At 40.4% G+C, this 121896-nt stretch overlaps 3 protein-coding genes across 4 annotated transcripts; 1 reads left to right on the top strand and 2 right to left on the bottom strand.

Moving 5' to 3' along the window:
* Positions 1-398: 398 nt before the first annotated feature.
* Positions 399-30353, bottom strand: G6PC3 (glucose-6-phosphatase catalytic subunit 3). The gene is made up of 7 exons (XM_032237896.1): positions 30339-30353; positions 24265-24495; positions 21488-21594; positions 17611-17701; positions 5832-5950; positions 4183-4324; positions 399-2856 (listed from the first exon to the last, which is right to left on the bottom strand). The coding sequence occupies exons 2-7, from the start codon at positions 24483-24485 to the stop codon at positions 2496-2498; spliced, it is 1041 nt and encodes a 346-aa protein (XP_032093787.1). The 5' UTR covers positions 24486-24495; positions 30339-30353; the 3' UTR covers positions 399-2495.
* A 12456-nt stretch (positions 30354-42809) lies between these two features.
* LSM12 (LSM12 homolog) lies at positions 42810-51744 on the top strand. The gene is made up of 5 exons (XM_032237147.1): positions 42810-43317; positions 44942-45075; positions 46880-46989; positions 47992-48118; positions 49725-51744. Exons 1-5 carry the CDS (start codon positions 43197-43199, stop codon positions 49815-49817), a joined length of 585 nt encoding a protein of 194 aa, XP_032093038.1. The 5' UTR covers positions 42810-43196; the 3' UTR covers positions 49818-51744.
* Positions 51745-86006: 34262 nt separating this feature from the next.
* Positions 86007-114713, bottom strand: LOC116521150 (G protein-activated inward rectifier potassium channel 1-like). Of its 2 annotated transcripts, XM_032235847.1 has the most exons (4): positions 114063-114713; positions 104425-104641; positions 90372-90995; positions 86007-88239 (listed from the first exon to the last, which is right to left on the bottom strand). In XM_032235847.1, exons 1-3 carry the CDS (start codon positions 114711-114713, stop codon positions 90391-90393), a joined length of 1473 nt encoding a protein of 490 aa, XP_032091738.1. In that variant the 3' UTR covers positions 86007-88239; positions 90372-90390. The 2 variants fall into 2 exon arrangements, with proteins under 2 accessions (XP_032091738.1, XP_032091736.1); XM_032235845.1 differs by lacking the exon at positions 86007-88239 and having other exon boundaries at positions 90190-90995.
* Between the last annotated feature and the right edge of the window lie 7183 nt (positions 114714-121896).

The following is a 121896-nucleotide window of genomic DNA, read 5'->3' as shown; positions in this document are numbered from 1 at the left end:
GGCACCTGTGCCCACAGAGGGGGCTCTGCATGCCACAGGTTCGCCATCATGGGACTAGGGCATGAGTGACAGAGCCCATGGCCTCAGGTTCCAGGAAACACCACATGTTGTATGAAGTCTCTCATTTTGTTCAGAACAGTCTGCAAGCTGCTTCTAGAAGTGTCACATGCAGATTAAGAGTCAATGATTACTGCTGATATTCCTCAATAATCAGTGGCATTTTCTGAGCCAGACTTTTAGATGGTGACTCGTGGTCAGGAACAGGCTTCTCCTACAAATGATTTAAATTATTTCTAGTGGTTTTTACTACATTCAGTAGTAGTAGTAGTGAATTCCATTGATTATCAATATATTATGATATGACATAGTAGCATTTCTTCTCTCTCCTGCCCAAAAGTTCTAAATTGGATCACTGTGTTCTCTTAGATACAAGAGGTAGCTAATGCTCACACGGAGATTCAACTGAACCAATTTTCAGAAAGAAAAAGCGAACAGACTGTAAATAATAATTGCAGAAAATAGGGACAAAATGTTGCAATGTTCCTTCTCCCAAAAATGTGTAGAATTATTCCAGAATAATATCTAAGCGGCACAGTAACAAAAGCATATGGTTCACAAATGGGACCAGCCACAAATAACTGCATTATGAAGTGCTTTATTTAGGATGCTAAGCAAATGTGCCTTCTCTTTGAAAATAACACTACTTTGCCACAGACTATTAGGTTGTACAATTAAGTAAGCATTCTCTGAAGGCTGCATCATGAAATGTTGTATAATTTCAGAAGGTGTGCTTTTTTTCTGCCAACCATGGGGACTTTTAGGCCTGAAGGATATTGTCCTCCTATGCATGGATGGATAGAGCCATGCTGAGAGCAGATTACCTGTAGTAAGAAGACTGGTAAAGGGCTACATAAGTGATCCTGCATATAGCAACAACTTTTTAAAATAAACAGACTGTTCACAAAATAGTGCAAATAAGGTGTTCTCACCTCTTTGATAATCAGAAACCTTTTATTGTGTTCATTTTCATGAACATCAGAGAGATGGTGAGTAAAATGCAGCTTCATTTGTGGAAATATCTATTTGATATTTATTATTTATTAAATATCATACCATAGTATAAAATAAACTCACACCAGCTACTCTGCAGAGAATTAGTCCTAAACATACACATTATACAATTAGTTGAAAATATCAACTTGAACATTTTAATTTACTGCAACATCTTTTTAAATATTGAAAATCAGCTATGGAATACCCTGAGATTGTATTTCTCCATTATTTGGTGGGCAGGTCTGCCCTGTATCAAGTATGCCAGTGAAGTTATCATTTTCAATGCCAATTGCTTGATTGTAGTGCAAAACACACATGTGGTAAGAAGACACATCATACTAAGAGGAAAGGAAAGATTCCATTATGCCCTTTCTAAAAGAAGAAGTCTCTTTATTAGTCTTTTGCTAACCTGAAAGGCAGTACTAGATGCTAAACTTAAATTATAGGATAGGGGGGGAAATCAATTAACCATGGTTGGATGGTTATAATGGATTGACAATGAACTCAAATGATTTTGAAGGGAATGGCTAGGATCTACCAGAAAATGTTGGACAAGCATATTTGGACACCATTGTTGCTCTGGATTCCAATAGGAAGCCCTTCCAATATTTCACAGATTTAAGGGATCAGTTTCTTTCTTCCTGAATAATTGCATACTGCTGTATGAACATGGGATGTTATTATTCATATAGTAACCATTGTGAGGATCCATGCTCACGCAAATCAGGAAAATATTCCAACTCAATTCCAGAAAGTAGCAGAATATTTGGGAAGAGAATGTTCAGTCCTTCCAAAGAGCTCTTCCCTGATGCTAACTCATAATTTACTAGTCAGCTTTAGAAAAATTGACAGCTTGTCAGAGTAACCATTTTTGCTCTAGGAAGAATTTATCAGTCAGGGGAAAAAAAGTAATAGCATTATCTTGTCTTGATTTCTTTGGGCTATAGAACTGAATAAGGACATTTGCCTTCAACGGGGACATTTCTAATTGCATCAAACAATGGTGAACTTTGACATAAATGAAACAACAGTTTCTACTTCATTATGGTAAAACAGCTATTTTATGCTGGTCAGTTATAGGACTTGGACCTCAAGTTGTTTGCCAAACCAAGGCAAGACAAAGCACGTAGAATTAGAGGAAGTTGCCTTATATAAAATCGAACTATCGAACTATCTAATTGAATTTTCCATTGATTTTACTGGAGAACTTTTTCTAGCCCTCCATTGAAAATGCTGGAGAATGAACCGGAAATCTTCCGGATTTGCCCTGCAGACTGAATTTTCATGTTAAAACGTTATGATCTTGTGGGGCCATATTACTAAATGTCCAGGACCGCATGTTGGACAGTGGGTTGGGCTACTCTACCTCTTGAAGGAAATACAACATTTGCTTCAATGGAAAGATCTAAGGTCAAAGAATAAATATTTCAAGGAAAAACCAGCTACTCTGTGTGAGATGGTGTTCCTGGAGAAGCCAGTTTTTGAATTGCTTTGGGAAGCAGTGAAGTTACTATCCACGGGAAACTGGCATACTTTACAAAATTCAGCCCATACCACAGAGTCACGTCTTGTGGCTGGGCAATACTACTTAGGAAGTACAGGATGACAAGAGACAGGATGGCACACCATCCCCTCTGAAGCCAACCAAGTCTCTCCTGCTTCAGTTGGATATAGGATGAAGAGTGAAAGGTCAATCCCAGTCCAAGGACCGTGGCTGTATCACGACACAGGGAAGCAAATGGATATGTGTCCATGCGGATCCACTTGGGATTTTCACACCACTTCACGGCAAGTTTCGTTGACCTAAAGAAGACAAGAAAATGAAGAGAGGCATATGAAACTTATCTTTTTTTTAAATTATTTCTATAGGAGGAAAAAATTGAAATCTGAGTCTGAATCAACTCTCTGAATCTCTAAAACTGCAAAATGTGGTATCCATGGGCAAGGAATTCCTACAAATATTTAAGTCAACATTTCTTTATTATTTGAATATGCCTGGTATTTGATGCGAAATCTTTCAAGGAGATGTCAGAATTAAGCAAGGTCTTTAAAAGACCAGTTAAATTCACCCACTGCTTATGTGGATGGATGGATGGCTTCGTTTCCTCCCCCTCAAGCCAAGTAAAGTGTTTGTGGCATACATGTACATGAAATATGCTACAAAACTTCATGTATTTATAGCCTTGTCATTGAGTTTTTACTGATTAGCCCCTGGGCCATAACAAAGTATAAAGTTCAGAAACAAATTATTACTAAAATTTGATAAAAGCAATATAAAATGGAATTTGATAAAATACAATTCAAAATGGATTTGGAATAAAATACAGTATAAAATGAAATTGGAATAGAACACAATAATTTAAGATATAGATAAAATATGATGAAATTATATTTCGGTGTCATTCTTGCAATCTACCCCAATCAGTCCCACATATGCAGATCTCAACCAAACCATTTTGTTTAAGGACTGTGCTGTGTTAAATGTTATTTTCTGGTTCTGGTCGCATGTAAGGTAAGTTGTTTTGATATGGGGATCCCAATGGGTCATTCCTTTCGTATATAGACCAAGGTACCTGTCTTTCACCCCCTTATAGAAGTGATTTGATCCAAGTCTTCTACCTCTGCCACTCCACAAATGCAGAGACGCTCATTGTAGGGTGTAGAATGGAATCTCCCATATCTGGCTGTTCTGCCAAGCTGTTCGAATCTTGCTCGCATAAATATCTCCCTAAATTGTTTTGGCAGTTGTAACTTCAAATAGCTTCTACTTAAAAAGTATGTTTGTATTTGCTCAGCCATTTCAAGTTACCCACCGTACTAAGGATAGCTATTTATTTATAGCATAATCAAAACAGCATTGCAACATCACTTTCACTTGATGTCTTTGTAATGTTGCCCTCGTCTTATACTTGGGGCATAATTTAAGCCATTTTATCTTACTCTTTTCTATGTGCACAACACCAGCAAATACAGAAAACAGCCATGATGACCATCAAATAGCATTGTAGTGTTGCAGGTAGCGTGTGCTAGGTTCCACTAAGGATTGGTAGTTAAGAAAGGCTGTTAAGATATTTAGATAGTCTGTGAAAAAGTGGGCCTCAGACATTCCTTTGCATTAAAGGAACTCACCAGTTAAGATCTATGCCAAGAGTAACCAATGTCCAATAAATCGCTGTGGCACTTAGCCCAAGGGAGAATGAAGTCATCAGGTAGAAGTGGAATCTTCTTTCCAGTGGGACCCAGGATTGAAGTAGCCAACCTAGACTGGTCCCTGAAGAGAGATGGTGGAGAAGGGAAGCTTCAGTATTAACTGCCACATCTATTCCCTTAATCTTTGGATGTTCTAAAGCAGAGGCCAGCAGCCTATGGGTAGCCAGGTCAGCAATCAGCATTTGGTGATATGGTAATTATAACCAGAAGAATGAAACTGTATTTTTAATTTTATTGTTGCCTTTTCTGTTTGGAGTTTGGGAGGATTTTGAGGTTAAAAACTCAAGAGTCCCTGCCAAGCAAACCATTCTGATCTTCACTGTTCAATCACATTCCACCTCAAAACTGAAAATCTGGAATCACACCAGCAAAATGCAACAATCTCCACCTCAACCTTAATGCTGGAGGGCAACCTGATGAGATGTAGATGGAAGAAAAGTTGAGTAGATGCCAGGCTTATTGTATCTATTTTGCTTTTTTTAATTTGAAACCTGAAGCCTAGCAGCCAGATTACTGGGTATGAAACATACATTCTGAATTTTAAAAAAATGATAAGCTTAGAAACCTGTGTGATGATCATGCTTCTACAGTTTCACCTGTACATGAAAGTCCCTTCTTGATTATCTCAAGGGTCTTTTATTATTTGTCAAACTAATGTAAGCTTGGGTAGAGAATCATATTATGTCTGCTTTGATAAACCAAAGGAAATATTAAATGACCTATTATAAAATCATTCAAGGATTTAACTAAGAGATCCAGATGTGGCCACTCTTAATTTAAGGGATATCTAATTTCTTCACCAAATTCATAATCTCATAAACTATTTTTCAGCCAACTTTCCATTGTAATCCTGTGACCATGTAGTTCGAAATAAGTATGCTTTTAGGCTAGGGCAGAGGCAAGAACAATTCAGAAGAAGAAGAAGCTGGCAATATTTTTGATCTGATAGTTTTCTAAGTATTCTGTCATCTGTAGTTATTTAAGGTCAGTTAAAGCTGAAGGATGCAAAAGAAATGGATATGGCATTCTTATCCATTAGTCTAATCACCTGTGGATTTGATACCACTTGGCTATGAAAGTTGCCAGGAAGGACAAGATTCAGGCAGAGGTGAATGCATCTTTGACGAAGGAATATTTGCATCCTGCTTTGAATGCAGCAGAATTAATGTCCCATCCTCAATAAGGCATTGCTTAATTTGGTTATTTTAGATAACTATCACCCAGTATACAACCACCCTTTTGGGAGCAACGCTGTAGAGAAAGTAATTGGCTGGTAGTTACAGAGAATACTGGAGGAAATGGATTATATGGATCAGTCACGATTCAGGCTTGGATACAGGAGAGAAACTATATACTAGATTACCTATGGAAAGTGGTTTTTGAAAGAAATATTCTCAATGAGATGTGCTTTTATCAATCTTGAAAGCAAATTTCCAAAGGGGTCTTTTAAAAAAACAGGGCTGATATCTCTTAGCTCAGCACATGTGTGGCCATGCTGTATTGCCATATATGTGCAAACCAAGAATCTAGAACAGGTAGTATACTGCTAACTTTCATGATGTACTTACCTGCCAAAATGCCACCAATGACTTGATGGGGGAAATGAGCAAGTATGAAGATGCGTGATAGTCCGATTAACAGCAAGAAGATGAAATAAATCGTAAAGGGCACGGCCCTCACCATCCAACTGTTGAGGTAAAATGGGAGAAGAAAAATGTCACACCAAATAACTCAGCAGATGGGTTGAGAATTATCTCTTTTGCTTCTCCCAATGCCAACAGCCTTAGAAGTACCAGATCCCAAATTACAATTTCTGTTCAAATTAAGGAAAAACAAGATAAAGTATTTTTTATTATACATATATGAGTGACAGAGGTACATAGCTAAGGTTTGTTCTGAAAATGGAAATTCCAGTTCATTGATTTAGAAATGCCTTAAAAATAACCAGACATTTCTGCTGCCTTCTTTACTGGTAATGTTAGCAGAATCTTGATGGGAGTGCGCTCACAATTGTATCAGCTGAATCCAGAGGATCCAGAAGCTGATATTCCCCCTCCTTGTCTGCAAGTATTCACTCCTGGATTGTTCCTACTTTAGAGGAGTAGTGAGGCCAACTCTACCAACAGAATGAAAAGAATTATAGGAATGGATCCACAAGGCAACCTTGTTCATAATTCTTCAAATGCAGGGGTTCTTATCTATTTAAAAGCCAAGTGTTTTATTCTAGTTGGAGTATTATGTCCAGTTCTGGCAACCTTGTTCCCAAAAACTAGTATCACAGTTCAAAAAAAATTATAGAATCTGTAATCAAGAAACTGGGATAATTTCAAATTATCAATTATAATTTCAATTATAATTTCAAATCTGGATAATTTGGCTCCAAAAATATGCAAAATATTTGCCTTTTTTGTTTTCTGGGGCTGGGAGAACCAGGCACAAATTATATTATAAAATATATCATAAAAAGTTATAATGAATGTATAAAGATTTTTGCATCACCTGATAAGAGATAGAGGGATTTGGAAGGAAAAACGACTGGGACCTCCCCTGATGTTCTGTCAACTATACAATATATATGGCCCTGATTTTCAGTGATAATACTGATAAGACCATGGTATTCTCCTGGAACAGCTTTGGGGGATGGGAATGGGAGGACTTGTGCTATCCTGGTTCACTTCCTTCCTCTGTGGCCACTTTCAGTCAGTGTTGATAGTGGGGGAGAGATCCAGTCCTCACCCACTGCTTTGCAGGGTTCAGCAGGTCTTGGTACTCTATCCGTTCCTGTTCAACATTTACATGAAGCCGCTGGGCGAGATCATTCGCCACCATGGACTGACATGCTGATGATACTCAGTTGTATGTCTCGGCTCACAATGATTTAAGTGATGCCGTGTCCTCCCTCTCGCAATGCTTGTAAGAGGCTGGATGGGGAGCAACAGGCTAAAACTAAACCCTGCAAGACCAAGTGGCTCTGGGTTTGGGGTTTGTTGGCTCAGGGAGAATTGCCACTTTTGGTCTTGGATAGGGTGGCACTACCCCAAACAGACCCTGTGCATAGTCTGGGGGTTCTCCTGGATTCATAACTCCTGCTCAAAGAGCAGGTGGAGGTGATGGCCAGGAGGGCAATTGTGCCAACTGCAGGTGGTGCGCCAGATACGCCCTTCCCTGGACCAGCAATCTCCTCTTTTGACTCTTGCAACATGTTCTACATGGGGTTGTCCTTAAAGAGCATCCGGAAGTTCCAGCTAGTGCAAAATGCAGCGGCCTGCATGGTTTTGATGCAGACCTTGGTGAGTTCATGTATCACCTCTCCTGCGGGAGCTGAACTGGCTGCCAATTTTCTTCTGGGTGCAATTCAATTTATTGTTTTAAATGAGGTTTTTATATTCTGTAAATCGCCTTGAGTTGCCATGTGCAAATAGACAGCAATATAAATTCAATAAATAAATAAAATAAATAAATAGTATTGGCAGGAGAGCTGCATGCAGGTGACAGAAGGAGGATCAGGGCTTCATACTTTGATATGAGTGTTTTAAAGAAGTCAATACTGCAGACCCAAGGTGAATAGCTCAAGGCCCCATTGCCTCCATAATGAACAGCAATTTTAAGACACAAAACATTCACAAACTCTAAGATAAAGTCCAAGGTGTGTAGCAGCTGTGGTTTGACTGTGATCAAAACACTTCACTGAATTAGACTTCCTGGGGGCGTGGCCTGTTGCCGAGGAGGGCTCCACCGAGCTCCTCAGAGATCTGGTCTGTATATCTAAATAAGATCATAGATAGCACCCCTTTTTGGCAAAAAAAGGGGCAGGGAGTTGCTCTGTAGGTGAGGGTCTATTCGGAAGCCACAGCCTTTTTCTCTTTTTGGCTGTGGATAAAGATTAGATCCAGCCAGAGCGGAGCTTTTATCTCCAGCCATTTCTTCTCAGCTGCCTTTTTTTTTGGCAGCCCCAGACAGGCTAGCCCCCCCCAGGACAAAACAAAGTTTTTTCAAGATAGAATTGATACGGGCGGGTCCCACCCCTGTGAGATTTATGCTTTTATTACTATCTTAAATACCAGCACCATTTGTTAGAGACTTCTTTGTCTAATTGGACTTCAAAATGGCGATTTCTCTCCGTGGATGATTGATACTGGATGTACTTAGCCGGTTTTACCTCCCTGCAGACCGCTCCTTAACAAAATAAACTCTTCTTCTTTGGGAATAGAGGGGAGCAAAGCGCTGCTTACTTGTTTATTTATGATGGCACCCAGGTCAAAGAAGCGTCTTGCTACAAATGTGTCTAAAGAGTTTAAAGATTTTTTACTGGAACCACAGCCTTTGTCTCCTATGCCCTCTACTGGAGAATTTTTAACACAGGAATATTTCTTTAAAATGTTTAATGCTTTTAAACAAGAAATTAAGGGATTTGTATTGGAACTTTATGATGAGTTAAAGTCTAAAGTTAATCAAATGAAGGCGAACACGTTTGTAGCCGTGTCTGCCCTGTCAGATTACTCTGCTGAAATAGAGAACAAATTGGAAAGTTTGGAGAAGGCTAATTTTAATTTGACTACCAATATTCAAATTTTACAACAAAAAATTACAGACACTGAAAATCAGCTTATGATGATAAATCTTAATAGGAAGGCATTTGCAATAAGAGTTAGAGGATTCCGTGAAAAGGAGCAAGAGAATTTGAAACAGACATTTGCTGAAGCCTTCAGCCATGCGGTGGGAAGTCCGGGACTTAACTTTGATTGGCAGATTCGGAAAATCTATCGCCAGAACTCATTGATAGCGGAACAGCGACAGCTCCCGAGGGATATAATTATATATTTTTCTACAAAAGAATCTAGAAATGCGATTGTGCAAAAGTTTCATAATAACAGTCTTCAAGTTGATGGCCAAAACCTGATTGTCTTCAAAGATATTCCTTTCCAGATCCTGAAAGCAAGAAGGGATTACACCTTTTTAACTAAGGAGCTTAGGAGTCAACAGATTCGATACAGATGGGAGGCCCCTGCCGGTATCACGGTTACATTTGAGAATCAAAGATTTCGTCTTAACTCTGTTTCGGAGGCTCAAGATTTCTATTGCAGGATTCTGAAGGCGGGACTCCCTGACTCGCTTGGAAGAGAGGAGAGACAAGCGGAAGGAGAAGGCAAACGGCAGGCCATGTGGTTGCAAGATGGAGGGGGTAGCCTTCCCTCCCTCGGAGAAGCAGAAAAACGGAGATTGAGAATTTAGACATTTCAAAATATTTGTCAAAGTTGAGGACTGAATGGGGGTTTGAGACCTCTCTCCGGTAGAAAAAGCGGACTATTTCTTATTAGAAGGGAAAGCTGGGTGAAACTACTTTGAGCTAGATTTTAAATTAACGTTAGCATAAATTTGATAGTGGTAAACATCTGACAAGCAAGGGATGAGGGTAAAATATATGTGGAATGATTTACGTTGTTTAAAGCTTATTAGAACAGAAAGTCGGTTGGGATTATCTTAAGATAAGTGTAAAAAGAATGCGGAATGACTTATGTTGTTTAAACTTTGTTAGAAGGGACTACTTTAAAACAGAAGGTTAACTGACTCTTGCTGAAAGTATTATTTGAATATGTGGAATGATCCATGCTATTTAACTTTTATTAGAAGGGAAAGTTGGTTGAAATTGCTTTGAGTTAGATTTTAAATAAATGCTAGTATAAATTTGATAGTGGTAAATATCTGATAAGTAAGGGATGAGGGTAAAATGCATGTGGAATGAACTACGTTATTTAAATCCTATTAGAAGAGAAAGTCGGTTGGAATTATCTTAAGATAGAAATTGATTTCTGTGTAAAGTAATATTTGATCTACGCTGCTTAATTTTACTAAGAAGGGGAAGCTTGGCTAGATCATTTTGAATTACTGTTTGAAAAGGAAGTTAAGAAAGATCATTTACGCTGTTTAAATTTTACTAGAAGGGAAAGTTTGACTACTCTTCTGTAAAGTCATATTTGAATATGTGGCATGAATCACGTTGCTTAAATTTTATCGGAAGGGATTATGAGGTTTAGGAAGAGGAACGGGAGAGTCTACAGAAGGTTGGGGTAAATAGCAAAGAAGTAAGAGACGAGAATAAAATATAGATAGAATGATTTATACTATCTAAGCATAGATAAAGATGGGGGGCTGAGATCAACATAAAGAGTGGTTTCTTTTTTTTTTTCTTTTTTTTTTCTTTTCTCTTTTCTTTTCTCTCTTCTTTTTTTTTTCTGGCTTTCCTTCTTTTGACATATTACTTTTATTTTTTAATCCATATGTATACAAGATATTTTAGACAGAAGGTAGTGCCAGGTGTGGGCCCTGGGAAGTCGGGAGGATTAGGGATGGGGATTTGTGGGGGTGGGGGGGTGGGGGGGTGTTAATATAGTCTTAATAAGAACAAGAATGTATTTATATACGGTGGTTCTTTTTTTTTTTTTTTTTCCTTTTTTCCTTGGTTCATTTTCAGATCAAACAACACTTGAATAAAGGCATACACCAAGGAGGGAGGTAGAGGGACAGAAGAGGGAGAAGTAAGGAAGGAGTAAGGGGAATGTAAGGAGGGTGTCTGGGGAGTAAGGGGAGAAGGAAGGTTTGAGGGGAAAGGGAAGTAGGAGGGGAGTGTTAGAGGGAGAAAGGAAAGTTGGAGGGGCTAGATGGGGTGTATGGAGGATGGAAGGGTTAGGTGGGGTTGTGAATGATGAGTTGTGTTTCCTTTTTATTTGTTCGTTTTGTTCCCCCCCCCCTTTTTTTTCTTTTCTTATAGTAAATACCCTGTATATAAGTGACTGCAAATGGAATGTGAAAAATGAATAAAATATATTTAAAAAAAAAAAAAAAAAACACTTCACTGAATTAGAAATGTACCAATGGTAAGGAAGAAAATGGGTGGAGAAGGAATGTTGGTCCTACCTGAATGTTCTTCTCAGCGTGGCGCAGGACAGGCCAGAAGTGGGTTGTTCAACCCTTATTTGCCCAAGAGACTGAGTCATAATTGAAGCCACGCCTCCAGCTCCTTCCTGTTGGCCCCAATTCCCACGAGACACAGCTCCAACTAGAGAAACAAAAGAAGAGCAGGCCCTGCCCCGCAGCATACCCAGCCCAGGGGACAACGGACCTAACCAGTCAGCGGGGATCTGGCCATTCTGCGCCATGCTGAGAAGAATGTTCAGGCAGAAACAACGTTCCTTCTTCAGCTGATAGTGCAGGATGGTCCAGACATGGGACATACCAAAGTGGTAGTCCTTAGGGCGGGGAACTCACTTGTCCATAGTTCTGATGGGTTATGCACTCTCTGAAGCACCCATCGTCCAAAGTATGCCTCGGCGAATGCAAAAGCATCCAACCAGTAGTGCTTTATGAAAGGCAATGGAGAAGCCAACGTAGCCGCCATGCAAATATCCCCAATCGGTGCCTGAGTGTTCCATGCAGCCGTGGTAGCAGTGCTTCTAGTCAAATGCGCAGTGATCCCCTGGGGCACAGGTTTACTCCGTGCCTCATAGGCCTGAGCAATGCAAGCTCGCAACCAATGCTCAATGGTGTAAGGTCACACTCTAGAGCCCACAGCAGAAGGCTGAAATGAGACAAACGTCTTCCTAATGGATGCTGTCCGCTTGATGTAGATACCGAGAGCCCTCTGCACATCTAACTTACGCCAGGATTTCTCCCTATCATGAGAGGGATTGGGACAAAAATCCGGGAGAACTATCTCTTGAACCCTGTGAAAGTAAGAATTAATCTTGAAAATGAAAGTGGGATCAAGTCTCAGCACGACCATGTTGGGATGGAAGGCACAGAGGTCCTCTCTCACCGACAGAACTCCCAGCTCAGAAATCCCCCTTGCAGACATGATGGTGATCAAGAAGGCCACCTTCAACGTGAGAAACTGCAAGGAAACAGACCTCAACGGTTAAAAGGGATCATTAACAAAAGCCAAGAGGACCGTGGACAAATCCCAGGACAGGAACCTGTGAACCACCGGGGGCCTAAGGTTAGCTGCCCCCCCCCTGAGAAATCATTTAATCATTGGGTGGCAGCCTAGACTCACACTACCATCCAGCACCAGGGCCTGTATTATGAGACAGGCCCTTCTCCAGGCCATCCTGGAGGAATTCCAGGATGTGCATCCGAGACAGGTCTTTGGGATCCATGTGGGCCACGCGACACCATTTGCAAAAGGCAGACCATGGGGCATTGTAAATTCTGGCTGTGGAGGGGCATCTGAATGCAACAATGGTCTGGATCACCCTTGAGGAGAAGTTCACCTCCTTCAAGAGCTCCCTTTCAAACACCAGGTGGTCAATTGGAGCCACTGAGGCGCCGGATGGACCAGGACCTCTGGCGAAAGGAGATGCTCTCCTGTGGAATCCTCCAGGGTTCGGCAGTGGACAGACCTACTAGGTCCGTGAACCAAGGCCTGCGCGGCCAGTATGGAGCAACCATATGATCTCCGCCCCTTCTGTCACTATCTTCCCCAATACCCCTGGTATTAGAGGAAGAGGGGGAAATGCATAAAGCAACCCCTGGGGCCACCTGCTGCACAGGGCACTGCTCCCCTCTGCTCCCCAATCCCCTCGAACAGCTCCGGATCCAGTTGCCATACCGTCTGGTCCACCATGGCCCTGCTGAGCCAGTCTGCTTGGTGGTTTGCCTTCTCAGAGATGTGCTCCGCCCTGATGGACAATTGGTGCCTCTCTGCCCAATGGCCCAGCCTCTAAGAATCCTTCCAGAGGCCTTGGAATGTCCCTGTCTGTTCACATGTGCCTATGCGGCCACATTGTCTGTCAGCAGCAGAACGTGAGTGTGCGCTACAAGGGCCTGAAAGTGGTGAAGGGCCAGATGAGCAGCCCACAATTCCAGCCAATTAATGTTATGTGCAAGAGCCAAAGGAGACCAGTGGCCCTGGGCCAGCTGGGTCCACAGCAAGACCCCCCAGCCATAAAGATTTACATCAGTGGTCACCACGAGCCTCTGCGGTTCCTTGAACACACACCCTTTAGACAAGGCTGGGGAGGTCCACCACTTCAGGGGGAGTCGCACTTGAGGAGAAACCTCAACAGGGAAGGTGGAAGCACTACGCCTGCTTCTCTGATATGGGAGTAAGAACCATTGCAGGGTCCTAGCATGAAGCCTTGCCCAGGGTACAAGATCTATACATGAGATCATTTTGCCTAACAACTGAGATAAGGTGACAATGGGGACGCGCTTCTCCTTTTGTACCTGGTGAACTAGCTTCACCAGACTAACCCTGCGATCTTGCGACAGGAAAACCATTCCCTTGGCAGTATCTATGACTGCCCCCAGGTGGAGCAACCTAGTAGTGGGCCTCAGGTGGCTTTTTTGAAAATTAATAGGGAACCCATAACTTTGCAGGGTCTCCACAGTCAGGCCAACATCCTGCAGAGACCGTTCTGGTGTCTCTGCCTGTAGGAGGATATAATCCGGGTAACATTGTAATCTGACCGAGATGCGCCGCTAGGGCCGCAGTACCATTGTAAAAGTTCTGGGGGCCAACACCAGCCCAAAGGGAAGAGCCCTATACTGGTAGTGAATGCCAGGATAGGAAAACCTAAGGAACCTCCTGTGTTGGTGAAAAATTAGTATATGCAAGTAGGCCTTGGTTAAATCAATGGAGGCCAAGAAATCACCATCCCTGATTCCTTCCAGGATCTAACGAAGGGAAGCCACCTTGAACCTTTTATACACCAAATAGTGATTCAATCTTTTAAGGTCCAGAATCACTCTCCACTTAACCAAGGCCTCCAAGAAGTTGGATTAGAATCCCATGCCCCTTTCATCTTGCGGGACCAACTCAATCGGCTGGATCTCCCCCAGGTGGGCAATTGCCTGATGCATGAAGTCCCTCTTCATTTCACATTTGGAAGATGTGAAAGTTCTGAAGAAGTTCGTGGGGATGGAAAGAAATTCCAGCCTCAGGCCAAATCTAACTGTATTTAGAACCTGAAGGTCAGAATACACTCCCACTGGTCGTCAAACAATGCCGACCAGCCTCCAATGGGAGCTGAGGCCAATTTATTTGTTTCTGCAGAAAGGGCTTCAGCTCGACCTCCGAAAGAACTGCTTGTTCTGAGGCTGAAACCAGGACCTGTCGCTGTAGGAAGACCTATTCTGTCCACTGTCCTGGCATGGCTGAAAACCCCTGGGCTGGTAATTATACTCATTATCTGAGCCCCTATTGTTAGGCCTACGTGCGTTCCTGCTTTTTTGCTGTGGAAGGCAAAACCTTACGTTTGTTCTTATCTTCAATAAAAATCAGATCCAGGACCTTGCCAAACAGGTTCTTCCCCATGTATGGGCCGCAGCTAACTTCCACTTTGCCTTAGCATCCACCTGCCAGTTCCAGAGCCATACCATCCTCCTAGCTGAAACAGAATAAGAAAGAGCCCTAGAGGCAAACTTAGCGGCATTCAAAGTGGCGTCCACCAAAAATTGGGTCGCAGCTATGACCTTGCTGACGTCTTGCAGCAACCTCACATCGTGTGAAGGCATCCGCTGCTGCATTTCTTCCAACCACATCAACGTGGCACGGTTGAAGAAAGATGCAGAGGCAGCAGCCTTATTCGCCCATGTTGCAGCCAGGAAGGTCTTACGAAAGGCCAGTTCAATCCTCTTATCTTCTGCCTTCAAGTTGTCCGCCACATCACTCGCGACCAGGGAAGCTGGGGATGCCAAGGCAGCCATAGGGGCATCCACCCTCGGGACCTGCAGTGCTTGAGAGAAATCAGGCTCCATATTATAGAAGCACCTATCATTCCCACCTAGGGTAAGGAAATTACTTGGCTTAGCCCACTGCTTCTGGACCATGTCCAGAAACAATTTCAGAGCCGGAATCTCGTGCTTCCTTGCAGCAGGTTCCGCAAAGAACTCCCATTTCCTAGGGGCCTTTTTGGATGTCAAAGCTTCAACTACCGATTTCTCCTCCTCCTCCTCCTCCTCCTCCTCCTGCTTCTCCGCCTCTGTCTCAACAGCTGCTGTGCTCCTGGCCTTGAACAGCAGAGAATGAAACAAACCCAGGGAAAACAAACCCCTCAAAAGCAGGAACATTGGGCACCAAACCCTCATCATGAGAGACCTCCAGTTCCTTCTGCTCTTCATCCTCCTTGACGGATATCTCACTCCTCAGCGAAGAAGACACAGCCCTCTGCGCCCTGGGCTTGTTTACACCTGGCCACCATCAGCTCCACATCTGCCTGGTCAGAAGACTGTCCCTGAAAAGCTAAGCCATGAGCTATGGCCTGATGAAGAAGAGATTGAATGTTACCAGGCAAATCATCAAATTCACCCTCAAAATGGCTGGGCCAGTCTTTGCTTCTGTGCTGGTCTCGAAGTAGGTTCTAAGCATGCAAAAAGGTGACAAGCAACACCCTCTTCGTCCACCTCCAAAAGAGGAGGAGAAATGGAACTAGCCCTTGGAGAATCAGAGAGCCTGGGGGAAGATGGAGAGGGGGACAGTTGCACTGCCCTCAACACAGAAGGGGACCTCGGAAGGGACAAAGAGGCCTTGTCTCCACCATTCTACCTGGACTTCTCTGCCCCCCCCCCATCCTCCTTGCTGCCATGTGTTGAGCCACCCTGCTTAGAGTTGGATCAGCCAAGGAAGCCTTCCTCTTCCTGGAGCCTTTCTTGTGAGAGGAAGAGGCAACTTTAGAGGTAATTTCACCTGGGAAATCGGCCATTGCTGCACCCCCCACAGATCGCACATGCTAGGCCAAAGCCTGCTAGAAGAAACAAGGCCCCCTGCTGCTCTCAAACGTGCGACCGTGCTTGCAGGTGCCAGCAGCCAAAATGAGCTCCGTGCCAGCAGAGAAGTGCAAACAAAATGGCCACCATCTTGTGACTCAATAAGGCAACTCAAAATGGTCACTGCCCCATGGCCTCAAACAAAATGGCCACCACCACGAGAACCTCACGAAGATGGCCATCGTGCGGGAAACTTCAAGATGGCCACCCCCAGGGACAGTAGTATGCACTGGAAGCCATTTTTCACAGGACGATCAGGTGAGCTCCGGAAACACCCCGAAAGCTGAAACAACGCTGCCGCTCCACAAGCTGGCGTGGATAGCACCTTGGCTTCGCCAAACACAATCACTGCCACGTGGAAGTGCCAACACTCACCCAATGCATCTTGGCATCTGCAGCGCTGCCGAAAAGTCTGCCTATGCCTCTGATAACCAGGAGGCAATCGAGGAGCTCCCAACTGATCCAGCAGCAGCTCGGCGATGTGGCAACAGGCAGGAAGTCACAACAAGTGCCTGATAGCCGGCGCAGCCAGAGCCGCTCTCCCTGATGCCCAGGGAGCCTCCAACAACAGAAGCAGAAGACTAACCAAACCAAAGAAACATGGCAGAACAACTTGGAGACCAAGTCAGCCACCAATCCAGGAAAACCCAAAAAACAACAAAAAGTAGGTAAAACAAAAAAGAAACCACTTAATTAAAACCCCAACTCACGAGCAAACCAAAATTGTGTCTCTTTACAGGCAAGACTGAGTTGGAAATGGAGCCAAGCAGGAAGGAGCTGGAGGCATGGCTTCAGTTATGACTCAGTCTCTTGGGCAAATAAGGACTGAACAATCCACTTCTGGACCATCCTGCGCCTTCAACTGAAGAATAAGCTATGTACATTACCTTATGCACCAGAAGAAAAACCAGAATATGTATCAAAATCAATCAGACATGTACCATTTCAAAGAAATAATCCATGGCTCCAATCTCAATGCAAATAAAATTCCAAATCTTTGCCTAGCACATGTGTATGATGTGTCTTTGCCTATTTTACAACATTGTGGTATGGAAGGGGTAGGGGTATGCCTAGTCTTGGTGGAAGCACAAGTTGGAAGGACATAGATCTGGATTTGTTGATAGTTTTGGTATGATTTATTGCACACTGAAACAGACCCCTGAATTCTTTAGCAATGATAGGAATTCTACAAAAAAAGGGCGGGGGGAACCTTTAGAAATTTGCACAAGTTTTAATAAAGTCAATTCTGATTTAGGGAGAAAAGTTCCTATACTTTTTTGTACTTCTTTGAGGAAAGAGTGAATACATCAACATGTAAACAATTACTGTAAGTCACAATGGAAGAATTGTCACGATGGCAGTATAGAAAATATGTGGTGGTGCAGTGATTAAAATGCAATATTGCAGGGTAACTGTCCACTGCTAGGAGTTTGATCCTGATCAACTCAAGGTTGATGCAGCCTTCCATCCATCCAAGATCAGTAAAATGAGGACCCAGATTGTTGGGTGCAAAATGCTGACTCTGTAAAGCGCTTAGAGAGGGCTGTGAAGCGATATATAAGTCTAAGTGCTATTGCTAAATACCTTTTAGAGTTCTTGGCTATCTGTCTGGCCAGAATGCTTACAATTGGCCACAGGGCTGCACCGGTGATCATACAGTGGCCAGAAGGACTGCCTGTAAAAAGAAAAAGAATTAAAATCCCTCTGGTTGCTAGTGATCATCCATGTAAAAGAGAAAAAATAAATTAAGAAAAGGTAAATAATTATGTCACATAGTTACACAGTGTTATTAAATTAATGATCTATGGGTAGTCCTTAAATTACCACCGTAATGGAGCCTGCCTATCATGGTCGTAACTCATCTCATTAAATGGATTGGGTCAGATGACCAGCCCAATTTTGCAATCTTTTTCGTGCAGTGATTGTTAAGTCAACCGAGAGTTTGCTATGAGTGTGGTTTTAGACATAAAATAAAATAAAAATCAGAAGTACTGTATTTTCCCACTATAAGATGCATCAGATCAATAAGATGCACATTAGCTTTGGAGGAGGAAAACAAGAAAAAAAATCTGCCTCTGACTCCCAGCATCCATCCGGTATTCATTTGGCTAGCGTCCCTGCAGCAAACAGCCTCGTCAGCGTCAGCATGTTATTGAGGCCCAGCACGTGGCTCCATTGCGCCACTCGCCACCACTATTTGCCACCACCTCACTCACTGCCTACTGCTGCTGCTTGCTGCCTATTGCTACCGCTAATTGGCGGTGGCAGTGATCAGTGCTGATTGGTGGTATTCCAGGAGGCCAATCGAATCACCGATCAGCTGCTCAGCAGCGAAGGCTCCAATGTTTCATGGCGACAGCAAGCAGTGGCAGCGGTGACAGGCGGTAGAGGTGGTGACACCAACCCCCCTCCTCCCTACCACAATATTCACTCTATAAGATGCACAGACATTTCCACCCACTTTTGGGGGGGGGGCAATTGTGTCTTATAGAGCGAAAAATATGGTAAATGCCGTTTTTAGTCAAAACCATTGCAAAATGTAACCATGGTCTGTAGCACACAATTTATAGCTATAAACATTGTGGAGTACCCAAGTGCAGTCACATGACTGCAGGGGTGGCAGCTGCACCATCAGGGCTTCAAATCCAGTAAACACCCCCCTAGAGATAGGTCCGTTGATCATAAGTTGAAGACTACCTGTAAAGATAACAGAGAACTTCTGTTATCATGTTAAGTAATTATTAATTGGTTAATTTGATTATTTGATTTTAATGATATTAATTATTGTCAACAAATTCAAATGGGAAAAGGTTCCATTTAGATGGGATAAGTTGAAAGGGAGATTTTTAGTTTTAAACAACAGAGATTCAGTCTACAGCAGGGGTATCAAACTCAAGGCTCAAGGGCCGGATCTGACCTGCGGGGTGCTTAGATCTGGCCCATGGGGCCACCCTGGAAACAGTGAAAGACCAGACCATGGTGCCTCAGCCAGTGAAAATGGCGTTTAGGAAGGCTTCAGGTGGCCCTCATGAACTCTCTTTTCGCTGGCAGAAGGTTGCAGGAGACCATGACAGGCGAAAACAGAACTAGGGAGCCCATTTTTTTCTGGCAGAGTGCTCGGGTCACCACAGGCGCCCCTGATATGAGTGACAAACTGGCCAGCCTCCCCCTCCCCGCCCCAAGGTCAAACACAACCCTGATGCAGCCCTCAATGAAATAGAGTTTTACACCCCTGGGTCTATGGAGATCCTTAGTCATCCAGGTCATGGTTGTCCCAAAGGTGCTTTTTCAAGAGGCAATTGGACATTCTGGGTTGTTGTTGTTTTTTGAAGACATTTTGCTTCTGATCCAAGAAGCTTCGTCAGCTCTGAAGTTCTTTCCAGAAAATCTAGTTGCCTTTTGAAAAAGCCCCTTTGCGACAACAGAGATTCAGACTGAACCCTGTGCAAAAAGCAAAAGACTTTCTAGGAAAACTCAAAAGAAGAATTGGAGGAAAAGCAAACAGAAGTGACAATGACAGAGGTAACTAAACAAATGCCACAGCAGATACAGGTGGACACTGAAGATACTATCACAGTGGGCACTTACACCAATATTTTAGAAAAATAAATACTTGTTAACTATGGATTACAAATGCTTAATATGTAAAAAAAAGGAGCAAATGCTCCTCAAAATAGAAAAAAATATAGTTCTCGACTTACAACTGTTTGGTCAATGATGATTTGAAGGTATGAAGGTCTCAGTCGCGCAATCACATGATTGCAATTTGGGCGCTTAGATACCAGTTTTGGATTTACAACCCTTTGCAGCATCCTGTGGTCACGTGATTGCGATTTGCATGGCAAAAAACCCTCCACTGAGGGAGCTGGATTTGCTTAATGACCACGTGATTTGCTTAATGGCCACATGATTCGTTTACCATCCGTGGTGATTTAGTTAATGAAAACAGTAAAATGATCATAAAATTGGGTCTGATTATGTGATGACTTGCTTTACGACCACCTAACATAACAAAAAGTCCAGCCCTAATTCTGGTCACAAGTTGAGAACTACCTGTACTTCATTATTTGGAAAAGTTCAACAAGGTATGATTTCCTTAGAAGAAACAGATATTAGAAACAGATTTTTTAAAAATATAAAACAGGAAAAATGAAATTCTAATTTTGGGAATTACTGATTAAATACATTTCCTATTATATGTACTAGCTATTTCTATAAGTAAAAGGTTGAAACTATTTTATTATTTTTATTCTGCTGCACTGAAAAAAGTTGGAAGTTAATGCTTTCCCTCCTTTTTCTTCCTCTCATCCCACAGTTCTTTCCCTTTCTTTTTATCTTCCCCATTTTTTTAAATCTTTGTTCTCACTTCTGTTTTATACTATGATAAAAACAATTAACGTATTTTTCGGAGTATAAGACAAACCAAGGTTTTGGAGCGGCAATTTTTTTTAAAAAGTGGGTAGGTAGAGGGATAGAGAGGGAGAGAAAAAGAGAGAAATACAGTAAATAGGTAGGTGTTTCTCCTGGCACAGCACTTGATCAATGTAATTCTCATCAATCAGTTAAAGAACTTTCCAAAAGGGAAAAAAAGTTTTTGCATTCTGCAAACCTCCTAAAAACGGCCCATTTTTCACAAAAATGGGCTTTTTTTTTCAAAAAAAAAAAAAGGCATGAATAGCCTTGGGGGGGGCTTGCAGAATGCTTCTGTGGGTTTGGGGGGGGCAAAAACTAGCAAAAAATGGCCTGTTTTTCACGAAAACGGGCCCGGTTTTTTGTCAAAAAAAATTGCATGCATAGCCTTATGGAGGCTTATAGAGTGCTGCTGGGGGCTGGGGAGGGCAAAAAACAGCCTGTTTTTGCTCATTTCTGCCCTCCCTAGCCCCCCAGGAGCTCTCTAAAAGCCTCCATAAGGATATGCACAACCATTTTGCTGAAGGGCGGGGCTTCAGGAGGCAAAAAATGCTGTACTCGGTATATAAGACGCACCCAGCTTTTCAGCCTCTTTTTTGAGGAAAAAAGGTGCATCTTATACTCTGAAAAATATGATACTCAGATGGGGCTAAGACTTTGAAACTGGGAATATATGGTCCAAATGAAGACAAAAAATAGCATTATAAAGATCCTATAGGTAAAGCATTGAACTTTCCATGTCAAAATTGGTATTTCCTAGGAGACTGGAATGAGGTGATTTGGATGATCAAACAATATAAAAGTATGTTGTCATTATTCTCACAAAATGAGTGTCATGAGAAAGCCTTGCCTATTAACACAATAATTGGCATGGTAGGCACAGCCAATCTGGAAACATTGATTGACCCAAAGAAAAACAGGTTGAAATTAAAAGTAAATTAATGACACCATTCAAGAACCTTACAGGACAGTATTTCAAGAGTGTGGGGAGAAGGTAACATCAACACTTATTTTCTCCAATTCCTATTTTCTATTGGACTGGATTACCAACCTGGTCCTGTTTCACAGCTGGATGGGAATTGACGGATAAAAATTTCCTTCTTCTTGGAAAATCCAGATTCAGAGATCCACCAGAAGGGCCGTTCACCAAATAACAACCTTGGAAATAGGAGGAAGAGGAAATATACCGTGTTTCATGAAATGTTCTGAAAATAAGGCCATGCCACATTTTTCGGGTGGGCAAAAATATAAGCCCTCCCCTGAAAATAAGCCCCTTGGACAGCCCCCCCCCTCTGACCAGGCAGAGCACTGGTCATCAACCTAGCTGTATCCCGAAGGTGTCAAGCCGCAGGAACCGGGGGGGAGGCAAAGGTGTTCAAGTGGCTTGGCAATACCCCGAAGTCAATTAATGGCACTATGCCTGGCTGGAAAAGGGGTTTGCCGGGTGGCTGCTTGTGAGCGTGGTCACTTCATGGCAGCTGTGTTGCGCTGCTGCAACAGTGCAACACAGCTGTTCGCCCCTGAGGCTGTGCCTGGCTCTTCGGAAGCCCACCCGAAAGAGAGCAGCCACCCAGCAACCCCAAAACAATAAGCCCTCCCCTGATAATAAGACCCAAGCCATATTTTGTGGGCCAAAAGAAAACAAGACCCTGTCTTATTTTCAGGGAAACACGGTATATAATTAAGAGCTGGGAAGAACAAAATCAAGACTTCCAAAATGCTAGGAAATTTAAATTTACTTGCCATCTTATCTACTAGTTTACAATTGACAACTTTTCTTGTTCTAGTTTTATTGATTGATTAATTTGATTTATATACATCTTTCTTCTAAGAACTCAAGGTGATATACATTAGATAGCATTAATCCAATATTTGATAGCACTAATCCTCACCCAATATTTTGCTACAACAATCCAATGAGGAATATTGGGCATAAAGAATGCATCTGGCCTACAGTGATTAAGAGACCTTTCAGAACTGAAGGTGAACTAGAATACCAGTTTCACAAGTTCTAGAAAATACTTCAAGCCTGCACCATTCTAACTAAATATTACTTTTTATCAGCGTAAGACCACTGACTCTAATTTGTATTTTACAGCAGAAGGATTGCAAGCTTTTATGAAGGCAGAACTATCTGCAACCAGACATTGTTTTGTTAATTTCTACTGGGCTCATCACAGAGAGAATCAGGTCTCACACCTATAACTAACAGGTATCATAAGAATAAAGAGGACAACAGTTTCCAATTAAATCAAAGTCTCCTTCACATGCTATATGTGCTTCATTTACAAACATGGGAACGCACACATAGAGCTCTTCACAGGCCAATGAAGTGCACAGAGTGGCGGCAAAGGGTGACTGCCAGGTAGAATGCAGGCAATATGTCCACACTGCTCTTCAACCCATCTACAATCCTTTCTAATGCATGGGTGATAGTCAACTCAACCTTTTCTTCCAAAAAAGCCCTATTCATGTATATAGGCAGTCCTCGACTTACAACAGTTCATTTAGTGACCGTTCAAAGTTACTACAGCACTGAAAAAAATGACTTACAACCATTTTTCACTCGTATGACCTTTGTAGTATCCCCATGATCATGTGATCAAAATTAAGATGTTTGGCAATTGGTCCATACTTATGATTGCTGTTGTGGCCCAAGAACATGGGATCCCCTCCTGCAACCTTTTGACAAGCAAAATCAATGAGGAAGCCAGATTCACTTAACAACTGTGTTACTAACTTATCCACTGCAGTGAATCACTTAACAATTATGGCAATTAAGGTTGTAAAATGGGGCTAAATTCACTTAACAAATGTATCAATTAACAACACAAATTTGGGGCTCAATTTTGATCGTACGTTGAGGACTACCTATATACACAAACTTGTATTCCAAGTTTTAAGGACTATTATAGTACTATAACTCATCTTTCTCTTGTTCTTATAACAATTCTATAATTCTGTAATTCTTTATCATGGACAGAACAAGAACATTTGTTCCATTAATGAATAGTTCCAAATTTGTTCTAATCCTTGATATTAATTCCTCTGAAAGGCAAACATATTTTGCTGCTTTAAAATTCTATTAAACTCCAGCAAATTGAACACTAATGGACTGTTGGTTAATAACTAATATAAGTGCTACTGGCTGCAATTCAAGCCATCCTATTCAAACACAGTGCAGCATGGGCTGAAAGTGGAAATTCAGAGTGTGACTTTGAGTGAATTATTTTTTATGAGTCCAAGCTATTACAAGATTCCTCACATAATAGGCTTCAAAAAAAAAGGCAGGCTATAAGTCTAACAAATAAATCAAATATTCCAATTCCTTTCATGACTGATTTTCTGCTTCTCCTCACCATCCAGAATCACTGAATAGGTTCTTTCATCTTGGGGTTGTTTAAGTAATTACTTTAATTTAAAGTCAGTTCTCTTATATATTTGATATTTGCTATGTGAATGCCATTTCAGCCATAAAAGCATTCATTTATAAACCATGAAAAGGAGTTCTTCCTCTGTATAAATTGGAGCTAGCTCTATAAAATGTCCTCGGTGCAGAACAAAGTTTATGTTCTGTGTTTAATTCCTGGATGTTGACTCTTCCTTCTATGTCACAAAAAGCTGAATCTATCATTCTCCATCTTACAAAAGCACAGAAGTTACTGTCTTACTGTAGAAACTCAACTTCCAAATAATACTTCCCTTGTTCCTATGGGTTCTTTCTGGATGCCAAAAATTGAATGGCTAGGTTCCAAACATTCCAAACAGTTCACAGGAAAAAATCCAGTCTAATTCTGGAATATTCTTTTTCCCTTCATTTTTCCTCACCATTTAGACGTCAAATTTAGCCATTCTGAGATTAGGCCCAACCACAGCACTGTCAATCCAATCTTCTTATCCAGCAGGAAGTAGGCAAGAGGGAAATAAAATATGAAGACACATTTGGGATCTCCCAAAAAGGTTACCCAAAGCCAAAAATCATCCAGTCCAGGCAGAGCACCCTGAAGCGTTTCAGCAAATTGGACGCCGCTAGTGTAAAAGATATCCATGGTGGTGAAACTGAAATAGATGAGAAGAATTAAAATGTGTTTCTGACAAACTCTTGCTGAGCCAATGCCTTTGCAATGCAGAAATAAAGCAACAAAGTTGTTCAGGAGATAGTTAAACGATTTCCATAACAATAAAGAAGCAGCACATGATGATGCAAGCTCTGCTTATAAGCCAATCTGGCCACATTTTAGATGTGTGAACTTCAGATTTCTCAGCAATAGTCATCTGAGAAGCCATCACTGAAAGTCGGAAAGGACCTTGTAAAATCAATGACAAACACCAGTAGCCGTTTTGTATCAAAACACTTTGCTGGGAACCTTTCTCTTGTTATCCTAGTGCCACAAATGGATACATGCATACCCTATTAATAAACATCCATTACCCTTTAACATTCATATACTGTCATTTCTTTCTTTTCTTTTTTCACAGACTTTGATAAAAATGGGCAGCTATATAAATGAATAAAATTAAATAATAAAATTAAATAAAAATATAATCAGAGAGTTGGGAAAGATGACGTAGGGCAGAAATATGCACTTAATAATCCTTTATTATTTCAAAAATTTTCAGTGGATATGATGCCATTATAGGACTACCTGTATAGTGTAGGGTATAAAATGTCAAGATGGCAGCTGGGGCAGTAGGACACAGTATGATCAAAGCCACTATCTTGGCCTTTTTTTCTTTTCTTACTATACTGCATGTTGCTTCTGTTTCCATTATAGAGTTCCAAAACTAACTTTAAAAAAATCCCAAAATAGGAGACAGGAGCTGATGTCGCAACGGTACAACGTGCAATCTCGGAGCTCCAACATCACAGGCAATTTTTTTTGCCACTAGACGGTCCTTTTGGACCGAAACCATCCCAAAGAGACGGTGACAGGGAAGAGTATGTTTTGTTGATCTCAGGGACATCGCAAAGTCCCTGATTGATCCAAGAGAATCTCTTCTTGCTGGCGACAAAAGCCTAGCCAAAAGCTGCTGAAGTTGGGACAGCTCCGCAAAGGGAGGAAAGCCGAAAGAGAAAGTGTGTCCATCTGGTGAAGACTTTTTATTGTTATAAAAGAGTCTCCCCCACAAAAAAATCAAAGCTAAATTAAACTTGCAAAGAAAAGAAAATAAGCGGTGAAATTAAGCTATATTGGACAGTGTGTTATCCTTTTTTTTCATTTTCTTTTATGGATGGAAGTCTTGCAAATATTTCCTACTTTTTAAAGTGAAAGTATTGGTTTTTCTTCTATTTCTTTTTTACCTATGGATTAAATCTTTTTCTTTATTTTTATAATATTGATTTGGATGGGTTTTTTTCTCTTCATTTTGCTCCATTTAAGAATTTTGTTTCTTTTAAGTCTGGAATAAAAGAAGATATAAAAGGAATATAAAGAGGGTAGTAATATCAGAGGGAAAAGAAGTTGCACTGCCACTTGGAGGTTGGAGGTTGAGTCCTGGAAATATTGCTTTCTTTTTTTTCTCTTTGATCATTTTGACTTTGCACTTCAAAGGCTTCAGCTTGTTTACAGAATAGATAAGGAGAAGAGCATGGATGCTCTTTGGATGCTTCTTTGGCAGCTGGAGAGAAGTGAAAACAAAACCTTGTTTTGAAACTAGAGTGGCAGTGTTTACTAGTTTCAAGAATGGTATAGCACCAAAAATAAACCACAACATTACAACAGATTATGTTTGAAATTCAAAAATTATTAGAAACAACAGAGAGAATTGAGAAGAGATTGGAAAATATAGATTGTAATGCAGTGAAATTTGATGGGAGAGTTGAAGATATCCAGCAAATGGAAAACGTGGAGGTTAGAGTCCTAAAAACCCAGGGGAGAAATGAACAAAGAGGCAAGATAATTGTGGATACTGATGATGAACTGAAAGGGAAGATAGATGGAAAGGAGCTCTACCCCAGATTTCAAGGTATAGAAGAAGAAAAAAGAGAAGAATTGATGGATTCAAGGAGAAAAACTTTGACAAAAGCAGTACTGATCACCAAAGATAAGCTGATTAAAGAAGCTGACGGAGGGTCTCAAGATTTTATAAGATATGTAAAAAGCAACAAGTTGCAAAGAGAAGTCCACACAAATTTGATTAAGGAAAAAACCAGAAGACTTATTCCACAAATAGCAAAAGACATAAGACTGCACTATTACTGGAAAGACACAGGTTATGAAAACTAATAACAAAATATTAGTCAAATTTAGTTAAAATTAGAACATTATGTTAAAAATGAAGTGGATATAGATAGATAAATAATTGATAATGATAACAATGTACACACATATATTGGTTTGATAAGAAGAAATTTGGTATAAATTCTAAATGGTGATCATGAAAGGAAGTTTGGAAACTCTGTTATGTATGAAAGCTTATAATATTTTAAAAAAGAATAAGTTAAGTTTAGTTAAACTCAGACCTCCCCCCCAAAATGAAATGATGACGGATATTGTTAAATAAATGATTGATAATAATAATAATGTAATATTTGTATTGACATGATAAAAGGGAAATTGGATATAAATTGTAAACAGTGATTAAGAAAGGAGGTTTAGAAACTTTGTTATTAAACATAATTAATTTTTATTTAGAAAGTGTTATAAAGATGTAATGGATAATATTGAAAATAGATAACAGAATGCCATCATGTGGTTTTGCTTTACATTTTGGATTATTTTATATAAAGGGACGTAAAAACAATTATAGTCATATGAAGATTGAGATATGATGATAGTAATATATATAAATATATTTGATTCAAAATATATAACTTGATATGAATTGTAGGTGTTGACTGTGGGAGGGATGCATGAAAGCTCTTTGTAACCAATTGACACACTTTTTACTATTTGTAGTAGAAGATATTTTTGTGATGTTTGTTGTGTTTTGTCTGTGTTTATTCAAAAAAAAAATATTTTAAAAAATCCCAAAATAATGATACAAGCTTGTAGAAAAATATGGACAAATATGAGCTAAATCACAGGAACATGCCTAAATCACACAAACAAGAGTGGAAAAGAACTACATCATGATGCAGAAATAATATCAGTAGTTTAACACAGTTGGAGCCTAAATTAATTATTATGTTTAAAATAATATTTTAAAAACACTTGCATTCTCCTTTCCCCACCAAAGATGTCCAAAGTGGTTAACTATAGGAACAAACATACCTTTCTTTTGTTTTTAGTTTTTTAAAATCCTATCAACTGAAATATAAAATAATCAGATTATAAGGACTCCACATATAAAAGATGTTGCAGCAACCAAGAAGATTAGAAGCAGAAAATAGCAATGTGAGAAGTAAAACCATCCAAGTGAAAGATGGGCACAGAAAAATCCAGTTTATTAAATTCTATGGAGAAGATAATTTTAGTTAGAATACAGAGTATTTCTTGAGGGCGGCCAAGAAGGAAATTCCATTCTAAATTTGGGTCTGGAAAGCATATAGTGGTCTTTTCTAATTTGGTAGCATGAAGATGTGTAAATATCCATTATACCCAGCCACCATGGATTTATGGAAGTTGGAAGAAAAACTGTCTAGTAAGCCTCAGGCTGAGAAAGGCTGTATTAGAAATGAAAACAAATACCTTGAAATATACTTTGTTTGTTAAAGGGAGTCCTAGAAAAATGTATTTCAAATAGCTACGTAGTTCCAGACAATGTATTTGCCACATAATCAATATATTGCAGCACCAATAGTACCAATAATAATAATAATTCATCATCAATCAAATACAAATGGCAGCTAAACTTGGAAACAACTTACATCTTGCGATGACATCAACATCAACATCTGCTATCCCAAGTCCTTGGTAAGGACTCAATCGGTGGACAAAAATGCCAAATCCAATCTGAATATCAGGCTGACTAAGCAATGAACCATAATAAAGATTATTTATTTCATGTTATTGTCTTTATTTTATTGTTAAAACAACCCAACTATCCAGGGAATACAAAATTAAAACATAGAAGGCTAATGAAGCCACAAAACTGCACAGCTCCTCAAACAGTCAGGTTGTTATGGCCTATGTGAAGGCCATGCAGGTCTTGGAGGAAAAACTATTAAAAGTGGTATCTTCTGGAATAGTGTTCTCTCCCCGCTCTCCCACCAGAGATAAGGAAAGAACTGAAAACTTGACTTTAGTTCCACCCAGGTCTGAGGTTGATGTGTTATTGGTTGTGTAGAACTCTTATTTAGTTTTATTTGCGTTGTTCATAAGATTGTTTTAGTCTGGACTGTTCATTTGATTTCATCTTTTATCTGTTTTCAAGGATTTTCCAGAATTTGTACACTGCTCATAGTCATTTATTATACAAATAATGAGTAATAACTATTCCAGGGGGATGGAAAAGTGGCATAGGATATAAGCTGCATGCTGATTTGATTGAACTTTTTGAGATGGGTCATAGAATGGAATGGAAATGGCTTTGAACAGAAATATTCTTCTACTAAAGGGAAAGATTTCCAATAGGAGAACCCTCAAAAATATATCTTCATCCTATTTGATTCACCTATAAAAAAATGCTGCATGTCTTCTGTCCTTGACAGACCATGGAAGAACAGACCTGGAAACAGATGTTTTCAATAACTACCTCAGGCCTGTGGAATATGTAACCCCATTAAATCCATATTATCCCCTACACAACATTTTCTGGGGCAAGAGATCATGGTGTAAAGTGAGCATTTAGAGATCAAGAGTAGATTTTATTAACCCTCATCAATTTTTAGCTGTGGCTCCACAAACAATTTTTTCTAGAACAGAATAAAAGTCTTCAAATGTTCTTCTTTCATTTGACAAGCTAAAGACTTCCAACCCAAATCATTTCACTAGTAGTTTATGGCTGATAGCATCCAAAAATCTAGAGATTTCAAGGCTGGAGAATTAGCAGGAGGAAACAGCTTTGTTTTGTTCTATTTACAGATCTTCCTCTAGGCAAGTGTTTCTCAACCTTGGCAACTTTAAAATGCATGGACTTCAACTCCCAGAATTCTCCAGATATCTATATCTATATCTACTATATCTATATTGGGACGTGCATAAGTGCACCAGTGTGCCTAACATCCCTGTCCTAATGTACCCATTTATTTGTACCTATTTCCTGTGTTCTTATTCATGTTTATTTTATTCCTGTTATCTTGTATATGAGTGACTAACTAAATAAAAATAAATAAATATTACAATCAATTATTCTAGTTGTTCAAGCACTATCCCCAATGATGGCTTCAAAGTAAAGTTCAAAAAACTCACAATCGCTCACAAATAATTTCAATTTTGAGAAGCTGGGGGGAAAAACACAGAATTACATACTTAAAGCATCACAATTCAAGGACAACTTTCACACTAGGAACTTCCCGATTCTTCTGATGCTTTCAGTACACCACCGTAATGATTTCCGGCATCCAGAAGTCCTGATCTGGCAAACCTGAAAAGTCTGCATTAGCCCCTCTTCTCCTCAAACTACTTCCAGGATTTCTGGGAACAGATTTCTTGAGGGCAAAGCAACATAATCCCCTAAAGGGCAATAAGTCACGCATAAGCTAAATCGAACATTTTTCATTAGGAATACAAAACACGATGCTAGAAAATTTTCATGTGCTGACTGGACGTATATTATATTACTCCCCCCACCTTCCCCAGAGCACAATAATATATACTAAATAAAGTTTTAAAACTATATTTTAAGCATTATAATATTAGAACGAAATATTAATCAACTATTCTTTTTAGCTCCGTTTCTGAATTTCCCAAGATCGATTTCAAAAGATTTCCCCCTTTCTCTCTCTCTCTTTTTTCCCCCCGATTTTGTCCGCTTTCACCATTGCTCTTTCGTTCAATTACTTATCACCTCCCCGTTACCTGCAATTGCCGGCTTCTGACTGTTCGCACCATTGAATAACCAAACTACATTTCCCAGAAGTCTTAGAGATACGGACTCATCAGTATCCGGCTTGATTACCAGGTGAACAAGGGGACATTCACCAAGATTCGCGTAATGTTTCAAGTTGCAATTTTCACTAGATACTTATTTCACACTTACTCAATAGTTTTACAGCTTTATGGGTAGATGTGTTTCCCTGTACGACACGTGGCACGAAACTCTTTGCTGCTATATGATCTGATTTTTGCCGCTCCCAAGTTTTAAAATAGACGTGTCTCAGAAAGCCATAAAATATAACTCCACTTTAATGAACTAGTATATTTGTTAGGATATAATTTTTAATGTTAGGAGCCCTTCTCTCCGTTTCTTATTATCCATTTTTGATTGTCCCATTGATGCATATATAGTGGGCCCACTCATTCAAAACACACACCTATTAAGTTGGAAAAAGCCCCTCCTACCCCCACATTCAAAAGTATCAATAGATATTGAAGAACTTCCCTATGGTAAAAGAGTACTGTCCTGTAGTGTACTTTGCTTGGAGATTTATAACATATATTTAAAAGATGCTAATGAGTCATGAAAAGTGTTATACAAAATTATACAGAATATAAAGAAATGAATATTTCTCTCTCTGGAAATTTCAGGAGAGCCAAGATGGATGTATTTCTTCAAACAGTATGTTTATCAAATTTAAATAGCCACCTATCTCACAAAAATGATTATTTCATTAATCATTATTGAAAATGCAAAATAATTATTACTGTAATGAAATATAAAAAACACAAGGCACTGGAGAGAGTATTTACCACACTAATAAAGTCATCTTGGAATGTTGCTGATTTCCTGGGATCTCAACCTGGTGACATGGCCAGGTCTTGAGGGACTTCCAGAACATTAACAGGGATGGAGGTAATCTCATTTTTAGGTGTTTGGGAATGTAACTACCAGTAAATATATGTAGTGAAGGAGTATATGAATCAACATGAATGAATATTGGCTATTTGCTTTTATTATGAATTGCTTATGTTACTATATAATTGTTACTGATTAAACCAATATTTGCTGTTTGCTTCTGATATGATATACTCCTAGAAACCATTTATTAAGAATTAAGCTTTGTTATTGGCTTCTGCTTATATTATTATATACTGTCAGAAATTAGTTGTTTTCTAGCCTAGCAAATTGTAACAATACTGGATGGCATTACTGCAAATGTCATCTCACTGCTGCGTCTAGCTTCTATTCTTGGCTTCAATGGTAGGCACATTCTTGAAAACATAGAAGAAATTGTTACACGGGAATATCAGGCCCCATAGATAAAAGAATCAAACTAGGGAATTCCTAGCTCATAAATCCTTAAAGCATTCTGCCGGAAAAAAACTTGGCAAAGGGGGGCTACCACCCCGTACATAAGGCTACAGGAATGCTCCTATAGTGTAGACAGAGGTAGACAGAGACAGGAGTTTGAAGAAAAGAACATTTTAAAGATCACGGTAATTAATCTTTGTCTCTGATTCGATAAATTTTGTTTCTATCTGCCTAAAATGTATATAATACTCTGAGCCACTCTTGCATGTTTTGGATATAGTTTTGTATGTCTTGGATATAGTTTTGTCACCCAGCTTTTGCTATGGCCATAAATAAAAACTGGTATTTCTTGCAAGGTTCGTCTGGAGTCTCACTCTCTTTGGCATTTCAGTGACTTGGGAAACTGCTGGAAAGTTACAGTAGCTAAAATCAAAGTCAATAGTAGAAGATGTACTAAAGATTTGGAAAATTTCAAAAAGGAAATTTGACAAATCTAAAGATGACAAAACTTTGGAAGACCACATTACTGGTGGCCTTTATATAACATACCAAACAACAAACTGGCTAATTGCATTTTAAGCCTGACATGACACGTGATTGCAAATTGTACAGTTATTCTGTTTTGGCATGCTGTGCAAACCCAGAAAATTGATACTGACCTCATATAAAATTCTAACTTGCATTTATTCTGCTTCTTCAATAGCTAATTTCAATAGTGTTTCTAAGGACTCGTTTTAAGGAATATATATCTGCTGGGCATTGTACAATTTTAAATTATGTTCATCAGAGATACCTATGTAATTTCATGAATGATTCATTTGAATTACTTTTCTTTCACCTTTGCAAGGCTGACCACTGATGCCTGCTTTGCACCCATTTTCTTTAATCAAGGGTACCATATTTGGACTGCAAAAATCTAGCTAACAATTAGCTAGTAGCAAACATAGAAATAGAATAATAGGGTTATAAGGGACCTTGAGGGTCATCTAATCCAATTCTTTGCCCAAGCATAGGACCCTATACCATTCTGAACAAATGACTGACTCGTCAGTCTCTTCTGGAAAACCTCCAATAACAGTTACAGGAAACATATTATGTACAATATTGCCATCTACAGTTAGTTTTCAACATACAACCATTTGTTTAGTAACTGAAGTTATAACTGTGTGGAAAAAATGATTTATAATTGGTCCTCCCACTTACAACCATTGCAGTCTCCTTGTGGTTACCCCATCCAAATTTGGGCCCTTAGCAAGTGGAATAAATTTTTGATGATACAGGCTCCCAGGGTAATGTGGTCATCATTTGCAATCTTTCCAGTCTGATGAAGTCATTGGAAGGAAGTGGATTTGCTTAATGACTGCACGTTTCACTTAATAATTGTGGCGATTCACTAAATAACCATGGCAAAAAAGGTTATAAAATTGGATGCAACTTAAGTAATTAAATAATTGTACTGTTAAGTAACAACTGCCTTGCTTAGCAATGAAAGGTCCACTCTCAAGTGTGATTATAAGTCGAGGACTCCCTGCAGTGGTCCTCTAAACTGTTAGATGTCAATAAACTTAGAGAGAGCTTGGGAAGAATTCCATGGCTGAGAATCCTCAAGGGGGAAACAACTCAAGAAGCTTGGGAAATTTTGAAAAATGGGATTACAAAAATGAGATAGCACAATACCAAGGAGGAAGAAAAATAACAGCTCCCAAAAGAAACCAGCATGGCTGCATAAAGAACTCTCTGACAAATTGAAAGACAAAAAAGTTAAATATAAAAAGTGGAAAGAGGGGGACATAACTAAGGCAGAATATCAGCAAATAGCCCGAGCCTGTAAAGATGAAGTAAAGAAAGCGAAGGCTCACAATGAAGAAAGGCTTTCCACAAAAGTAAAAAAATAACAAAAAAAAGCTTCTTCCAACATGTTAAAAACAAGAAAAGGGTTAAGGAAACAATTGATTCATTGCTGGGAGAAAGTGGCAAGAAGGTGACAAGCAACAGGGAGAAAGCAGAACTATTTAACTCACTTTTGGCATCTGTCTTTACACAAAGGGATAAAACAGTCCAACCTATCAAAAACAGCACCACAAAAATCAGATTAGGAACACAAATTGAAATAGGGAAGAAAATGATAAGTGAGCACCTGTCTACCCTACACGAGTTCAAATCACCAGGACCGGATGGATTACACCCCAAGGTTCTGAAGGAACTCGCAGATGAGATCTCAGAACCACTGAACTATATCTTTCAGAGATCCTGGAGCACGGGGGAACTGCCAGAGGACCAGAAAAGCGCTGATGTGGTTCCAATCTTCAAAAAAGGAAAAAAAAATAATCCAGGAAACTAGACACCTATCAGCCTGACCTCAATACCAGGAAAAATTCTGGAAAAGATAATCAAGCAACGAATTAGTGAACACCTAGAAGTAAACAAAGTAATAGCCAAAAACCAACATAAGTTTGTCAAAAACAGAACATGCCTGACTAATCTTATTACATTCTTTGACAAAGTGACCAAATTAGTGGATAGAAGAATGCCGTTGATATAATTTACTTGGACTTCAGTAAGGCATTTGATAAGGACCATAACCTACTACTAGATAAAGTAGAAGAATGTGGCTTGGAAAGCATCACCACCAGATGGATTCATAACTGGCTGACCAATCGCATTCAATGTGTAGTCCTCAATGGAACCGCATCTACATGGAGGGAAGTATGCAGTGGAGTACCCCAAGTACTCTTCAACATCTTCATCAATGATTTGGATGAGAGAATAAATGGGAACTCATCAAATTTGCAGATGGCACCAAGTTGGCAGGAATAGCCAACACTCTAGAAGACAGGCTTAAGATACAGAAGAATCTTGAAAAACTTCAACACTGGGCACTATCTAATAAAATTAAATTCAATGGTGAAAAGAGTAAGGTTCTACATTTAGGCAAGAAAAACGAAATGCACAGGTACAATATAGGTGGTACCTTCCTCAATAGTAGTAACTGTGAGATGGATCTTGGAATCCTAGTGGACAACCATTTAAATATGAGCCAGCAGTGTGCAGCAACTGCCAAAAAAGCCAGCACAGTTCTAGGCTACATAAACAGAGGGAATCAAGATAGAATCAAGATCACATTAAGTGTTAATACCACTTTATAATGCCTTGGTAAGGCCACACTTGGAATACTGCATTCAGTTTTGGTCGCCATGATCTAGAAAAGATGTGGAGACTCTAGAAAAAGTGCAGAGAAGAGCAACAAAGATGATTAGGGGACTGAAGACTAAAACATATGAAGAACGGTTGCAGGAACTGGGTATGGCTAGTTTAATGAAAAGAAGGACTAGGGGAGACATGATAGCAGTGTTTCAATATCTCAGGAGTTGCCACAAAGAAGAGGGAGTCAAACTATTCTCCAAGGCACCAGAGGGTAGAACAAGAAGCAATGGGTGGAAACTAATCAAGGAGAGAAGCAACTTAGAACTGAGGAGAAATTTCCTGACATTTAGAACAATTAATCAGTGGAACAGCTTGCCTCCAGAAGTTGTGAATGCCCCAACTCTGGAAGTCTTTAGGAAGATGTTGGATAGCCATTTGTCTGGAACGGTATAGGGCAGGGGTAGTCAACCTTTTTATACCTACCACCCACTTTTGTATCTGTTAGTAGTAAAATTTTCTAACTGCCCACCGGTTCCACAGTAATGGTGATTTATAATGTAGGGAAGTAACTTTACTTTATAAAATTTATAAAGCGGAGTTGCAGCAAACCCCTAATGCCCACCATGAAAGCTGGAATGCCCACTAGTGGGTGGTAGGGACCAGGTTGACTACCATTGGTATAGAGTTTCCTGCCTAGGCAGGTGTGGTGGTCTCTCATGAGGAATAAGACACTTAGGCAAGATGTCTCGGGATGAGAGTTCAGAACAGACTCTGAAGCCCCCTTTTATTCTCATTACACTCATTAGCATACAATGTTATCACTTAGGGCCAGAGCTTGCCTGTGGCCAGTTATTTTTAGGATTCATTCATCCTGTTTTCCACATTCCCATGTGCTTTCATTGTTTCGTGTACACTATGGCATATCCTCTGGGAACAGGTCTCTGCCATTATTCCCACATCTCCTTCTTTTTTATATTATCAATGGAGACCTCCTTTAAGTTCAGACGGACCTCGGTTTCCATGGCCAGAGCGTCCGCCCTATTAGAGGGAAGGAGGGTTTTGCATGTTTGTAGCAGGGATGGGAGGCATTGAATACAACAACAGAGTAACACCAGCAATACAATGATAGTTATTATCACAGGAATCAGTGATCTCAGCCAGAAGCCACCAGGTAGCCATGACCACAGAGCCCCCCATATGTCAATAGCACCAGAGCCATTACTATGCAGGGGGTTGTTACGTACCAAGGACTCCATTTTTTCCACTGTGGCAGAAATATTAGAAACATAAATGTACATGCAACAATGTGAATGAATCAAAGCACAAACACCACCTTTTGCAGCCAAAATAATATCCAAAGCAAAACGATTCTGCAATGTTACACTACGTATTTCCCCCAGTTCCTGATTAATTTATTTTTAGAGCAGTAATAGTTTCATTAAACATAACAACAGTCCAATTATTTAACAAATGCAAATCTCTATAATTCATTGCAACACCTAGTGGAGGGAGAACACCTCTAGAAAATTGAGTCCAGGATGATCCTCCCAACGTCAGGGGGGATTCGAAGAAGGTGTCTCGTTTATTTTGAATTCTTCCACTAGGTAATTCTTTCATAGCATATATACCCGGAACCAACAATCCCAACGTACATACGCCTTGCCAATTTCGTGGAGTCTGTCGGTAAGCCCTTCTACCACATATGAACCACATATTAGGTATGTCATAAGTTCCTTTTTTCGAGGAGTTGGCAAACTGTACCATGGCCTGCATTTGACTGCAAGCCCAGTATTTATTGACTCCATCTGGCGCTGTTGTATTAATGGCATTACAACAAGTAGACAATCCATTCCATCGAATCAGGGTCTTACAATTAGTGTAGGTGCCAAAATATTTTGCATTTGTCCATCGGCCTGTGCTTGAAAAACAGTAATGAGCAGGTTCCTGCACACGGGTGGCTACAGCATATGTGATGCCAAGCAAACTTTGCGTTCTAGGCCAAGTAGCTTGTTTCCATCCTCTTTCATTAAAAGGAATAGCGTGTAACACCATGTCACCTTTGCTATCAGCCGGGATATGTAAGCAAATCCAACAATTTGTTAAATTAAAAAGTTGTGAAACCTTCTTCAAGTCCTGTAAATAAGAATTGGGATCCCAAGCCCCCAAGCCATGTGTACTACACCGAGGGAATGTCAGCAGGCACCATGTAAGGCCGAACACAGCGAGCAGGTGTCCAGATAATTTCACCATGGTCTTCAACTGCGGCGTAACCACGTCCCCAAGTAATGAGGGAGGCAGGACCTTTCCAGGACGGGTCCGGCAGACGTCAGTAGTACACTTGTGGACGTGGAGTGTCTGCGGGAGAAGCAGAAAAATGCCTGCTGGCGGCCGTGAGACCCGGGGTGCTGGTAACATTAAGAAAGTTGAGAGTGTAAAGAGTAAGATTTAAAACATTTTGTATTCCAGGTAAGCCGGGATTATTTTCCCCTTTATTTTTGGATTGTGCAGCAAGAGCAGTTTTTAAAGTTTGATTAGCTCATTCCACAATGGCTTGACCAGTGGAGTTATAAGGAATACCAAATTTATGGATAATGGACCAGCGATGGAAAACGCCGCAAAGGCAGAACTAGTGTAAGCCAGGCCATTATCAGTTTTCAACTCTGTTGGGTTACCCAAAATACAGAAAGTCCGAATACAATGATTAATAACATGTTTGGTAGCCTCACCCCGTTGGGGGGGTGGCCATAATAAAGCCTGAATGGGTGTCAATGGAAACGTAAATATTTCCAAAGGGCAAATGGCAAATATTGAGTCACGTCCATTTGCCACAATTGACAACTTTGTGTCCCCCGAGGGTTGACACCTTGGGGAACTGCATGTGCTTGAAGGCTACAGGTAGGATATTGTTGAATAATGGCTGATGCCTCCTGAGCTGAAAGAGAAAATTGTTTCATAAGAGCTTTTTTATTCTGATGAAAATAGGCATGACTATCCCCTGGAGTAACCGGGGAAATGGAGGAGGCTGCAGAAGCAGCTTCATCCGCCCAGGCATTGCGCTCTTGAAGCATGCCCGGAAAAGGCAAGTGGCTACGAATATGGGCGGGGAAGAAGGGACAAACGCGACGTTGCAAAAGGAGTTGAAGGGTAAGAAAAAGGCTTAAGAGAGAGTCGTCCAAAGAGGGAGAAACATAGGAATTAGGCAAAGAAATAAGAACATGATACACATAAAGGCTATCCAAAATCAAATTAAAGGGTAAATGGGGAAAAGTCTGAAAAGCCAAAATCGTAGCGGCAAGTTCAGCACGTTGAGCAGAGGATTGAGGTGGGGTGATTTTTGTGTGCCAGGATCCATCCTGTTGCCACACACAAGAACCATATGTTTTTCTCCCATCCACAAAAAGCGTCAATGTATCCGAAAGAGGGGAAGTTATCAAGGAAGTAGACAGGGAAAGGGGAACGTTGAGGAAAAGTTGAAAACGGGGATCAGAAGGTAAATGACAAGACACAAAACCCGACCAATCGGCCAAGGAAAGTTGTAAGACATCAGATGTGGCCAAGAGGGGTTCCCAAACAGTAAGAGAAATGGGGACATACAAACCAGCAAGATCAAAACCAATAAGGCATTTAGCTCGAAAGCGAGCCTTATTTATTAAAAGAGCCATTAAATGAGGCTGGGAACTGATGGACTTACGTGGGGCATGAGGGAGGTGTAACCATTCTACAACGTAAACTTTTTTGTCATGGCATTGTATAAGCGCCCCAGTGGGTAATGGAGGAGTAGCAAAGATTGCCAATGAGGGTGGGTGGTCTGGTAGAGCTCGATCCACCCAACAGGTGGTCATTGCCTCATTTATTAAACTAAACACTTGCTCCTGGGCTGGAGTAAGAATTACAATAGAAGAGGGGCCTAAAGGTCCCTTTAATGCTATAAATAATGGGGCTAATTGCGAGGTGGTAAGAGCCAAAAAGGGTCTTACAAAATTTATGGTGCCTAAAATTTGCTACAAGGCAACCAAAATCAAAGGCGAGGGTATTTTGATGGAGGGTATTACCGGAGATGAGTACGAGGCCAAAACCTTATGGCCTAAGTAGGAAAAAGGTTCATGGGTCTGAATCTTGTCTGGGGCTACTTGAAGACCAAACGTGGCCAATAATGTAACAAGCTCCGATAGCATAAGTCAGTGATGGCGAACCTATGACATGTGTGTCAGTGCTGACACGCGGAGCCATTTGGGGTGACACGCACAGGATTTCATGCGATTCATCCTCGGCTCCTGCACGGCCGCCGAGGATGAATCTGTGCTGGAGGAACGGGGGGGGGACGTGTGATCTCCCCCGCCCACACTCACTTACTGTATCGCCGCCGCCCCTTTCTGAGCGCAGGGGCTGCTGGTAAGGCGTGCGTGCCGTGCGCACACACGTCATCAGCGCGGCGAGGGAGGACCCGCAGGAGAGGAGCGCGGGAACAGTGCGCGCCTCTCTCCAGTCAGGCCGGCACAGAGAGTCTACTCCTGGGACTGTCGGTTACGACCGCACCACACTTATCTCAGTTCACGGCAGGGCTGTGGAGTCTGCTGCTTCCAGCTCCACGTCCTCATCAACATGCCGCTCCGGCCCGCCCCCGCTATGAATATTCATATTCTTCGCCCTCGCGTCACTAGGAATATTCATAGCAGGGGCGGGCTGGAGCAGCATGTTGATGAGGACGTGGAGCTGGAAGCAGCCGACTCCACAGCCCTGGTTCACGGCACCCCAAACAAGTTCAATAATATCAAGGGCAACATACGAAATCGACTGATGAACAAAGAAGTTACTAAGCAGGTATGTTAAATAATTTGTTTTTGGTTTATTAAATACAATTATATATTGCAATTATACATTTTTGTAGTTTAAACTATAAATTGCGCAAAATTATGTTTTTGTCGAAGTGACACACAACGCGAGTTATGCTCGATTTTTTGCCGATTTTTGACACACCACGCCAAAAAGGTTGCCCATCACTGGCATAAGTTGTACTGTACCCTTTGGGCCAGGAGCCACAACCAAAATGTCATCCATATAATGGTAAACCAAAAAAGTAGGATGAGATTTACGGAAAGGTTGTAATGCAAAATCCACAAAAGCCTGACACATAGTAGGGCTATTAAGCATTCCCTTTTGTACTCGGACTCAAACACCACATACTGGGTTCCATTAAGCAACATCTGAGCCAAATCTTTCCAATCCTGCGGTAGTAGTTGATAGGCACCCGCTAGAGAATTAAGAAGTCCTCTGGAGTAGTGACTGGTAATTCCATAATCCTTTACCACAGTTTTTAATTCTTTAATCATTACCAGAGGTACGGGTTCCCAGTCAAAAACCATACCTGCTTGTGTATTTTGGTGTGTGACTGGAAACAACTCAGCATCCTGCAAATCGGAGGCGTCTAGACCTCCTTCTTTTATTGCTTTTTGATAAGCTCCTCTAATAATTCCTGGCTGTTGGGCGTGGCCAGAGGGGCTGTCAGCAGTAGTCTGACAGCATGTGGGTTGGGAAAAACCCTCAGGAGCCGTGAGTTGGCAAACCCGTAAGTCTGGAGCAGGAGTTGTTAACATAACAGACGTTGTTTGATAAGGAGGTGGATTCAACAACGGCTGAAGAGGGGATTCAGCATGTGTCTGAATCAATGTATAGGCAATTTTCCACAAAGAACATCTGGGGGAGCCCTCGGAACCTGGTGGAGGACAGTGCCAATTTTCCTCCATGTCTCAGCTTTTAAGGAGCCATGTTCCTGATAAGATGGACAGTTAGCCCAAACGTAGGCAAGCAATTTGACAGCCTCTGATTTAGAGAGAGGCTTGGTAGTTTTACGGTCTTGGGTGCTTAAATATTTTTTCCTGCCTAATTGCCTAAGCTCTTCAACATGAACTTTCTGAGCTGCAGACATTCCACCCCCCATACTTACGAATTAGAGTCAGTCGCCAGCGACGTCGTTGGGTGCACCGAGCCTATTTCAGGCGGTAAGCAGAGGGTTAGCAGGGACGTACCTGTCGGCACAGGATCACGTCGGGGTCACCACGTGTGGTGGTCTCTCATGAGGAATAAGACACTCAGGCAAGATGTCTCGGGATGAGAGTTCAGAACAGACTCTGAAGCCCCCTTTTATTCTCATTACACTCATTAGCATACAATGTTATCACTTAGGGCCAGAGCTTGCCTATGGCCAGTTATTTTTAGGATTCATTCATCCTGTTTTCCACATTCCCATGCGCTTTCATTGTTTCGTGTACACTATGGCACATCCTCTGGGAGCAGGTCTCTGCCATTATTTCCACAGGCAGGGGGTTGGACTGGAAGACCTCCAAGGTCCCTTCCAACTCTGCTATTGTACTGTATTGTATTGCAATATACAGGAGTCTCACTTTCACGAAAAGTCAGTAAGTCTATTTTAATGTATGCTCCTAAATCTTATTTGTCCAAAATAGTGATCCCATTTTCAGAAAAAGTGCAATCACTTATTATCCATATTTCTACCAATTCTGTACATGTTTTGTAGTCAATGATTTTCTGTTCTGTTTAGGACTGCAGGTATAGTAGCAACCTATTTTATCCATATGTATTTCAAGGTAAAATCTATTGAATTGCAACTGATATTTTAAAGTACATGCCTGTCACTGTCACCCTTCCATTTAATTTTTTTCTTCAAAACTAAGTAGGACTACTTGAAAGTTTGGTGGGGTACATGGCTGTCTCTTGCAAAAATGAATATATTCTATCCACAAAGATTTATCTATTATAATTCCATTAATACAATATTTTAAACATGGAACACTCGGTTTGAACTAGTTTAATCCATCTATGGAACTCAGTATAATATAATAAAATAACAGAGTTGAAAGGGATCTTGGAGGTCTTCAAGTCCAACCCCCTGCTTAGGTAGGAAACCCTCCACTCCTTGATGTAAAAGGCTTTGCAAGAAAAATATTTGAGTTGATAATACTTTGTAGACCAACAGTTTCTATACTTTCCCCATAAATTCCTTCTATTTCTTTGGACATTTGCAAGCTGTCCAAAAATGTTTTGCCATAATAAATTAATTATAGTATTCTTTCCGAACATATAAATGTCTGCCTGAGAGGGGATAAATGGAAAATCGCGAGCTTTGAGCTAGAACTGCGAAAGCTACAGTGATGTAAAGTTGAAAGGCTTAAAGGCATTGGAGATTCAGATCCAGACCGGATAATTTGGGCGCCAGGGACTATTTCGCAATCTAATACGATTGCAGTCGTAAAATGTCGGGGAAAGAGCATGCTGTGGTCACCATCTTAGGCTCCTGGAGGAATGACAATTATTAAAACTAATGAATGGTCCTAACTTCTTCATCTGAAGTAAATGGGAGTTCGATTTATTCGCCACCAAAACAGCATTGCATCCTTAGGGACGATGCACTGACCGTCCTCCACTTCAGACTTTGCAGCCCCACCGTAGGCAATTTACTGCTGGTTAAACTTAACTCTCGAACACTGAATCATCCGCAGCCTTAACTGAAATGTAGGCGTGCTTGTTCAAAAGGAGCCTCTAAAGCCCTCCAATTTCTCTCGGTTCAGCGGACTTACGATCGTAGCCGCGATATATGCGTCCGCTGGTAATTAGGGCCATTGCTCTATACATGGTCTTTTATTGAGAATAAACGTGTAACATGTTCTCATTGGTGTAATGAGACTGGGTGCTTGTTAATATTGGGTTACTTTTTTTTGTCTTCCCTATGAGTTATATTGTGTTGGGGTGTGTGCACCGAGGGAGCTGAACCCATCTCATTGTACAAATGTACACTGACAGTAAAGCAATATTATTAACAAGTTCAGTCAAAAACTTACTCAGGTTTACTTCAGGGAAAATCTGCATAAAATACCATCTCCGATTCCCAGCTCGACCCACCCCCCACCCCATCCCCACGCGGGAGATTCGCCGGCTCAGGACCGGCCCCTTCCCTGGCGCTCCGCCCCCTTTTAACCGGCCTCTGCTCCCCGTGGTGTTCTTTCCGAACGTTGGTTGGGGATGCTCGCCCCGCCCTCGGAAGGAACCGCCGAACAGCCAGCCAACCGCCCCTCGCTTTGCTGGGTGACGTCACGTGCGTGCGTGGGTGCGGGAGGGGCTGACGTACAGGCGGGGCGCCGTCGCCTTGGCCACTCGTCCTCTTTTTTTTTTCCGCCTAGGCTGAGGAGCCAGGTGGCTAAAAAAAAAAGAGGAAGAGACGAGCGCATCGGGCCCGGTTCGGCGCGCCGGGATCGGGTTCGGCGCTCCCCTTTCCCGCGCCATTCCTTCTGCCACCTCAGCTAAGGTTACAGAGGCGCAGCGGGGGCGCGAAGGGTGCCGCCGGTGCGGCCTGGGCCTGAAACAAGATGGCGGCCCCGGGCGAGTACTTCAGTGTGGGCAGCCAGGTGTCGTGCCGGACTTGCCAGGAGCAGCGGCTGCAAGGCGAGGTGGTGGCTTTTGATTATCCCAGCAAGATGTTGGCACTCAGTATCCTAACTGGAAAGGGAGTGGAGGGTAGCGGGGAGCTCCGGCAGGGCAAGGGGACGCCGTCGCTGGGCCTGACGAAGGGAGCTGCATGAGCGAAGGGGGCACGTGAGCTGCCTCAGCTCGACCCTCTTCGGCGGATGAGGGGAATGCTTGAGGCGCTGTGGCAGATTTGGGGAGGTTGAGGGCTGTTGCTGGAGTGAGCTCGACATCAAAGACTCGTGGAAACCGATGAGCGTGGTTTTTGGGGAGGAGTGGTAATTTTGAATGAGGAGACTCGACTGAAGGGCTATTTGGGTATCATTTAAGCCAGGTGATTACTATTTGCATATGGTATTGGAGACAGAAGTAAACCTGTACAGGAAAGAGGGGGAAAGTGAGCCATTAAGTTAACTAGGTTAAGGAAGGGGAGAAAACTCGGTGCTAATAAATGGATCAGAGGTGAAAACTGAAGCCCAAGAAATGCTTTCTGATATTGTAAAAGAAATGGAAGAAAAATCGGGGGGGGGGTGTCAAGAATATATAATTTATGTAGATAGGGGAAGCTGTTTTGAGGAAAAGAAATGGAGAGTGGTGCAGAATTTTGTTGACGTGTAACTCTTGATTTCTCAGTATTTGATGGCTAGTAATCTGAGTGTATGATTAATCTTGGCAAAGTATTTATGCAAGTCAGTCTATGCAAGTCTTCATTTGTGTTTATGTAATTGCTTTTGATGTATGTGTGTAATGTAATGTAGGTTTACATTAATATTTGGTTTGAGATATCTTACTGTTATATTAATTGGAAAAAGATTTGCAGCAAAAAGAAAGGTGTGTTGAAGTTTTTAATAGTTATTTCTTGCAACTGCTATAGATCTTCACTGCATTTAGGACATAGTTCTTGAATTGAAGAACTCAAATTAATGAATGATGAGATGTGATTAGACTATTTTGGTGTTATATATGGACATCGCTATTAAAAGGCAAGAAACCTAATAATGCAAAAGTCTTATCTGACATCTTTCTTGATCTAAGAAATAATACCCATAGCTGATACAGTAGCCCGAAACAATTTTCTTGATTAGAATGTCATAGTGAACATGGGTTCAGGAGACTGAAACTCCATACCTTTTCTTCCATGTGCAGTTCATTTCAAGGCTTTGAAGGGGTGAACTACTGTAAATAAATTCAAAGAAAAAAGGAGTATCCATGGTGGTGCAGAGTAACAGCACAATATGCTGTTTCAGTCTTGTGATAGGAGGCTTTAACCTGTTCCAGAAAACTCTTCATTTTTTTAATGACTAACAATGAAATTAGTTTTCTAGGTGATTTGACAGCAACCTCATGGATATAAATGAATAGTCCACAGAGATGTATTCTCTTGCAGCAATTTTACAGAGAGACTGATAAAGCTACTAAGAAAATGATTGTTGCATTGGTAAGGTTTGGTTTATGGTATATAGGTAGAACCTTTGCTGGATATTTTAAGGGAACCAATCTTGTGTTGTTGAATTTGTTTGCAATTTTTTCAGGAGGCAATCCTGATTATATTGGATGTACTATAAAGATAAAATCTTCCTTTATAGAAGTGTATCATTCTCTGAATTGCTATACAACTTTTGTATATTCCTTAATGTTTTTTCCCTAGAATGTCCTTCCTCAAGCGGTAAACCTAACCATGCAGATATCTTGCTTATAAATTTACAGTATGTATCAGAAGTTAACATAATTAATGACCGCACAGAAACACCCCCACCTTTAGCTTCACTCAATGTTAGCAAGGTAAGAATCTTTCGTGAATATCTTGAAAATATTGAAAATACATATACAAACTTCACAGCAAAAATGTTTTTTTTTTCAAAACAGTATAGTTTTGAAGTTAATATTTTTTCTAGTAATACATTTTTCTAGTATATAACTATCCAAAGCACTTGAGGGCAGGACAAGAAGCAATGGATGGAAACTAATCAAGGAGAGAAGCAACTTAGAACTAAGGAGAAATTTCCTGGCAGAACAATTAATCAGTGGAGCAACTTGCCTTCAGAGGTTGTGAATGCTCCAACACTGGAGGTTTTTAAGAAGAGATTGGATAACCATTTGTCTGAAGTGTAGGGTTTCCTACCTAAGCAGGGGGTTGGACTAGAAGACATCCAAAGTCCTGTTATTCTATTCTATTTCCTAATCCAAGAATTCTCAAACCCTAACATGGCTGTCTTATAAACAATGAATTAGTTTATGCAATCCTTCTCATGAATAGATCAAATTATTGTTTTAGCTTTAGAAATATAGTACTATGTGTTTAATATTCTCTTGACTTTATCAGCAGTAGTGGTCAACTTTGACTTTTCTCTTACCACACCACAAAAATAAGTTCATTTGGAAGGACTGCAAGTTAAAACAACTTTTCCTTTTCCCATAGATGCTCTACCTTTGATTGCCTTGAGTTGAGAGTGACTGATGTATATAGATAGATATATGTACATGGGTAACTATTTTGTAGGGGTAATGGGAGAAATCTATTGTTCAGAAGTTCCTATTTTCTACATGTTTCATGAGGCATTTGGAAGACTGAATAATACATATTTCATTCATGTACCAAGTGTCAAGTAATTTGACTTTACACTGGAAATGCAAATGTACAGCAGTATTTATAATTTTACCAATTGGGTATTGCAACTTGGAAAACTATCACTATTATGGCAAAGGCAGGTACTGCTGTTTTTCAGAGTTTTGATTTTGTAGTGCAATTTTGCTAAAAAGAAGACAAGACTTTATTTGGCCAAGTATGATTAGGCACATAAGGAATTTGTCTCCAGCGCAGAAGCTTTCAATGTACCTGCAAAGTAACAGAATAATAATTATAATAATGATATACCTTATATAACTTATAGGTATATAAGACACGGTAGTAGAGAAGATAAGAAGGATAATAATGACGATGCTGTTGCTGTTATACATGGGTAGATATACTTGGACATATGATAGTATTGTGAGGATTAGGTTTTCACAGAGTGATGGCACAAGGGAAAATGGATTTGCCTATAAAATATAGTTCTGTTATATGCCTATTGGGCATATTCCCAATTAAGTGACTTTGTTTGTCAAAGCCTTCAGTGGCACTTGTTAATTGAGAGAATATGGAGGTTTGTTTGTGTTTGATAACCACATTTTAGTTCTTGCCAAAGAAATAAAACAAATGGATTTAGTTAACTAACTTTCTTTCCCACAAATAAAGCTACAGGTGGAGCATTTTGTACATTTCTTCTAGAGTAGTGTTTCTCAAACTTGGTAACTTTATGATGTGTGGACGTCAACTCCCAGAATTCCTGGATTTGGATATTAGGTTGGATTGCTATATGTCAGCTAGTCATTTTCCCCCTCCGCCTTTTAATCTTCTTAAAACTACCCCATTCCACATTTAAAATTATCTTGTGTTTTTCTTGTTTTGATTTGGAGAGTTTTTCACCTAGTTAAAGAACTTAAGTTCATGAGATGGGGTTTGTCCCATCTCTGTTATCCAGACAACCCACAAATTGAATTCCATTTGAAGACTAAAAGTTACTGCATCTCTCATGCACCTTTACAGCTTGCAAGCAAAGCACGGATGGAGAAGGAAGAAAAGATGAGCCAAGCATATGCAATTAGTGCTGGGGTCTCCTTGGAAGGACAGCAATTATTTCAGACTATACACAAGACGTAAGTAACACAAATTTATGTAGTTATAATGGTATTAGTAGGCACTACTACTACTAGAGTACATTTATAGAGTACATTAAAACTGGTTTATTGTGAAGGCTGAACAATTGTTCATTAAAAGAACCAGTTTATAGCTTAAATACCTGTTACATACTTCAAGTCAGTTTGGTAAAACCACACAACAGCATTCAAATATCATATGAAGCCATTAAATGTAGTTTATTTCATTTTTATCTAGCATTATGTGTAATGCAATTCCTTGACGTTTATGATTTATGTGTTAGACATGTTTACCAATTTAATCATATTTTATTAATAAAAACATAATTTATCATTATGTAAACCTAAACTATATACTCTATAATTATAAAGCATGTATAGATATTTAGATGATTGAAAAAGAGGATAATGTTAAATGAATGTTATGGATTGATTAAAATAAAATTTAACTCTATTCACAGAAAATTTACAGCATGAAAAACTAGTACAGGTAGTCCTCAACTTATGACCACAATTGAGCCCAAAGTTTCGTTTGCACAAGGCAGTTGTTAAGTGAGTTGTGCCCCATTTTACAATCTTTTTGCCACAGTTGTTAAGTGAATCACTGCAATTGAATCTGAGTTTCCCCATTGACTTTGCTTATCAGAAGCCAGCTGGGAAGGTGGTGCTCGCATAACCCCAGGACCCTGCAGCTGTCAGTTGCCAAGGACTTTAATTTTGATCACATGACCATGGGATGCTACAATGGCCATAAATGTGAAAAATGGTCACAAGTCACTTTTGTCAGTGCTGTTGTAATTTTGAACAGTTACTAAATGAATGGTTGTAAGTCGAGGACTACCTCTGTAGGAATATTCAGGAGTACTTGTTCTTGGACTAAAAAGAAAGTCATTGGACAGTTGGTGACAAGAACAAATATCATTATCCTGTTCCCTTTTTCCATTGCAAATTGCCATGAATTTTCATTAGTGAAAGCAATAAATTTTTCTCTGCTTTCTCCAGTATTAAAGATTGTAAATGGCAAGAGAAAAATATAGTTGTGATGGAAGAAGTTGTCATTGCCCCTCCATATCAAGTGGAAAATTGTAAAGGCAAAGAGGGGAGTGCCCTAAGTCATGTACGCAAAATAGTAAGTATACAAAGATCAGAGGGGTATCAGGGAAAAGAGAAAAGGGGGTTCAAGAAACAGGTGCACAAGCAAACTTGATCTTGATCATGCAGATTCAAAAGTGAACTTAAATTGAATTCACATATTTTTCTTATCTATTAAATGGTTTGTTTTGATTTTGGAATATATGTGAAGCTCAGCCACTATAACTCATAAATACTAGCTTCTGCTTATATTCTGTAAACTCAGACAATTATGCGTGTTTCAGTAATGACGCTTCAGTAGCCTATGGTGATGCAAGGTATGAATGTAGCTTTCATATTGTCAGGCTCAGACCCAGAGATGAAACAGTGAGTCCAATATTTTATTTACTTACACCAGATAGGCAGATTCTTGTCAAACTAAAGCTGTAACTTTCTAAGCTACAAGATATATCCAGTGAGATTCTAGGGGGTGGTTACCTTAAATCTCTTTAGCTACTTCCCCTTCTATAGTCTAGGATTGTGTAGTCTTGAGCTGGATCTCCCTCTGGGAATGTTCTAAGTTTGCAGGCAAAATCCTCCCCCTCGGCTGCTGCTGCAGGTGCGTATTCCATCACCTGTATGCCTCAAGCAATACAGAGAGTCATTGATTGATGACTAGCGGTTTAACAAATGTTCATGTTGGAAAGGGTAGTTTACAGCCTTTAAAGCACTTCTGGCTGTTATAAAATGTTTCTAATGCACACACCCCAATGGTCATATGATCTCATTCGGGGCATTTGCCAACTGGCTCATATTTATGACTGGTTGCAGTGTCCCATGCTCACATGACCACATTTGTGTCATTTTTTGCCAGTTTATGGCAGGAAAAAACCATCCATTCAGGAGAATGGATTCCAATTTAGGATTACATGACTCATTTAACAACCGTTGTATAAACAGTAAAATTGGATTTAATCGTGTCGATGACTCGACTTATGACCACAACTTATTAAAATTCCAGTTTCAGTTGCGGTTGTAAGTCAAGGACTACCTGTAACTTTTTTAAAAATTAAAAATCTGATCAAATAAGAGGCAAGCTAAAATTCACGTGATTAAAGTGGTAGTTGTATTTGTAGTATAGAATGGAATTTAACAATCCTACAATAGTAGGACTATAGGAAATGTCCATGTGTCATGTTTCAAGTTTTATATATAAACATGTTTTGTATGTCAAAGAATGTAATGCTAATATGCAATCCATTGATACAGTGAGACACCTTGGTTTTTTTCTGTTTTTTCTTTAAAAAATAAACCTTGATTTCTTTTATGGTTCATAAGTGACCCTTAATTTTAAACTGTGTTGTAAACCAGTGGTCCCCAAGCCCTGGTCTTTGCCGGGAACCGGGCGATGGAAATGTTGGGGCATGGCGCATAGGTACACAGGTGCATTTATGAAAGTGACACGCACAAAACCATTCCCTCTCCTGCTCTGCTGCCATGGTTTCCTCCAGTCTGCTGAGCTGAAAAGGTTGGGGAACGCTATTGTAAACCCATCTTTTTGTAATCAACATTTCCAGCCTCGTGACCCATTACTTTTCATGAACATACCAGTAGTTCCGCTGTCTAAAATGAATGCTAACTTCCTTGCCTCCTTCTCCATTCAGGTCGAGAAACATTTTAGAGATGTCGAAAGCCAAAAGTTGATGCAGCGTTCACAAGTCCAGCCAACACAGAAGGAAAGCGCCCTCTCATCCTGAGTCCCGTCTGCCCTTCCTGGTTGCGACAGAGTGCTCCTGCGGGGGGTGGGGGTGGGGGGGAAACCCTTCGAACACGCAGCAGCAGATGACAAAGACTTCTTCAAAAGAGGTCAGGGGAGGGCAGGGGGGGTTCCACTTCTATGTCGTGGCTACCCTGTAATGATGGGACCCACAGCTTCTGAACTTTAGACTTCAAAGACAAAAACAGAGAATAATTTAAAAACTCATTCATTACTTGACTAACAGACTCTTTACTTTTTGCCCACCAGGTTTCCCCCCTAGAACAGTCAGCTGTCTTGTATTTGAGGTTTTTCTCCCTCCCAGATTTTTCTGCTTTACTGAAATCAATTCCATGCCACCCCTGTTCCTGCTAAACACTAGGAGAATTCAGTTCCCTAGTTTATCACATTAAAAAGCGAAAAGAATAGAGGAAACAGAAGATAATAAGCTGACTGTAGTGATGTAATTGGAACTTTTCTGTGACTGGCGATCTCATTTTGGTTTTCGTTTGCACAAGGCAAGGCTTGAATTAGCCTTATTTTTCTTATCTCAAAATATATATATAATAAATATATATATAAATAAAATACCCTTTAAATATTTTTCTGCTTCTCGCAGTATTCAAAATTGGGATCATGGCAGAAAAAAAAATTCTATGCTTGTTAACAATCAAGCTGTCTGCAGTTGTCATTTTTAGGAATAATTCAGAAGATCAGATATGTCTGCTGAAGCTTGAGCTTCAGTGGGTCATGCCCTATTCAGAATGCATACTTAGGGCACGGGCGTTTGGTCTTTCCATAAATTTTATCTTGTGCATTATGTTACATTGCCACAAATCTGAGCTCTGTTAATGCCATTGGATTAGAACTGCTAACCAAGGCTACAGATCATAGTAGTGGAATCATTCTATCCTCAAAGGCATGAAAACTAGATCTCACAGCTTCCTCTTGCTCATGTGCTGTTCTACTGACCACAATGAAGCACCCAAAGATTTTCCTTAGGTCAAGGTTGTTTGGGTGTAATATAGGAGGAACGATTTGTGTATTGCCCATAGTGACCCAATTGGGGTTGGGCAGGAGCGTGAAGATTTGGGCTTGAATTCACATGTGATTGTCCTTAGTCCTTCATTGGCCTTTTACCCATGAAAATAAATCATCTGAATTGGCAGAAGAATAAAACTGCCTCAGTGGGATTTTTCTCTTCAGCATAGTAAAAATATATTTCCGATGGTGTACAGCTGTATCCATGGCATTTGCAGAGGGGCAAAGAGAAGTAAATGATATGTGTGTTGTGGTACAAGTGATGCAACTTGAATACTTTGTAAAGCATCATGATGCAAGTATATCATCTGTATGTCACATGACACATGTTTTGACATCATGACTTACTGTGGATAGTGCTGGCTATATCACTGTTAAGAGGAGAGGTTACTTCAGCTTCTTTGTAGGTGGTGATCAGGCACATTAGCTGTAGTTCCAGGGATCCAAGTATGATTCTTTGAATGGAAATAATCTCTGTTCTGGCAGAGCTGCAGGGTCATTTGGAGACACTGTCCAAAAAGTATTATTTCTGTCCATATGTCTATGTGCTACTGTTGGCTAAATGGTTGAAATGGTCAGCATTTGTATGATTTACTTCTCCTGGACTTGCTGCTCGCAGGGTCATTCATAAGTATCCTTGGTTTGGAAATAAATATTTTGAAGATCCATAGGATACAAAGATAACATAGGATGGGAGGGTGCTGTTGGGTTGGTTTTTTTTTTTTTTTTTTTTTGCTATGATCTCTTCTCCCTTTTCCCCTTTTTGTTATTTCTAAACAAAAGGATAAAAATTTAAATAATTCAAGCCCTGCCTTTCAGAATGGAGGGATTTTTTTTAGCATTGTCTAGCAAAACCAATAAAAACCCAGACTTTTTTTAACCATCAATCAAGCATTTGTGTTGGTGGGTTTGTGTCTTTAAGCGTGCAGGCAGAGGATGTCGGGGGGGGGGGGCGTTCGACAGAATTGGAAAACATACCATATTGTTTGCTGAAATTGGAGAACACATGAGGATACACAGTTGCACATTATATGCAAACTGGCATGCCAACTTATGCACTCTCATGTTCTTTTGAGTGTGCCTATTTTACATATTCCTACATCAGTTCTATATTTCTATGAAAGATAAATTGCTGGATATTTTTGTAAAATGTGTGAGTTAATATTTTTGATGTTTGCAAGACAGTGCAACTTTAATGTAATATGGATGGAAAGCAGAAAAGTTTTATGGAACAAACCAAGCCCTATGCATTTGTTCTCTAGAACAGGCACTATAATATGGAGTTGTATAAATTTCTCTGCACATCATATGGGTGATTTCCCATGTTGACAAAATACTTCAAGACATTCTAGTTAGAAAATTAGAATGAAGTGACTACATAGCTAGCTCAAAAAGTGTTTATGAATAGTTCCTTATTAAACTGGTGTAAAGTGACAGAGATCAACTTTTATTAGCCACTTGAATGAAGAGCTGTAGAGAGTGTTAACTGACGTTACAGATGACACAAAAAACAAAATCCAGAAGGTAAAATGTTTTTGATAGGCTAGTGGAAGCACACTAGATACAATAAAATGAGAGAAGCATGGACTTCTTAGAAAATAAATGCAAAGTGAAGTAACTGATTAGGTAGTGATACATAACTGCAGAGTGAACAGGAATCAATGCTATAATAATGACTGCAAAGCAATGTGTTTTTACATTGCATCAGAAATAATTCCAAATCATAACAGGTAATTGTTTCATTTTATTCTGGCTGGACCTCACCTTGAGTACTATGTCTCATTCTCGGCATCCTATTTTAAGGATTCAGAGAAATTGGAACATATTTTCAGAAGGGCATTTGTAATCAGATTTAGAAAGTAAGCACAAGGAGATAAGTTCAAGAAATGTTTGCCCAAGAAAGATGGAAGCAATAAAATAGCCCTCTTTACAATTGAAAGGATGCCACCCAGAAAAAGGTCAAGACCTGTTTTCTTTCATTCTAGAGTGCAGGACATTATATAATGGAATTACCTTAAAGGAAGCACATTCAAACCTTTTTTTTTAAAAAAAAAAACCAGCAATTAGAGAGTGGAGTGAATTATCCAAAATAATGGTGTGTTCCAGTGTGGGCTAGGCAGATACTTTTCTGGGAAGTTTTAACTTGTATTCCTGTATAAAGGAGGACCTGGATTCAATTGCCACGCTAGTCTCTTCCAGCTCAGATTCTGTTTTGGGGCCTGCACATGTACCCTGTTTCCCTGAAAATAAGACCCCCAGATAATAAGCCCAATCAGGCTTTTGAGCACATGCACTAAAATAAGCCGAAATATTGCAACATAGCAGCAGCCATGAGGTGACCATGCTCGTCGCCTCCTGCACCTCAAAAATAAGACCTCCCCGAAAATAAGGCCAAGCGCTTATTTCGAGGGTCAAAAGCAAATAAGACCCTGTCTTATTATCAGGGAAACATGGTAGTGCATAATAATTGATTTCCTTTCTAGTCTTTACACTGCTTTTTGGCTGATAGACCATCAATACATTTTTTAAAATAATAGTTTTTACACCCATGTAAAATAATTTGTGCCTGCTTGTCTAGGGCATAGTTGCTTTTAGATCTCCAAATGTGAACTTGGTTCAGTTTAACTTTTATAAAAAAGATGTTCTATCGGGGGGAAAACTATAGCCTTGAATTAATTGTAAAATAATGGGATTGCCCTACCTTCCTTCGGCTCTCCTACGCTGTACTGATTTTGGCATCCTGTATTGGCACTTGCTTTCAGATCTGGAAGAATGTGTCAACAGAAAAAAATGCACAAATACAGGGTTTAATTTCTAATGTAGCAATGCTAATTGAAATGATATGTACACTGTAAACAGGTGAGTAATAAAATTGTTAACCATATACAAAATTGAACTAAGCAAGAAATGCCCAACAGTTTATAAGACAATCATAAGCCAGAAACGTGATTGTTCATGCTAGGTATTCAATGTGTTATTTGCACTCTCCCAATCAGAAGCAGCAAGAATACTACATATCATACACATGCCCTGGCATTTGAGAGCAAGCAACATGTATTTTTAAATTCTACAATACCAAGAAATCTGATCTCTTACCGATAACAATGGAGACTGATCTTTGAGCTGTTAAAAAGAAGGCATCAGATCATTCTAACGCCTAACAAATCTTAATCTAGTTTAGTAATTTTGTAGTTAAGAACTATGGTTTGAGGCATTTTTGTAGATGTTTGCTGTATAAAAATGAAAGTTAATTTTAAATTGTGTATAATTAGAAGCAGTGGCTGTTTAGTAATAAAAATAGAATAAGGTGAAGAGAAGACAATCCTACCATGATTTTTTTTTAAAAAAAATTTTTAACATGAGTTTTGATCCCCCCCCCCCCTAGTTAAACTGGTTCCAGTATTTTCCCAAACAGTGTCCTCTTCAATGGGGCCTGAAAAGCATTTTTTTTCATAGTCTGATAGATCACAGTCCTTTTTGTTTTGTCCTTTGTGAATTAAATATATTTTCCCCCGGTTCTTTAATATTATAAAATGGCACACGTAAACACTCACCATTTCAAAATAAAAACAGGTGAATCTATCATTTGGGATAATGTAACATCTGAACTGAGCCAAAATACGTCTTGCAAGTCAGTTTGTTTTTACTTCCATCTCTTCCCTATGAGTCAGAGGGTAACCAGTCTAAACCTCTTTCTAATACCATATCTTCCCAATTCTTAAGAACATTTTTGTCATTGCTTTGTAATGGCTTCTGAATATTCCCTTCAAAGTCACCTCCAGGCACTCTACACTAGCAAAACAAAATGAAAGACTAATAATATGTACATCGAATAATAAAGCGACATGTATTGAGGACATTTAAGTGACCAAATTAAGTTGCTGATGGGGATGGGAATCTCAGTTTGCCTTGGATCGTGACTTCTCACAAGATAAGACTGCTGGACAAAGATGAAATACAAATTACAGGAGGAAGACATTGCAGTAGACTGAAAAAAGGTATGGAGAATAAATAGAGCAGACTAATACAAGCCAATTTGTTGGAATGGTTAAGATGCTGCCCTAAAAAAACAAGATTTAAGCTCTAAACTTCCAATAGGCATGAAAGCCTTGGGCCGCTCACTTTCAGCCTTATCAACTCTCAGGGTGGTGGATGTGCCGAAAATAGGTGGAAGAAGTGTTTGATGTGTTTTGTTGCCTTTAATCATATATAAAAACTGAATGATAAATATAATTGACAAAATGGTTTGTACCAAAAGCTGCCATTGCAAACCTGATTGTAAGGAAGTTTTCACAGTGACAAAAGAGCAGGAAGGCATTGAAAAAAATAGTGGATGTATTAAGTGCAGGGCTAGTCTAGAGCTTATCAGAACAAGGATTGTATTTCAATCAATTTGTACGGTACAGTACAATATAACTTTTGATATGTATTGAGGGACAGTCCAGAAGCTGTTGGGGTTTTCTTAGTTTTCCCACTGTAGGAATTTAGAGAATATAGACCAGTGCTATTTATCAATGAATGTGTAAAACAAAACAAGAGTTGGTTAACAGAGAAAAATATGTCTGAAGCAAAGGGGCTGTATTTGAACCCAGGGACATTCAAGTTGTCAATTGGCCTTCACAGTTTTAGACAGTCATCAGTTTGTAATGGTACTGCTTTTGAGTTAAAATATTTAGTCCTAAATTTGTTATACCAAGATAATGGAAAACAATGCCATGAGGCAGTCTAATCAGAATTTGCCATGGATGAGGTTGCCTAAAATTGCAACTTGGTTCCTGCTATGTTGGAGTGGGATCATGCCCCAACATCCTTTCTGGTGGGATGATGGTAGAATTACTGTAAGCTGACTTTCCTGGAAGACTCTAGACTAGACTCCAGCATAAGGAGATTTCAGCTTTTATTATTTCTATTTAATTCCTGCAATAGGACCTGTAGATGTCACAGAAATTCAAATATGCACACTTTTTAAAAAAATACTGGCTTTTTGGCAGAATATTCTGTATATAGTTCTGTAGCATGTTCAGCCAAATAAATGATTGGATCTCTTGTTGGGGCCTAAAGATAGGGAACAGAATATCCAAGTTGTCGAGCAATTTATCATTTTATTTAAGTTTGGTTCAAATGTAGCAGCAAACAATTTATGAAGCATTTGAGCACAGTAAAAATAATAATCCAAAAACAGACTCAGATGAGAAGATAATGCTTTTGGAGAACTTAGATCCTAGGAAAAGATTTCCTGCATTTCTGTCTTGAGTCCTATGACAGCCTCTGACCAAAACCCCTGCTGGATAGTGAAGTTTTAAGTCTGCCTAAATATTAACAGGGAAGAGGCATCCTGAACTTGAGAGTTCAATTGTTCCAGAGAGAAAGGATTGCTACCTCAGTTCAAGTTCCTGAATTTTAAGAATTGGATACCTACATTCCCTTCCTGCTGGCACATTTTGGCTGAACAGTTTCAGCCAGAGAATATGGTCCCAAAGATAGCAAGGATCTTAGCATTTATAGATGCCTCTTCTTTATAATACAATTAATTAGTTAATACTTAATGCAGGGATATTAATGAAGCCCCTTTCAGACTTAACATATATTGCTTTGCTAAGTACAACATGTGATTTTGTCCTGGTGCTCCTTACTAAGTATGATAGGCTAAAGTTACTTCTCACTTTATCTTAAAATGCAACAAATAGTCTCTTCCCATATTTCTTATCTGTAAACAAATCTATAAACCTTGTCATTTGAGTCTTGGTGTCAACAAAAGTCCATTAAGATTTACCAGAGACAACAACATATCTATTTTTACATTGATCAGCTAAACCAACTTTATATTCCTTTTATTTTTAATAAACTTGAACTTCAAATAATGTCCCCAAACTTGATTTCATTTTTTTGTCCTTACAAAATTCTTCAAACTTTTAACAAGCCTCTTTTATAAATCCAATATAAAAAGATTATCCAAATCACTCTCTTTATTTGTATATTCCTTTTAATTCCTAAGATATTAGCTGCTTCTTTTGTATGCCCAATCTAGCATCTTTTTCCATATCATTCTTATAGTTTGGCATTTTAAAATCCATTTTCAGATCTGTCTCAGTCTTGTCTGGTAAAACTTACTCCTTTTCCATAACATCATTTAAACATGGTGTATCTATAAAAGCAGGTATTTTAAAAATTAATTTTGGGATATATTTAAAAATACCCTTCAATATATTGAATGTTAAAATATTTTGCTACGTTCTGTATTAATAGTCAATAGTCAAATTTAAGTGATCATCTCCTTTAACAGTACTTTTATTCCCTTCCAGTTGTCCCTATTGTTCAGTCTTCAAACTTCCATGCTATCATGTTTTTAAAGATTCAAATAAAAATTATTTTCCCATGAGAAGCATTCTTATCATTAATTCCAAATCTTATTTCAAGTTTCGATCCTTAGTCTGTTTACCCTCAAATTTTTTTTAATTTGTATTTAAAACTTACTTTGCTAAGAATTAAAAAAAAAACTTATCTTATTTCAAGAAAAACCTGTTGATCCATAAGTCCCTAAAGCTGAAAAGTAATTAACAAAAAATGTCTGAAAGCGAATAGAAATGGAAATATATGAATCCAATGGCACTGACCAAGAGTTGGGCAAGACAACTCCTTTGTCTTCCAGAGCTCTTAAGCTGCATGACAAAGGTCTTATGAGGAGCAATGTAAGGAGCACTGGTGAGCTACCTTGTCTGGAAAAAAAATTACAAGCATTTGGTCTTATTCACTGGTTGTTCATTCTACCAGGATTATTGGATCTTTTTTTACCAGAGAAATATTCAGTTCTCCATTTTGTCTGCAAAAGTCTTGCAGAGAGATTTCCTCTGATGTAAATGCTGACCCCTCAGCATCTAGTTCTGGGATACCCTGTCTCTCTTAAAATCTCTGCACAGGCTAGTCTCACCTACCTGTTACCTGTTACTAGAACGTGGGGAAACCAGGAGGAAGGAGTACTTGGTATGTTCACCACCTTGAGTCATTTATAAAAAATAATAAAGGTGATTTATAAAAAAAAATAAAGAAAAATAAAAGTCATAAAGTGGGACGCCATCGCTGCACAGAACTTCATCCTGGAGATGCAATCTCCACTGAAAGTCATCAAATTCTTGATAGGGCTGGTTAGAAATTAGTTTGGGTTCTTACCTCAATCCACAATCCAAGGAAGAAGTAAAGCTTATATTCAAAGTTGCTAGCTCAAATATTGGAATGAACCGAGAATAAATTTTCCTAAAAAGGATAGAATACATAGCCTGGAATAGATGATGATTTCCCCATTTTGGTAACATAGAGTTCATTCATAGCTTATCAATATGATTGGTTTCTGTTCTAAAGAAGTATTTCTTCACATAACAAGTCAGTTGTATGCAATAATATTGTGTGACCCAATTTCATTGTTGCCTTGATACTCATTGATTGGTGGGCAATTAGTCCATTTCCATATTAATCTATGTGCTATGTATTAATACATATTAATACCTGTATATATATTTAGACTCAAAATTACAGAGAATGTGAAAACAAGTGCTTCTGTCCAAATACCTTGCTGGACTCTGTGTTTCTAATAGACATTAATGCATCCATGTGGGAAACCGAGATGACACTGTAGATACACCCTTCATATAATCCACATCTTTCCTTACCCTACAGGACAGAGGAATCCATACAACAAATCTTTATCTCTTTTTTTCTCTGATGAATGGCCTTTCGTTGTATTTAAGTACAATGACAATAAAGATTATACTTACACTTTCTTATTTTCTCCCCCAATGACAGGGAGACTGACATAATAGCTGCATTGTTGTGCATCCTCTTGTCAGATACCACAGAATTCATAAAATATGTCAATTCTGAATGGTGACAGTTTTGATAATAGATCACCCCCTCTTGTTAGGATTCATAAAACTGACATTCCTGGAATGTCTTTCAGGAACGTTGGATGTTGTCTAAAGAAGTAAATTATATACTACAGTTAAAAATTAGCAAGATTGGGTTTGGGTCTTTTCCCCCACCTCGATTTCTTTATCAAAAATTTAACACATATGCTATATAACTTTTAATGCATCTTCTTGGAACTTGCAACTGGCAGCTGCTTTATCTGGAGTCAAACCCATAGGCTAAAATTGATACTTTGTGGTTCAATGTTTGTGAGAACCCATCTATTATTCTTGTATCATGTGTCAATTAGTCTATCAGCTTGGCTGACAAATTCAGCACCACCAAACATTTTTCTTCCTGTTTCAAGAATCTTTTGGAAGTATTAAAACTCCAAGCAAAAGAGCAACATTTTTCTGCAACATAACTAAATGCTTAAAACTTAAAGAGTGGCAGAATATGTGTCCTTCCTGGTAAAAGTAAATGAAGAGTGATGGGGACTGTGATCTAAGGTGGGGAATAAGAGAGAAGGATATAGCTATGTTCAAAAGTAAAAGTCAAAGAAAAACCAAAAAGTCCAAGAAAAGAAAAAAGTAAAGAAAAATAGACAGGAAGGGAAAAAGATATAAAGAAGTGGCTTCCAATATTCCTCTCAGCAGGTATAAATATCTACAAACACATGTTAATCTCTAGCAACACATTACTTTCTTTATCCTAGCTAATTATCAAAACCATATTTTTTTTCATTTTTAAGTAAAAAAAGGCTTCTAAAATTTATACAATTTACTAAACCAATTTTCTGAGCTTCCATTATTATGCTAATGCTTAAGAAACCAAACGAACTGGATTCATAAAGGTTGGTATGGCTCAAAACAAAGCTTAAACATATGTTTATAACGTTGTGTGTGAATCTGAAACTGACTTGATTAAGCATGACTGAATCCAATCAGTTCTAGAGTGGGGGAAATGAAGATATCGGAGAGTGGGTCCCCTAGAAGCATTTTGTTCCAATTCCTGTTGAGATGACTCCATCCTCTGTCTAACTAAGTTGTTTCCCTTTGAAGGAAGGGATTTGCCATTTCAGGAAGCTAATTTCTGCAAATACCTCAGGTTTTCTGATAAAGTGTAGACTCATGCACTGTTAGGAGAATGTCCTGGAACAGCATGTAACATATCTGCCTGTTCTTCCTTAAATGAACAAACCCAATATTAGCTGGGCATCAAGGAGCTTTTAATAATAGACGTAGGGATGATTTTATCTTCCTGGCATAGGGATCCAGGTGTTGAATGACTGAAATATGATGCTCTCCCATGGTGAATGGCAGCTTCATGAATTAGAAAACAGGTATAAGTTGCTCAATTGGCAGGAGGGAAGGAATTTGTGTGAGCAGACATAGGGAGCCCAAAAATGGAATTCTTCTGTGGGCTAGCATTGTAGGCTTTGTTGACTACTTGTATATTTTGGAGTTCATAAGAATTTCAAAGGTCTCTTTCCCCTAAAAATTATAAAACTACATTTTTGTCAATTATTTCTGCATGTCTATGGTAATAACAGTTAGAAGACATATCCAGTTCCAGTTCCAAGGCAAGAGAAAGGCACTGGAAATAAAATGGAGGCTGATTGAAAAGAAAGGTTCCATTTATTTATGAAGCAGAACCACATGTGAACCACATGTGATTCTGGGACAGCTGATAAAATGAAATTTAGAGTGGTGGGTTTTATACTTTCTGGATTCCTATGGGGGCGTGTAGGGGTCATGGTTGGCTCTAAAGAGGAAATGCAAATCCTAGGTGTTTGTCTGAGCTAATTTTGTCAACCCTGGGCTTGATTGTTGTGTTGCTTATTGTGTTGCTTATGTGACATTTCTGGCTGACCCAGTCTTTCTGAATGGATTACCAAATCTGCATTTCTATAAACTGGCCTCCTCAGTTTCTGCTTGGGGCAGGGTAACTGGGGCTAGTTTCTGCCTCCCTTAATGTTTCCCCCCCCCCATTTGTCCTGTAGGTGAAATATTCTGTCCTGCCTTTTTAATATTCCCCCAAAATATTTCATCCTTATGGGGGGGGAGGAGCGTCTCCCCACATAACAATGACAATTAATTCTCTTTGGCAGAATGAGATTGGAATGCCTGCCAGAATCTTTATCTTGTAGTTGGGTGGTGCTAAATTTCCATTTTTGAATATTAAAAACAGAGGCTTGATTAGATTTTGGAAAATGCCCCTAAGTATCTTAACTACTGGTACTAGAGGCCTAATAAACCATCTTCTCCAATCTGGCATATTTCAACTGCATTGAAACTGCAGTTGCTACTCATAGCTGGAGATATTACTTGGGAAATTATGAGGGTTAAAACCCCATCTTTGTTGTTAACACTACAAGGGAAACTGGGCTAGGAAACCAACTCCTCAGGAAGATTAATAATATATTGTAGGTTATGTAGTAATTCCATGTTTCCCTGAAAATACAACCTGTCCTGAAACTAAAGCCTTGCCACATTTTTTGCGTGGGCAAAAATATAAGCCCACCATCAAAAATAAACCCCCTGGACAAGCCCCCCTCTGGCCAGGCAGAGCACTGCTCACCGACATAGCGGTATCCTGAAGGTGCCAAGCCGCAGGAACCGGGGGGGGAGGGGAGAAAGGCGCTCACATTGCTTGCCATCTTTGGGATACCGCTAGGTTGGGGAGTGCATTCTGCCTGGCCGGAGGGGGGAGTTGCCCGGCTCTCCCTGCAGCAGCCGCCGCCACTGCCGCGCTCCGAGCATAACATCTCCGGTTCCAAACTCCCAAACTCGGCTGCCGAGTCTTCCAGCAGCGTCCGCTCTAGGAATGCGCTCTATTGTTGTGGGCTGGCTGCTGGAAGACTCTCTGTTCGGAAGACTCTCTTACAAAGAGGATGGTTATGGAACCCTCTACTATCAACCAAATTAACTTGCCAATCCTATAAACCCTAATGCCTAGCATTATTGCCTTATAATTTTACAACACATGTACTAGTCAGCTATGTAACTGGTTGAAGCCTCACAGGTGTGGTGAGGAGGAGGCCCAGCACCACAGCAGCTCTGCATGTGCTAATAGGCTAAGTAGGCAGCTGAGACAGGAGGGAGAGATAGATGCACTGCAGTACTGCTACAATCGATTGTAAGAATGGGCAGACTGCCAAGCACCCAAAATTTCATCATATGATCGCAGGGGCACTTCAATGGGCATAATTTCATGTAAATCCTTTCCAGAAGTGGTATTGACCTATCTTCCCTACCAGTTCACAAATGAGAGTGCACATGTGCATGAGTGAGCAAAGCGAGAGTGGTGCAACCTTGCATTCACACAGCCTTCTGTGCATGTAATTTTGGTGGGAAAAGGGCCTAAAAGGGATGCCGTAGAACCGGTGGCCATGGCCATCTGCTATTTCTGCTACTGATTTGGGTACCGTTCCGAACCAGTAGAATACCAACTCTGGTTCTTTCATTCATAGTGATCGTAATTGCAAAAGATGGCTGAAGAAATGTTCATTAAACAAGAACTACCTGCTGTTTAATCTTGTTTAACATTTCACATTAATTTCATCTAGAAAACTTTCCCTGACTGACATCCTCCAGGGAATTTGGAGATTTTGGAATTTGTATTTCCAAACTTTCTGAAGTTTGGTGGTCTGAGATTCACTAATCTAGAATTAGTCATATTTTAAAACTTATCAAATGTTAATTTTAACCTCCTTCTGAATTTTTCAACACTCCTCACTAACAGCTTGCTTTCCATTGCATGCTGCATTCACATCACACACCTTTCTGATTGTAAAATTAATTTGTTTTCTAGTTTTGTACAATGCACTGAATTATAAAGTAACCAGGCAGATTGGACTCACAAAGCATATTATATCATGAGAAGCCAGAAGCGTCGCGGCAAGACTGACTGGAAAAAGCGGGCTCTCCCGAGCCTCTCGGAAATCCAGACGGAAAAAAAAGCTGACGGAGGTCTTCAGACCGGAACCATCCTGGAGGGATGGGGAAGAAGAAGGGATATCTTGGACAGCCTAGAGGAACTGGCAGTTCCTCTGGAGGTCAGAAAAAAGCTCTTCAAACCAGCAGTGGGGACGGTGACCATAACTGAATGACTGCTACAAAGCTGGGGCATCAGGACTAAGTTATTGGGCTGGAGCAATGTTGGAACAGAGTGTTGAAACTGGGTGAGTGATTGATTTAGGTTTAGGTTTCATTTTATTTATATGCCGCCCTATTCCCAGCGGGACTCAGGGCGGCGCACAAACCCAAGGAGAGGAAAGGGAAACACAGAAACTACAAATACAAGCATTTAAAAATAACCAACAGCCACACAGATCAAGAGGGGAAGGGAACTCATCAACCCCAGGCCTGCCGACACAGCCAGGTTTTAACGGCTCTTTGGAAGGCCTGGAGAGAGGTGAGGGTCTGAATCTCTGCGGGGAGTTCGTTCCAAAGGGCCGGAGCTGCCACAGAGAAGGCCCTCCCCCGGGTAGTAGCCAGATGGCATTGGCTGGTAGACAGAACCCGGAGGAGGCCAGCCCTGTGTGATCTAATGGGTCTTTGGGAGGTAATTGGCAGCAGGCGGTCTCTCAAGTACCCAGGTCCAATACTATGAAGGGCTTTATAAGTGACGACTAGCACCTTGAAGCGTATCCGGAGACGAATCGGTAACCAGTGCAGCTCGCGGAGGATAGGTGTAACGTGGGTGTACCGAGGTGCACCCACGATCGCTCGCACGGCTACATTCTGGACGAGCTGAAGTCTCCGAATGCTCTTCAAGGGCTGCCCCATGTAGAGCGCATTGCAGTAGTCCAGTCCTGTAATCCAACTCACAGAAGAAAAAAAAACTGATCTTAATCCTAAAAAGGGTCCCAGAGCGGAATTAGCAGCTAACTGGCTTTTGAGGAATTTTATTGAAAAAGGAGGCAGAGGAGGTTAAAGCACCAAAGTCTCAGAGGATTTTGTCTTCTGCAGTTTGGAAGTGAAGAAAAATTAATAACCAAAAGGAAGAGCCCAGGGGGAAGTCCTTTTTCTCCTTATTTTATCTCATTTCAATTAAAAGCGCTTTTGACAGCTATTGACAATCAGCTGTTGGATTGTATTGCAGCTTGGACAGAACCATCTACCTGCAAACAGAAAATACTACACCAGCTAGTGAAAGAAAAAAAATAAAATAAAAGTAAGAGTTCAGCTGTGAAGTGTGACCTGGGTTACAGGGAAAGATACTTTGAAACTGTGAGAATTGTTAAGGATTATTTGTTACTGTAACATTGTTTGGCTGTAACTATTTATAGCTGCGGACGAGAAAAAACCTTCAACTTGGACTGGACTGGATAAATGCTAAAATTGGACAATTGCATTTGGAAGACCCTAAACTTGTAATTAAATATGGCATAACCCAAAATTTAAAAATCTGTAAAAATAGTTAAACTTGTAAAATGGAGATTTGAATGTACGAGGAAGTATTTAGGATGTTGAGAAATGCGCGTTAAATGTTAATTGGTTAAAAAAAGATTGAAAATCTAAGAGAAAATACAGAGCAAGAAATAGGAGAAGAAGGGGTAAAAGGGGGTACAAATGAGGAGCAAGAAGATAAGGTGGAAGAGAGAAAATTTGAAAATAAAATGCAATGATTTCACTGGGATTTACAGTCACAAAGAAAAAGGAGACAAGGGGAAAAAGAAACCACAAGGAAGGGAGGAGAACCAGGAAAACTCTGGGGAAAGTACTAGAATAATAAAAATTAATACTCTGAAGAAAAGATACTATAATGCTAAAAACAGGAAAAAGAAAGAAGAAGTTGAGAGAAAGGGGGAGAAGAAGAAAAATGATTAAAAGTGGAATTCGTAGAGCCCAAGAAAAAATAGGAAGAAAGGGAAAAATAGGAAGAAAGGGAAAAATAGGAAGAAAGGGAAAAAGAGCTGTATTAGTAGATTAAAGAGAATAGTAGTAATGTTATGCAACTAATTAAGAAATAAATGACAGTATATTATTAATTGTAGAAAAAATTGAAATAAATGCTCTCTGTGTTAAAACTTAATTGGAGGATATATTTTGTTTATAGTAAAATAGACCAATAGAGAAATATAACATGATAATTTGGTGTAATTTTTTGAAGGGGCAATTGAAGATATTATTTATGTATTAAGAAAAAATAAGTATAAAAAATGGAAAATAATGGAAGAAAATAACTTGGCTGAAAGTGAAAACCAAGCTATGATGTAAAATGGATTATGTAAATGAGAGGATGTAAAAGGAAAGATCCAGTCAACACTTTATTTCTATAATATGTGTATTAAAAAATAAAAAAACTTTTGGGGGGAGGGAAAGCATACTACGTCACAAACACACCTAATTAACAGCAGAGGTGGGTTCCTACTGGTTCAGACCGGTTCGGCTGAACCAGTTCTATTGGTAGTGCCATAGGTGGTGCCATCTTGGTTTTGCTTCTGCGCATGTGCATAAGCAATTTTTTTTACTACTGTGCATGCACTCGTAGCACATATTAAGTGTGCGTGCATGCGCGCAAAGCGTGTCCCTGAGTGAACTGGCAGTAACAGAAGCTGGAACCCACTACTGGTTAACAGCAGGGGTGGGTTCTGGCTTCTGTTACTGCCGGTTCACTCGGATGTGCTTTGCACATGCACATGCTTGATGCACCCATGTGCAGTAGTAAAAATTGCTTCTGTCCATGTGCAGAAGAAAAAAACAAGATAGCAGCGCCTATGGCACCACCATTAGAATCGTTTCGGGGGCATGGCTGTCCGAGTTACTACCTACTCAGCCAAACTGGTCCGAACCAGTAGGAACCCACCTCTGGTTAACAGGTTTAATTAAAATTAAAATCAGTCATGTGAATACATCTGTTTGTCTGACCTGATGGCACATTTTGTGAACATAGCTAACAGTCGGAATCAAAATTTCAACAGCAATCTAATTCAGAACTAAACTATAAATTACACAAACATTTTTGTGGTAAACCCACTGCATTTATGCTTGGAAACTGGTGCTTCAACCATCTGCTTTTTGACTTTCAGCTGCTTTCTTCCAAAGTTATTGTTCAAAATAAATTAGGTTTTTTGCCTCTTGACTGCAAAAATCTAAACAAACATGAGATACCAGCAAAGAGATAGAGAAAACATTTTGTGATATAATTTGAGAGAATTTCTGTCAGTGACTAAAATCACTCTTAGCGGTGAGATGAATTATGTATATATATGTATGAATTTTTGCCATTTGCGTTGTAAACATGTAATGAGTTCTATTTCTTTTTTTGTAATTTTGTAAACCTTGCCTTTTTTACAACCTTTAATAAAAAAAAATAAAAAATAAAATAAAAAAGTCACTCTTAGCATTAAGCCACGGCTTGTTCAATGAGCCGTAAGTGGTTAAGTTTATTCATTTGCTAAGCCATAAAACAGATCTTGTAAAATAATAACTGAATTTGGAATACACATGAAAAATCTAATGTGGTACAGTGTCATATGATACATTATTCTAAAATATTCCAAACTGTCTAAAGGCTTTTTCTCTATAAATTCATGCAAATAAACCTATTAATCCTTAAAAATTAATGCAGCTGGTGCTGGTCAAAATATTTTGAAATGCAAAGATGCTCCTTTGCATGGTGATCTGGTATCTGGCCCTTGACTTTTCACTTCTGATACATGCTGTTTTGAACTGGTTTCACTCATGTTATTGACCATAATTTATCATTGGTTTCTTACTACAATGCAGTTCAATGCAATTGCCATGCCATACCAGACCACACCACATCATACCATGTTATATCACACCATACAATACATTTTTGTAGATTAGGCTTCTGACAAGATAAAAAATACAAAACTAATACAGAAAAACCAGTAGGACATATTCATGATTACCTCTGGACAAACCATAACTGGCTATGTATGCACAATAATCAGAGTTGGCAAATCCTCCTCAAACTACATTATAACTGAGCCATGAATACATGGCACAAATAAAAATATGCCAAGGTAACAACATGCAAGGGACATGGATTTTGGAATATGCATAATTTGTGGGATGTTATCATATTGCTTGTAAAGTATAATCAAAGGTTCATTTTATTTACTAAATTTCTATCCTGCCTTTATTTATTACAATTCAAGGCAGTGTGTGTATTGCTCCTGCCTCCTATTTTCCCCATGTGGATTAGGATAAGAAACAGTGAGTTTAGTCTTAAAAGCAGTACAGCTGTCCCTGAAGGCCAACTTTGGAAGATTATTGGGCTTCTCTCTGCGCATAGTTGGTTCTGTCAGAACAGGCTAATGGAACAGGAGGCAATCCAGCAATGTTCTTTTGATTGGCTCAAAGTCACCCAGCCAGCCAGCTTCCATGACTAAAATTAGAGCTAACAATCTAATCCAGCAAGTTAATTGCTACATTACACTGGCTTTCAACAATATATTGTATATCCTGCCAATTATATACCACTGCCCATTAATTTATAATGAATTATATAGGTACAATCCTTTCATGGTTAAGAAAGTTAATTTCAGTGGAAATACTACTTAAGATTGCACACTTCGTAGGGAGTATCATCTATTGAAATTAATTGGGCAAATTTTACCTACCTAATGTCCCTTTTGATAGTTTGTTTTAATATTATCCTATCTAAACTTTTAGATAGGGGAAACAGATCTATGTCATGTTTCGTGTTCTGCTACAAAACTATAAGAGACATTTTTAGAATTAAAAGTGTTCAGTAACCTAAATATAGCAGAACAAAGATAAGTGGCTTTAACTGCCTCTGTGATTAGTCAACTCCTTCTCCCTGGATTAATCCCAGGGCCAGTTGCTAAAACTACATGTGTTGAATATAAATAAAACCAATAGATTTCTCGTGGGCATTGAGGAAGGGGGCTTAAATGCCTTTTTAAATCTATTTCTTGATTTTGAAACAGGAAATTGACAGAATAGACACAGAGAAAAAGGTAATGTCTGATTTCATACACAATATATATTACTTTGAGGGTCAGACTGCAGGATGCTATAATCATATTTCTAAATAAATATAGCTTTTCTTTTTATTTTGAATCCTTATCTGAATCACTACCTTGTTCCTCTTTTGTCCTTTCACAAAATTTTCCAATAAACAGTTTTTCTGTCAAAATAAAAGTTTACAGCCCTTTCTCATCTCCCTAACCATTGTTTTTTTAAAGAATACTTTACAGCAGAGGTTTTTTTTGGGTCCCAAGCACTTTAAGATGTGTGGACAACTGGAAATCTCCAACCAGCATTCCGACGTTAGTGAAGTTGAGAAATATCGCTTTATACTATAATATGAGGTATTAAATGCAAAGTGTTTCATTCATCCAGGCTGATATTCTTTCATCACCATACTCAATATGAGAATAGTTATCTGTGAACCAGCATATCCCTTCCAAACATGGGTTTGAGAGGAGAAATTTAATGAAAAAGAAAATAGTTGGTTACAAAGTATCTTTCTGGATCAGTTTCTAGGATCCTATTAATTTAAATAAGTTGATAACTAAAGAAAGTGATACAATAGCTTTCCTTAGCCTGGTTTCTTCCATAGATGTCCCTATTCATGCTCAATTCTATGGGAACAATGTAGGATGATGCTGTACATCTACAGTTGGAGATCTACAGGACAATGCTTAAGAAAAGGGAATCAGGCAGGCGGAAAAGGAAGGTACAAGTATTGACAAACTTGGAGGAATATGAACTGTGGAGAAGTTAAAAAAAATAAACATTAAAAACCGTCCAATGAAGAGCCAGGTTTCCAAGGCTAAAACTGCTGTCTCATTCCAAGCAGCAGCTAAGGCCTTAATCAAACCATGCATTAGAGGCCTAAGAACACTCCCAGGTTTTACCTGAAACTTGATAGGGTCTGTTAGGTATCTGGGGTGGACCTCCAAATAATGCCAAAGGGATCAAGGAATGATTGGTCCATAGCAAAGAACTAATGGGAATAGCCACCAATCCTGATCACATCACTACCGTCATGAGATGTTTGGTTTTTTAATTTATTTAGCTAGCTAGCTAACAAGCAAAGACTAGGTCTAATGTGTGGCCTCCACTGTGGGTAGGGCCAGAGATAATTTGAGTCAGGTCCATGGTTGCCATGGTGCCATGAACCCTCAAGCTGCCTCCGGGTCTATGCTCAAACATGATTGAAATCCCCCAGGACTAAATCCCTAGAGTCGTGATGGCGAACCTATGGCACACATGCCACAGGTGGTATGCAGAGCCCTATCTGCAGGCATACAAGCTGTTACCCCAGGTTAACTCCACCGCACATGTGTGTGCACCTCCTGCCAGCCAGCTGGTTTTTGGGTCTCTGCTGTGCATGCGCAGGGGGTGGAGCACATATAGGAGATGCATGTGCATGTGGGAGGCATGGAACATATGGGGGCAGATGCAGGGGCATCACACGGGGACATGTGTGCAAATGTGGGGGCAGGGGGTCACAAACACTTTGCACTATGTTTGTGCATATGCGTGCGCTTTTGGTACATGGTGACAAAAAGGTTAGCCATCATTGCCCTAGAGCAGTGATGTAAGTTTTTTGCCATCATGTGCCAAAGGTGGGGGAGTGTGGAGGGGTCATGTGCATGCGTGCCCACACCCATTATTCTGTGTGTCCTCCCTCCTGCATGCAACTCCCCCCTCTCTCCCACTTTTGACACACGATGGCACAGTGGAACTATTTTTCACCCTTTGCAGACTCCAGAGGTTTCTAGGAGTCTGGGGAAGGCAAAAATGTGTCCCCTCCCAAGAGGCCCTCTGTAGGCCAGAAACAGCCCGCTTTCTGACGTCCAGTTTGCGCATTCTGGAATGGACTTCAGGGTTGGCTGTTGGGCCATTTTTCTCCCTCCAGAGGCTTCAGGAGGCTTCCCCGAAGCCTCCAGAGGGCAAAAAATGGGCCAATGTGCAAACCAGAAGTCCATTCCCAAACTTCCAGTTTGCACATTGGGCATTTTTTTTGGCTTCAGGAGGATTTCCTGAAGCCCCCGGAAGGTGAAAAAGGCTAAAAATCTTGTCCGAAATCAGCTGGAACTGACAGGGCAATGCCTCACTTGCCCTCAGAAATGCCTCCATGTGCCATCTGTGGCAATAATGCCATAGGTTCGCCATCACAGCCCTAGAATATTCCATCTCCAACTTGGTCATGGATTCCAGCAGCTTTAATAGAGAGGTTGACTTGCAAAAAAGAAGTTATAATTTTTCCAGCCCAACTTCCCAAACAAGGCTTCATAACTGGCCCTGAAAGCTACTAAAGTTTCTTGGATCATGATTGCCATATCTTCAACTTGAGCCTGGCTCATGGCTGATGCCATGCACAAAACCCAGCTGGGCACATATGCAAAAGGGGAACATCTCCTTCCCTTCTAGGCCCAGCCAGATTTTGTTAATCTAGACAAGACTGTTTCGCAGTTAAATTGTGAATCAAGTTTTATTGAAGGCTAACAGTGCATTTAATTAGCAGAGCTGAAAACCAGGGTCTCTGGAATGCTGATGGCCAGCCCTTGAGGTGGACCATAAGGGACTGGACACATCAAGGTCACCTTCTTTGAGAGGTCTCCTGCCATATCTCCCTTTACTTGTCACTACTAATATCCTGACTACTGCTTCTCCTCCAGCCATCCAGTCTCATGCTCCAACCAACTACACACCACGCCATCAGAAAGCTGTCACCAGCTGCAAATATATTTCTGCCTCACACTCAGCATTTCTTTACCTAGGCACTAGATAACCCACTCACATTCAACCATCCAGCCACCGAGTGCCACTCACTCAGGTGAAGGAAATAAGCCAATGCAGAAAAGTTACCCACAACCCACTGCTACAATCCCTGCTCTCACCCAAGAGGAAACAGAAGCATCCCAAGGGAACAATCTGCCTCCAATCATAATGTTGCATAGGAGTTGCACAATCCCTTCAGTTTACATTTTCAAGAAATATTCTTACAGTTTACATAGGAATCTTAAGTGATATGAGTGCCTGAAGAGTCGCAGGCCAAATGTCTGGAATTATACTGCACAGTCTGATTTTTTTTTTTTAAGTTTTCCCTCTGTTCACCAAAGGCAGCTATGTTTCTGCCTCCTTCTTGACCTCTTATAGAATACAATCAAAGTGACTGAATACAGAGAGCAAGTTGGGCATATATGTGAAAGAAAAATATACGGAGTGGGAAAAGAGAATGGAGAGAAAAGAAGCAGAACGTTGTATATGTCATGGGTTGCAGCAAAGTTCATTGTCTTCCTTTCTTAGGCTATTTTAACAACCATCTGATTTTTCTGTTTATGAGCTATTGATGGGCCTTTGAGTTCTCTGCTTTTTGATCTTTCTTTGATCTTCATACTAAGTCTGGTGGGACGATACTTCAAAATTTCTTTGAAGTAGAAGACTAACCTCGGACCATCATCAGTAACAAGATAATCGTAGAAGCTAGCAATAGCAATAGCAATAGCAGTTAGACTTATATACCGCTTCATAGGGCTTTCAGCCCTCTCTAAGTGGTTTACAGAGTCAGCATATCACCCCCACAGTCTGGGTCCTCATTTCACGCACCTCGGAAGGATGGAAGACTGAGTCAACCTTGAGCCGGTGAGATTAGAACCGCTGAACTGCAGATAACAGTCAGCTGAAGTGGTCTGCAGTACTGCACCCTAACCACTGCGCCACCTCGGCAGGAACCTTGTTCTTGAATAGGAGACATTCAGGAAATATATATGGTTGGGAAGTTGGAAACTGTACCAGAAGAAGACAATAGCAAAGCCACATTTGTAAGAATGTGAAGAAAATTGCACCGATGTAGACCCGAAGTCGCCAAGAATCAAACTTGAAGGGTGAGTTATTTAAGTTATACTTTATGCATTTGCGTCTTATTGCAAATATAAGGATTCTTAGACAATTTATTAAAAACAAAGTTTCCTCACTTTGCTGGCCAAATGCTTTTAATGTCAAGGCCAGTAGAACATTATCTGACAGCTGAATCTCACAAGCAGGAACATTTGCCAGCGCATGAACATTGTGGACTTTGTGGCTTCATTCAGTGCTCTAGATTTCATGCACAATGCAGAAGGGCAGCATGAAAAATTCCTTAATATTTGCCATCCAATCATTTTTGACTCCTAGCGACCAGGCAGATACATTTTCTCCATGACGATTTATCCCTAACCTGCTTTTTCAGGTCTCCCTGTGTGTGCTATGCAGGGCATAATTATGCATGGTTCAGAAATGGAAGATTTTTGTTTGTTTGTCCAACCTATATACAACTAATGCTAGCAACTATATTTCCTTCTACTACAAATATGCTAATCAGTGCCTCTTCCCTCTTTTTTTTGCCTAAAATTTCTCTACTGAAAAAGAACCATTTTCTTTTGCCCTGGATTTAGTCTATCAAAGATCAACCAGCGAGTGCTGAAAACAGAGAAACTAAGGTATGAATGACCTATCTTACAGCAAATGCCACTGCTCCAGTTACAGGTCTCTGATTCCTTCCTCCTCTCTGGTTCACTCAAGTTGCCTGTTGTTGTTCTTCAAGGCTAAAGTCCAAGGAAGCTCTTAGCTAATCACTTGACAAAGAGCTCTTTGTGATGGGTTCCTCTGGGGAAATCTGACTCTCTTCTCCCATCTGTAGAAGCTGACAAGGATCTGGAGTGCAGGAGCATAGATCTCCATTCCTTTTCTGTGGGCTTTGCAAGTACACAGCAAGAATGAATTCTGCTGCAGGCCTCTTAGAAATGTACCTCTTGTTCACAGTTGCTCTTTTCTTTTCTGTTCATGGGGTTGATACGTCCAAGATCTGCCCTCACCTATGCTTCTGCTATGAATCCTCCAGTTTTGTGGACTGTCACAATCGGCACTTGGCCCATGTTCCTCATGGCATCCCTCACAATACATGGATGCTGAACTTGAGACACAACAACTTGAGTGGGCTGGAGGTTGGCTGCTTTGATGCTTTGTGGTCTTTGAAGATCCTTCTTCTATCCCACAATTCCATTGCAAAGATTTGGCCCCAAACATTCACGTCCCCGAGTTTCCTGGAGAAGATGGACCTCAGCTACAACCTGCTCGCTCGCTTACCACATGACTTCTCAAATGAGTTGACTTCCCTGAAGGATCTTAAGGTGGCCCACAACCGTTTGATAGCTTTGGATTTTGAAAGCTTGCAGTATATGGAAAACTTGGAGAAGCTGGACTTGAGCCACAATCTGGTCACTTCGATTGAGAAAGGGACTTTCCGAGGACTTTCCAGGCTCCGACATCTCTACCTTCAGTCTAATAGGCTTGCAGTCATCTATAATGGCTTCTTTTTTATGCTCCAGAACCTGGAAGTTCTTTTGCTTAACAGCAACAACATCAGCTTCATTGAAGTAGAGGCTTTCACTTCATTACACAACATGAATTTTTTGGCTTTGACTGGGAACCGGCTCATCCACCTAAAATTTAAGACCTTCCTGAATATCCAAACAGTCAGCACCCACATCCAGCTGGCTGGTAACCCATGGGCCTGCGACTGTGACCTCCAAAGGGTTTTTGGCAAAATCACGAGTGTTCGGCACCTTCATGTGGATGATTATGAGAACCTCACCTGCTTCAGTCCTTGGCAATTGGCTGGCTCGCCTCTTGTTTCTGTGGACAGTCAGCTGTGCATGGCAGAGACAGCCACTGTCTTAGTGATCACAGTTACTGTCCTAGTGACAGTGATTGCTGCCATTGTGATGGCAGAAAGGAACCGGAAGAAAAACCAGGAGAAGAACTGGAATGAACTGGAAGGGCCTTTTGACTCGCAGGAGAAATAAGACAAGAGACAACAAATAGTATTTTGGTGTTTTTCAAATGTTGTTTTACTATGATTCTTTAAACCTGATCTATAATTCCAAATTCTGCTTGGTTTTTTTTTTAGTCAACTTGGCTAAAATTCCAGATGTGCTGGCATTGCTCGTGGCTTCACGGGCATCCACAGCAGGGGAAATGATGCCATGTGCATGATGACATCATTGCACAACTGACGCAAATCATGGAATTTGCATCAGTCACGTTGTGCCTATTACATCATGTTCTTTGTGCTGTCTCTTTATGTATTGGTTTGATTTATATTCTGACTTTCATTCAAGGTGACAAAGATAGTGCTTCCTCCTTCTATTCCCCAGCCACAACAATACTCCTATGTGCTAGAATGAGAGAGCCGAATGAGAGAACAGACTGCCCAAAGACGCTTTATAGGAAGTGGCTTTAAAGGGCAGAAGGAAGATCCTCCACCACGGCAGCAATCAGACAAGTAGGGGCTTAAGTTCATCCCCAAGAACTAATTTGAGAAAATGTCTCATAGAAGCTTCTTTCTGATTTACACCAAGATAACTGAGGGGGAAGGAAGCACATGCAGATTTGCAAGTTTCTGTTGCTATTGCTACTCCAGTGAAAGTAGTTGTAGATCTATGGAGCACTGGTTTCCTGGTCTGGTTATAGGCTCACCAACCAGAGATCTTCCCTGATGAGGATAGAGTATAGCCCAGGTTTGTTTCCTTCCACACCTTCCCTAGTTTATCACCCTGGTTTCTCTGTGATGAGAATTGTGCCAATATGATGGCATATGGCTTGTACGGATACTTGGTTTTGGATTCAATGAATGAATGAATGAACAAACGAAAGCATCAAATGTTTGTTAATTAGGGCACTACCTGGATAGAGGGAGCCTTACAACAATTATTTGTGCACTGACAACCTCTGGTGGAGAATTCAGCAATAATGTAAGTATATGGAGCTGCTTTGAGAACGCTCTCAGAATTTCAGTCAGTTGCAGACTGTCTTGGGGGAGGGATAGGTGATATCAACCATTTTTAGTCTGTAGTCGCTTGAATACGAGTGCTCTGTAATCAGCACTGCTGGCCCCTGCCATATTTCTCCCCCCAAGCCAAATTCAAAAGTGCTTCTTAGCCTTCAAAGCATTCCAGGGCTTAGGATCAGCAGGTTATCTGAAGTAGCATCTCTTCCCCTGTTTTCCTACATGGGCCTTTCTGCTAGTATGCAAGACCTCCGGAAGTAGCCCATTTAAAGCTATGAAGTGAGCGGCACCTAGTGGGGAAGGAGAGTCAGTGCAAGGTTAATGTGTAGGACTAGGAGTAGAGAGACTCGTTCCTAATCTTCCCTCAGCCACTGAAGCCCCATCTAGATGACTTTGGCCCAGTCACTTTCAGCCACCTCACTTCACAGGATTATTGTAGTGGTAAGAAATAGGAAGAAATGCTGTGTGTGTTGCCTTGAGTTTTTGAATGACTATATTATGATAGTTTAGAGGGACGTGGTGGCTCAGTGGCTAAGATGCTGAGCTTGTCAATCAGAAGGTCGGCGGTTCGGCAGTTCGGATCCCTAGCGCTGTGTAACAGAGTGAGCTCGCATTACTTGTCCCAGCTTCTGCCAACCTAGCAGTTCGAAAGCATGTAAAAATGCAAGTAGAAAAATAGGAACCATCTTGGTGGGAAGGTAACAGCGTTCTGTGTGCCTTCCGTGTTTAGTCATGCCGGCAGAGGTGGGTTCCTACCAGTTCCAAAATTTTTTGAAACCCACCACTGCATATCGGCCACATGACCATGGAGACATCTTCGGACAGTGCTGGCTCTTCAGCTTTGAAACGGAGATGAGCAACACCCCCTACAGTTGGGAACGACTAGCACATATGTGTGAGGGGAACCTTTACCTTTTTATCGTGATAATTTTCATGATCAACTTCTTTTCTCTGGATCAGTTATTCCTGGTGTATATTGGAACATTAGTCGAACGAAGAGCAACAAGTTGGGAAAGCTAATGATATATTATTATTTAGCTCCTGATATGAACACACCAGCATCTATTTGATCTTCTCTAATGTAGAGTGGGCTGGGAAGTCCAAAGTCACATCACAAATTGGGAGCCAACCATGGTCTTGAGTTACATACGTTCCATTGCTGGACACTTGGTTAAAGTGGACAGTACTCACAAAAAATACAACATAGACGACACAGCATTTCACTGACCCCAAGCACTTTGTTTCTGGAAACTTCAATTTTCATTTCCAATTATCTTTCGGAGGAAATTGGAAACTGAAGAGGGACTCAAGCCCTCTCTGCTGATAATTGGAATTTGTAGATATACAAAAAGGTCAGTGACCCTGGTTTCTGAAATTAAATGCAGAATATATTCTAAATTGTGCTAGCTAGAAGATGTACTTCAGGGACCTGGTGACAAAAAAACGGAAGGGCTTGATTGATGAGATGACAAATACTGGCAAAGATATAGTAGGAACATTTCTACAGATTTTCTGATTAAAACCAACATTCCAAAAGGTTGTTTTTGGTTTAGTTCAGTATTTTTCAAACTTGGTAATTTTAAAATGTATGGGCTTCAACTCTCAGAATTCCCCAAACACCTTTGCTGGCCAAGAAATCCTTGGAATTGAAGCCCGTCTTAAAAGTTTCTATGTTTGAACAACTGTTTATTTAGGTGTTGAGTGAACCCAACCAATTGTGAATTCTTAATTATGAAATAAACCATAGTAAAATTACCATAGATTAGTATAGTAGGAGAACCTAGCCAATGTCTATGAAATCTGGACAAAACTGCGAAAAAGCCCTGATCCACAGAGTCGTAGCTAGCATGCATGTGCCTCTTCCAAGGCTTGCCGAAAAAGAAATCTGGGTAGATGTAGAGGCTTGACTTGTTGATATGTGTAGAAACTCTGCACAGGTGTAGATTGTTTTACTGCAAAAAGTAGATAATCTGTGCACCATTGAAAATAGGTAGCAAGACATGGAAAGCAAAATGGGGGAGCAAAATATAACAGTGGCTACATTTAACGAACAACTAACATACTGTTAGTTAGAAGGGCTGTCTTTTCCCAGTCACATTTACCTTACCCACCCAGAGCAGAGAGAGAGAGGAAATGCTATGGGTCTCCTCTCCTAAAAGGTACATCTAGCAGGGCAAAAGAAGAAGGGCTCTTTCCATGGTGCCTCCCTCCCAGTGGCTGCCTCCCTGTGGAGCTTCATGTTCCCCACTTTGTCATTCTCTTGTAAGGGCATGAAGACCTGGTTTTGCCAATGGCCTGGGGAACCTGGAGTGGGATGGAGCCCATCAAGTGGCTTATTTGATTGACTGATTGTTGTGGGAAGTGGAGGGTTATTGCTTTTTATTGTTTTTATACAGGGTTTTCATCAGGGGTGAACTCCAGCAGGTTCTCATAGGTTCTGGAGAAATGGTAGGGGAAATTTTGAGTAGTTCGGAGAACCGTCGAATGCCACCTCTGGCTGGTCCCCAAGTTGGGTGGGAATGGAGATTTTGCAGTATCCTTCCCCGCCACACCCACCAAGCCACACCCACAGAACCAGTAGTAAAAAAAAATGAATTTCACCACTGGTTTTCATCTTTGTAAACCATCAAGAGTCATTGAGAGAGGGTTGGGTGGCCATATAACTTTTTTAAAAAGTAAATAAATGCATGAAACAAAAAGCAAAAAACCTCCACTCCTTCCCTTGCTGCCTCCAGATACCAGGAAGTGAAACGATGGAAAAATACAGCCAGGGGAAAGGTTGCCCACACCTCTTTAATGGATTGCCTGGCATAAAAGCTAACACACCCACCTCCTATATTTTACAGTGACCCTTTTGAAATGTGCTTTACACGTGGTCCTTGACTTACAACCATTCGTTTAGTGACCATTGGAAGTTACAATCTCACTGGAAAAAAGGGACTTAATTAATTACTGTTTTTACAACCTTTGCAGCATTCACCATGAGGTCACGTGATTAAAATTCAGACAACTTTTAAGTATGACAATTGCAGTGTCCTGGGGTCATGGGATCATGTTTTGCGACTTTATGACGAGCAAAGTCAATAGGGAAGCCAGATTCACTTAACAAACATGTTACTAAGTGATTCACTTAACAAATACGGCGAAAAAGTTTGTAAAATGGGGTGAAACTTGCTTAACAACTGTCTCCCTTAGTAACAGAAATTTTGGGCTCAGTTGGGACTGTAAATTGAGGCCAACCTGCATAAGGACTAAAAAGGAGATTTGAATCTCTATTTCTTCCTTGGGCCATTCCCTGTTTATTATTTATGGTTTATTGCCTTGGTGACTAGATGAGTATCACATTCTGATCTCCACCGATTATATCTTCCCAGACTATCAGTCCCCATCCTGATTAGCTGGTGTGGCCTCTCTCTTTTTCAGTTTGAGTTAATCTCTGAGTTCCTCTTCTGGAGAGATGTAGGGATTTGATTCCACTTAATATTGTTTAGTTGCAGAAACTGATGAAGTTGGCCGAAATGACAAAATTGATCACCTTGATTAAAGAAAAGAACATAAGTACTTCCCCTCCTCCCCACATGGAGACCCCTTTTGAACTTTGTTCTTGATGTGGAGAAAAATGAAACTTTGACTTTGGGTTTTACCAATTAGACTGATTGATCTTAATAGAAATGGCTTGTTTATACTATTAGTAAAAAGTTGTGATTTGATGTTAATGCCTTATTTTACTGTAACAGATTGTGTCGGAAGTCAATGCTTCTTTTTCCTTTTTCTTATCTTTCCTCACTTCTCCTTCCCTTTTCCCTCCCCACTCCCTTCCTATTTATTTTGTACTTTGTATTTTATATTACTTTATAACTTAATAAAAAAAAGTTAACTGGACTTTGATATTGTGTGAAAGCAAGGAGCGTGTCTTATGGAATACATCTATGGGCACTGTCTTTGGCTCTATAAATTCAAGATCGGGGGCACCCTTGATAAAGATATTTGTGTCATTTGGTTATCATCCAGATTTTTCTTTTACGTACCGACAAGAGCATCTAGGTCAGTGTTTCTCAACCTTGGCAATTTGAAGATGTCTGGACTTCAACTCCCAGAATTCCCCAGCCAGCATTCGCTGGCTGGGGAATTCTGGGAGTTGAAGTCCAGACATCTTCAAGTTGCTAAGGTTGAGAAACACTGATCTAGGTAGATTTCAGTGTAAATATAGTGCCCAAGGGTTTGCATTGTAGTGGCTGGAGTTATTGTTTTTTAAATATCCTTGATTGATTGATTGACTAACATGAAGTCAGAGTTGACTTTTAGCGCTCACATACTACAGGTAGATTTTCTCCACGATGATCAGTCCATAACCTGATATTTTAAATCTTCTAACAGTGCACCCATGGAATCATTCCATCTTGTAGCTGGGCTTCTTCTATTTCCTTCCACATTTCCCTGGATTGTAGATCTCTCAAATGGGCTAGGTCAGAGATGGATATCCTTTTTGTCCTCGCGGGCCAAAAGCGTGCGCGTGAAAGCGTCTGTGTGCGTGCTTCAACCATAATGCAATGCACGTGCAACACCACCCTCTGCACCCCGCCCCCTGTGCATATGTGCGTGACCCCCCATGCTCCCCCCCACTCCCGCGCATGTGACATCTCCGTTTTGGGCCTAGCAGGCCTCCCTGAAGCCTCCCAGGACCAAAACTGGGGCACTGAGGATGCTCCCCCTGCCCCCACTCATATGTGCACGACCCCCTTGCTTCCCCCCATGCATGTGTGCGGGTCTGCCGCATACATAGCAGAGACGCAAAAATCAGCTGGCTGGGGAGAGGCGCACGCGCAAGCACAGTGGGGTTGAGTTGGGCAACGGCTTGTGTGCCCACAGAGAGGGTTCTGCATGCCACCTGTGGCACACGTGCCATAGGTTTGCCATCACAGAGCTAGGTTTTGCATACTTTGCCCAAAGTACAAACTGAGGCCTTGAGTAAGAGGAAGTATCCTTACCTGAGGAATAATCCAGTCCAAATAATCCAGTGAAAGCGAAACCTCAGAAAGGAGAGCAAAAGTCTTGATAAAGATCTCCTCCAGCTAATATCTGGGCAACAGACCAAGCAGGAGGGCCATAGATCACAACTGTGTTGTCCCAGAAAACCAGTTCTTCCCAGTGTGCAATGCCCAATAAAACTACACACTGAAATGGAGATTTGCAAAAGCTTTATTTTGCGCAAAAGAAAGGACTCAGAGGGATCATTCCCACTAGGCCTGTGCAAAGGCCTCTCCTTCAACAGCAGAGTTTATATATATACATATATATTTCTCCATAAGTCCTCCTTAAGACAAGCCCTGTTAAGTCATCTAGCCATTTATTAACATTGCTTAACTTGCATTTGAATTATCTAGCAATAATCAGCACTTTTGCCCCTAATTTCCATTAATAAGTAGCACACCATGCCATAATTAGTACGTTGCCCCTGTTCCCTGTACTTGTGTCCCTCAATTTCCCTGTTCAGGTAGTCGCTTTGTTCCACAACTACATTAAGAGGAAACATGTTCTCAGATTATTATTTTTTTACTAATTAAGCTGTTTCCTTCTTATGCACTAGCAAATAATTGGAAAATGTCTGCAAATAATAATTTCCTACAGAGACTAGGTTTTTAAGAGCGGGTGTGTGTGTGTGTCTCATGGCCTTTCCTTCAACTGGCCAATCATTCATTGTGCCAAACTAAAGAAGAAATTAACAACTTGGATTAGAGTGGCTGGATTTGAAAAAAGCAAAGAAATTCCAAATCCCTAGTGCTAGCTATAAAATATATATTATTCTACCCAGAAGCTTCTAGACTTTTTTTTCAGCTTCCTTTCTAATGCTTGCTTCTGAAACAACATTATCAAATGTCATTAACACTTACCAGCATTACAATGACTTAAAACACTGTGAAAACCAAGGATCATTTTGAAAGAACATTTCAGCTGAGTGGGACATTCAAGGTTCTCTTCTTAAGAGAGCTAATCCTTCTCCAGCGTCCCTTCGCAGCATCCTTCCCACGGTTATGGCATGTTTGATGTTTGATCCAAGATGCAAATTAATTTCTTTTTTTTCCTCCCTGCTTTCTTATACCTTTAGTTTGAAAGCTAGGATTAGGGGAAATAAAGATTCAAATTCAACCAGTTAAATTTGGATGCTGTTCAACCAATCTGTTTCCTAGCTTAGCCTGTAAAATTGCTGGAAACTTGAAATAGGAAGTGAAGAAGCAACTTTGCTATGAAACAGATTCAGCTATGAAACAGATTCTGTTTGGAGATTCTCTGGGCAAAAATGAAAGAAATATCCACTGAACAGCAAAACATCTGCTTTTTTTTCATGATTTCTCACATTTTGAAAGCAACTTGTAAGCACTGTCACAAGTGATCACATGATGATCAAGTCCATCTAACCACAAAGAACCAGTTGACCAGAAAGTAAATGAAGCTTCTGCTTCCCCTCCCCGCTTTTCTGGAAAATTATATTTTCAAACAAAGCAATGCCTCTCCCATCATTTAATTGTATTACTCTATTTTACCCTGGGTTCAAGAATATTCTTAAAACTACAGCTGACAGAGGGCGCTGACAATCTTCCCTCTGCCTGTTTTTCATGTTCAGAAATTATGTCTGTCTGTCTGTCTATCTATCATCTATCTATCTATCTATCTATCTATCTATCTATCTATCTATCTATCTATCTATCTATCTATCTATCTATCTCCATACAAAGGTACACTGGGTGGAATCATAGGGTACTGCATGTTATAAAGTTTCTTGGAAAGAGTAAAAGCATAGAATAAGATTCATGTTACTCATGGTTTTGCCTTTCCATGTGTCACTTTTTCATTTTCTTTCTCTGGCTCCCTATACAAGGTCTCAGTTCTGCTACCTTTTAAAGGCACCAACAATAAGCTAATTCCTACTGCTAGTGAATTGTTGGCCATATCAATCAATCAATCAATCAATCAATCAGAATAGAGCTGGAAGAGACCTTTGAGATCTTGCTCAAGCAGGAGACCTCATACCATTTCAGATAAGCGACTATCCAATCTCCTCTTAAAAAACTCCAGTGATGAAGCACCCACAACTTCTGAAGGCAAGCTGTTCCACTGGTTAATTGTTCTCATTGTTTCTCCTTAATTTCAGATTGCGTCTCTCCTTGATCAGTTTCTATCCATTTTTTCTTGTCTTGCCCTCTGATGCTTTGAAAAAGTTATCCCCCTCCTCTTTGTGATAATCTCTCTAACATAAATGGAATACTACTATTATGTCCTCCCCCTAGTCCTTCTTTTCTCTAGACCAGCCAAACCCAAATCCTGCAACCATTCTTCATATGTTTTGTCTCCAGGCTTTTAATCATCATAATTGATTTCTTTGCACTTTTTCCAAAGTCCCAACATCTTTTTTGTAATGTGGTGACCAAAATTGGACGCAGTATTCCAGGTGTGGCCTTACTACCTTTTTAAAATGATGATCAAGTTATTTTGAGTCCATGCCTCTGTTTATACAACTAAGGATTATATTAGATTTTTTGACTGCTACTGCACACTGCTGGCTCATATTTAAGTGATCATCCACTAGCACTCCAAGGTTCATCTCACAGTTACCCACTTAATCATGAAACAGAAATGCCCCATTTGTCTGCTTTGCTCCATGCTGCTGCCTTCATCTCAGTTCTAAACCATAAGAAAGGTTCAATTAAGAAATCCTGAGCTGCGCTAAGTAATATTTCCCCACCTATTCCAAGATTTTCTAAGGGCAATCTAGGAGTTGCCTAAAATCTATTATATCATTTCACCTGTCATCTTGGAAGGAAATTAGGTGACTGCAAGGGCTGGAAAGAAAGACTGTGGAGGCTAGCTATAACTTCTGGGCTGCAAAGATCTAAACAATCATGATAGCAGAAGAAAAAATGACCTGGTTGCACAAATTTTTGTAGCCCAGGACAGAGTTAAGTGACTTTTCATGCTGATATGAATTTCCTGATGACTCAAGGTTGGATAGTTAGTAGTACAACTCTACAGTCCTGATTGTGTCTGTTCCTATTTTTTTAGCACTAACAACACCTTATAACTAATGAAGAATATAAGAAGCTATTTTGCATCTTTTTTCTGTTTTTCTTCTTTCTTTTTCCTATTGATTTGGTTTTAATCATATTGGTATGTTTAATTGAATTCAGATATCTTAATCTGAATGTACAAAGATGAGGAATTGTATGGTGCTCAGAGTCAGATTTGAACCCAGCAGCTTATACCCTTGCTAAAAAAATAAATGTAGATAAATAAATAAAGCCAACAATTTAAATAAATACCTAGATCTCAGTTTAGGCTATTTTATTCTTAACTGCTGTGTAAAATATAATTAAACACAAAATGAGGCAGTAGTTTCCAGAATGGTAACTCTGCTATTCTTCTCAAGCTTTTGATTTTTGGTTTATGGATATTCCTAACTCTAACCCTAATTTTTAATAGATGTTTATAGATTAAGCTACTGTTCCAGATGCATGCGGTTGGTTCCTGTGAGAGGAACCTTGTAAATACACAATTCCAAGTTGTCCTCAACTTACAACCATTTGTTTAGTGATCATTTAATTACAATGGAAAAAGTGACTCACGATTGTTTTTTCATACTTATGATTGTAGCAGCATCCCCATGGTCATATGATCAAAATTTGGCCGCTTGGGAATTGATAGCTCTCAGACATAGAAGAGTATTGTTTTTGGAAGGTCATGATCTCCAATTAGGATGGCATGCTTTTCTATGGTATGACAAAAAAAAAACCTTATTGATATTTTCAAAGACACTATATATGAAACACCCTGTTTCTGGTATGGGAAAAAGTGAAAGCAAAAATTTATATGAAAATTCCAGTCAGCCTCTCAACATTTATACATCCAAATGTAGTAAATCTGGAAAAAATCTTAATATATAAAGATATTTTGAATGCGGAAGGGGAACTTAAAACTAAACAAGAATTGCAAAATCAAGGTGTTGACTTATAGTGGTCGCATATGCAAATATGATTGAGATATGAGAAAGATATCAAAACATATCGCTTTTATAAAGAGAAAACAACATTTGATCAAATAATATTAGCGGTAGATGAAAAGTTAATAAAGAAAATATACAACTTCTTATTATGCTTAAAATGGAAGATGAACCGATAAAGGAGGCAATGATAGTATGGTCAAAAACTTTTGGATACACTATAGAATTTGACAAATGGCAAAAAAAATGGGAAAGAAACTGTAAGTTCACAATGGCAACTTCTTATAAACAAAACCTGTATAAAATGTTCTATAGATGGCACTGACCACTGGTGAGATTAGCAAAGATGTTTGAAAACATGTCTGCCAAATGTTGGAAATTTAATCAGATACCAGGCACATCTTATCACATGTGGTGGACATGTGCAAAAGTAAAAAAAATGGACAAAAATACATACATGGTTAGAAAAAATATTAAAGTAGCATATAGATTATAAGACAAAAATATTTTTGTTAGGTATAGTCTCAGAAAAGTATGATAAAGGGAATATATATTTAATATTACATGTTTTGACAGCAGCAAGAATCGTATTTGCATAGCGCTGGAAAAATGAAGAAATACCTACTGAAGAAAATGCAATTAGAAAAATACTAGACTGCAGAAATGAACAGATTGACATTAAAGGTAAAAGAAAAAGAAGATACAGATTATTTTCAAACATGGGGCTTGTTTTATCAATGGTTGAATAACAGAGGGAGAAATTAGGAACTGGAAAAGTACTATTAGGTAAGCAAATTGATGCAGACAATATACTATTCACAAAGCACTTATGCATGTAAAGAAAAAAATGTATAAACTGTTTTTAAAAAATTCAGATGTTTGGCAACTGCTATGTATTTTTGATGGTTGCAGGATCCCGGAGTCATGTAATCCCCTTTTGCAACCTTCAGACAAGCAAATGGGAAAGCCAGATTCACTTAAGACTCATATTACTAATTTAACAACTGCAGTGATTCACTCAACAACTGTGGCAAGAAAGATAATAAAATGGGGGAAACCTCACTTAACAACTGTCTTTCTTAGCAGCAAAAAAGTTGGGCTCAATTATGGTCGGAGGTCAAGGTCTACCTATGTAGAAGGCAATAAAACAGGAGGGGAAAAGTCTCCATAGAGAATAATCAGACTTATTTGAGGAAATAGGTGATATAGTCTAAAATAGATGATATAGTCTAAAACAAGAAAATCCCTGCAGCTGTCTGAAAGGGAAGGTGGTTTCCCATCATTTGGCAATATTCAGGTAATACTTCTGTAGATTCTGACATTTTATGTAGGAACAGGACTTACATTGCTTTATTGTTGCCAGAAATAGAATACTCTTTTTTCCTGTCAGGTCTTTGGTCTTGGAGTACATATATCATATATTTTATATACCGGTATATATATAAAATTTGATTGCTGCCATTTCACACATTATCACCAGGGGGCGCACCTCACCAGCTATATAGTATTATTTTTAAAAAATCCTTTAGCAAGATGGATTTCTATAATCTTACAGGTTGGGAATTGTTTTTACTTTTTTCTTCCTTCCTTTTTGCCTTCCTACCATAAAGGGAACTTTTTACTAATTTTCCAATGACTGTTAATCTTTTCTCTTCTCTTTAATTTAGGGGGATTTATTTATTTTTTTCCTCTCTGTTCCTCTTTTTATTACAATTGTAAAGAATATTTCACACTAATACTACTAATAATAAATGAGTTGCCACATTTATAAAAAGCACATCACCAGTGCAAGAAGTGCCTGATTGGCAGCAGATACTTTAGCTGCTGAGGATCCATGGAAATGGGGGGGAGGAAGGGAGGAAGGTTTAAAAGAAATTATTGTGGTCTCTCATAAACCGACAGATTTATTATGACAAAAGCCTTGATGGCAAATTGCAATAAATCTGTTGTTGTTGTTGTTGTTGTTGTTGTTTTACATGGCTCAAAGCTCTGTTATTTTGCTGAAACAGACTTGCCTTGCAACCCCTCTGGAATTTCTCATATTAAACACACACACACACACACACACACACACACACACACACACACACGGAGGGAGGGAGGGAGGGAGGGAGAGAGAGAGAACACGGATTGATTAGGGCACATTTCCTTAAATGCTTAGAGTGGGGTGCAGTCATCTGCTGTATGCTGAAAAACAGCAAGAGTAACAAAAAACGGGAAAGGGCAGAACAAGGGTTGAATGCCAAAAGGAAGGCCTGAAACAATTCAGTCTGAGTTTAGAATTATGAATTATGCACCCATAATTCAATCCCCCGTGCGCGCCCCCCGCACATGCACATATGATTCCCCCCCTGCCCCACCCCCTGTGCATGTGTGCACGACCCCCCCCCCCCGCCCTCCTGAAGCCTGGGGAGGGTGAAAACAAGCCTTCCTGGGCCCCCTGGAGGCCCTCCGGAAGTCGGAAATTGCCCGTTTCTGAACTTCTGGTAGGCCCATTTTTTGCCCTCCCCAGTCTTCAGAGGCTTTCCTGAAGCCCGGGGAATGCAACAGCAGCCTCCCCCGGCCCGTTTAAGGCCGAAAATCACCTGGCTGGTGCATGCGTGCTGCAGCTGACGAAGGGCAACGGCTTGCATGCCCTCAGAGATGCCACCTGTGCCATGCATGCCATAGGTTCGCCATCATGGCCCTACCTGTATGTGTCTCTGAGGCGAGAGTTTCTCTGCCTCTCCCTCCCTCCTTCCTCTCTCTCTACTCAAGATGACATGACTGCATAATCAAAAGTCTGCCTTAGTTTCTATCCATGCAGGTGCCCTCTTGACCTTTCTGACTCCCCCATGGATGCACCTGTTTCTTCAAGCTAGCTTCATGCCTGTCAGTTAAATGTATAATTTATCTCTCTCTTGCCTTTCCTTGTTTTTGCACACACAGGCACGTCTTGATCTTTTTACCTGATCCAGGGCATTTAGCTGATGCCTCTGATGTTATGATCCAGTTTAATCCAAGTGATGCCCCTCAACGTACCAGCTCTCATCATTTACAGTCAGCACAGCAGTTTGCTTGCTGGCTAAAGATGGTGAGACTTAACACTTAGCTTAACACAGTTGAAGGGCATAAAATTGGGGAAGTTCTTGTCATGGACATTATTTTAGTTTGGGAGAGGAAAAATTACATCCCCAATCTACCAGTGATTTAGAGGGGCATTTAGAACCCACATTTCTCTTCCTTTATGTAGCTCAACCAGTTTTCATGAGAATGGAAGAGACATGCAGTGCAAACAAGTGTAGGGGTTGAAGTTGGCCTGGAAACAAGACAATCAAGGCTCACATCCTCCCTTGACTTGCCAGATGGCTTTACAGGTGGGATAATTCTAAGTACATACAGTATATAAAAGTGGGGCAAACATTTTGTTTCCCAGGGGAATGCTACAGAGATTTCTCCCGTAGTCTGTGAAAAATCCCTCCCCTTTGCTTCACTTCCTATGATTTTGTGTGGCTTTTGGCTGAAATTATTTTTGTTTTTTTGGGTTGGATCCCAAGCCTTTTCATTCTAACAAATGGCTAAATAGGACAACAGATATGTCAATTCTGGAAGCAGAGTAGTTTCCCTTGAATTAGTGGTAATGGAATAGAAATGTTAAATAGCATTAAATGCAAGAAAGAAACAAATGGAATGAAATGAAAAAATACCACTTCTATTTCAAGAATTTAGATGCATTTTCAACCCTCTTTTGGGTGGCATATGAACAAAGGAGTCCCAGACTGGGTGGAGTTTAAATTGAATTAAAATTGAATGGAAATTAAATTAATTCACTACAGATAGTATGATAGGTTTCATTCATGTACCAACTTTTCCATTCTGACACAGTCAAAATCATTCAACATTAGATGTTCTGGAGGCATTTCTGCCTAAAAGGGATTGTAAAAGAAGCAACTTCTCCCCACACAGCCTTCCTGGGATTCCACATCAGTTATTTTTCACTGATTCAGACAAACAGGGTTACCCTTTTTGGAAATCATTTGTCCCTTTGGGGAGGGATAAAAACTGACTTTGTTCGACATCATCAGAGTCTGCCATGCAACTCCCATCATGAGGAAAGTCTTTCTGTGAGATGACTTTGGCTGCTGCTACTGCCTGATTCAATAAGGCTCAGAAGTCTGTCTTTGGGAGTGATTCTTATGTCCCCTCACCATCGGAATCCTCACCCTTTATGAGGTTTATATGTGCTTAGCCCTTAGCAAGTGGCAGCTCCTAATTGACCTTGGCTCATCCCAGGAAAGCTATGCAGGTTGAGCCTGATTCGTGGTTGGATGAAATATCATGAGGGATGGCCAAGACTGGGAAGGCTAGACTAGAAAGCCCTAAAAAATCCCAGTTGTAAGCAATAGAGGAACGGCTTCCACATGAGTCACTAGGAACTGAGACACCATCCGAAGGAATCTCCGCACTTTCCTAATTTAACCTGAACACCCAAACCAGCCCATTACCACCTCTGAAAAGTTCAAAGGCTGAGATTGTGAGGAATCTCCCAAAGGAAGAAACTTCACACCCAGGAAAAAGAGTTCATACAGTCATTCCCAAATCCAACTTTTGTCAGCTCAGCATCTTCAGAACACCCATGAAAATAACGACAGGAATCTCATCTCACCCATCTCAAGGGCAGCTCTCGGAGGAGACTGGCTTATTCCCCAGCTGTGGAAACCCGCATACACTGTTAGGAAGATGGAAAAGGAAAAGTGAGGAAAATAAGACATCAGAAAGGAAAAAAGAAATCTGCAACAGTTAGGCTGGCGCTGTTGCAAAAGGGGAACGTTTGACCGCAGCTTCATCCATAGCTATAGTGATCACCATGAGGCATGGCGCTACCTGTTTCATTCTACACTGAGTATATTTAGAGGGAGGAATCAGATTCTGTTATTCTGTGCTGTGATTCTTCGTGACTGTCTGAACAAGCCCTTGCATTTTACTTGGCAAGATTTCAGAAGAGGTGAGCCATTGCCTCATTCCTGAGACTGAAAGAACACAACTGGCCCAAGGTCACCCAGGTGACTTTATACTTAAGGTGTGTGTGGGGAGGCTAGAACTCATGATCTCTTGGTCTCTAGCCTTGATGCCTTAATCACTACACCAAACTGGTTCTTGGTGTGCTATAGGGTAGTAATAAAAAGTGAAAACAGCTTAAGTCTTCTGTTAGCTTCAAGTCTGAATTAGACCTAAGCCAAGTAAAAGTAGCAGGCACTGACAACCCTTCACCTCAGTAGTCTCATCTGGCAACAGCGGGTAGCCATTCCGTTTCCCACAATGCTCCAACATAGACTTAATCCTTGGCATTGGCAATTCCAATTGTCTTGTAAATTCAAATGGCCACCTTCTCTTTGATAGCCTCCTTTTCTAGGGCAGATGAACAAGAGGGTAATTCCTAGTGACATCTAGGTACTAGGTCAGCCCTGACTACATTCAGATCCAGAGGCTTGAGGTTTGAAGAATGCTCCTTGTCTTCATTCCCTAAAGCTACCATGTGTAAAAAAAAAAAAAAGGTCAGGAAAATTAAATAACCAGGGCTAAAAATTCAGGCCAAAGCACCAAGCAGATGATGACCCTGAAAGCTTTTAAGACAAAAATGGGACAGAGATGTATGTTTTGAGAGGATTCTGAACCAGAAGAGTCCATGGAAGAGGGTTAGTGTCAAAAAAAGTCAAGATGGTGGCTTCAGTAACATGATTGCAGTTGCAATCTTCACTCTTGGTTTCCAACACCATTGGACAATATAGCCAACAGTAAGAGATGCAGGGAGATATAGCTTAGCAGTAAATGGAGAAGCATACCCAGTTGTGTAACGTTGCCAAGTAAAATACCAGAACTCACTCAGGACAGCATTCCCAAACCTTTCCGGCTTTGCAGACCGGGGGGCGGGGAGAGAGGATGGTTCTGTATGAGTGACAGGCAAGCACAACTCAGCTCCATTTGCACAAGCAGCGGACATGTGTGCCCATCACTTGCACAAATGGAGCTTTCATGTGTGTGCGCACTTGCCACTTCCACAGCTCGGCTCCGAATGGACCACAGCCCAATAGTGGGCTACAGCCCAAGGATTAGGGACCCCCAAGGATTAGGGATTCTTATCTTTTTATACAACCCCAATAATTATCTTTGCTGCAAGAAAGTCAAGAAGGCATCCTTCTCAATATTGACATGGTGCTTTTGCAGAAACAGGTCTGTACCATCATAGTTTATGAGTTCCTTGCTTTTAGCACTGATTCTTGAAAAATAAAGGATCCAAATTTCTAAAGTCCAACAGTAATCCTGCTACATGCCTGGATCCCCGAAATGCCTGCAGGATCCAATGCTTTAGTTAAAATAAGGAAAGCAACAGCAGACTATCATGTTGCAAGGACCTCTATTTTCATATGTTTTTTTTAAAACCTGACCCCCTGAAGATGCTTTTGCCTGGTTCCTCATGTGCGTAAAATTTGTGCAGCTGTTCAGATGGAGACAGAATGACATCCAGAATACACATGGAAGTATTTTTGCTTTATATTATCTGTTTCCAGTCTATTTTTCCAAAGAGGAAATCCCAAAATGAACACTAATAAACAAGCATGCTTCAACAGGATAGAACTTAAAAATAAAAACAAAACAAATAATGTATACGCAACACCTAACTTTCACCCACTATATATCCCTTCTTACCACGTCATTTTATTACCAATGATTCTTGATTGAAATTATTTTGGTTTTTAAACTGCAGTTATGAAATTGAATTGGCATAGCAGCACAGATCAGCTTTGTCAGAATCTTCTTCCTAACAACATTGTGAAAATTTTTAGAAGTTTAAAATGCAACCTGTTGTCTGTCTGCTCTTTTAAGAGAAAAGCCCTGAATTCATTTTTCGTAACTTGGCAGGCAAATGATCCTCCAATCTTGCCCCCAGGGTATGCAAGAGTTGAGGTCTCTGTTGGAATTCGAGGTTCCCAGTGGAACGAGCCAGGAGCTCTGATTTCGTTTTGAAGGCAGCCAACTTCAGCTTTTCACCTTCCTCCTCCATGTTGCAGACAGAACTGATCTGCTGGATTTTCAAGAGGTCACCAGTGCTGCAAGCTTTTTCAACACTGGTGGAGCAAAGACTTGGGATGCCCCTCTGGAGGTCCCCCTTCCCAGTACAAAGCTTCTGAAATTTGCTGGGAAGACGGTTGCTCTTCTCTTCAAAAAACTCCAGACAGTCAAGCGAGGAGATCTTTTCCCGCCGACTCCTATGACTCCCAGTAGGGGTGTTCAGAGGCGACGGGAGAGCCAAATTCTCTTCCTGCTCTTTCACACTATAGGGAGGAGTTGGAACTTCAAAGGTGCAATGAAATTGGGAATAGTCCACACGGAAAAAGCCATCTTCCAGTGACATCACAGGGAGGAACCGGTGGCCCCAGAGGACTTCGTCTTCTGTGTAAGAGGTTCTGGCTTGGCACGTCATTCCTAAGATAAGGAAATAGTAAAGGAACCAAAGTTAGGTTTGTAAATGACAAATGCCATTCAGCCTAGATTTTCAAAAGGATCTTTGTTATTCCCCCAACTCTGCTTTGTAGGAAGACACCATTGTCCTTGTGGGCGGAGCAGAAAATGCAAGCTACAGTAAGTAGGGTATATTTGGACATATCTATATATCATATTGTTATGCTACCCCATCTCAAAAATGTGACTCTGGGCAGTGTACAATAAAACCATAAAAATAGTAATTACAAAAATCACTCTATAATTAAAACATTAATGTTGTTATAAAAAATTAACATCCTGGGAAAGAGCTTTAGATGAGACACGCAATTAAACCCGTATCTTTAATATATGGATTTCCTTCTATATTCTGTATGGAATGGAAATGGTAGAACAATCTTGGCAGGAATTCTCCTACTACTCTCACATACAACGACCAACTTCTGGACCCAACTCAGTCCATCACTTCTCAAATATTTTCCTTCACAATGGGTGAGAAACTTGTGGCTCTCTACCTCCTGCTAACCTGCATTTGGATCCCTAGTGCTGTGATGGTGAACCTATGGCAAGTGTGCCAGAGATGGCATGCAAGGCTGTCCTTCTGAGCATGCACAGCATCGGCAAGTGCTCTTCTGGTTTCTGGCATCACATGTGCACTGGATAGCTGGTCTTCATGTTTCTGGCACTCCGGCATGCTTATACATTCCTGTTTGGGCACTTGGTGCCAAAAAGGTTCACCATCACAGCACTAGTGCAATTTGTGTTCAGTTCTGGAGCTACTGGTCCCCCTGTCTACCCTTTCCAATAAAGATCTACTATTTTCCTGTCTGCTTTTCCTCCCTAACTTCCTGCAAAATTTGCTGTTTACACAAGACTATTTCATGCATTGGTTGGGACACCACATTCCCATTAAAATAGCCATTCTCTTTTCAACTTTGTGATTTCCTACATCTGCACAGAGAACTGACTTACGTGTGTGTGTGTGTGTGTGTGTGTGTGTGTGTGTGTATGGCATGTTCAATTTGTTTCTTCTTCTTCTCTGACATTACAGAAGATAACATGAATGTGATTTTCCAGTGCTAAGGAAGGCACATCTAAAAAAGTAAGATGGGTATTGCAGTTTGCCTTGGCCAGAAATAATGTAAAGTCTCGGGGAACTATTTTGTAAGACTTTTTGAATTTTGGAAAGGAAAACCCATTGCAAGGACTCTTCCTGGAGCTCTTTCTTGGCTTTGTTCTTTCCTTGTTCTCTGCTCAGACGTGATATAGCTGTGATGGCGAATCTATGGTACACGTACCACAGGTCCCACACAGAGCCATCTCTGAGGCCTGCAAAGCCTGAGGAGGATGAAAAATGGGCCTACCGGAAGTTCAGAAACGGACTATTTCCGATTTCCGAAGGGGCCTACCGGGGGGATGTTTTCGCCCTTCCCAGGATTCAGGAGGGTGGGGTGGTGGTGTCATGCCTACGTGCATGGCAGTGGGGCAGGGGTGGGTCATACATGCATGCGTGAGGTGCGTGCGGGGATTGAATTATGGGTATGGGCACACACATTTGCATGCTTTCAGCATCTGAGCCAAAAACGGTTAACCATCACTGTGATATAGCCTGTTTAGCTGGATGTGACTTGTGCAACATACAACCCCCCCAAAAGCCTTGAGCAAGGGACCCCATCAAATCATTACTAAATTGTACTGATTTAACCTAAGACTGGGTGGACAGCCATGAGTTTGATTGCCTGTTTCAAAGGCAACCAGGCAGAAAACAAACACATTAATCTGCCTCGGCTACTCTATTTTTGCTGAATCTAAGATGCCCTTCCAGTTTGATGCAGAAAAGATGTATTTTCTGAAGAAAAAAAATAATACAGTAAGTTTTAATGCGACAGAAGGGGAAAATCATTAAATAAATTACTGAAGAAGAACATGTGCCAACTGAACATAATTGAGCAAGTTGAAATGAAATGAAATGTAGCTTTTTGTCCGAGCACCAGACATGATTTTCTAGAGGGGAGGCCCAGGCACACAACTGTGTCGCCCGCAGCGGGGAAAAATGTTGTGTGCCGCTAATGTAGTCATTCTGGCAGTTTTGCTGTATTGTCCCATGCCCTCTCTCATTAGGCCGACTGCTTTGAGGTTTGATTTGGCTCTATGTAAGCTTTCTCCTGCCTGACCTGGAGCTGGGCTCTCTTTGTGCTCACCTAGAGAATACACAGCTTTGTGCAACCATAATCTGGTCAAGAGATGCATTTGGTTTGGATGGAACTGGGGGAAAGCTTCATCTCTTACCCATTGTGCTTGCTTCTATTATTTGAACAGAATCACTGCACTGCATGAGATTAGCACTGGAATTCTTTTTTATAAAAAGAAGTAGCTATTAATACGCCATAGGCTGTTCACAGTTTAACAAGTAACAATGAAGGCAGATTTAGGAATATATGCCATGATTGTGTGACAGCAGGTTGGGACTCTGTTCAAACAATATACAATTTGTGTGCAATCACACTCACGATCACAGTGGAGCCCAAAATTTATGTTGCTAAGAAAGGCAATTGGTAAGTGAGTTTTGCCCCATTTTAGACTTTTCTTGCCACAGTTGTTAAGTGAATCATTGTAGTTGTTGTTAGTAACATGGTTGTTAAGTGAACCTGGCTTCTGTTTCTTGACTTTGCCTGTCAAGAAGGTTGCAGAAGGGGATCACATGATCCCAGAACGTTGGATGGAATAATAAATGTGAGTCAGTTGACAAATGTCCAAATTTTGATCACATGACCGGGGGATGCTGCAGTGGTTGTAAGTGTGAAAAATGGTCATAACTCACTTTTTTCAAGGCCATTGTAACTGTTCTGACCTAGGTTTCCTGGGACAGTAAAAAGCACACTTAGTCCCAAAAACCCTCTTTTTATTTCAACAGCTCTGAATTATGTTCATTCAGAACCCATAATGAGAAAAATAGTTTGTAAAGAGTCCGACAGAAGTCTGCCAAAGTCTTTCAGGTAAGACTGATAAGCACACACCTTTATCTCCCTTGAAAAACTGCCAAAGACCTAATTGGCAATTGGCTTTGCAAGGCCACATGGAGTCAAAACAGAGCTTCAGACTTTAAACTGATGAGAACAAACCATGTTGCTTCTTGCAAAGACTCATGTGCCTTGCTCCTCTTTTATGTCTTATGGGAGGGGCCAATCATCTCCAAGCCTTACTCCTGAGTTGCCCCTTTTGTCATAACTGTTCTTGCCTTGTTGCAGCTCTGCACATGCACGCACTGGGAACAGGCTCCCCCGGTTCCTCTTCCTTGCTGATGTCCCCCTCTGGAGGCTCTGGAAGCAGCACATAACTCCCAGATGGCCCTGGCCCCCTCTCTGCCTCTGATGCAGAGCCCTCGTCTGAGCCTTCCTCAGAGTCCAGGACTGGCTCATGTTCCTTCCCAACCCCTTCACCGTCCGACTTTGCTGCCAGCTCCACAGGCTGCCACCGGACCACAATAGTAACTTTGAATGGTCACTAAATGAACTGTTGTAAGTTGAGGACTACCTGTACACATTCAGCAGTTGCGGGCAACCTACATGCATCAATGCAATTTCCGTCTGGATCCAGCCATGAAGGATTACACTAGATCACAAAGGTATGTAAGCATTTTTAATTCTTCCATGATTCTCTTTGGATGCAAATGAGAAAAGTTTTATTAGCGCCAGTTGTTCAATGCCTAGCAGCCTTTGCAGCTAGTGCATCCCCTGAGCTTCATGTATTCCAAATAAATAATAATTACACACAAGAGCCATATAGATTCTCAGCCAAGAAAAGTTGAACCAGGCAATCTGTACAAATTATGCAAATTAAACATTATAGCATCTTCCCTTATTTTGCATAATGTACTGTACAGTGATTCCATTTTTCATCATGGGTTCTTTTATTTTTTAACCATTCATAAGGAGGTTTTTTTTAAAAACACAATTATTACATCTACTCTGCCAATTGTGAGGAAAAGAAGCTGCAAAGGACTGTGTTAAGTGAAGAAACACACCCTGCACTGCTGCAGATTTTATTACACTGCTTTTGAGATCACCACACATTTTTAAGTGGATCTCAACAGCCTTCAGGACTAGAAATCTGTGTTATAAATAATGGAAATGTATTGACTGCTCTGATAGCTGGATTTGGAACTTTATTCTCTGTTCCATATAACTTCCTAAGTTATAGCATTGGCAAATCCTGGTCCTTTCCAAATATCACGGGTGACAAACTTACCACAACGTTCTGCAAAAGAACAATCATGAAGATACTGTATATACTCGAGTATAAGCCTAGTTTTTCAGCCCACTTTTTGGGCTGAAAAAAGCCGCCTCGGCTTATACTCGAGTCAGTGAAAAATTTGCCCGAAATGGAGGAGAAAAGGGGGCGGGGCCATGCCGCTGGGTGACACTCGTGAATGGCCCAGTGCCCCTGTGAGTTTCCCCTCCCTCTGTGTCAGTTTGCCGCGCAGCGCGCACCGCACCATCCCCCCTCCTCACGTTCTAATGTAATGCAGGGCTGTCTTACGATTCCCCTTCCTCCCCCTCCTGCCGCTCTGCAACGATGTCCCACCTCCTCCTTGTTATGGCAAGCAGCCACATAGCGATGTCCACCTCCTCTGGTACAGTGATCCAATGATAGGAATCACTGTGCCGTGTGTCATAGGAGGCGGGACATCGCTCCCGCGGCTGCACGGGACATCATCATCACAGCGGGACATCAGCATCATGAGGTGAGTGAAGTATTTCATTGAATACACCGCTAGTTTACTGTTTTTCTTTGAAATAAATATTCAAAAACATTATTGGTATCTATTTTTATTTTTGAAATTTACCGGTAGCTGCTGCATTTCCCACCCTAGGCATACTCGAGTCAATAACTTTTCCAGTTTTTTGTGGTAAAATTAGGTGCCTCGGCTTATATTCGGGTCGGCCTATACTCGAGTATATACGGTAATCTAAAGGAAGTTAGTTGTTACATCCCACCTTTATTATGCACAATTTAAGGCAGTGTGCATAATGCTCCACCTCCTATTTTCCCCATAACAACCCTATGAGATAATCCAGAAAGGAAGCACGTCCAGATGAACTATTTCTACTTTTATTATAAGTCTGCATTATTTATAATTTTGCAAATCTGAAAGCACATTTCTCCTTGATTACCTTTCTGGCCCGAAAAACTAGAAAGATTTGGGAAGCTTGCTGGGCTCAAATTCCTTCTGTGGGCTAAAGCTGCCTCTTAGCTGCCCATTTCCTTGGTGGTAACTCTTCCCCTTTGCCCAAAGTCACACCATTACAGATGGTTTAGGCTGAGGGAGAATGCTTGGTCCAAAGTCATCCAGCCAGCTTTTATGCTCTATGGCATTACGGAAATGATCTTGGGAGATAGGGGGAAGAGCTGCAGATTAGACAATGATCAAACAAATGATAGGTGAGTCTGCAAAAGGAATGGAAGCATCTCTTAGATGGGACCTCCCCTAGTTTTTTGGACTGCAAAGATGAGAGGGAAGGATGTACTTTTGGACTTGCAAGATTGATGTCAGTGTTGTGAGGTAGTCCAGACAAGAAACAGACCCAGAAATGCTAGCTTTAACTTTACTGTAAGCTTTACATTAATAGAATCCTGTAAGTCTGAATGTGCAGATTTAAGAGCTCCCTCACATTTACAGCCCAATAAACTAGGGATGATTTCTTCTGATATATTAGCCTCCCTCTCTTTCCTTCTGTGGGTTCAGCTGCCCCTTATCTGACAATTGCTTTGGTAGATGGGTTCATACCAGTTTGGCGGAACTGGTAGTGCTTTGGCGGCCTGGATCAGGGACCAAACCGGTTCTCCGGGTGGCGCCATAGGTGCTGCCACCTTGCTTTTTGCTTCTGCACATGAGAAGAGGAATTTTTATTGCACTATGTATCAAGCGCGTGGGCGGAGTGTGGCCATGAGTGAACTGGCAGTAGTGACTGACAGAACCTACCCCTGCCTTGGATCACCCAAAGGTGCTTTTTTTCAGAAAGCAACTGGACTACCACCGATAGCTTCCCACCGTCCAGTGCGATCCCACAGAGTTGGCCTCCTCAGGGTGCTGTTGGCCAGACAGTGTCGGCTAGCGACCCCCAGGGGGAGAGCCTTCTCTGTGGGAGCGCCTCCCCTCTGGAATGAGCTGCCCCCGGAGCTTCGCATAATCCCCGACCTCCGGTCCTTCCGACGCGTCCTAAAACGTTGGCTTTTCCAGCAAGCCAGCCTGGCCTGAACAAAACAAAATAAATTATTGTTTATTGTTAATTTTAATTGAATTTTTAAAATGTTTTGTTAATATTAATTGGGTTTATTTTGGATACTCTATCCATTTTCCTTTTTAACTTTTGTAATATGTTTTTTTTTAAAATGTTGTACGCCACCCTGAGTCCTTTGGGAGAAGGACGGCATATAAATCTAATAAAAAAAAAACAAACAAAACTTTCTTGTTTTTTTCTTTTGAAAATGTTTCACTTCTCATCCAAGTAGCTTCTTCAACTCCGACAGGATAGTGGGGAATGGAAGGATTTATATTTCTTGCAGACAGCTGGTCCTTTACATCCTTTTAGAGGGTTGTTGAAGCACTTGGAGGTTTATCTGTATCCTTAGGGTCACCTGAGTGGTACTCCCGGTTCCTGCAGAGTAGACTGTAATTTTTTTCCTCTGGAAATCCATTCCCACTCCATTCAAAGGGTGTTCATCCCAAATTGTATAGCTAAAAGTCTGTAGAGATTCTCGGTAATCCAGATTAGGGATTAGATACCTCATGATTTGGATGACTGTGAGAATTTCTACAGAGTAATTGCCTTGGAGGGGACTTTTCCATCATGCCATTCCCACATACCACAGGCCTAAAGGAGACCTAGAACTTATAGTTCCTGTTTTTTAATCCAACACTTTAACCCTTATACCACAATTTCTGTGTAAGTTCTGTGTCAGTTCAGCCTTTCCCATTCCCAAGATACTCTAGGCAATGGCGGTATTTAGCTGGTTCTCTCTGGTTCTGGCAAACTGGTAGCGGCAGACGCAGGAGGCTCCGCCCACCCACCCCGATGTAATGTGTGACCTTCTGTGCATGTGCGTGCTCACATTTGTGAACCGGTCGAGAAGGTAATAGCAATAGCAATAGCAATAGCAGTAGACTTATATACCGCTTCATAGGGCTTTCAGCCCTCTCTAAGCGGTTTACAGAGAGTCAGCATATTGCCCCCAACAATCTGGGTCCTCATTTTACCCACCTCGGAAGGATGGAAGGCTGAGTCAACCCTGAGCCGGTAAGTGAATCCCACCACTGGGTCCAGGTTTGCAAGTCCCAGAATTCTCAGAGTCTACACACACTGGCTAGGAATTCTGAGTGTTGCCACATTGAGAAAAGTGGCTTTAGTCCTATTTCTTTCAGGGGAGTTATAACTAATCGTCTAACTCAGTGATGGCCAACCATTTTGTCCACACCCATAATGCAATGCATGCACGGCCCCGTGTGCGCCCCAACCCTTGTGTGTCCTCCCTGCACACGAACCTCATTCCCTGTTTTGGTCCTAGCAGGCCTTCCTGCAGCCTCCTGGGACAAAAAAAGGTGTGGGGGGAACGCCACACGGTTAATCTGAACTGGGGTGACAGCTCACTGCAGAGAGGGGTCCGTGTGCCACCTATGGCACGCATGCATCACGGGTCTAACCCATAGAAAGATCAGGAAAACACCATATGGCAATCTAGGGTTGGGAAGTGCAGAGGTTTCGTGCTTATACCATTCATCCATCAATTCTAGTGTGTGCAAGGTAAGAAACAACCTGTGGCTCTATTTGCTGATGATCAATCCCTCAGTAGTTATTGACTTAGCTCAGTTTATTTAAGTATGTTTCTCTAGCCCTGTTAAAGAGTCTTACGTGCTTAGGAAGTGCTGAAGGTAAAATACACAAATGGATACAGAATATATATTCAGAGAAATGATTAAGAAACCCTTTTAATCTCCTGGGGTAGCAAAATCCTTTATCTCAGTATTTTGTTCCAAGCAAAGCATGGACCTAATGCCTGCTCAGAGCTATACCCGCTGAGCATTCTGGGGGTTGCAGTCCTAGACCAGAGTTGGCAGGAGAGCAATGGTGTCCAAGGGTTCCTACTATCTCTTGACTGGAAACCGCTAGAAATCACATTAATAAACTCATAAGAAAATCCAAGATCCGAGAATAAGTAATATTTACTAAGCAGAGCAGGAAGCCAATATCAAAACAATGGTAACAACTGAAGTTACAGGTAGTCCTTAGTTTATGACAGTGGTGAGATTCAATTTTTTTTACTACCGGTTCTGTGGGTGTGGCTTGGTGGGCATGGCAGGGGAGGGGAAGGTTACTGCAAAATTCCCATTTCCTCCCGATCATCTGGGACTCGGGAGGCAGAGAATAGATGGGGGCGGGGCCAATCAGAGGTGGTATTTACTCGTTCTCTGAACTACTCAAAATTTCCACTACCGGTTCTCCAGAATTGTTGAGAACCTGCTGAATATCTCCTCTGCTTTATGACTATAACGCAGCCTGCTAATTATGGTCATAAGTCATAAGAGTCGTAAAGCGAGCCACCCATGTCACTGATCTGACTTTATAAGGGAACACCACAGTCCTTAAGCAAACCTATGAGCATTTTTGCCAAAAACAGGAGTAAACACTGTTTTTTGGGAAAAAACATCATACACTGCGGTAACATAAGTAATGTGAGTATAGCTAAAAGTAGTTGTAAATGCAGGTTGGTTGCCCAGCACCCAAAATGCAGTCATGTAACTGTAGTGGCAGATACCCAGCCATAGGAACTTTCGAACCAAGTTGTAAGTATCTTTGAAGGGAGAGTGCCGTAACTTGAAACAGTTGCTAAGTGAACAATCTTGTCAAGGGCTATCCATGTGGAGAAACTATTCCTTTTTTGAAAAAAATAAAAGGAGGTTCCTATAATTAGTTTTTCATTCCACCTTAGCTAATGGCCTACTTGGCTCCCTTTTTTGAGTGGGTTGGCCTCTGCTTTAAATCTAGCCTCTGCTTGTAGTAGCCGGCACTTAGTTCTTGTTTTTGCCCAGCCCTATGATAATTAGCTCAGTTTGGGAACTACTCCAAGCGCCACAAAAGCCACATGTTCATGATATATCCAACTATAGGTAGTCCTCGATTTATGACCACAACTGAGCCCAAAATTTCCATTACTAAGAAGAAAGGCAATTGGTGAGTAGGTTTTTGCCCCATTTTACCTTTTTTGCCGCAGTTATTAATCACTGCACTTGTTAAGTGAATCATATAGTCCTTAAGCGAATCAAGCTTCCCCCATTGACTTTGCTTGTCAAAAGTTGGCTGGGAAGGTTACAAATAGGGATCACATGACTCCAGGATGCCGCAACCATCGTAAACACATACCCATTGCCAAGCGACCGCGTGATTATGTGATCATGGAGATGCTGTAATGGTCCTAAAGTGTGAAACTGGTCATAAGTCACTTTTTTCCAATGCAGTTGTTTGACTGGTCAACCGGATGATTGATTGTAAATTGCAAACTACCTGCAGTCATAATTTCCTAGCCTTGCTCTCCATTTCCTTCTGACAACTCTTAAGATTCCTTCTTTCCTGGCCACGTTGAATGGGGTTGATTGTAGTTGGTTCAAAATACTGTATCTGGAGGGCAACATCTGCCTTCCCAGAATTAAGGGCAAAATGGCCTTTCAGGCAGAGTTAAATCTCCAGTGTTTGGCCTATCGTTTTTTAGGAATGTGTAAAACATCTCAGAAGTTGTTTGTTCTAAAGGCTGTATTGTTGAAAATCTCAGAATAGCTGAAGTATACTTATATTTTATTATACCTTTATATTCAATATTTAAAATAATATTTCCATTGCCCACAGTCACTTTTTGAGGGAAATGGGCAGTTTCAAAATATGATAAATAAATAAAATATGATGTATAAAGCATAAGAAATACCGAATGAAAATGTGTGCACAATACTAAGTCACATTGAAGACTGGGGAGAAAATTACGAGTGTGCCTGGTTTTAGAAAAACCGTGGTTTTGTTTGAATTTGCCCTGTTTTCTTGATAGGTTCACTACTCCTGAAGAAGAATATGGTATATTAGCATGCTGTACTTAGATAAAAGTTCAACCCCTACATAATCAAGACCTATTTATTTTCTAAATTAAGATTCAGCCTAAAAGTATTGACTGCATACTTTTATTCTGTACTCTTATCTTGTCCTACTTTCTCATTAAGGACAAAGTTCAGTAAGAAAGCATTGGAAAACTAAAAAAAAAATTATTGTAACCATGTGGTTACAATTGGAAGATGATAATAACTCAGTATGAAATCCTGGAAATGCTAAAATAGTAATCAAGAATCATTAGTAGCCTCCAGCACGTTTCCCCACCTGATCCTCTCTATATGGAACTCTTCTATTCCACCCCTCTCCTCAAGCAGGAAGCCCTACACCATTTCAGACAAATGTTTGTCCAATCTATTCTTAAAAACCACCAGTGTTGGAATACCCACAACTTCTGGATGCAAGTTTTTTCACTGATTAATTGTTCTAACTAAAAGGAGAAAATTCTCCTTAGTTCTAGGTTGCTTCTCTCCTTGATTAGTTTCCACCCATTGCTTCTTGTCCTGCTCTCAGGTGCTTTGGGGAACAGGTTGACCTCCTCTTCTTTGGGGCGGCCCCTTAGATATCGGAACACTGCTATCATGTCACCCTTATTCCTTGCTTTCATTAAACTAGATACACTCAATTCCTGGAATGTATATTTTAGCTTCCAGTCCCCTAATCGTCTTCGTTGCTCTTCTTCGCACCCTTTCTAGCATCTCAATATCTTTTTCTAGCTGCTCACTTCCTAGGCAGTTGGCCAGAAGGTCCGGGTTACAAGAATTACAGGAATTGTGGACCTTCTACCCACTAGGGCACCAGGTTGATGAAGGCTCTCGTTGAGTCATCAGCTGCCAGGCACAACTTCTCATAGGGAACATCTTGTCCTCCAGCAAGGACAAAAACATGCAATAATAGAGAAGATAATCTTTTCCCAGCAGTTTTGCTACCAAGACAGTAAATAAATTTTAAAAAATGGGAATGTACAATAATCAGCAAAAGAGCTTTCTTGTGTCTATCTGCTCATTTTAGAAGTACTTTGTCCTTTAATAGGAGCTATTCCAAAGAACAATCATTCCTGCACAGATTCTGCAGAATTTGAAGGCAGGTACTGCAGCTGAGTTGGCAGCTGACATCTGGAGAAAGTTGGCTCAGATTAAACCCTGGAATAATTTACAACCCAGTGGGGAGGGAGTTTCTTCCCCTTCTTGTCTTCAAAGGCAAAAAGTCTCCTCTATTTTAACAATGGTAAATATGTCAGAACCTAAAAAGCATCTACACGCTTCCAATGTTACTTCATTAAATAGGTGCCCCTGGAATCAGAACAGCTGTGCTATCGGTCAAATAATTAACTTTCTGTACCAGCTGTATTTGTTATTTGAGTCTTGGGGATCAGCACAGAAGAACAGAGGTTCTCCACTATTTCTAAATGTTGAGTATAAGGATGGGTGGGAAAGGGACATCCATGACTGCATTTGTCATAAGGCATGTAAAAGAAGGAGGGGGGGCGGGAAATTTCATTGCATAGACATGGCCAACTTTTTGACTTTAAAAAAATATTTCATTCACTCACTGCTAATGGATTGGTTGCATATCCCACTTGTCATTTAAGGCTGAACAAAGGGTGGACTATTACAGGACAGCAGGCAACTGGCATCAAAAATGCTTAGGGCTGATCAAGGTAATATGCATAATGAAGTAGCTTCCCTAAACAAGAATTTAGCTGCTTTAAAGATTGTAATAAGGCCCTAAATTCTTTCTCATTCATTTCTCCAGCTAATTTACAATGGTAGCGTTTCTGATGATGTTACTTAGTTTGGTAATAAAATGTCAGGAAAAAACCCATCAAGCTCAAAGAACACCAAGCACCCCCAGTTTACTCTTGAGCTACAAATTATCTTCTATTGGTCTTAGAATTCCCTATCTTATAACTGAGAAACTACTTATCAGTGAAATGTTCAAACATGCTATATAGGGGAGGAGGGAAAACAGAGATAAATTTGAGCCAGAATTCAATAATAAGATGAATGTACTTCTACTATAGGGCATGTTTTGGGGGCCAAGTGGCAACAGCTTTCTTTTTCAATACTGAAGAAATAACCATAGTCACAGATAATGCTAAATAGTTTCCAAGATCAAAGGCTGATTTCCAAGCATGTTGGAATCCGCATGAGGAATCTTAACTAGCTCGTAGGTAGAATATATAAACTTTATTCACATAATACAGTTCTCCACACTAAAGTGAACTGTGATTTATTTAAATAATTGAATTTTAATGGCCTGCCCAAGACTCTTAACTATGAATTGTTATCAGGGCTGACTTGGTATTTGCAGTTTTCCTTTCCAGCTACACCAATGGACCATTGCCTATTAATGTGAATAGCCTTGGGCTAGATGTCCCAATGTTCACTGAGCTGTGTAATAGTAAATAGTAAGGATAAAAAAGGAAGAATAAATAAGAATGTTTCTTATATACTTCTCCACCTGACTAATTAATTATTAGGGATGTGCATCAGATTTGAATTGAAGAAATGCTAAGAATCTGGTTCCTATTTCACCTCTGCCCTAATACACCAATAGTTGCATGAGGGAAGTGTCAGTTAGCCCTTTGAAGTAGTCCAAATAAGAAGTGCAACATTGAGTACTAATTTTACCATTATTGTCAGATTATATTTAGAGAATCTTGCAAGTCTGAAAGTATTTCTCTCGTGCTTTACCTTTTACTTCCCAGAAAACTAGGGCGAATCTGTTTTGAAACCCTGCTATGGGCTGAGATAACTTTTGCTTGACTGTAATCTAGTTTACATTCTTCCTGTTGTTTTTCACAGTCATTCTCACATACCAGGGGTGAAATTCAGCAGGTTCTGACAGATTATGGAGAAGCAGAAGTGGAAATTTTGAGTAGTTGGGAGAACCGGTAGCAGAAATTTTGAGTAGTTCGGAGAACCGGCAAACGCCACCTCTGGCTGGCCCCAGAGTGGGGTGGGAATGGAGATTTTGCAGTATTCTTCCCCTGACATGCCCACCAAGCCACGCCCACCAAGCCACACCATGCCCACCAAGCCACGCCCACCAAGCCACACCCAAAGAATCAGTAGTAAAAAAAAAATTGAATTTCATCATTGTTACATACCTTGACGGAAAGTCACATCTGTCTCCCTCTTTCCATATCCACAATAACTTTGCATTTACTTACAAGGTATCATAAATAGAAAACGCAACATGCTTGGAAGTAATATCCCAATATTAAATATTAAACACGGGAGGCACCTGATTGCATCACTTACCCGTAGTTTCAACAATGCCTTCAAGGATTACAACAATTTCAAACTGCTCGCTCTTTAGGGATCTTTGCGAGAGGGCAAAAAAAGGACTCTTATCACTGATTTCATGACAGATGGTTAGAGGAGAAACGAGGAACAGTTGGTCGGCCCCAGTTCCAAATCCAACATCAAGCTCACATTGGTCTAGTGGCAAGAATTCACCTTCTGGTGTCTGTCGTGACTAAAGATAAAAGGAAAGAAAGAGAAATAATTTCAGCAAATTAAGAACTAATGTGCAGCAGCCAAAGGAAGGGAACTCTTTTCAGTAAAATATCAGGGCCCTTTGCAGACTGCAGTGGCTTGGTAAAAATTAATTCGAGGTGGAACTCAATGGCGAAATGGATTTTATGGGGAGAGATTTAAAGTCAGCCCCTTTCCACAATTTACTGAGCAGTTGAGATCAGATTTCCCAGGACAGGATCCATTCCTCCAACCACAAGTGGTAGGGCACATCACCATCATCATTATCAACAACATCATCATCATTCAGTCGCGACTGACCCTTGGCCACTCTATGGATAAGCAATCTCCATGCTCTTCAGTCTTATACCACCTCACCATGATTATCCTGGCAATATCCTTGATATCAGCCAGAAGATACTAGGGTGACCTTTCTCCTTTTTCCTCTGATCACTCCCAGCATGACTGACTTTTCGAATAAATCAGTTCTCATAACATGACAGCCTCTGTTTGGCAATCTTGGCTTCATGATATTTTTGGTGAGGTAAAGTCAGAGGTGGGTTCCTATCAGTTTGGACCGGTTCAGCAGAGTAGGTAGTAACCTAGCAGGAAACTAGTTCTATTGGCGGTGCCATAGGCACCGCCATCTTGTTTTTTGCTTCTGCACATGCACAGAAGCATTTTTTACCTATTGCGCATGTGTGAGTGTGCAAAGCGCATCTGAGCAAACCGGCTGTAGAAGAAGCTGGAACCCACCCCTGGGTAAAGTGATAAATGATAAGCAGATCACCTGTAAACAGGCATCCCTGTGGATTGCCTAATTGGTCCCCAGTGTTCTATACCCCTATTTATAAAAAAAATGGTTTCCAAAATCATTTAATTCAAGTGCTGTGAGAAAAAAAAATTCATCTGTACCTCTATTACAGTCTTCCCAATTTCAAATGCCCTCCAACTGAATTCCCATCTTGAAATTCCCAGCAAAAATACATAAAGATCCTCAAATTGGGAGAAAAATGAGTTAGATACATTCATTTTTGAAGCTACCAAGCTCATCAGGCCTCAGCTGAGTAGGTCATGACACTTTATCCTCTCTTCAGATTTGAAAGAACCTGCCAACATGGGTCTTGTTGGGTTCCTTGCCTTGTGGAGGGGGAAGGCTGACATTACATGTAGGGGTAGAATTAGCAGCAGGAAAGGTGAGATGATTTAACAGATTAACAGAGTTGAAAGGAACCTTGCAGGTCATCTAGTCCAACCCCCTGCCCAAGCAGACCTTACATCTGTCTCTACCTAGGATCGAACTGATTGTGAGGCAAGAGCTCCACCTGATTGATTTTAGGATGGCATTTAGATTGGCAATCCCAACCCTGTCCTCAGATGAGCCACTTCCAGTAGCATGTGCTTAAAGCATTGCCTTAAGTACCATTAAAGGTAATACGAACAGTTGGGGACTGTAATTTAGTAACAATACCCATGGTTTGCTGACAAAAAGATCTTCTGAACCATCTCATTAAAAACAAGAGCAAGTTAGCTGAACGAATAATTTCTGACTGAGATTTCAGAAGGATGTGATCAGAACAGTCAGTAATGTGTAGGTTACATCTGAGGGAGTAAATGAGCCCAGATATTTAAAACCCAGATCTGGTAGCCCTAACTTAGGGAAATTCTAGAGGACAAAGAAGTGGGAGATTCAGTTACAGCAATATTTCTCAATGGCAGCAACTTTAAGATGTGTGGACTTCAACTCCCAGAATTCCAGCATGCTGGCTGGGGAATTAAGAGAGTTGAAGTCCACACGCATCTGAAATGGATGAGGTAGAGAAACACTGAGTTGCAGCATAACTTTAGGTGTTCATTTAATTGTAAATTCTGGGTTTTAAATGAGATTACAAATTGAGTATAGCATTTGCCAGCGCTGTGCTTAAGCAAAAGTTACTTTCAGGCCGATCTTGGGAAAAATGCCTTTATTCCCCAGAGACAGCTGAAGTGGCCTCTTTGCAGATCAAGTATAGGATGACAGGGCAAGCACAGCAGTAGCCTTTCCTTCCTGGACAAGAAGACACGTTTTGCTCAACCATGGTTTATAGATAAACCGTACTGCCTGAATTCACATGACAAATTAAACCACAATAATACAGACCACCTAGATTGGATTCCCACAACTTGCAAATTTATACATGTTTTTTTTTAATGGTATGCTAAGAAAGATTGAATTAATCTTATTTGCACAACATTGGAAAAGTGAGGAGACACCTACGGAAGAAGATATAATAATAAAAAAAATTGGACTGTGCAGAAATGGACAGATTAACACTGAAGATAAAAGAAAAAGAAGACACAGAATATTTTCAAACTTGGGGACTTATTTTATCAATGGTTGGACAACAGAGATAGAAATTAGGAACTGTAAACGAATCAACCCAGACAGTAAACTATTCTTTAAGCACATATTGTGTGTAAAAGAGAAAACCATATAATATTTTACACACACACACACACACACACACACGCACGCACGCACATACACACATGCACACACATGCACACAGAGGTAAATGTAAAGGTCCCCTCACACATATTGCTAGTCGTTCCCGACTCTAGGGGGCGGTGCTCATAATTGGGTTGTCGCAGGCATGACTAAACACTGAAGGCGCTATTACCTTCCCACCAAAGATGGTTCCTATTTTTCTACTTGCATTTTTATGTGCTTTTGAACTGCTAGATTGGCAGAAGCTGGGACAAGTAATGGGAGTTCACTCTGTTAAGCGGCACTAGGGATTCGAACTGCCGAACTGCTGACCTTTCTGATCGACAAACTCAGCATCTTAGCCACTGAGCCACCACATCCTGCACACATACATGTACATATACATATACATGATTGAATTAATCTGTATTCATGGATATGATTGCAGTTTTAAACAGAGCAGCTATTGCTTCAGACCCAATGGTTCTTTTTTCATATTTTTAAATAAAAGCATTGGGCTTACATTTTACGCTAAACTATTTTATGCTTTTATTACTGTTGAGTCACTCATTTTTGCCACACAAATCCAGACACCTATTGGAAACCATGTCTGCTATCTGTGAGTGTCTGGTTTTTCATAGCCAGAAACCAGCAACCCTATTCGTTACATAAACCACAGCAGGCTATATTCACAGACCATGCATTACAGTTACAAACCATAATGGATGTGTTTGCAATACATTGCAAAGCTAAAGCTAATGTAATTTCCTGATATGTTGTGAGAACTCTCTTTTGAGCATTTTGATGACCTCATAAGGTGGTTTTTTTTTTGCTTCATTGAAATATTTTGCAAGCATCTAAGGAAAATTCTCTTTTGAGCTCCCTCCCTCCCAACTCTTTTTTTGCCACTCCACTGAGTAGAAAAATCAATCACGGTAAGCCATAATGTGTTTCTGTCTGGCTTTGACTTAGTACAATGAGTAAGACCAGCCATTCTGGCTATGAATCAGGGTATATTGCTTATTTGTAAATACACATCGGAGGATGGCACAGCACTAGGTACCCCCCTTCAAATCCAGCAGAACGTCAGGTGAATCTATGAATTCTTGGAAACTAAGAATTAGATATCCTACGAGCTAGATATTCTTTCTTGTTTTTACAACAATTTTTTGTTATTATTGCCTTCTTTAATAATGTTTTGCCAATCTCATGAACAGTGAACAGCTTGGTAGCTCATCTAATCTATAGGGAGGACCTTGTTCGTTATTGCTTTTTTTGCTCTTAATGCAAAATAAATAAATAAATTGCTGAACAGATGTCAGATGTGCCTGCTTTGTTTTATGATCTCTGATTAATACCACAGCCCGTGGTTTAATGCAATTTATGAATGTAGCCTTCTTTGGAAAGATCCAGCTTCTCCATGAGAGCGATTGAAGAATTTGGGTAGAAAGTGCTCTCTGACACCTGACCGTCAAAAGCCTAGCTTCAGAACCTTTTCAAAATACGATAAGATATCCCAGGTTACTGCTAAACAGAACAAGAAGGAACAACTCTGAGTTGTTACATATTTAGGAAAGGCAGGATTGAGAGGTTGAAAGAAAGCATTAAATCCTAAAATCATTTAAGGCCAAAATCTGAAATGATTAATTCTTATTTTCTCCATATTGTTGTGGAGTTAAGTTTAAGTTTTATTTTATTTATATGCCGCCCTATTCCCTAAAAGGGACTCAAGGCGGCGAACAACTTAAACGGGAAGGGGAAACATACAAGTACAAAATAGACATTTAAAATGACCAACAACCAGCATATGCTGAATTGAGCTATCTGCAATGTCATGAAATATCAACAGGGCAACTGTGCCTGTTTGCCATCATTGGTGATCATATGGGGTTTTTTTTGTAGCCCAGGTATTTGCCTAACCTGCAAACTAATTTCTTTACAGGATCTGAAATCTAAGATAAGAGAGCTAGCTGAATGATGTGCCTTGCTTGAAAACCAGCATTTCACTTTCTTTTAGAATCATTTATTTGAGATAGATAAACTGCAGTATTGCTTCTCAAACTTGGCCATTTTAAGAAGCATAGACTTCCAACTCCCAGAAATAATGGCTGGCTAGGGTACTCTGTTCATACATCTTAAAATTGCCATGCTTGAGAAACACTGAGCTGTAATTAGCCTGAGCTGAAAGAATGGCAGCCAGTACAATATCAAAATATATTCCAGAACATTAAGCTTGACCCAACTGGCACAAATGCCTATGCTTCCTCAACTTTTCCTTAAGAACCATTAAAGACACAGGAAAGAAAAGATTCCAGACCTTTTTCATTTACCGTGGAATGCTGGTATTAGAAACTTGATCCTTACGTTTACTCTGGCATGTTAGGAGCTAGAAACTTGACTTCTAAAAGCTGAAATGCTCAGATTGCTCAGTTCAGATGGGAAGGAAGAAATGCACCCCCTTATCTTGCATTTGACCTTCAAATGACACCATTGGAATCCAGCTCTAAGAAGTGCCAAGATGCCTGCTGGTGCCAATTGCCACAACTTGCCTGCTGTCAAAAGTCTCCAGCACTCACTATGGATTGCATTTGATAGTCAAAGCACTTGGTTTGGACTGGGGCCACAAGTCAGAGAACAACTCGTTCCAACACGAGTGACAGCTTGAGGCACTTCCTACTCTTGTGCCATGGCTACAGCAGGATGGGGAGGAAACAGTTCTTGCCAGGAGGAACAAGGGCTGGCTAGCTGCAGATTTCCTTCAAATGCCACCCTCCAATAAGAGCAGACCTTAGAATTCATCCTCAGTTTTGTGTGGCTGATTCAGTTTGCAAAAAAAAAAAAAAAAGGAAGAAAGAAAGAAAGAAACCATGTTCATTTTCACACCTTGAAAGGTATGACCCTGACAAGATAATTCTTGTCATGGGGAAGGATGAGATAAAAACGTTATACAATGCTGCAAATATCTTGTATGCCAAAATAAAAAGATAAACAGTAACACAATATTATTAGCATTACCCTTTATAATAATCAGCATACTTTTATTACAGGGCATAGACCGGCATAATGGTTTGAGAATGCCAGTTTTCTTTGCATTCCATTAAACGTTTCTTTGGTGGGGCACTATTTGTTATTCTATGGGACGCATTTTATGACCAAAACTTGATGAGAAATGAGTATGGACTGAAACAGAGGGTCATTTTATTGCCATTGAAAGTAATAGGATGTCATCACTAACTGATATTATTGGTTTCAGTGGGGTTTAATTACCGCTAACTATTTAAAATACAAATATATACACGTGTAGTGAAGAGCGATGAGCCGGTTTGGTGTAGTGGTTGAAGCACCAGGGTAGAAACTGGGAGACTGTGAGTTCTAATTCTGCCTGAGGTATTAAAACCAGTCACTCTCTCTTAGCCCTAGGACGTAGGCAAGGGCAAACTATTTATGGAAATCTTGTCAGGGCAACTGCAGGGACTAGTCCAGCAATCTCTAAGAGTCAAGAGAGACTCAAAGGAACAATCAAGCAAAAAAGTCAAGAAAGAACCCCCTGTAGTTCACCAGGATTCATCATGGAATTTAGTATGTCAACAATTAACTTGCAATGAACAAGAAACAGGTAACCATGAGGGCCTATTAGAACATGTGAAGAGATAGTTCTCAACTTATGACCAGAATTGCCATTGCAAAGCAAAGTAGTGATGAAATGAGTTGCACCCAATTTTATGACTTTTTTTTTGCCATAATTGCAAATCACTGCACTCATTAAGTGAATTATATGGTCATTAAGTGAATCCAACTTCTCCCATATACTTTGCTTGTTGGAAGCCAAATGGGAAGTTTGCAAATGGCGATCTCATGACCCTGGCATGTTGCAACCTTTGTAAATGCATTCCCATGGACAAGTGCCTGAATTTTGGTCAAGTGACCATGGGGATGCTACAAGGACCATAAATGCAAGCATTGGTTGTAAGCCAATTTTTTCAATGTCATTGTAACTTCGAATAGTCACTAAATAAATTGTTGTAAATCAAGGATCATCTGTACTGTAAATCTGGTAAGTGCCACATAGTAGAAGCAGGTTAGAATCAGGATTACTTAGGAATTCATTAGGCTTAGTTTTCATCGATTCCAGTTCTATTACTAAGTAAATCTACCACTCACATCATTTCTATGTATGTTACAAGTGAGAAATTCTAATGATAGAATTATGAGGAAAAGGATGCTTAAGTGTGTGTGTGTGTGTGTGTGTGTGTGTATGGATGAGGTATCCATGTATTATTACAATTTGTGCAAATATTTTACGGATTATTAATATCATGAATGGGAGTAAACATCCAGATTTTTCTGTGTCACTGTGGTTTAAGAGTATTCAAAATTCACTATTTGTTGGCTTGTAATAGGCTCTGGAAAGATATTATATACAAGTAGAAGGCTTGAGAATGTAATTAGTGTTATACTATTATCATTTAAAAAAAACCCCAACCCTAAACTCCCTAGAGTCGGGAACGACTAGCATATATGCGCGAGGGGAACTTTTACCTTTACCTTTTAAAGTCTCTTGAATTGTCAAAGGTCAACATTTCTACTGATGCTTTCATTAAGTACAGTTATTTTTTTATTACAGTCAACAATCAATTTATATGCTTTCTTTTAAAATGTTATCTGTCTTTTTTTCATCTGGGAATAACTTACTCGGCTTGATTTTCTGAAAAACATCGAGGCAACAGAAAGTGCACCTGGATTATTATAAGACCAAAAGCAGCCATTTCTGTAATGCTACAAATTCCATTCAGCAATAACTGTCCGCCATTATATTTATCCATACACCTCATTTGTACAGCAGTTGTAAAAACTGTGAGAAGCTTAAAAACAGGACCATATTTTTACAAGTTGGAAGAGAGACCCAAACTATAGGAAAAGAAGATACAAGAAGTACTTCTGTTGCTGCCTGAGGAAATTTTAAAAAAAATCAAAATGGAGATAGGCATGATGTGTACCTAGTTGTTTTGGGCTAATTGGAAGTCATCCTGCTGAAGATTACAAGTCTTGCTAGCTTCTGAAATGGTGACTATTATAACTTCTTGTGTCCAGGCATATTTGCTTTGTACAGCATTGCGCAGGGCAGGAAAAGACTAAATCGATATAGCTGCAGATTTTTTCTGTCCCTTCTGTTTCTTTCTCTGGGGGCTCCTCTTTGTTTTCCAAAAGCAGTTGTTCCGGGCCCCCTTGTCTTCTCTGTAAGGGCAATAAATTGCTTACAAATATCAGAATTATTTTAGTTCTTTTCTTCTTTTCAGGTTGGAAGGAAGTGCATTGCACTGGGCTGTTATATTGCTGTGCAAATAAATAATAGTTACTTTACAACTTGTCATGATGATGATCTGTCTGACAGGTTCTGCCATAAGGGTATTATTTGGTAACCTAATGCTGTCTTCGTTTGATTTCTCAGGTACTGTAGATTTGTAATTGACTGACTTGGATGTAGTTTTAGACTGGATGTTTAACACCTTCTTTTTCTTTACAGGGTATTGTGTGAAAGCCTACATTTCTACCCCAGAGCCCCGGCCTAATGTTAGTCTTAGGTTCAGATAGGAAAGTTGTTTCTTTCATGCTACATGAAATTATGTCAAAGAGGAAGTATCTTTTGAATTTCCCACTGCGAAGGACATACCTGCCTGCAGAGATAGGATGGCATTCATAGGTAGGAAATATTCAATTCCAGAGAATACAGAAAAGGTATTCGCTGTGTTTGGTTCTCTGCCCACAGCGTTTTCAGTGTTATTTTATCTCCTGGCTGCTGTTCTGAATATTGTTTGCTCCTGCTGTTGTAGAGTGATTCTGACCTGGAAGAGAGTGGGCTGGGTGTAAATTGGTTTGGGCGAGGGTTTCTATGTTGAACAGATTGTCAGGGACGGAAGCTCTGGCAGGAGCGCCAGTCACCTGCAGGAAAGGAAAGGCCTGGAATCTATTCTCTCCAACTGGTGGGGTCAAAGCAGAAAGCACTGGCCATTTATTGGCACTGCAGAACATATGTAGGCTCCAGCCAAGGCAGCAGAGGAAAAGTGGAAAGGTATACTGAATTCAAGATATTATTCTTTTTAGCATGTTTTCTCTGTCTTTCAGAGCTGGCTTTATAAACATTTTGGATCAAGCTCTTGGTTAAATCAAGCAACCCAAACTCAAAAGCATAGGGCATTTGCAATGGAACCTTAGGATGTTCTCCTAGTTTTTATTTGTATATTAACAAAATTGATAGGCTACTCAATAGCAAAGTTCACCAATGACTTACAGCAGCTCAGATGCGCTTGCAAAAATTCAATGACATTTTCTAACTTGATTGCTTATGGAATGTTTGCTGGAGTTTGAAGTTTGTTGTTTTTTAAAGAGAGAAGTTGTGAAAAGCTGAAGTTATTGAAATTAATAAAATACACCCTGATCCTATGAACGTTACTGGAAACAGTTCCCCAATAGGAGCAAAAGGCCACAATTGTACGTCTGTAGTCTCTAGTTATATCCTCAAAATTAAATATCCAAAGCAAGATATGGAAATGATAAAATGCTTTATCAAATATTACAAAGCGTATATTTTAGTAACTGAACATTTATTATCCTTGGGCCGTCTGGTACAGCTCCCTAAGCCTATTTCAGCATCTTTTTTAGGACCCATTTATTCTTGGTTTAATATCTACTGATGTGTATTATTTATACAGCAGCTTTCCTTTGCCACCCACTATCATGTATGAAATGTGCTTGCCTTTTCCAATAGCTCTTTGTTCCTGCTTTGCAGAGAGGGGGAAAAAATAAATAGCCTTAGAACAGAAGCTAGATTTGAAGCTTAAAGACAGGGCTTTGCTATACCCTAGAGCACAGCTGCCAAGATCAGCATGCAAGAAGATAGGAAGAATCTTACCCGCCATGAGCCTCCCTCCCTTCCAGGGAATTACCTTTCACCCACCTTAATGAGTTTGCAACGGATCTGGGCTGAGACCATGTGGCTGTTGCGGAGGTTGCCCACCCGAAACATAAGGCAGAGTTTTCCATCTCGCTGCGAGATGACAGCAGCCCGGCTAAACATGAGAGTTTCAGCACGTTTCTTGGGTTGGGACATTTTGATGAACATGCATCCGATGAGGAAGGCATCTACCACAGAGCCCAGCAGTGACTGGAACAGAAAAAGCACAATTCCTTCTGGGCAGCGCTCGGTAATGTAGCGATGACCGTAGCCAATGGTGGCTTCTGTCTCGATGAAGAAGAGGAAGGCCGAGGGAAAGTTGTAGACATTAGCCACACATGGGTTGTGTCCAGAACTGGGGCTCTGGTGTATTTCTAGGTCCCCACGCAAATAAGCAATTCCCCACCACATGGAGGCCATCACCAGCCAAGCAACGGTGTAGGTCAGCAAGAAAATGAGAAGGTTCCAACGCCACTTGAGGTCCACCAGAGTGGTGAAGAGGTCGGAAATGTAGCGACTGTTCTCACTGCCCAGGTTGCCATGCTGGACATTACAGCGGCCGTTCTTGTCTACAAAGCGCTGCCTTTTCCGATGGAACGGTGCAGCCACCACGGCCTGATAGTCATCACCAAACTTTCTTCTCACGACTGACATTCTGACGAGAAGGAGATTTCCTTACACTCTGCGTGGTTTAGTAGTAGAACGAAGGCTGGTCTCAGCGGAGGGGAAAAACTGTTGTTTCATGCGAGGGGCCCAATGTAGGCAATCATTAGCAGAGCAGGCAGTAGCTGGTGGTCTCGTCCGCTTGGCGTGGGCAGTTGTTGGAGATCAATGGAGCCGAATCCAGAGAGGTCTTTTCTGTGCCTTGGGTAACTGCCAGATACCAGCACAAATAAAATCCAGATGATTGTACAATCTTTATTTGATTATTTAAAACATTGTCTTAGTAGAGGATGATGCCAGAGGCACAGAACAAACGCTGAAACACAAGGAAGGGACCCAACCGGTTTGGCTGCCACTCTCTTATGATGCCAGTGGAATGGTACAAGTGCAGGATAAGATCAGTTTATTGGGGACCTCCCTTTTGCACGCTTTGGGTTGTCGCTGGCCAGCTGTCTTGTAAGGGGTGGCTTCCTTCTGGAACGGTACAGGCTATCTAGCACAGTCTTTATAAACCCCAAGTCTGCAGGCAACCCCAGCAGGAAGCCAGGCTTTGCAGATGCGAGAGTAGTGGTGTAGATAGACGCTTTGGTGGTGCCCTCTTGAGTGAAGCTCTCTAAGCCCCGGGATCAAACTCAGTCAGATTCGTGCGTCGGTATCGGTAACCAGAACTGGGGTGCAGTAACCAGCCTGCCCTAGGGTGCTTGGCCGCGGCAATGTCCTGGATAGAGCCGACGGGGTACTTCCCAGTTGCAGGAGTAACTGCTGCTCCGGTTGCTTCTTTTCTTCGGCGGTTCTCTGCACGGAATTCCTGAGGGACGCGTGTCCCCCTCTCGTGGATGGAAGTTCCCTTCAGGCGGCACTTGGCGAAGCGCGGGGCTTCCCAGTCGAGTCCCGTGGATTTGAGCCCCGCGACAGCACGGTGGTCGGAAGGACGGCGGTCGGGCGGGTGACCGAGCGAAGAGAAAGCCTCGTCTCCTGCTTCTCCTCCTTCAGCCCCGGTCGTGGCGCGCTTGGAGTAGGTCTCTGAGAAACTTCACCTTTGTGGTCTTGCCCAGCTGCGGCGGCGGCTGCAGCGAGCAACGGGTCTTGGGCAGGCAAGAAATTGGGAGGCAGGCGCTGAACGAGTCTCAGGTTGTGGCCGAAAGCTCCGAGCGAGCCCGGGGAGTAAGCTGACCGCGCTCCACGCCGCCGCCTAGCGTCCGCTGCCACCGCCACCCATCCTGGACGCCCCTTCTTGCCTCTTCTGGGAGCTGTGGGGTCTCCGCGCCGCGATCATTCTTCACCCCCACCCCACTCCGGGAAGGAGCGTCCGCAGCTGTCGGCGGCCTCCAGTGGACGTTGGTGGTAGGCGGGCAAGGGGATCCAATCTTTCCGCCCGATCCGCGTGGCTCTCGCTGCTGCTACTGCTGAAGGGATCCCCTAGCTGAGACGGGAAGCGGCGAAGAGCGAGATCTGTGGAGCAGCGGTGAGTCATGCGACCGAACGACACAATGGCTCAAGCCCCATGTGAGAACGAGAATGGAGAAGTGGAAGGAATCCGAATTACCGCCAGGGTTAGGGTTAGGGAAAGCGCAGTGGGACATTCCCTGAAGGGGCTGTTTCTGGGGCGGAGTGGGCGGGGGGGGGGGACGTGAAAGATGGCTAGGGTTCTTCCTTCCAAAGATGGCCAGGGTTCATCTTGCCAGGATCGTGGCTGAAAGCCTCTGAACATGAGCAGAACAAAAAAGTAGTTGCACTATAGCTGTCACCTGTCTGAACTTAAGAGATCTGTGTATTGTCAGTATGTGGATGGGACTTGAGGAGATATTGTCCTATCAGAGAGCAATGCAACACAACCTCAATCCAGTTCCTGATCTTAACTGTGGTCTCCTGTATTATTTTCTTCTGCCAATCTTTGGTGAAGAGCATCTGCTGAAAGATATTTCTTCCATAGTCCAAGCCAACCCACATCTCCAGCTCTCTAAACTCATGTGTATCATTTGCATCCCACAATTCCACAAATGCAAGCATCTTTGTGCATTTTACAGGCAAAATAAACTGCCATTTCAACAATGCTTTGACAGCCACTCTATCTTTCTATAAGAGAGGGGATTATAACATTTGGCAATCTAGTTTTGCTTTTAAGTCACTCAAGTAAAAAGGGCATTAATCGTTTGATCCAATTAAGCTGCTGCTTGAAGAAATGCTTCAGTTCCGTTATTTATTCAGTTTTATTCCCTTAAGCATTATAGTTGGATACAATGTAAAATTATTTGGAGGGGGGGGGAATTCAGTCATTTTTAGAGGAAAATAATATTTTGGAGAAAAAAATTGTTTTGGTCCACAAAGCCGGTAAGATGTCTTCTAAAACATAATAATAATTTTTCCCATATTAAAGGAACATCTCTAGATCAGAACTTCAAATGAACAATCTAATATTTGCGCAAATATTTATACCCTCAAACTTATGACTGTAGGGCTAAGGGCCACTTACAGAGGAAGATTGGCTAGGAGTCTTTAACTTTTTCTCCATTTAATTTTCCTGGCCAACATTATTTTCCTAGTCTGTTTCCCTGAATCTCATATTCCAATTTTAAACGCGGATAGGTATTTGATGCTAGATGTGTAAAATTCTTAGATGGGCTTTTGCTGGGCAGAATGCATGAGAATAGGAGAAGCTTAAGCATTTATGGAGAGGGGGAAATGAGGTGTAATAGGGGTCAAACAGTTGCTCAGGAATACAATGAGATGGGATTTGTAGAGTAGGCAGGTTAAGTAACCTGTTTAAGCATCTGATCCTCCTCACAAGAGGATCATGCCATATTTCTCTTATGTATTTAAAAATTTTTTTGAAATAGAGAGAAGACTGGGCTTAAGAGAAAATAATGAATTGGTAGTAAGAATTGTAGGTCCTGTTTAGTGGTTCTTCAGTTGTCCTTGATTGCAACCCTTTGATTAGCTACTGTCTGAAGTTACAACAGCACTAAAAAAGATGACTTGAACTGGTCCTCATATTTACAACTATTGCAGCTTCCCCCGTGATCAAAATTCTGATACTTGGCAACCAGCACATATTTACAATGGCTAAAGTGTCCCAGACTGGTGTGATCTTCCCAAGAAGCAGCTGCCAAGAAGCAAAGTCATTGGGGAAAGTGGATCCACTTAATGACTGTGTGAATCACTTAACAACTGCAAGGGTTCACATTAATAAGCATGGCAAAAGGGATCATGACTCAACCACCTTGCTTAGCTATGGAAATTCTGTTCCCAATTGAGGACTACAACTTACATATATGAATATTATAAATGGATTATACAGAAATCTGCCATTGATTATGTTATATGTTTTTTTTTAAATATAATTTTATACATTTTTGTTGTTTTTATTTGTATTTTGTTTATTGTGTTGGGGGTTATCTTAATTATTGTGAGTCACCCAGATTCACATGTGTAAGATGGGTTGCTACTTAAATTGAATTAATAAATAATAATAAATAAATGACTATGAAAATTAAATGTGGGGCCTTTTTTATGCTTTACACTATTGCTTATTCATACTGAGCTTCTGAATGCAAATTGCTCTGAATGTTGCCAACAGAAAATTGGCCCAAATATGGTACTACAAACTGAATAATGGGTATATCTTCTGCTATGCTGGAGTGATTCTTGTCAATTACTGTTTATTCCTTTTTGCTATTCTGTTTTTATTTTACCCCCAAAATAGTATAAAAAAGTACAAATTCAAAATTTCAAAAAATTGTCTTTCAATAAACAACAGGAAACAGAAAAAAAAAACACAAAACAAGACATAAAAAGTGCATTAAAAAAACCTAACACAGATGCACATTATCCACCCTAATTAAATACTGATTATTTACTACAACAATATTAGTTTGCCACTCATGTGAAACAGCCCCCTCATGTGAAACAGCCCCCTCCCCCCATATTTTTAATATTTGCGAAGACAGAAAGACTTGGAGGAATGTTGTCCATGGGGTTGTGATGGGTCAGACACGACTTCACAACTAACAACAACAAATCTATTTGAAAATTATTAGCCTGTTACCTATATACTTTAATGACCAAGTAGTTAACAAGAACAACAACAATAATAAAAAATAAGATTAAAGTTTCAAAACCCTCTGATATTGAAACTGTTATTTTAATCAACTCATAGAAAATTTACCATCGCCAAGTCATCCCAAAAGATAATAATCATTTGTCCTGGATCAAATATCCATGTTTGTTTCTTGTGAGCATTCCTTATCTATTGTTGTCTGGTTAAATATCGTAGGACCAATCTCCAAAGTCTGTCTACCTTCCAAAAAAGCTCCAGATGAAATTGTTTTCCAGTTAAAAGTTATAAATCCATTCCCCAATTTCCTTCAGACTTCTTAGGGAAAGCAAATTTATTGCTTCCTCACTCAATTATTGTTTATTTCTTTATCACAGTTGAGGAAATTATGACTTGCCACAATGCATGAACCATGGATCAAGCGTCACGTACTGCTTTGGGGCATGGAACAAGGATTATTAGTATCACAACAACTGGCCATTAGAGATATGAAAATATCTCACTCAGAACTGAATTAATTTTTCAAAATTCCCTTTGCTTTAACTATAAAATGCATTTTAATTATAATTATGTCGTGTCATATTATGCTCATTTTTTGCTGTATTTTTCACTTTTCATAGTGTTCTCTTTGTTCTTTCTTTAACAATTTATGTATCACCATCACTAATATTTTTGTGCTTTTCCCTTTATTTTTTTTTGGATAATCAATTAAAAAAATATATGAAAATGTCCAACTCTAGATTAAATTAGTTTTTCAAAACTTGCCTTGGCTTTAACTATAAAATGCATTATAACTATTTCTCAGCTTAAAAGGTCTTAAGGAATCACATTCACATTTTCTCCCACCATCTACTTCCAAAGTGTATTAGTTTCTTGCTTGCCAGCAGGGGTCCCAGGAGTATGCAGTGAGCCAGGATCCCAAGCTCAATCTAATTTCTTTGCAAATCAAGCCAGTTTCTCCCTGGAGGAAACACTATCAGCAAAAGATCAGATGAATTGAAGGAGACTGAACCTGCTGAGACATTAACTTTTTCCTGTTAACCCTTTGGAGTCACCTGTGTATTCTAGAACCTTTATAGTATATTTAATTTAATCCTAGAGTATTTGGTAGGTCTGTTAAAAGTAGGGAGAAACCTGAGCGACACATCTAACATTAGCTAGGAAGTGCACTACGACTTCTACCTATCTGATTATCTTTTATTTTATTCTCTTACTTCCAAGTTCCTTCTCATTTATCCTGTTCCTTTATAAATCAGCTAGAAATATAGAATAAACAGCAGCCTGGGAGATCATCAGTAGAAAAAAATTGTCTCACATTTATTATTTGTGCCCCTACTTCATGTTTCTCCTTGCCCGAAGGGAGAGTTTTTCTTCCTCTCTTACCTCATATTCTTAACTCTCCAAATCACCTGCATTTTGCCAATTTCAGATTTAAAAATTGGGCTCGTGTTTGTTCCTTACTTGGATGCTCTGCCCTTATCCAGTACAATCTAATCAGTTCTGTTTATTTTATCTTACAGTAATGTAGGCATTTTTATTATGCTACAAAGTATGTCATTGTTATCATTATGGCTCATCTCACAGCCAGCCAGATGTTCAGACTGGATTTGGCATTTTGTTCAGTTATTGAGTCCTTCCCAAGGACCTGGAATAGACAGATCTGAATGTTTGATGAAACTACAAATATCACCGCAGGATGCAAGCGGTTCCAGGTAAAGCTGCCTTTTGCAATTGATGGTGAATTTGTTAAATGCTGATGGTGTTCAAATGGTGCTCCAGTTGTTTTGGGATTGTACCCAAGATACCTATTACTATTGGTTCTACCTTAGCTTTCATTTGCCACAGTCGTTCTATTTCTATTTTCAGATCTTTGTATTTTTCTACCTTCTCCAGTTCCTTCTCTTCTGCTGTTTCCAGGTATTGTCACATTCACTATCCATTTATCATTATCATATTCTAAATTGAGGTCTGGCATTAAAAAGCAAGGCAATGGATGCATTGTTATTTTGAATATAGTACATTAAAGGAATAGACTTCAGAAAATTTGAGTAATGACTCAGAATCCCTATTCTAAATGGACCAGTTTGTTAAAGAAAAGGATTTATGAAAGAGAAGGGGAAGATGAATGGCATTTTAGAAAGCTTCTAGATTGCATCAAAGATATCAATTCATAATGAGACAAAATAGATATCAATAACATGACTTAAGATTATCGGCAAGATCACCAAATCAAGTTCTGTTGTTCGGACTTAAGAGGTGTTTAGTGACATGGCCTTTTAAATTATGATTTTAAAATTGTGGGAGTGGGGAGGAAAGAACCAATTTAAAAACACACATCTGGAAACCTCCATGCTTAAAAAGCATTTGCTATGTGAGAGAGAGGCAACTCCCTGCTCACATAATCCCCCTCTCTCCCCCCCCTCTCTAAAAAGGAGAGGATGAATGGACTATCTGAAAAAGACTGAAGTAAAAGGTCTTTGCTAAGATTGTTATTACTCTAAACAATTTTCTAATTGAGATTCTTAAATTATGATTATAGGATGATGATGATCTTAAGACACAATATGTTTGGACATATTTTGAGGGTACCTTCTATCCTGCCCACAATAGTTTCTATCAACAGCCCCACTGCTGTTTGTAGATCAGGGCAACATAGGCATGTGTTATAAGCCACAATGACTTCAACGCAAAAGGATGCATTAATGGCAATTTGTTTTGCATCATTTGACTAACAATGTTATGGTACCCTTGATGATACTGTTCTCTTATCCCCACCCTGATCTTGCCTGATAAATTCCCTCTGAGAGACGGTGCACTTTAAGAGAACTACGTTACTTATTCCCAAATTAAATGTAGCCACACTGATTATGGGTTCAGGGACTAGAGGCAGGCTTAGAAAATTAATTTTAATTCTGGTGTCACATCCCCCTTGGTTTTGAATGTTTATATATTTTCTTCTGTTGTCTTTATTATATTGCAAGCGTACCTGGGAAAGCCTCGGCTTGGAAAACATTTAGTGAAGTAATAACAGTCATTATCTCTAGATCAGGTTTGAAGCTCAAAGCCATATGTCTTGGGGAAAAAAACTCAATAAAGCGCCCTCTTTCACAAATACTCAAA

Source organism: Thamnophis elegans, chromosome Z (assembly GCF_009769535.1).
Source record: "Thamnophis elegans isolate rThaEle1 chromosome Z, rThaEle1.pri, whole genome shotgun sequence".
Taxonomy (NCBI): Eukaryota; Metazoa; Chordata; class Lepidosauria; order Squamata; family Colubridae; genus Thamnophis; species Thamnophis elegans.
This window is presented reverse-complemented; position numbering and strand designations above follow the sequence as displayed.

What these genes read in the sequence shown, in the direction of transcription:
- G6PC3 (XM_032237896.1), bottom strand. Translation starts at nt 24,485, where the DNA reads ATGGATATCTTTTACACTAGCGGCGTCCAATTTGCTGAAACGCTTCAG. An exon ending in CAGCTGTGAAACAGGACCAG is followed by an intron (nt 17,702 to 21,487) that starts GTTGGTAATCCA and finishes TTCTTTTTACAG; the next exon opens with GCAGTCCTTCTGGCCACTGT. An exon ending in CTTGGCATAGATCTTAACTG is followed by an intron (nt 2,857 to 4,182) that starts GTGAGTTCCTTT and finishes TGTCTTCTTTAG; the next exon opens with GTCAACGAAACTTGCCGTGA.
- LSM12 (XM_032237147.1), top strand. Translation starts at nt 43,197, where the DNA reads ATGGCGGCCCCGGGCGAGTACTTCAGTGTGGGCAGCCAGGTGTCGTGC. An exon ending in CAGCAAGATGTTGGCACTCA is followed by an intron (nt 43,318 to 44,941) that starts GTATCCTAACTG and finishes TTTTTTCCCTAG; the next exon opens with AATGTCCTTCCTCAAGCGGT. An exon ending in CTTCACTCAATGTTAGCAAG is followed by an intron (nt 45,076 to 46,879) that starts GTAAGAATCTTT and finishes GCACCTTTACAG; the next exon opens with CTTGCAAGCAAAGCACGGAT.
- LOC116521150 (XM_032235847.1), bottom strand. Translation starts at nt 114,713, where the DNA reads ATGTCAGTCGTGAGAAGAAAGTTTGGTGATGACTATCAGGCCGTGGTG. An exon ending in TCCGTTGCAAACTCATTAAG is followed by an intron (nt 104,642 to 114,062) that starts GTGGGTGAAAGG and finishes TTTTATCTTTAG; the next exon opens with TCACGACAGACACCAGAAGG. An exon ending in AGGCATTGTTGAAACTACGG is followed by an intron (nt 90,996 to 104,424) that starts GTAAGTGATGCA and finishes TCCTTATCTTAG; the next exon opens with GAATGACGTGCCAAGCCAGA.